Source organism: Phragmites australis, chromosome 9 (genome assembly GCF_958298935.1).
Source record: "Phragmites australis chromosome 9, lpPhrAust1.1, whole genome shotgun sequence".
NCBI classification, from domain to species: domain Eukaryota; kingdom Viridiplantae; phylum Streptophyta; class Magnoliopsida; order Poales; family Poaceae; genus Phragmites; species Phragmites australis.
Window position 1 is genome coordinate 30,155,472 of NC_084929.1, and position 137,872 is coordinate 30,293,343.

General features: G+C 44.1%; 6 protein-coding genes, 3 non-coding genes and 2 pseudogenes across 11 annotated transcripts; 6 read left to right on the plus strand and 5 right to left on the minus strand.

Moving 5' to 3' along the window:
• The first annotated feature begins 4,722 nt into the window (after window positions 1-4,722).
• On the plus strand, window positions 4,723-7,340 carry LOC133928134 (U-box domain-containing protein 16-like). The gene is made up of 2 exons (XM_062374397.1): window positions 4,723-4,801; window positions 4,930-7,340. Exons 1-2 carry the CDS (start codon window positions 4,723-4,725, stop codon window positions 7,131-7,133), a joined length of 2,283 nt encoding a protein of 760 aa, XP_062230381.1. The 3' UTR covers window positions 7,134-7,340.
• A 24,994-nt stretch (window positions 7,341-32,334) lies between these two features.
• On the plus strand, window positions 32,335-33,904 carry LOC133929839 (transcription repressor OFP1-like). Its single transcript, XM_062376598.1, has one exon. The coding sequence runs from the start codon at window positions 32,435-32,437 to the stop codon at window positions 33,524-33,526; it is 1,092 nt and encodes a 363-aa protein (XP_062232582.1). The 5' UTR covers window positions 32,335-32,434; the 3' UTR covers window positions 33,527-33,904.
• A 14,512-nt stretch (window positions 33,905-48,416) lies between these two features.
• Window positions 48,417-48,518, minus strand: LOC133929982 (small nucleolar RNA snoR99). Its single transcript, XR_009911702.1, has one exon. It is a non-coding gene; the product is annotated as a small nucleolar RNA snoR99 (small nucleolar RNA).
• A 102-nt stretch (window positions 48,519-48,620) lies between these two features.
• Window positions 48,621-48,724, minus strand: LOC133929940 (small nucleolar RNA snoR99). Its single transcript, XR_009911671.1, has one exon. It is a non-coding gene; the product is annotated as a small nucleolar RNA snoR99 (small nucleolar RNA).
• Window positions 48,725-48,929: 205 nt separating this feature from the next.
• On the minus strand, window positions 48,930-49,029 carry LOC133929983 (small nucleolar RNA snoR99). The gene has a single exon (XR_009911703.1). It is a non-coding gene; the product is annotated as a small nucleolar RNA snoR99 (small nucleolar RNA).
• Window positions 49,030-51,621: 2,592 nt separating this feature from the next.
• LOC133929079 (expansin-A4-like) lies at window positions 51,622-53,818 on the minus strand. The gene is made up of 3 exons (XM_062375672.1): window positions 53,585-53,818; window positions 53,168-53,480; window positions 51,622-52,689 (listed from the first exon to the last, which is right to left on the minus strand). The coding sequence occupies exons 1-3, from the start codon at window positions 53,724-53,726 to the stop codon at window positions 52,386-52,388; spliced, it is 759 nt and encodes a 252-aa protein (XP_062231656.1). The 5' UTR covers window positions 53,727-53,818; the 3' UTR covers window positions 51,622-52,385.
• Window positions 53,819-74,456: 20,638 nt separating this feature from the next.
• Window positions 74,457-75,603, plus strand: LOC133929840 (RING-H2 finger protein ATL74-like). Its single transcript, XM_062376599.1, has one exon. It carries the CDS (start codon window positions 74,734-74,736, stop codon window positions 75,283-75,285), a length of 552 nt encoding a protein of 183 aa, XP_062232583.1. The 5' UTR covers window positions 74,457-74,733; the 3' UTR covers window positions 75,286-75,603.
• A 1,648-nt stretch (window positions 75,604-77,251) lies between these two features.
• LOC133928135 (uncharacterized) lies at window positions 77,252-85,121 on the plus strand (annotated as a pseudogene).
• Window positions 85,122-106,701: 21,580 nt separating this feature from the next.
• LOC133929080 (UMP-CMP kinase 1-like) lies at window positions 106,702-110,766 on the minus strand. 3 transcript variants are annotated; one of them, XM_062375675.1, is made up of 11 exons: window positions 110,569-110,766; window positions 109,420-109,611; window positions 109,261-109,323; window positions 108,539-108,593; window positions 108,309-108,426; window positions 108,026-108,182; window positions 107,843-107,923; window positions 107,659-107,766; window positions 107,331-107,402; window positions 107,159-107,228; window positions 106,702-107,068 (listed from the first exon to the last, which is right to left on the minus strand). In XM_062375675.1, the coding sequence occupies exons 3-11, from the start codon at window positions 109,276-109,278 to the stop codon at window positions 107,037-107,039; spliced, it is 711 nt and encodes a 236-aa protein (XP_062231659.1). In that variant the 5' UTR covers window positions 109,279-109,323; window positions 109,420-109,611; window positions 110,569-110,766; the 3' UTR covers window positions 106,702-107,036. The 3 variants fall into 3 exon arrangements, with proteins under 3 accessions (XP_062231659.1, XP_062231657.1, XP_062231658.1); XM_062375673.1 differs by lacking the exon at window positions 109,420-109,611; XM_062375674.1 differs by lacking the exon at window positions 109,420-109,611 and having other exon boundaries at window positions 110,456-110,766.
• A 15,671-nt stretch (window positions 110,767-126,437) lies between these two features.
• Window positions 126,438-126,897, plus strand: LOC133929653 (uncharacterized; annotated as a pseudogene).
• A 3,266-nt stretch (window positions 126,898-130,163) lies between these two features.
• On the plus strand, window positions 130,164-133,729 carry LOC133929081 (probable LRR receptor-like serine/threonine-protein kinase IRK). The gene is made up of 2 exons (XM_062375676.1): window positions 130,164-131,608; window positions 132,030-133,729. The coding sequence occupies exons 1-2, from the start codon at window positions 130,323-130,325 to the stop codon at window positions 133,495-133,497; spliced, it is 2,754 nt and encodes a 917-aa protein (XP_062231660.1). The 5' UTR covers window positions 130,164-130,322; the 3' UTR covers window positions 133,498-133,729.
• Window positions 133,730-137,872: the final 4,143 nt, after the last annotated feature.

The following is a 137,872-nucleotide window of genomic DNA, read 5'->3' on the forward strand; positions in this document are numbered from 1 at the left end:
AGGGTAGGGGATTAGGGAGAATCTTTGACTGTGGATCATTTGATCATGTACAATGTACAATAAAGGTCGTTCAATTCTACCATAACTTTGTGTATTTTAGAGGAATATCGTATCATACCATTACTAATTGGAGGCTCTTATAGAGCTTCACGGTGATCCTAGAACAAGGCACGCTTAGAAAAAAAAAAGAAGTCCTAAAAAATCTCAAAAAAGCAAAACATCCTATCTTTAATTTTGTATTTTGTGGGTCCCAGTTATACGTAAAAAGATCTATGATTGATATTCTTTGATGGGAACATGTGATCAATCTATCTTCTATTTACTTGTACGTATCTAACATTGTCACATGGAAGGAAAGAGTCTGGATTGAATACATGGCTATATTGAATAACAAATTGAAATTAAATGATCACACTTGATAGCCAACAACAGGTCGATCATGACCCTCGCACATTTTTCTATCATGTGATTGTTGAATGTTGTATTAACTTGGCACATGTACATGTACCACTCTCGGTGACATGCACAATTCAATCCTTCCTATTCCTTCACAATGCCACACAAGTCAATACTCCGATTGAACTGCAACACTTAATTATGCTTGGAGAGTCCCATTCAACCACAACATTTAAATCACATATATCCATGCAAATTAAGTCTGACATAGCGAAGCTATACTAATGCAAGATTCCATTAGTGTGATACACCTAATTAAGTTGTACGATTGACACAATTGAATCGGTAACTATTATTGGCATGATTATTTTTGGGAAAATCATTCGATGCACTATCGATGCACTTGAAGATCCATAATTAGGGAAGGATCGCTAAGCCAGCAAGCTGTCAGATTAGTGCTTGGGGCGTGGTGCTCCCGGGCTTAGAGAGGGAAGGTTGGGGTGGCGACGCAGTGGTGGCGTCACTACTAGAGCCGCGAGATCAAAGGAAATTGGTTATGAGTGAAGGAAGGTGGGATGTCAAGAAAAAGATAGATTAGAAGGCGGATGGTTACGATGATAGATTTAATAGGATGATGTCACATGATAGAAGGAGATGTAAGGTGGTCAGAGACATAGGTGAAAGCCAGTTAGCCATAGCAACGTCATGGAGCCCAAGGTGCATGAGGTGCGAAAGGGGAGGTTGGAGTGGGATTGGGAGGTCTAGGTTTAGCTTAGAGAAAAAGAGTGAAAGCGTTGTCCCAAGGGGAGATAGTATAATCAATAACTATCATTCGTATTATTATTTTTGGTAAAATCATTTCGATGCACTTGAAAATCTATGCTCAAGGAAGGGTCACCCTCTTCTCCAGCAAGCCACCGGATTAGGGTTTGAGGCGTGAGGCTCTCAAGCATAGAGGAAAGGTTGGGGTGAGTGTTGTCTGACGGCGGGAGGCAGAGGTGGTGGAACGATGATGCAGTGAGATAATGCCACTACTAGATCCATGGGGTGAAAGACAGGTGGTGGTCAGTGAAAATGCTAGTGGCATCAAGAAAATGAGAGACGATTAGGAGACGAAGTAGGATTGCTGCATAGGGAAGGAGCTGTGGGGAGAGCAGTGACGTGGGTGAAAGCCAGTGTCAGAGGGGCTAAAGCGCGTGGGGTCGGAAAGGGGAGATTGGAGACATCATAATTATATTGTTGGAGGTTGAAGTCAAGCCTACGAGAATAATGAGGTATAACTTGTGATAGATGGAGTTAGTTTTTTGGATTTCTGTCGAACAATCAGAAAAAAATATATGGTAAAAGGAATCATACACATAATATATAAATAGTCTCTTAGCAGGATTATCGTTTCATCTATCTACTTCTAAAAAACAATTGCATAGCAGGTGTGTTTCTAATATTTCAAGAGTAAAATGTGTGCTTTCTAATTGCAGAACTTTAAAGTGTAGTTGTAAAAAATACTAAGAATCTTACCACATCATAAATCTTGGTATAGAACGAGTTTTTCATGAACTTCTCTTATTCAAATTCTCATAGTGATACATCATAGCTGGCCTGTACAGATACACCGATTGATGGGCCAGTAGATATAAAAAAAAACTATCGTCACACGGTGCGTGTCATCGTCATCGGCAGCGCGTGGACGCGAATCCACGCCCGCCCGCCCGCCCGCGCTGGGTTCTTCAACGGTTGCTCCACGCGCACCGGCCAACAGCTTCGCCATCGCGCCCGCGCGGTCACTCTCCTTCTGCAGCGATCACCTACGGCGAATCGAACGCTAACTACAGGGAAAGCCACGAGCTTAGCCGCCCGCCTCCGTTCGTCTTCCCTCTAGAAGAAAAGGAACCGCCGCTAACTATCGCAATTGCGGCGCCACGCCGTCACGGCCTCCATCACGCGCCGCCAAGGTCGCCCGCGCGCACGCACGACGCGACCGTCGCTTTACCGCATCCCCGTCGCGGCGGGGGAGGGCTCTGCACGGCGCTGGCTCCACGTCGACCGGCCTCCGCGCACCTGTCGTGCCGACTGCGCATCCCATTGCTGGCTTTCCCCGGCCGTCCACGCGCGAGCATGTGGCAATTAGCTGGAGATTTGCAGGCCACTACTGACTTGCCCCGCCCGCCCGGGCGCGGCCGATGGAGTAAACGCTCGGTCAAAATTTCCCGCTGCCGCCACATGGCCTCTTACCATGCCTTAGTGCCTTACGTTGCGTCGAGTCAGTGGCTACGTTGTTTTCTTAATCACGGCGGTGTCGCTCTTGGAACACCTTCCTAATTGCGCATTATATTACGAGAGGAGGGCTAATCAGTATTCTGTTTGCGTGTCTTGCAGGACCGACCGGCCTGTGACTTGTGAAACCTGCCCACTTGTCCGCTAACTTTCAAGTTGTCAACTGGTACGGTGCTTTTCCGCTAGCGTCTGACGCACGTACGTGATGGGGTCGTGAATGTCTGTCCGGGAATTCGGCACGGGCAGCTGTTAATTTTTGCCAGATATGTCTGACGTGAATGTACCCCGACCCGTACGTTGCCATATGTGCTATCGCACCTGAAAGGGTCAATAAATTCGTCGGTAACAGCTCCGTATTCATGAATATCGGCTAATTCGGTTTACTGAATTCATAATTTAATAGTTTTTTTAATTTAGAATAAAAAAATTAAAAATAAAAAATTCACAAAAAATCTAGAAATACTAGAGACAATTCTAGGAACTTATGTGAAAACAATTTTCAAAAATAATGTTATTTGCATCATATTTCATGGAGACAAAGTTTGAAAAAATGAAAAATGTTGAAATGAGTCCTATGAACCGGATGATTTAGCCCATCACATTAAGGAAAAGCTTAATAAGCAAATACATATTTTTCTTGTGTAGGATGTATGTTAAGAGAATTTTTAAAATTTGTTTCACCTCATTTAGAGTTTTATTCATTTCTCCATAATTTTTACAAAGTTCACAAGCATAAAATGAACATGGTAAGAAACAACAATGTAATTAACCTTTTCATGCCTACCATTATTTTTCCTACATCAAGCATATTATAAGTAAACTAATAAAAGTGCTTTCACTAATTTTGGAGGTGTGATGGGTTAGTTATGAATTAATCTAGTTGCAACATATTTTCACTAATTTTTCATGTTAAAATAATTTTCATGAGTTCATATATTTTTAAAAGGCATAGTATCATGTAAGAAGACTAATAAAATTGGTTTCATGATTTTTGGATTAGCAAAAATTAACTATGCATTTAACTAGGTTTTGCAAATATATTTTCTCACAAAAAATATTTAACTTTTTTATGAGTATAAATACTTTTATCATATAGAACATGTTAAAAAAATAACAAAATTTGTTTCACTTGATTTGAAGCTTAGATGAATTAGTTATTGATTTTACAAGGTTGAACTATTTTTTAGTTTTTTTTATCACTGAAATTCGAGAAATACGCTTGGTAAATCAGGAAATTTGATCGGTTTTTGATGAATTCATTCAAAATGTGGAAATTCACAAAATTCGTTGGGGAAATCGGAGAATTCGCTTGGTTTTTGTTAAATTCGACCGGTTTTCGCTAACTTGATCCGGCCGGTTTTTGTCTTTGATTTACGAATTTGACCGAATGAATTTGTCTGAATTCTCACAGAATTTTTCAGTTTTCATGAATTTTGAAAAAATCGCTAGATCCTGATTTTCGGTGCCAAACTATTTTGTAAACCCTGCTGCTGGCTATCATTTTTTTCTATTTCCGTTGGGTAACCACAGTGCATGTCAGTTAGGTAGTACTACGTGCCTACTTGATTTGGTATTTGTCTGTGTCCTACCACTGCACCACAGTTTCCTTTGGGCATCCTGCATGCATCGCTGCGATCCAACTGGAGGATAGCATGAGCCATATTTAGCTATTCGGTGCAATGTGAACTTCGTGCGCGAATAAACTAGCCGGTGGATGCAAAATGCAACTTGATCATGATCCATCTACTTGCAAATGAAGAAGGGAAAGAACACATGCACCAAGCCCTCCCAAGAACTAGTCTTCACCGGTTCTCGTTTGGAGCAATTCGCTGAGAAAGAACCTGAACTGCTTGCACAGTGGCAACTGACAATACGAAATTGTCGTGGCACATTCGAGGGAAGGGGTAACGCCGGGAGGGCAGGCATGGACTGTGTCCTCCACTGGCCGGAGCTGCAAGCATAGAAGCTTTCCACCCCATAAACCCGGCCTGCACAAGACCATTGAAGCGATCCGATCAAACCGGTCACCTGTTCTGTTCAGTTACCAACCCCATGCTCCTCGACTGGCAGACCCAAGCCGAGTCACCAACGATACCGGCCAATCCGGCCGTCCATCAACCAAGATCAGAAGGTCAGAGGTTGACAACATCTCCTTCAAACCATTTCGCCTAAAAAAAATTAGAGAACGGCAGCAATAAAACTATAAAAAAAAAAACACAAACGCACATGATGGGTAAGGGTAGCCATCAACATGACGAGTTCGCGAGCCACAAAAGCCAGGAGGATTCCGTCCGATTTCCAGCCCCTTCAACCCAGCTCGCTCACCACCCAACGCGCCTACTACAGCCCCCGTCCCGGCCACCCGTATATATGCCCCTCATCCCCGCCTCCCGCTCCGCATTCCGTGTCATCTCTCATTCACTCGTCTTCACTGCCTTCGGATCGGATTGGATTGGCATTTGGCAACAATGGCTAGCGCGAGGAACAACGCGGCGCCCGACTGGGAGGTGCTGCGGTCCCTGCACCGCCTCGCGCGGGACCTGTCCGCCGCCGAGGCGCCCGCGCCGTTCCTGCGGGCGGTGTTTGCTGCCGTGTCCAGGCGGGCGAGGCTTCTTGCTGCCGCGTTCGACGACCTGCTGCTGTGTGGTGTAGTGGCCGCAGGGGGGGTTCTGCCGCGGTCGGCGTCGCTGTGCCTGCGGGAGGTGCTCCTGGTTCTGCAGCGGTTCAAGGCGCTCGTGTCCGACTGCGCGGCGCGCAGCCGCATGCGGCTGCTGCTGCAGTCGGACGAGGTGGCCGCGCGGGCGCGGGAGCTGCAGCACGACCTCGCCACGCTGCTCGACCTCCTCCCCGTTGCCGACCTCGGGCTCGCCGATGACGTGGCGGACCTGCTCGCGCTCGCGTCGCGACAGTGCCGGCGGGCGGCGGCCGCGGAGCAGGAGCTGAAGGCGAGCGTGCTCGCGCTGATCCAGGAGGTGGAGAGGGAGATCGTGCCGGAGCGGGAGAGGCTGGAGGGCATCCTCGAGGCGGTCGGCATCAACGACCCCGCCTGCTGCAGCGACGAGGTCGAGACCTTGGAGCGGGAGATCGGGGATCGCGTGGCGGAGAGGTGGACGTCGTCCATGATTGCGCTCGTCGGGCTTCTCCGGTACGCCAAGTGCGTACTCTTCAGCGCGGCAACGCCGCGGCAGTTGGACTCCAAGGTGGATATTGACGACGACGGCGCTGAGCCTCCGTCGCCGCCGCCGGACTTCCGGTGCCCCATCTCTCTCGACCTGATGCTCGACCCGGTCGTGGCTGCTAGCGGCCAGACGTACGACCGCGAGTCCATTACCCGCTGGTTCGGCTCCGGCAAGTCCACGTGCCCCAAGACCGGGCAAGTGCTGGCGAATCTGGAGCTTGTGCCCAACAAGGGGCTCAAGAACTTGATATCTCGGTGGTGCCGGCAGAATGGCATCGCTGTGGACGGCTGCGAGCCAGGCAAAGCCGAGCCGGCGCCGGTGGTGGCCGCGAACAAGGCCGCGCTGGAGGCGGCGCGCATGACCGCGTCGTTTCTTGTGAAGAAGCTGTCGGCCTCTTTCTCCCCTGAAGCGACCAAGCGCGTGGTGCACGAGATCCGGCAGCTCGCCAAGTCCGGCTCCGACAGCCGCGCGTTCATCGGGGAGGCCGGCGCCGCCGCGCTTCTCTTGCCGCTGCTCCGCTCCGAGGACTCCGTGCTCCAGCTCAACGCCGTCACGGCGCTGCTCAACCTCTCCATCCTCGAGGCCAACAAGAAACGCATCATGCACGCCGAGGGCGCCGTAGAGGCGCTCTGCCACGTGATGGGCTCAGGCGCGACGTGGCGCGCGAAGGAGAACGCTGCGGCCACTGTGCTCAGCCTGGCGGCTGTCCACACGTACCGCCGCCGGCTTGGCCGGAACCCGCGCGTCGTCGAAAGCGTTGTGCAGCTCGCGCGCACCGGCCCCTCGAGCACCAAGAAGGACGCGCTCGCGGCGCTGCTGTGCCTGTCCAGCGAGAGGGAGAACGTCGGGAAGCTCGTGGAAGCAGGCGCCGCGGAGGCGGCATTGTCAGCGATCAGCGAGGAGGAGGCCGCCGCGGCGGTACTAGAGTCGCTGGCCAAGCGCGGGGGTGCGGAGGCGATCGTTAATGTCGACGGCGCCGTGGCGCGTCTCGTTGCCGAGATGCGGCGCGGCACGGAGTGGTCGAGGGAATGCGCGGCGGCCGCGCTGGTGCTGCTGTGCCGGCGCGCGGGAGCCGCCGCGGTGACGCAGGTGATGGCGGTCTCCGGCGTGGAGTGCGCGATCTGGGAGCTGATGGGCACCGGCACGGACCGCGCGCAGCGCAAGGCCGCGTCGCTCGGCAGGGCGTGCCGGCGATGGGCAGCGGCTGCCTCCGCCGCCAGCGCGGAGCAGAGCACCGAATGCCCCACCTCCGGCGCCGCGCCGCCAGCCATGGTGGCCTCGTGAAATCACAAAACCCAATTTTTTCCCACAATTCTTGTACAAAATTTGTTCCTGGCCGTAATGGCCTTCACGATTCTTTGGTCCGTAGGACAGTAGGTAGTTGATCAACTGTGTATACAAGCCATTCTTTTTTTACCAAATGTTGTCATACATTTCATTGTCTCAGGAAATACAAATGAAAGAAACAAATCACTCTGTTCAGTGACTTCAGCTCCTCCGTTCCGTTCTTAATCTGATTGCTTCATCCTATGGAACGCAACAACTCTCTGTCATATGTGCGCCAACTACTTCATCTTTTTAAGAACAGAGGACAAATTCTGCAATTATGGGTAGTTGATGGATGCAACCAGCAATTAAAAATTTGTTGAAATTTTGGTGAAATTTTGCAAATTTCGGAAATTTTGGAGGGGAACGAAATATCTAATTCTGAATTTTTTTCGCTGACACGTGAGACCCACTTAGTAGAGGAAAAAAATAACCGAAATTTTGATAAAATTTCATGAATTTTAGTCTTTTCATCAGTGAACAAAAAATATAAAAAAAATTGAAATCCCTGGTGTAACTAGGATAGAGTTGCCGGCCGTTCGTGGAAGGGAAAAGAAGGAACAAGCAAAGAGCCGGGGAGTGCACGGTACCTAACGAATATGTCGCTCGGCTGGAAATGCTTGGCGAGTGAGGCGATGGACGCAGAACCAGCTTGCATTCACCGGCTTTTGAGCAGAAAGGCCGCCGCTTTGTGTTCCTGCCAGCCAGTGTGCATCATCCTAATGATATCTTTGGCACGTTGTGTTGCGTTGCTTGACGCTATTCTTGCCGTTCCCTTTGAGAAAGCAAGATACTCCTACTCTCTTTTTTAACAAAAAGATTCTCTTATAGATCTATATCCTAAGGTGCGGTTGTTCATGGTTTGCCGAATTTGACTCGGGTAGCTAGATTTAATCGCTCTGCGCTGGCTCATGCGTAACTGGATAGATGCTATGATAGTCTATGTATGTGTTTTTTTTTTTCACACTTACTAAATTTTATAAGCCTAAGATTTAGGTATTTGTGATCTGATGACTTTTTGGCAGTGGCGGCTTTTTGTTGGGAGTTGATTTGGCTGTAGCTTCCGGGTTTAGAAGAACTCCTGGGAGGGAGGTCGGCTCAACGGAGGAGGAGGGTTTTGGAGCGGAATAGCGAGGTAGCGGGAACTCTACCGGCCGTGGGCGATAGAGGACGGTCAATGGACAGTGCTCAGACGACAGCTAGATGAAACCAGGTTAGTATGACGGTAGGTGGCACCGATAGCCGGTGGCAAAAGCGCCGTCAGAGACATGTGGAGGTGGGCGGGGAGCGGCGGAGCAAGCTAGCTTTGGGGGAGGATTAGGAGGTTGAAGATAGTCTTTGGACCGTTTCATCATGATTGGATGGCTAAGATTTATCGTCTGATTTTTTTTTAAAAAAATAGGTGACTGAAAAATAGTATCACTCTTTTTCTTGGCGTAAGGATTGCCAGAGGTGCCGAGTGGCGGTGTAACACGTGACGTCCCTTGTCAGACTCGCACACGGCTTTGAGAAGCAAGGGACATGCTTAGATGGCTGTCTAAAGTAATCGGTGTGGCTCTTTCCTGCCACGCTTCTCTCCCGTCTCCAAATAAAAAACCTCACGGTGCTTCCTCTTTGAGCTGATGAAGCTTGCATCTGTACGCAAGTTGTAACCAGATGCTCACATGGCGTTCTTGGATTTCTCGAGTAGCCGTCTAGCCGTAGCCGGTACTGCTTCTTGCATAAATCGGGCTATTCAGAACGATATACCGAGAAGTCAAGGCTATACTAGCACCAGCAGTGGTACTGTACTAAGGCATTGAGGTTTTTATTTGCTCACTCGGGCTATCTATTCGCGGTAACTTCTGCAAACAGGTTGGCGAGATGCCTGCAGTTTTTCTGATCCGAAGCTGGAGGCAAGTGTTGCAATGTTTAACACGCGGTCGTATCACGTGTTAACAGAGACAACCGGGGTGTTCGCACGGTCACACGTACCCTCCTCTTTTACTACCAAGTTAGGTAGAAGTCACTGACGGCGCGCACCACGGAGCACAGCACGTAAATGAGCTCAGACATATCTGGGAAAAGAGAGCGGCAGCTGATGCGGTCCGGAATGATATGTGCTGCTGCCCAACTTCATCGATCTGAAGCTCATGGCTCCCACAGTCCCACATAGATGCATGTATGAAACAGAAAAGGTGGCGCGTATCCTGTTTCCAGATTACATCAACTTCATCGTTCATCTTATCCGCGACTGAAATTTACACGAGTTACTTGCTCTCCAGACTCCAGGCTCCAGCAGCTCTGTTTTGACATCTTTGGAAAACGCTGGCGCTGCAGCTACTAACTAGGCGAATGCACTGAACACTGATCTGAAGCACCACACAACAACAGCCGGACGAACCTCGACGAGCGCCGGCCGGCAGGACAGGCCAAGCCAGGCACCTTTGTATGCCGGGCCGCTGGCACAGTAGCGCCTCACGTAACCAGCTACAGCGGCCCCTCACGTAACCAGCTACCCGTCCGGGAAAAGAAAATTCCACATTTTGATGAGTACATACTGTTTATCTTAATTATTCATTTATATTGAGATTTATATTAGAACTTTAGTAAAAAAATATAAAATAAATAAGAAAATCAACAAACGGATAAAAGATAGATGACTCAGGTAGACTGTATATGTACAATTTATTGTAGAGTTGTATTTCCCACACGTCCCCTCTCTGCTTCTGCTCCTGGCATTATGCAGCGCTGCAGCAGGTGGCCGCTCTGCGGTGCCGCGCCATCAATAACTACTGTATCCTGCAGGCGAACTCATGGATACTCTCCAGGCTCCAGCTCGTCGCGCGACAGGCCGGCCCCGTTGCTGCCGCATGCAAGCCCAAAAGCTTACCATTATGGAGTTTTTTTTAAAGATTTTCTAACATAAATAATTAAATAAATATATCTCCAATAAAAATATTTAAAAAATAGATGATTACCATACACTCATAAGGCGATTAGTTCCTTACCATCCTCTAACAGGGTGGTAAGCAGTCCACTTGCTCCTTACCGCCTCATCAGGGCCCACAGGTGAACAGTAATATTCTTATGTGATAGAATAATTTCTAAAGTTATTTGTAGTACTGGGTTATATGATGAAAAAATGAGTTACTTTATAATACTCTATTTATATGTATTTTTATTATTTTATGTGATATTTTTTTTAAATAAATTTGAATTCAAATATATACTTATCTGACTGCGCTAGGAGTACTGTTTGCAGCTTTATTTTTCCTTACATCTTCTCGAGTACTGTTCACTCGTGGGCTAACTACCCTCTGATGAGACGGTAAGCCCGAGTAGACTGTTTACCACCCTCTCAAGAAGGATAAAGGTCTAACCGTCTCATAAGAAGACGATAAACATATATTCTTGTAAATATTTTTGTCCGAGCTATATTTATTTAATTATTTATATCAGAAAATATAAAAATAAAAAACTCTACCATTATGTAGTTGGAGAGCCATGTATTCGTGCTGCAAGCTAGAGAATTTTGGGCTTTTGGCCCAACTAATGCTTCATTTATGCTCCTAGCCCATATGGGTTCGTCGTGCAAAACAAACCATGTAACAAGTGAATCCTGGAATTTCAGCTCAGCTGACCGTTCGTTTATCTCTATTATATAAAGCAGAGCTAGTTATCGCGTCATCTCTTCTATCTACTTTACTTTTATCTAATAAAAATCCCTAATATTTGAATAATTTATCTACTTTTGTCTATCACCTTTGTTTTTCAGCCTCCCTACATCATTACCAGCTACAGATATAAGATTAATTTTACTAATAAAAATAAATAAAAAATTAGAAGAGAAATTAGCAAATAATCTTCTCCTTTCTAAATCATATCTGAAATCAAACTACAACATCGCTCCTGAAGTACTCGTTTGACAGTGCTCCTATGACACATCTATATCTCTATTCCTGAGTTTGCGCTTAATTTTTTCATATCTAATGCTTGTATTTTTATTAAAAGGTACAAACATTTAGCTAGTACTGTTAAGGTATCAGTGCGTGTTGCAATGATTCCTAAATTTTACACCTAACTCATTCGAAAAAAATACACCTAATTGTTCCTTTGCTGAAAGGAACCAATGGATCAAAATACGAAAATGTATAAATATGAAATCGTGCTCTCTGCTGAAACAAGCCAATTAATCAACATGTAATCGTGTATACATTAAAATAGTGACATGTTAGCATCCATTGAAATGGAGGACACATTACTACTCGGCACGTCGTTATCAAAACATCCAATAAGAAACATGGATTCAATAGACGATGTTAGAGGCAACACTTGCATAAACCGAAAATACCCTAAAATCGCCGAAAGCACTGCCCCAATATACGAGCGCACTATTAGCTCCTCCACACAGAACATACTACACCTTGGCAGCCTGTATAATGCCTTCGAGGCTTCAATGACCAAATTCAGGATCAACCTTGTGTAATTCCAAACTGGTTCCGAGAAGAGAAAGTTCATTTTGTACCATCGGAAGATCACGTGTTTCGGAATTCACCACACAAAAAAATAATACCACCCAAAGCTCACATTGTCTCGCATACCGGCTTTGACCTCCGCCGCGCCCACTACCAGCCTTGCGAAGCCCATGACTCTCAAGCATCGGCCATGGCATCGAGGCCTTGTGAGGGCAGTGCAATGGCGGCGGCGACCGGCAACCAACTGAATCAACCTCCCTATCCACATGGAGCAAATAAGCGGAACAAACAAATTAAACTACGCAAGCAGCATAGATATTTCATTCTCATAAGATCAACCCCAAAGGCTTTCCTTCAGAGTTTATATTCTCGTTGTGAAGAGATTTTCGTTTCTTTCAACGTTCTAACGGTTTTTCTTCACGGTTCCCGTCACGAAAGGATTCTCAAAGTCATTCTCTTCAGGACGGGATTATCTCTCTTTTCCCTTCGCGATTTCCTTCGAAGGAAAGCTGTTGAAGATGAGAGAAAATAAAGGGAATGAGAGCGGGAAAGAGAATCGAAAAGGGAACGAAATGAAGGGAATATGGTTGGAGATGGTCTCCAAGAGATTTCCATTAGGAACCAAAATTCCTTCACGAATGAATTTTCATTCCCTTCAGCGTTCCAACGATTTCCTTTCACGATTCCCGTCACGAAGGAATTTTTAATATCATTCTCTTTAAGATGGAATTATCTCTCCTTTTCTTTCATGAATCCTTTCGAAGTGAAGCTGTTAGAGATGAGAAAATAAAGAGAATTGGAACAGTGAGAGGAATCGAAAAGAGAACGAAATGAAGGAAATAAAGATGGTCTAAAATGCAAACCAACTAATCAGAAGATGATGACGAGTGTGTCCCTAAGCTACTACTATAGATTAAGATGATTTAGTGTTCATTGCATCCTCAAAATAGAAAAGCGGAGACACTACTCTGTACATCGCTATCAAAAGATCAAACAAGGTAATATGCATTTGAAACGTAATGTTGGAGACGATACTTATAAGTTCATAAACAAAATGCCCGTGTAATGTTGCGTACATCAGTTAAGTTGATGAACCAAAATGCTTTGCAATGCGTAAAACGATTTCGTCAATCGTCATAACATAATAGAGCAGATAAAAGGATATCAAGGTGGTGTTGAGGAACATTTTGAAGACGACAAGAAACTGGAAGCAATTGTTCAAAGATACGTCATCAGAGAAGATGGATTGGTGGCAGCCGTTCTTGTAGCACCAACTACAGGCTCCGCTGAAGATGAAATCGTAACGACGATGAAAGGAGTTCTGAAGCGGTGTGTAAGTGAAGTTTACATGGAGGTGAATGAATGTGCTTGATGGGTGATGGCTGTAGGATCTGGTCTTCTATTTGGGTTGTATTTGTGTTGTTCATTTTAGTATGTAATCTGACACTATTGTTAGGTCCTAAACTGTCAGGGGCTCCGTGATCTGGTGTTAAGTTGCAGGCTTACCAGTGTCGCCGCTTGCTATCTGTGCGTTGAGAGCTGTAAACTGCATAACAGTTTCGTTTAATAAAATGGGACAGGGCTGAGGTCTTTAGTTCTAAAAATAATAATAGAGCAGATAACATATTTTTAATTACTGTCCACACCTTCACTACCATGTATAGTGCAGCCTTTCAGCAGTCCCACCTTCCTGTTTTAGGCACTAAGGAGTCATCATTCATCTCTTGTTTAGCTACAACTTTTTCCACATCTACAGGGCAAAAATGCAGCCAAAGATTAAACACAATGGATCAGCTAGCTTCTAACAAAGACCTTGTTTGTTAGGGAAAAACTATAAAAAATAATAAGACAAATTCAACTACCAATATATATGAAAAATCTCAGACTAAGTTTGAGAATAATTGCCAGCAAAATAAAAGAGGACGTTGATCAAAGAAATCGGGCATGGATTTTGTCTTAGTCAGTTACTGGGTCGTAGTCTCTGTTTGCGGGTGGCCGGTTTCTAATGGAGGGAAGCTCGGCTTTTGTTCTTGCACAGCTTGGCTTGTTTCCTTTCCTGTGCTTGGAGCCTATGTTGTTTAAAGCTCCGGTTGGCTTGTGGCACTTGTTTGGACTGTCTTGAACTTTTTGTTTTGTTCTCTCCTTTTTTAATATATCTCGGCAATTCTCTTACCGTCCTTTCGAAAAAAAAGTTTGAGAATAATTATCAGAGAACTGCAGCTTCTCTACCTACCACGGTACATTCAGATCTGGTGCTACTAATTTACTGGAAGTTGTAACTTATGAAAATAAAGAACATGCGTGCAAGGTTTGGATTGTGTTTTCAATCATGCTTCTAAAATCTTATCGTACACAAAATCTAGCTTACAATTCTTATCGTGTTTTCAATCACGCTTATCTTGTCAACTGAAGTTGCAGAAATCATCTTCCTCTCCTGCTAAGGATAACCACGTTCTCCTTGTATCTGTGCATGTCACTGCTACGGAAAATATTATCGTTTTCAAAAATTGTATTACTATCGATTTCAGCTATAAACCGATCGTGATACTCAATCCTTAAAAAAAAGCTGAGACGACCAGCGATCAACTAACAGATGAGTGCTCCCTAGCTTAATTTGCTCCCATAAACGCGAGCTTAGAATCCTAACAAAAATATGCTAAACTATATCCTAGCCAACAAAAAACAACAACCATATGTACTGTCATCAGTATTCCCACGGTGGCCGTCGCCGATACCAGTGATGATGACCTGACAACGATCACAACCCAATTTCAATCCATCATGACGACTCCACATGTTTGGTCCTTTTCTAGCAGTGTGTCGCAGAGAGTAGTTACCATGCAACGAAAGCACCAACACATCTGCTACGCTACACTGAGCTATAGGAGATCAAGTCAAGAATCTTTTAGTTGTTGCCTAACCTACACACTACACTCGGTAGAGCTGCAACTGTCGCAGCCATAAACTGGAAATGGACCAGTCTCTCATAAAAATATTAAATTATGATCCGAATTTCTAATATGGAAAATTTCGGAACATGTTGTATTAGAGGATTTGTTTAATTAACGGATTTGTTTCCGTATTCGACTCTAGTCAATCCTATGCCACTATTTATACCTCTTCTGCCCGCACATGATAAGTACACTACTCATTGTAAATCCCCTACATTTGTAATTCTTCTGATATAGTGAAGATTACCGTAGTACTTCCGTGGTTTTTCCTGAAAGAATTTTCCACATAAAAATTCGTGTCTCTCTATTGGACCCGCCTAATACACGACTGTGCATGTTGTAGTTGGTTTTCATGCGCAACCTGATTAGGAAAGCACTCGATTCAGAGGCCACCCTTTCTAGCCAACATGCCTGCGTGTTCAATATACGCGGAGCTTTTCATATCCCACTTTAATATGCAGCAAAACCAAACAAAAAATAGGAAAAATCCATATGTTCTTTCCCTATCCACCCCGCTTGTTAAGCATTTTTGTTAAAAGTTGTAAGCAAACCACAATAGACTCAGAAGCAAGTTCTGTCGAAGATTATTAAACCGTAGATCTTACAAATACATGAATAAAGTAGGAGATACAGAAGATAGAGATTTATACAGGTTCAAGCCTCCCGAAGAATAATATCCTGATGTTCTATGTTCTTGTATTGATCTTCAAGACAGATTACAAAAGAGGTCTTGGCTAGTCTAGATGGGATCTAAACCTAGTCGAGGGCTTCTTGCATGTAATCTCGGCGATATGATGATGTAGATCGTGAGTACAAAATGCTTAGAACTCTTTGGACGCTTGTGACTTCTGTTGGGCTTGAATTGACTTGTTGCCTTTAGTCCTCCGCAAGGTTTCCTAGCTCTGTATATATATGAGGGTTAACGTTTAGCCTCCAGACTCCTTTTCGAGTAGGATTGTGTTATCCTTAGAGATAGGCTTCCCTATTTACAGGATAACCTGGTACCTGTGAGCAGTTTTTATACGTATAAGGATTCCTTTTTCAAGCACGAATGTATGCCCTAAGAATACAGAAAACACTAGGGGATCTGTATACGTATAGGATAATCATATAAAGTAGTTTTATACTACATATCGTCAAGCCCCCCATCAGTACGTGAAATGAGGCTATGACGGATAAAAAACATAGCCCAGCAAAGAGAAACATTTTGACATGATGTTTCTTCAAGTGATAACTCGGGTCCTCGGATAGGATTTTACGTCTCGCCGGGTATCCAGAAGTCCTCAAGTCATCTAGTTGAGATTTCAAACACCTCCGGGTAATTATGTGAGCCCATGAATAGGTATTCCATCCGAGTAGGAATTCCATATCATCCGAGAAATATCATCCCAGCCTTTCAAAAGGACGAGGAGAAAAGACTCTTCGCTGGCCAGGTTTGAAATTTGAACCATCGCAGCGAAAAATTCATGTAGTGGTGAAGAGATTCTTCCCCTAGCAGAGGATCATGATGACGTTTGAAAACTATACGCATCCGACGGGGTAGTGCGTCAATTTCCCTAGGGTTATGTTCCAACTACCCCAGCATGTGTCGAAAGAGATTCCGAGCATTAAATGTGATGGGACGCTGGCGCAGAAAATCATGGCCCCGAGTTGTAATTGGAATCATTACCATGCTAGTCGGAGAATCGTCAAGCACATCTTTGTCCTTGTATAAAAGGGAGCCAAGGCAGCTCGTGCGACACTTCTGTTCTCCGTCATCGTCTTCCTTGAGACTTTGCCTTTTTCAACTGCCGCCAAAACCCTCACCTTTCTTCCCCACCTTCTGGGCATCATGGGCCGCAAGAAGGTAGAAAAGAAAGATGCATCTACCTTCGCTGCCATCTAATCTGCGATTCTGGCATGGGCGATGTCGAACGTCACGAATGAGGTGTTGGTCCGGCTAGAGCACGATGAGATTATCCCTTCATGTACTCTAGTTGCTTGCACACCTGTGGAGGGTCAAGAGATCCCCGGCCCAAACATGACTTGGGTTGTGGTGTTCGTAGATTTGTTCCATTGCGAGTTCCATTTCCCCCTTCCAGCTTCCTCCTCTTCGTGCTCAGCTCTATGGCATCAAGCTCATCCACCTCAATCCCAACTCCATCATAATTCTTAGCGTTTTCACACATCTGTGTGAGGCGTATTTGGGCGTGTGACCCCCTCTTGACCTGTTCTGGTACTTCTATGTTCTGAAGAAGTTCTCAGGTAGGGTTGCCGGTGGTGCCAGATTTCGTCTCCGTAAAAGGAAGTCGATGGAGTACATCGATTTCACTGCCAAAAGCTCCTAGTCAGGGTGCCACAAGAGGTGGTTCTATTCTTATCCTCCCACACCTAGAGTCACATATCGGGGATTTGTACCGCTCCCGACAGCGGTGTGGATGGATTCACCACCCACCACTACCACAATCCGGACCCTCATCATTGAGATCTGGGATCTAAAGGAGTGGGGACTAACGACATGGGATGTTGCTGGAGACTTCATCAGGTGGTGCCTAAGTCCTCTACGATCGAGGATTTCAGGTGCCTAAGAGTTCACAACCGAAGAGGACCTAGCCTGAGAAGGTGAGATAGGTACGCACCTATCCTGAGTAGTTGTCAAAGGTAGGAAGTACTTATTTCTTATGGGTTATTCCTTACTACAGATCTTTCCCCAACGGAGGTGGAGCAGAGGATCAAATTCCTCTTCAAGACAACCCCCTGAGGGACACCGCCCAAACATCACAATCCCCATTGTAGAGATGGAAGCCGAGGCTAGGGTTGAGATCTTGTCGGTATGTTTCATGAACCTTTTATCTTCTTCTTTCTGAATAGTCTTGATCTAGGGTAGTGGTCTATACGAATCATAAAGTGCCTGGTACGCGGAAGGCCAGACCCAGAAGCCGAGAACACGAGTGTACATGGTGAGGACAGATGCTAGCCCAAGTGGAAACAGAAGTGTCGTGGTCGCGTCGCCAGCCTTGTCCCCTGTCGGCAAGGACGTGCCGAAGTGGAAAACCCCACAAGTCCACCCCCGCAACCCGCACCTCACGTGAGTCCAGACTTCTTGTTAAACTCATATAGCTATGGTAAAGATTAGTCTGAAACACGAGTAGATGCCGAACCAGGATCGAGGAAAGGCGTTTGTCAGCATGGGTACCTCGGCCGACATGGTCTTACCTATGCCAGAAGTCATGGTAAAGGTGGACACCCCTCAGAAGACACCCAAGAGAGCGGGGCTCCACCAGGCCAAGTTAAGGATGCCATGGGACCTTAAGAGGCCCAGGTACGGACGTTCACCCTGGTACCCTTATGTTTTAGAAACATGATTTTTAGTTTATTTTCATAGATTGTCAAAGGAAGATTCACCACGTGGAGCTCTGACACCCGTCCTCGAGCCCCCAGAACCCTAAGCTCAGGAGGACAACGTCTCTAAACCCGATGAAGGAAATCTAGGCAAAGGATAGGGTGATGAGACTGCCGAGCCCCTGGCTTTTGCTAGTGTAAGCGAGGAGGCAAAAGTTGCAGTGCCTCGGGAGCCCGAACCAACTATCCACATGTTGCCTTCTCGAATGCCCTGGGGTGATGTCGTCAAAGGGACCCGAGTCGAGGGTGGTCGTAACTCGGAGGACTTCCTGGGCTCCTTTCTCAGGGTGAGTACTTTCCTGCAAGACAACGTTTTAGTTAATAAACTTATGTGTGCTAACCTAGGGCTTTGCAGTTGGCTATGTCGCAGATGCATGCCCTTCACATAGAAGTTCGGGAGCTAAGGTCTCAGCTAGCTGGGCACAAGGCTGAGAAGGAGAGACAGCTGATCGAGAAGGACCATCAGCTAGATGAGGTGGGCCTCTAACTCTATAAGGAGTCCTCCGAGAAGGAGGGACTATGCTCTGAGTTAGACAACAAGTCGAGGGGTAAGCTTCTCATAAATTATAGATGTAGTTGTCACACAATGCTTGTCTCCTTTTGAACCAAATGTCTTTCCGTGTAGAGCTATCCAAAGCCTGAGACGCCCCAGTTCAGGAGAGGCATGAATGAGCTCCGTCCAGCAGCACCAGGAGAAACCTTTGGAGGACGACAGCGCCACTGGGTTGGCTAACCGGGTGACTTTATCTTGCTGAGACATTCAGAGGTTTCTGACAGGTGGTTGCCAACCACATTTTGAGCCAGGCCCGACAATGCGTGGAGGAGGCAATTGCTTGGGTGTTGCCGATCCTGAAGGCACACTACTAGGAGATCGACACCGACGTCCTCCAGGTAGTTCCTGCATTCTGAGATACAAACTCGATATTTTGTTAAACACTAAGATATTTATCTAAAATATTTGTATTCAAAATGGAAGATTCATAGGTGTTAGGTACCAAACGTATCCGATAGCTTATCATGTTTAGCATTAATCGGATTTTGCTCTGATTAGTTCAGGAGACATCAGCCACTATTCGGGGCACTTATTATGGTCAACCTTAGGTTCGACATGAGTGGAAAGCATCGTATCCTTTAGGCACTCGTGGACACGATAAGGAACCTTTTCACAACCCCAAGATCGTGACTTAGAACACCATCCCTTCTCATTGGAATCCACTTTGATGCATTCATAATATGTTGTTTCCAGTTTGCAGCACCGAGTACCCGTTAAGCCCCCGACTGTTTATCTAGGAAGGTTTTTCGGATAGGCAAGCTTAAAGATGACAGTAAAGAAGTACACAATGTATAGAAGAGAAACTTGTACTACCCTTTAGCCGTAGAAAAACATTTTGTAACCTTGGGTGCACGCGTGGGTAAAGGTACCCGGATAGAAGCTTACCCTGATGCTAGGTATTAAGGAGCAAGGGACAATAGAGAAGGTCAAAAAAGAGGTTCATGCAACTTCTCGGGCAATATGATCTTTATTAACATACACTTATTACTTACACATAGAACTTACAAAACTAATCGATGTCCCGTGAATTATTGAAGACCCGACCATCTTCCGCTGCTAACTTATATGACCCAAGACGATTGGATTTAACCAATGTACAAGGGTCCTCCTACTTCGGGGATAACTTATTGCTATTACATTGGTTCCGAGCCAGTTGTAGAACTAGATCCCCAGGTTGTAGGGTTTGATTTTGAACGTTCTAGTCATGGTAACGATGAATACTTCTCTACCATCTTGCGCCTCGAGTTCTTGGTCTCCTTGTTGGGTTGGTGCTAGGCCACCATGTTGAGACTTGGCTTGTCGCAGCGTAGACCGGTCTTGGTGCAGCCTCAGACAGTCACAAATCCCTTGGGCCCTACAATCTTCATGCACTGGTAAGCATGGTGCGTAACAACCATGAATTTGGATAGGGTTGGTCGCCCTAAGATGGCATTGTATGCCGTCTCAAAATCGACAACATCGAATAGAATTTTCTCCTTTCGGAAGTTATCGAGCTTTCGAAAGGAGACGAGAAGCGATATATGGCCGATAGGTGTGGCCGAGGATCCAGGTACTATGCCGTGAAAGGACTGAGTAACTGGCTTGATGGCAAACCTAGAGATCTACATCACATCGAGTGCACCCCAAAAGAGGATGTTCAGAGAACTTCTTCCATCGATTAGCACTCAGGTAACTTTGAAGTTGTTGATTGTAGGCTCAACCACTATTGGTAAGCTGTCTGGTCGTATAAAGTTCTCCGGGCAGTCAACTTGGGGAGAACTGCCAGCACTTCTCAAGCTACCATTTTGTACTGCGTTTTGGACTCGTAGGATATCGAGCCACTGAACATGTGGTCAAAGGTCATATCCTCTTCTTGGTAAGATATCTCCTTTGAGACGTCGCTAGAGCTGGGGTCCCTACTCTGGGTTACGACCTAGGTGTTCTTCCCCTTAGCCTTATCGAATTCAGCCTTGACCAGCTTCTGGTAGATGCAACATTGCTGGATGTTGTGGTCGTCGGTTTGGTGAAAGTCGCACCAAGGTTTGCTGGAGCGTTCGCCAGTACCCGACTAACTACCCTTGCCCTGGGATGAGCCAGGACGCTTGTCGAGATGCATATTGAGAAGATCTGCCAAAACTTCATTAGTTTTAGTTTTCTTACCTTTGCACCCCTTCGAGTTTTTTTCTTGTGCTTTCCCTTCGATGAGTCATCATCTAGTCTGGGTTGAGGGCGTTGGATGCCTTGGTCCCTTTCCTTGATGAGCAGGAGAGCCTCCTCGGCATTGGATGTCTTGTTGACAATCTCCATCAGTTTTTGCACTGTATTATGCTCTTCCATGGGGGACGTCCTCAGCGCACCGGCGGCTCTTGACCCCTTGAATAAATACCTGGGTGACGTCATAGTTGGTTATCTTTGGGATGGTATTCCAGGTGTTGCTGAAGCATCGGATGAACTCGCGCAAGGTTTCCTTCTCCATCTGGATAACGTAGAAAAGGTCGTTCTTCTTGCCGGAATGAACATTTGTGCCTTAGAAGTTTTCTCAGAATAGGTTGGAGAGCTGCTCCCACGAGTAGATCATCTCTAGTGGTAGATTGGTTAGTCAGGTCCTGGCAGACCCCTCAAGGGTTGTGGGGACATAGTTGGCCATAACCTTACCGTCTCCCCAACCGCTTGGATAGTTGTAGTATAGATTTGGAGAAACTCAATGGGATTGGTGGGTCCATTGTACCTTTTGATTGACCCTGGTCGAAATCGAGCTGGTTAGTTAACCCTCTAGAGATCTGGTGAGAAAGTCTAGCACTCATTGATGGCACCCTGATTGATCTGGGTAGCAACAAGCACTTTGCTCACTAGGGTGGGAGACCGGTCGCAACTTCTATTCGATGGCACCCTTGTTGGTTTTGTTGTCTAACGCCCCTGGTCCCGCCAGCCTACACCTGTGGACCACAGATCCCCAGAGGCCTTGTGGATCTCCGGCTCTAGAACTCTCCAGAGCCCCAGCCTCCTGGAGCCCTAGTCCTTCAGAGCCTGGGCAAGCTCCCCGAAGCATGGGGGGCGAGTCATCAGGTCTTAGAGAAATATCAGCCAGAGGAGGCCCACCAGTCATCCTCCACCTGTAAGGAAGTGACTGACATTTAATACTGATGCAAGTGGAGTTTGTTCTGACATCCCAACGCAAGTGAGAGCCGGAGTGATACCTTGGACAGTGCGGCGTCACAATAGGTGATCAGCTGAGTACCACGCCCATAGGGCCACTGCACCATTGTATTGTTATAGTAGATAATATCTTCTGATTAGAGGTAAATTCATCATATTTAGACCTATGTTGTGCGATTTGACCGGTCCTAGATCCCTGTGGTATAGTGATAGTTTGTATTGCTATCTCTGTAAGGACATACTTGCATATTTACATCATGAACGATATTATAAATACAGACCCATGTGTATTAGCCCAGAGGATGAACTTTCTTTTTTACTATCAACACATTATTGATTCTCATTCCTCTTCCCTTCTTCTCCAAGATTGAGTCTCGTCTCTAGAAGAGACTCTCTCATCACACTTTGTTCGTGAAAAACATATTTTCTTCCGCTAACACTTTTGATGATTATAAATCAATTTCCCTAGAAGTTGTGATGTTTACAAAGGTTAGCTTCTGTAGTTTCAGTATGAGCAGCGTCGATTTTCAGAGAGTGCTTAAACAGATAATTTCACTAGAGAAGTTTAGTTTTAGAGGATTTTCAGGGCGAATTTAAAAATGTGATATAATAAAAATGTTATAGATAATTTAATTACCTTTCCAGAGAGCGCTTAAACAGTTAAACTCCATACTTTAATGAATAGGTCAAACTTGTGGTGCTGGCATGAATAGGTCAAGTATAATCATGCCAGCAGAAGTGCTCGTGATGGTAATCAACAACTATAGTGCATGCTAATATCGTGACGGAACGGGCGAGCTCGTTAATTGGTTATTTATGAATAAGCAGAAGTGCTGGATCTTACAGAGCGAGAACATTCAGATAGGATTAATCCAGTGGGCGTATATATACGAGAGGAGCAAGCATGGGTCCGAATTGCAAATCCTTCTCTCATCCAAATGAGCCCTGCATCCTTCTCCCGAGTCCCGAGCATTTTTACAGTCTACAGCTACGTGTCTTTCTACGTTAGTCAGAGAAATAGTTGCGTGTTCTGCGCAAGTGAAACTAACACCATCTCTAACAGTTATCTCAAATTTTCATCCTCAAAATACTATTACAGCGTTCACTAACACTATTACAGCATCCCTTATCATTAACACTGTAGCAGTACTGTATCACTGGATAGAGAATCTGTTGGAAATAAATTTCTAGTACTACAGTAGATTGTAAAGTACTATGGCATAGAATTTGCAGATTTAAAGACTCCATTAGAGATGGCCTAAGGAATTTCTGGACATGGCTTCGATCGGGATGGGTACTTGTGTTTCCATAAATTACAGGCAAGACCTTTCTTACTTTGGTATGGACTGACGAAGTGGTTGGCCACTGAAGTCCGTATATGTCACAAACTCGATCGTCATTTTCATCCTTATCCTACATTACAAATACCTGTACAGCAGTATGACATCACCTGGTCAATCTTTGTACAATCCTTACTTTAAAAAAATAGTAAAAGGTCATCGTCTACACCGCTACCTTTAGCAAATGCTGCCAGCCTTAACCAAACATGACGTCCAGGTCCAGCCTTCGTCCTCGCTGGCTCGCTCACGCACGACTCGCTACCACGTAAACACTGCTCTCGTCACTCTCCTCGTACGACACCCGGACGTTAACGACGCAAAGAAACCCGTCGCGTCATGAGAAGTGGCGCGAGACGAGCACGGAAAATGCAGCCGTGCTATGCTGCTGCCAAGCACGAAAAAACGCGCGCGCACCAGCACCCGACCCGCGCGGCAGCACAGGCAGGGTAGCGCGCGGACTTGGCGCGGCTCGCCTCCGCGCGCCTCTGCCGGCCAAAGCCCGAAAGCGTCAGCAGCATCCGCGAGATTTCACGGGATCGGCCTCGAGCCCACACGGAAAACCAGGCAGCAGCCTCGCGCGCGTCCCGCGTCGCGGCTGGGCGCGCGCCGTCCCATCCGACGCAACCCGACCCGACGACCCACGCGTCGTCGCTTCCCGTCGCAAGCCAAGCCGTGCCCCGCACCACCGGCCGCGATCCCATTTCTTAACGCAACTGCTGGCTCGTGAGCGGCGAGGCATCGAATCCGAAGCACGGAAACGGAGGCGCAGGCAGGCAGCTAGGCGCGCGTACAGACAATGCTCGGCGCGAGAACGGAGGAAGCCGGCGTCGCGTCGAGTCCGCGGAGGTGATTGCGCTTGTTGGTGCTGAGAGCGACGCTTGACCCGACAGGCGGCTCAATAAAATTTGGGTTCCATGTATCCAGTGTTCCTGACTCCGCTTGCCTTTGACCTGCGCGCGTCTTTCTAAACGAAATGTCATTATACCACACTGCCATAGTTCACAAATGTTTGGTTTCGGAGGCGGGCTTCATAAGACCTTAGATCTGATGGGCACAAGGTGCCCGTGAGCACTTCCCGGGCTGGGCAGAGAAATGGCTGCTTTGTTCTCTTTGACCGGCCACATGAGTATTTGAATGTGTAAGAATAAACACAGATATAGTCATGATAGGCTCGGCTGGACCTGATTCATTTCGGGCTCGCTGCTCACAAACCAAATTTGCCTATGTTGAGGTTCCGGACCCACCCCCCCCCCCCGGGGATGCTTAAGGATTTGCACTCGTTATGGCCAGGTATGAAAAATCGAATTATTTCCTCACAAGTTCCCACTTGAGATTTTTTTAGATAAATAGTGTTCTATTTCATTAAAGTAATACAAATATCATAGCCTCTACATCCGTGGATATACATAGTCGATACTTATTATAAGATTTAAATCAAACATGTTGCCATAAAAGATCTAACAATTGACCCAAAAGTACAAGAATATGAATGTAAAATAACATTAAAAACATATCATATTGCTAAGCTTTCGTTCATTTTCCATGAAGATCTTCATTATTATAATCTCTAACTGGCGACGTGTAGCTTTGATAGTGTCCTTTGTCCCCTCATTTTGAAACATAGTCCATAGACGGCACTAATATATCCCTTTGAAGATCATTGCATAAAAACGTCCATTTTTGCTTTATTAGAGATGATATCATTCCGGCTTCGCCAAAATGCCAAATTGTCACTTTGAAGTTCCCACTTGAGATGGCTGAAATCAATATATCAGTCACTGCCGTTCCGGATTTAAGCCACAACACTTTCTAAATTGTAACCACTATAACGCTTTCCTGCTTACAACGTAAAACTGAAAATGATGCATGTTTGGTAAAAAAGAGGGGGGGGGGGGGGTTCCCTAAAGATTCATCTAGTGTCATTGTTGCATGCTACTAGGGTTCATATCCCAGTTGAAGCTCAGCATGCAATCGATGACAAGCGGCATGACGCTGATAAGAAACCATCCCACTAGTTGAATTGGTTCAGACACCGAAATGCGGTGACTGGTGAATTCTCTGAAATTAATGAATATCAATACAAATTCAGTAGAATCCAGACAAATTTTGTCAAATTTTCATTTTTTTTTAATTTTGAATTTGATCGGACCGAAATGCAGCTGCATTCTGAATGCAGTGTGGACCTTATTTGTCTAAAACTGTGAATTTTGAGGCAGTTTTTGACAAATTTGCGAACCCTGGTTGAGAGAAATGACGATGTAAGAGAAAAATTCACAGTTTTCGATGAATTTGTGAACCCTAGTTGAACGTCTTGCTGTTTCACGTCAAAAAAGCATATTCCATACGAAGGACTCGCAAATTGCCAATCGAACGTGTGACGTTAGTAAGAACGGCTACCATTATTGTAGCTATTCTTAATTATCTAATTTGCTCGTGCATTTACACGGGTTAGGCAACTAGTTGTTTTATGTTGCTAACATTTTTTAAATGCATTGTAGTTGTTTTATATTACACAGAATTCTACTCTTTACAACTCCAATTTCCAAGATATTTATAAAACCTTTTTTGAACAAAATATTTATAAAACTTGTTCTCGTTGCTTAGATTGTCTTCTTGATTTTTGCATAAGCCCCCACAAACTGGGGTGTTTTGAGGAAAAAAGGGTCGTCATGTATGACAATCAACTAGTAAATGAGATTGGGACTCTGTCGCCACAGAAAACATGCGGATTTTAGAGTTATGTATTTTTTCCCTGAGCTTTTAGAATACAAATTCATTTTCTTCTAGCAACTCTAAAGGTTCAGTCACGCTCGATGTATTTATTAATTTGTATTTGCATACTTATATTGTCACCTGTACAATAGGTGATCCCTAAAAAAACAAAATATAGTTGATCCATATCCGTTGTCATAGCGTTGTCATCCTCTATGATCAAGCAAAACAGAAAGGGAGGAGGAAAAAGAAGGATGCTCCCACATACATTGCAAAAGGCAAAAGTGCTTAATGAACGTCCTGGAAAAAAACACGGGTCCTTACCTTAATCGAACGTTTATATTGCCTTACTCTGCTAAAAGAAGGAAGGCATTTGTCTTGCCTTGGAGAAAGAACAAAAGGCTACACAGAGCAGCCAACTCGCAGACAATGTGATTGATGCCTACTGTCGGACCTTTTTTTTTCTTCACTGTGCATTTCGTACTAGTCCCTAGATCAATAATTGATACATATATTTTTAACAGATTGATATCACAAACATCATTCGATTATATTACAATATCATAAGAGTCTTATAATACAATATAGAGTTTATTACAACAAAAGATTATGTGCCTTTACAAAAGAGTCTACATGACAGCAGAATCTAGCGGGTAAGCCTACATGCAATTTCGGTGCGGATGAAACCTTAATCTTCTACTCTTTATCGCCAAAATTGGCGTAGTTGTTCTCTAGTTCTCCATCTGAATTCAACAAATCAAGAGTGAGTACATAATTTACTTAACAAGTCCTACTTCAAGGGATAAATATATGCATAAGGGGTAGGCCAAGGATGAGGCTATATATCTTTATGTTTTGGCGGAAAGCCGATTTTGATGCAGGAGTTTAGTTTGCAAAACCTAACTTAAGCATTTGGGAACATTATTTTTAAGTTAAGATTATAGGGTTATTGGCCCTAGGGGAGCTTTATCCATCTCACTAATTCTCAATTTTAAAAGTTGATCGACACCCAATCCTCTCCAACCCAAGGCACATAGCCTACACTTCCAAACCACGGGCACACAACCTACTCACACATCAAGGAGGTACACACATTGACGAGGATATATATATCTATTAGTATATATTCTATAGGTATTGTATATCTATAAGATGTATACGATAAGCCCACATATCTTGCCCAATTTGGTGTGATTTTGTGATCACCATGGAAAAAAGGTATGTGGATCAAGTATAAGGAAGGTAATCATATTGAACAAGAGAGCCATCCCCTGTTCAAGAGGAATCTCCTAAATATCCAGGAGATCAATAGTTTAAAAAGAATTGCACCCAGAGGAGTTTGGATAGGGTACGCACGTGTTACCCTAACTATAAAAGGATGGGGTACATTGAAGATACATGAATCTACAAAAGCATGAGCCCCAAAACACCAGAGAAACTCACGCCTTCACATTTGCGAAGTCACGAAGCACTAGAGCAATCCTAGTCGGGTAGAATCATCAACACCCAGCGAAGATCCACATCATAAGTAATCGTCAACCAAGTAGTACCACAGAGAAATTCGCCTAGTTTCTTAGGGTTAGATTTATACACATCCCTGTTGTAAACTCTAATCCTGAGATTAATCAATGCAAGAAAGGACGTAGGACAATTATCCACTTGGAGGCAAGAACGTGTATAAACCTTGTGTCCCTCTACGCTTCTACGACCACTCAGGTATTCCCTTTATTTACATTACAAATATTTTACAGTCATGCACAATTCCTCGACACACATCATAGAGCTAATCATTGTGATCGGACCATAGCATGTCCTTATATGTGTACACGACTATCTGGATAGGTTTACACTCTATAGAGGTTGCACACTTTACTCACAAGATATGCACAGATTCCAACCATAGCAACTAGGAGAGCTGGCGTAATGAGACACCACGCTCTCCCAATCTCGTCACAATATCCACCCATGGGACACATAACTAGGGGCTCATGTCAACATGACACACTTAGAGTCTCCTAGTCGGATCACGGGACGACACACAAAATGCCCGAGTCTTCTCCTAGCTCTCGTTGCCACTACCACCATACGAGTTGGTACCGAGCTAAGTCAAAGGGGTTAGGTCAAATCCTACCATATACAAAACATTTGTTTGTACGGTTGACAATAGGTAGAATGTCACAATAAACTGGTTCTTATACGACCCACACAAGTGTTGTCTCCCAACAAGAACACCACACAAATGAACCTTGCTCCTAAGACCATCTCCAACCATATTCCCTTCATTTCGTTCCCTTCCCGATTCCCTTTCTCCTTCCCTTTATTTTCTATCATCTCCAACATCTTCCCTTCGAGGGGAATCGCGAAGGGAAAGGAGAGAGAATCCCGTCCTGAAGGGAATGACCCTGGGAATCCCGTCGCAATGGGAACTATGAAGGGAAACCGTTGAAGCGCTGAAGGGAACGAAAATCCCTTCACGACGGGAATTTAATCCCTGAAGGGAATCCCTTGGGGTTAGTCTAAGGCAATCCCAACCCCGTGGGTTACATTACTCACCCCTGTGGGTTGCCTTACTCACCCTATCAAAACAATCTTTAGGGTTTTATTATCATCACCATTTTTTACCCACTCACACCATCAAGCACACACATCATTTCACACTTTTCGTAATAACATGATTAACACAAGCAACAAATGTGATTCGTCATTCGTGTGGGGCAATCCTAAGATAATAGTAATCATAACAATCATCCAAAAAATCAATATAATTGATGTTAGGGATCTTCTAGGGTTTCAATGGAATTTAGGTAAATAAATTTTAAGGCATGGCATATACAAGCTAGGTCATAACTACATCAATATTTTAAATTTAATATCCTAAGCATGCATGGTATTATAGTTCAAACTTAGCTCTACTGGTTGTGTTTGCAAAACATGGGTAGAATATGATCAAAGGGGTGTAGGACTTGCCTTCGCCAAAGTCTTTTTATGTTCCTTTCTCGTAGTCTAGGTCCTCGGATTTCTCCTCAAATGTTTATTCCTCTAACATATGCAAACTAATATCGAATAAGCGTTTGATCAAATAATCCTAAAAGAACTCCAAGCAAGGGAAGAACACTAAGGGCGATGAACCTGCTTGCTCTAGAGGAATAGATTCTCCCGGTATCTACTGCTATGTGAATATGAAGTATGAAGACTGAGTGTGGTTATCTGACAAAAACCATATCAAGTTATTATTCTACACTATTACGTGAACCTGAAGTATGACTATTAGGTGTGGTTATCTGGCGAAAATCGAATCAAGTTATTATGCTAAACTATTAGGTAGGTTTGAAAGAAAGCCTGATCAAATCATTATAGCTAACTTGGTGATTCTAAAGTTTAACTAGCCATAAATGACCACTAGGGTTCCCTATGAGTACAAGTGTGCATATGTGTCATTTTTCTTAGTTTATGATTTTTTGGCATTCTTACCTATAGGGATCAGTGACGACCTAAGACAGGGGGGTGAATTAGGACGCCTAAATCTAATCGGCTCTAAAAATTTCATAAGATAAACCTATATCAATTTCTATCTAAATGTGCTCTAGGTTTATCTAGTGTGTCTACTCTACCATTCAAAAAGTTTGCAACTTATAGCTAATCCTAGCAAACTCCTCTAGAAAGGTAAACATGCAAAGGTATATTGCAAGTATATAAATACGGAAATGTAAATAAGGTAGAGAGAACAAATTGGGCACAAGGGATTTTTATCCCGTGGTATTGATTGCATAAACGCCACCTTAGTCCATGTTGGAGCAGCCACCTAGGCTATAGCTCCCGAATGGCACCCGGTCACGGCCCTTGAGCCACTTATGCCTCAAGTAGGTTGAGCCACCAAGCCACCAAGTCAAAGTCTCACAATAAGCCTCTCTTCCGGTCACTTGCCACCGTCTTCACTTCAGAGCTTGAGCCACAAAGGAAAGGGTCTCCGCGCCCCTATACAAGCGTCTTGCTGTCGTTCCACACCAAGTCGAAGGGTCAACAAGTATGAGCCACCAAGACTCACAGTGCCAGCGAGTCACCAAAACTCCAAGGTGTCGATGTACCACTTGATACAATGTAGGATCACTCCTTGATCCTCTCTCTAGGCAGCAACACCTAGAAACAACTCTCTCTAGGACTATTAGCACTAATCACTTTCTAATCTTATGTTTAATTGCCTTGGATGATCACTTTTAGCACTTTGGTGGTTTGGATGTCTTCTCAAATGTATATGAGCTTCTCTTGACTCTAGCACACTCAAATAGTCGAGTGGGGGGTATTTATAGCGTAAAACCCGCACACTAGTCGTTGCTCCAACGGTCATATTTTTCCTTAACGCCGAATGATCCGGCGTGCACCATCTCTAAACATCGGACCTTCCGGTGTGTGACATCGCTCATTGCCAGCTGCCACTAGCCGTTGGAACTCTACTCAAACTCATTGTGAACACCGAATGTTTTGATGTTATCTTGAACTCCATCACCAGACTATTCGGTGTGTACAAGCTTCTGATCGCCAGACCATCCGGTGTGTACAACCAACTCTTCATCACTTAAAACCAATTTCTGAAAAATGCTCTTACGTAGTCAACTCTTCATCGCCAGACCATCCGGTGTGTATAACCATACCACACAAGTCGCTGCAATATCTCCTGAAAAATCCTCCGACGTGTATACCTTGCTGAGCACCGGACCATCCGGTGTAGTCTTCAATTTTCTCTTCTGAGACGAAAACACTCCAACGTGTACATTTTACTAAGCATCAGATCATCCAGTGAGTGCAATCTTTTCTGAACTCATCCTATTCAAACTTTCGTGAGTTCCTTTTTGGTGGCTTCTTCATGTATTACATCCATAAGATCTACTAAAACATATACTTGATAAAATATTAGTCTTATTAACTATGTTATCATTAATCACTAAAATCACATACATACCCTAAAATGACCATATTCGCTACATTACCGTCATCAGCTATTTATTTATGAGCTACACTAATTATGCTACTATTTATTACTACTGAAATTACATTCATTTATTATATGCACAATTAAACTATTATAGTATATGTAATGAGATTTCCCTTTTAGCTTAAAACATGGTTACTTATATTTACCTGCATTTAAAACTACTCCTTAAATTAGCCAAAGAATATTCCTAGTTTTATGGCAAAATACACTCAAATTAAATAAATTTAGACAAAATTTATGAAATTGGTGTGTTTGGATAGATCTTTAATTTAGATGAACTTCGGTGAAAGAATCGTCAAAATCGGAGTTGAAATGGAGGAGAAACGGGCCTCTCAAAGTTAATCAAAAGGTTAGTTCTGGAGAGAAAAAAAGAAAAAGAGAGAATATTCCCGAAATATTCTCAAACAAAGGATCTTTGATCAATATTTTTAGAAAATCGGAAAATGGCAGTGTTTCGTTGACCAGGTTCACGGGGTTGTGGACCAAAGCAGCTTCGGTGTGTGGTCCATGATGGACTGACTACATGGACCAAGACTGATGTGGCAGGGGATCAGCTCAGCGGGGCCCACTTGTTAGTGACATAGAGAGAGAGAGAGCTCGGCTTGGCTTGGTCCGGTTCGACTCGTAGGGCTCACTTGATAGGCTCACGCACAAGAGAGGGAGAGAACGACAGGTCTAGATTTGCCAGCGGCGGTAACGACCTCGCTGGAGGTGACGAAGGAAACTGACGACGGCAGACACAAGTATGTGAGCTCGGGTGTGGGTGCTGCTTGGGTCCAGGTGGATAGAGAGAGAAGGGAGAGGAAGAGAGGGGCGACGGTGCTCATCGACGAAAGGAGGTAGCCGGTGACCTTCGGTGGAGAATAGGCGGCGACGACTAGGCTTTGGGGGGAAGAAAAAGGGGGAGAGGAAGTGGCGTTGAGGCGAGGTAGTGCAGCGGGAAAGGAGGCTAGTGGCTGGGTTTTATAGTCAGTGAGGACCGTGGAGGATGACAACAATAATATGGCGATGGGGGAGGGCATGGTTGCAGTGACGGTAGAGTATCGTAGCTCAACGTTGTGCCAGTGCTATCAAACAGTGGCACTGTGCAATGCGATAGGATAGAGAAAAGAAGCACAATAGAATTTAAGGGTCATTTTGCGCCTCCACCTACGTTTTGTAAGTCGTAATTCTTAACCATGCATATATAGTGGTTAGTCTTCAAAATATCATCTTCCATAGTCTCCATGCTATCATACAATTTCGTTTTGCTAATTGTAAGTCACTTGATCTTATATGTAAGTCAATGTTTATAGCTAGTATTGAATTTGCAGTTACATTCTTGTTAGTGCCTATTTTGCAAAAGAGCATTGTGCACGTACAACCATTTAAATATAACTAAAGATCTAATATCTGAATTCACTTAGATGAAAACTCATAAATGTATGATTATACTCGAGGTGCACTTAAATGGTGGTAAGTAAAGCATTTCCCTTTGCAAAAGTGCAGGGTGCCAGGTGTAGTGAACCAACTGGACCCTGAGCGGGTGGGACGCACTGTTCATAGAGAGGAGTAGGACCAAAAAAGAGCACCTCACGTCCCACGCTTCCCACCCCGCGCGCTGCGCTACTTAATACTTACCTCTCTCCGCCCTCAAGCCGCCTTGGCCCTCGCTCTGGTCCCCGACCACCACCTCCCCTGCTTCACCTCTCCGGCTCTCCTCCTCGTACAACGCAAAGATCTCTTGCCAGCGGCGGGGCCATGGGCCGGCGCAGATTCCGGCTCTCCGACATGATGCCCAACTCCTGGTTCTACAAGCTCCGCGACATGCGCCGCGCGCAGGGCCGCCCTGGCGGCGTCGGCGGCTCCGGTGTTGCGAGCGCAATACAGCATTCGTCGTCATCGTCATCGCCGCGGGGGACAAGGCCCGCCACGAAGACTGCCTCCCCGTGTCGTGGGTCTGTGGCGCTCCCGCACAGGGCGTCGTATTACTACACCACCCAGGACCGGGAGCTCCCGCCGTCGCCGCCGCCGCAGCCGAGGACTGCCACGGAGGAGGACCGTCAGCTGTTCCCCCTGCCGCAGTCTCCGCCGAGTTGCTCCTCCAGGAGGCAGCACAGGGTTGGGCCCGTCAGGGTGGGGATGGGGCGAGAGCTGGCGCCCGTGGCCGAGGCGCCGGACGCTCCCCAGCGCCGGCGTGACATGTACGTCGGGCGTGATGGCGTCGAGGACGTCGGGCAGGTCCGGATGCCGGCGGTGACCGCGTCATCGGAGGACAGCCTCAGGGGCATGGTGATCGCGTCGGACACGGACACGGACATCGTCATAGACCTCCGGGCAGAGGACACGGCTGAGAGGGTGCTTCGGCCGATCGTGACCAGGCCGGCGAGGAACAAGGTCGTCCGGTACGCGCAGAAGGAGAGGCACGTCGACGTCGCCGACGCGACGCTGAGAGCCAACTTTGCCTCTGAACAGGGCAGCAAGGGCAACCCAAAGCGCTCGGCCGTGTCCACGGGGCGCCGCCTCAAGACGCGCGCCAACAGCCCGCGGCTGGTGTCCAGGTGCAGGAAGGGCAAGCCGACGACCCCAGCGGCGGCGTCACCACGGAAGACGACGCCAGCACCGCCTCCGCCGCTCTCTGAGAGCTTTGCGGTTGTGAAAGCGTCGGCCGACCCGAGGAGGGATTTCCGCGAGTCCATGGAGGAGATGATCTCCGAGAAAGGCATCCGCGACGCCGCCGACCTGGAGGACCTCCTCGCGTGCTACCTCGCCCTCAACGCCGCCGAGCACCACGACCTCATCGTCGAGGTGTTCGAGCAGATTTGGACGAGCCTTGCCAGCGTCAGGCCGTGATCAACGCCATGAGGTCACCATCATCACTCAGTAACATCCATTGCCAGCCGCAGATTAACTAGCGTAGTTCTTGACTTGCTGTCAATGGCAGCAATAAGAAATCTCCATAACAAAAACAAAGAAGAAGAAGAAAAACCTTGCTCGATCTGCTAAAGGTTTGGTTCTTCCCGTGTTCGTGCTCGTGCTCGTTGATTCTTGCCCCTGAGGTGCTTGATCGCCTGGTGCATGAGCTGCTTTCATGAGCGTTACTCGTGTGAACAGTTGTCAGTAGACAGGACACTTGTAGGCTGTACTACATCATCAGTTATTACACTTACTATTCTGCACGATCTCTGCTGTCTCAAATTAAATCCAGGTGAATCAGCCGAATCATGGTGTCTAATGAGAACTAACACTTCAGATTTAGAGTAAGTTGATTTGAGTGCAAAGGCAATGCTCTCCAATCCATTGAGCACTTATGTTCTAGGGTGTTGTGGCTGTATCCTATGATATCTAGGAGATGGTACTGATTTCATGGAATAAAAAATACTGCCAGTGTCATCCTGTAGATCTGTGGTAAATGTTCGGGCATGCTGGAACAGAAGATATCAATGTCTTGCTTCATAGCTCTGGATCGTAGCCGTAGAAAATAACAACCTTCCGACCTTATGCTGTATGCAGGGCAGGCGCAGTGAAAACAAACGTATCCGCCACAACACAGTCCAGCCCGATGTACCTTGAATCTTGGGTGATCATTGGAGATACAGCTTCTAGTTTTACTCACTTATGTGCTCTTGTACATTTGACACTCAATCCATATGACCTGTATTTTCGCTGCAGCATAGAATCGTTATTTTTTTTCGAGAAGGTGGAATGCACAAATTTCATTAAGCAGGGCACAGAAGCGCTACTAGTTCCTGTTAGGATATATGCTTCAAAATTAGAGCTGCTGACGCGGAAGACCAGTCGGATCTATCCTCCTAGTCTCTGATGCAACCGACGCGCAGCGAAAGCATGGTGGACTCGTAACCCATTTGTTAGGATATTATGTTTTAAAATTGGATATAAAGTTATAATCCAACACTTAGCGCTAATAAATAGAGGTCACCTTCTATATTTTTATCTTAAGTCATTGTAATACATATTTATCTTTTGTAGTTTTTTACCTTCGTATTGAAGGGTTTTTTTCACGGTACATCATGTATCTTTTATATCATAAATCCTAACAAATGTTATCGGAGCCGAATTTGACATGGGAGACGAGAAAAAAATAGAAGATGAGTTTTCGGTTCCAAACTACTGTTTGTCATCTGGGATTTGTCGGTACGCCGTTAAATTCGTGCTTCCCGTGTCCATTAGTTCCAACCATTCCTATTACACATATCAACAGATATTGTCCAGCACTACAGCTCAAGGCCTAGTTATGACGATTGGATCTTGAGATGCTTGGCGATCACTAGGATCTTCTTGGTCCTTACAGGACACAAACTGTGGCTACAAGTAAGTAGCTAGGAGTAGGACTGGACTACAGCATCTGCCAAAAAGGCCTAGCAATAGAATTCAGCGATCGTACTTCATATGTGTTTCAACTCATACAGGAAGCAGGGCTAGCCTGGAGGGGGCAAACGGGGTGGCCGTCCAGGGCCTCATATAGGAAGCAGCTTTGCTTACTGGGGTTAAATAGCTGATGCAAACCTTTGCTGGTCGGATGCTTTCAAATCAATGTGAGATTCAAAAAATTTGGAAGTACCAATCTCTAAATCCATACAAACCCTAAAGATATGGAAGCTTGGGACACGAGGTCATCGACTCCTCACAGCAGGACTCTGAGGATAGGAAGCGGAGACACAGAGTTCACGAGTTGAAGCGGTTTTGGTAGCCCACGACGGTGAGCTTCTCCTCTAGGTCATGCACTCGTGCTTCGCCACGTGGAGGGTGGCGATCTCATATGCTGGACGCCATGACCGCATCGTGAAATAATTTTTTTTAATGCACCGAATTATTTATATATTAATTATTTTTTATGTTTTAATTCAATGGGTCCCATTTTTAGTTCGTCCCGTGCCACTAAAATCTCAGGACTGACCCTGATAGGAAGTAACATGCACAGTAGTGCAGTGCATATTCCACTGCCTAGCAAATGAGAACCATGTGTATGCTAATATTCAGAAAACGAACGATGTTTATTCACTTGAAAATCTCTTAAAAACGATCAGATCGATACTTGAATTCACTGCTTGTAACTTCAGGTGACGTTATGAAGTGCCCATTTGTAGCCTAGGACAAGGGGCATGTGTCGCAACGATGTAGGAGGGATAATTTCTTCTTCTGTGTCGTCAAAAACTTGGGATGATGATGGACATTTAACAATTTATATGTACGGAGGTAAGGATGCTTCCCCCACCCCCGCCCTCCCCTAGCCGTTGTCGCCGCCTCTGCCACCTTCACACCACCCGAGTGCCCTCCCCACCATTCTCAAGCACCCTCACTCCCCAAACAACCAGATCTCCCAAAGCCCACCTCCTCCTAGCACTAAGCTCTCCCTAGATCTGGGGCTTTACTCAGTAAAAACCCCTCCCCCACCCCCTCTACCTAGATTCGGCCTGCTGAATGAGATTGTGATCTCAAAGATGCTGCCCATGGCCACCAACTTGCCTCACACCTACGCCGAGGTCATCAAAGGTCCACCTAACACCTTTAATCTCGGCCCCTAACCATCAAAGCATCACCCCCATGCCTTCAATACTCCACTTGCACTCGCCTTTAAGGTCTAGTTATCACGACGGATTTTGGTTTACCCTTAACCCGACGCCTCTATGCCCTAGACGCCCATCATGTCACCATGCCCGCTCATCTGCTGCTTCAGGCGGGGCACCGTCGCGTGTCTGGCCCTCTAATGCGGCGGGGATCCAACAAGATCTGGTGGAGAAATGACATACATTCAACAAGTAGTACTCCCACTTCAAATGGGCGCCTTGCTCACTTGGAGTGCTGCCCAGACCACTTCGCTCCCCTTGCAAGCTCTTGATTCAGAACCCTCATACGAGGACATCACACCAACTATCTGGCCTCGAACCATCATGCCATGGCATGTCACGAATCGGCCCGGTGGCTATGTTGTCACCGTTCGGCTCATCGATAGTGTGACTGCAAACTCTATGGCATTGTCGGTCTCTTTGGGCCTCATCGCTACATAACTACCACTCCTCGACATGACTCTGGGTGTCTACCCGCAGACATGCTTCCTCTACACCAGCATGACCATCCATCCGTGCAAGGTTGGCATCACCTATGCACGGTAGCTCACTAACCGGCCTCGCCCCGCTCGACCACCTCAACCCATCCGCTTCCCTCCTCCACACGAATGGTGACTATGGGCCACCCAAGCACAAGACTAGATGAGGATGTTTGCTTGTCCCCATGTCCTTCGACTGTGAGTGTCAACTAAGAAATGGGAAGGCACAACTCTGGTGCCCTGGGCCATCAGCCTTCCCCACAGTGGCAACACGTGACAAATCTAGGACACCACAATCGATGAGTTTTGTCTCTACTGGGGCGAGGTTGTCGTCTCCAAGCATGCTCCAGAACAATTCCTCATCAAGTTTGAGAACAAGAAAGACTAAGAGGCAGCGATCAAGCAAAGGTGAATCAAGCGCAATGGCATTGACCTCCGATTGATACTGTGGCAGAGCCTCGGTTAGGTCCTCAGTGTGGCCCTCTTATTTTACGTTCGCCTATGATTGGAAGGTGTCCCGATCCATGCTTGGTCGTCAAGGATCGTGGAACGCATCATCGGGCATTCCTACGCTCTATAGCACATCATCATGGATATGCTACATCCTACTAACACAAGTTCCAACAAACTCTAGGTGTGGACTCCTAACCCAAGTAAGATCCCAAAGACCATGTGGCTTAATTTCATCAATCAGGCCACATGCAGCTCTTTTTCATTCGTGCATGTTTCGGGGGATCCATCGTGGAGGTGACAGTATGAAACAAAATATCATGTCATCATCCATCATGATCGGCTTGAGGACTTCACGACCAACAACATCCTTCTTCAATTTGCCTCCTCCAGTTCTGCACCATTTGCCCCGACTTCTGTCCCCTTCACCTAGTTCTTGGGGAAGGTGGATGACGAGCCAAACCCAGCCCAGATCAGACTCCACAGCTCATTCTGCATCCCCGTGAAGATCACAACACGGTGCCTAGCCCTAGATGTAGGGATGGCAACCACGATGAACATGATGGGAAAACACGCCATACTCATGGCCTCAGGTCATGCCACGACGACCACCCCTATAGGTTGCATCATCACAGGAAGTAGCATGATTCAAACAACGATGAGCACAATAGTGGGCATGACAACCACGGTCCACACTAGGGTTAGGGGTATACATGCGTGGGAGCTTGGCGTGCCCACTCCCACTCTTCACGCTGAAGGATCACTAGTGACGAATGCCATGATTTGGGCAAATGCTGCGGCGGGATTCTAGGCACCACTGAGGGCTAGGACATGACAAAGAAGATGGTGGCACTGGAGTGTAACACTTCTAAAAATTCAAAGAAAACAAGTCAAAAGACAAACTCAAAATTTGAATTCACTTTTCCCTCCCTTGGACCATTCCGGGCCAAAGCTTGACCCACCTCTTTCCTTCTCCCTGGGTCAAGCCAGTCCCCCTTCCCTCCCTTTGGCCCAACCAGCCCAGCCCGACGCCACCCCCTCCCCCCCCCTTCTTCTCCTTCCCCTGCCTCCGTGCACTCGAGTTCCTAACAACCACGACCACCACAGCAAATCATCGTGCCGCCTCTGCCACCCTGTCTCCCGTCCCCTCTCTGCAAGGTCACCACACACAAGAGCCGACAACGAGCGCACAGTGCCCACGCGAACCGAGCCATGTATGGACAACAGTAGGTCACCACCGACCACGGCCTTGCCTCCCCTTCCGCCTCTCTCTCACTCTTTCTGTGATTGCATACGCGCGCGATGTCACCTCACCTACACCTCAACCACTGGTGCAAGTTGACATCGGCCTCGCCGCATGGCCAAAGCCGCACGCCATGGCTAGACATCCACCGTGATTGCCAACCATTGCCTTGGCTACCACCCCCCACTACCTATAAAAGGCCCTGGCCAAACTCCCGCCTCACTCCATAGTAGCCAAACCGAGGCAAAGGTGCTCTTCTTCCTCCCTGTCTCTCTCCCTCCCTTAATGTTTTTTCCCTCCGATGACAACCGCCATCGATCCATTACCAGAGACCACCACCGGCCAAATGGACCAAGCGGCGAGCTTCACCCGACCACCCTTCACCTCCCCCGCCCCTCTTCCTAACCCCTCCCCTCTCTCAAGAGCCGCCACCGAGCCCACATGGCTGTCGACCTCCGCCCCCATCACTGGCTGCCGATGGTGACTCACTGACCAAGCCGAATGGGGAGATCCCTCCCTCGCACCCCACGCTCACTCTCGATGCCTAAAAACCTTGCCTAGATCATCTCTCCGTGTTTTCCCTGTCGGCCACCATCGCTCCCAACTCTGAATAGTAAACTTTTTCTTTTTTCCTAGATTTAATTTTTGAAAGCCTGATTCTCCTCCTTTTTAGCTCTGATTTCGATAATTCTTTTGCTAATATTCATCTAAATTCAATCCTTATCTGTTCTCCTCAGTTTTGTAATATTTTAGAGATAAATTGAGTGGTTATGTGTATTTATTTTATTTGTTGTATGCCATGCTTTAGAGACCGGAGCGTTCGAGGAAGAGGACGAGGAGCCGAGAGAGGAAGACTTCGAGTAGGACTCCCTCGAGGACTTCAGCGGATGCAAGTCTCAATCCATTTTCCCTCGTTGATCATATTGTACCCAGTTTTATTATCACAACTCATAGCAGTCGTTTTTCTACCAAATAATTGCATGAGTATTATTTATCTAGTTATGTCTTATTGTAGATTAGCCGGCCTGATTGCTATCATTCCAAATATAACCTTGATAACCCTAGAATTACCATCTCGTCAATATTAATTACGCTAAGGTGAATCCATTATTACTAGTATGCTTAGGGTGTGTATTTCACTGTTATTTCATGCTTTACCATAATTAGTTTTTGCGAACTGTGTAAAATGTGGCGCTTTGGTGATGTGTGGGTTATTGGGATGGGAAGAGTTACCAGATGGCTAATAATAAAATAAAACATGTTAGAGTTGAGGCAAATTAGGGTTCTGGCCCAAAATACCTTGGGAGCTAAGTGATGCCTGTGTGGCAGGCTTATTGGGGAGATATTTGACTTTGGTTCGGTTAAGGACCGAGTTGGTGTGACATCTTACCTACTCTTCACAGTACAGTCACTCAATCTTGTATGTAGCAGGGCTTAGTCTAAACCTCACTAGCTAGTATACTAGTCGTCCGGAGGTAGGAGTGCAATGTGAAACCATGGAGCAGGTGCAGGCTTGTCGACCCAGTTGGAGGCCTAGTTGCAAGTCAGGAACCCCTTGTTAGTTTTCGTAGGCGACAAGTGGGATGATGCTATGGTGGATAATGGTTTTGTTGAGTCGCACTACCACGATGATGGTGTTGCTAAACTTAGCTTGTAGGTAAAGTGTACTACTCTACAGAGATAAAACTATTCGAATAGATGTGTTCACGATTATGGACGAACTATGGTTTGGTCACCACAACTAGCATGAGTTGTGTGTGTTTCCTTGGAGTGTAAGTGGCCAGGGTGTGCCTGCTTTTGGAAATAGATCTGGCAGTATGACGTGGGTTGCTATGGATGTAGTGTCCAACAACATTAAAACTTGGACCCTGGTGACCTTCCACCATAGCCAAACCCTCCTTCATTAATAATTATGTATATTTTTCACACAACATGTCTTATGAAAATAAACCCTTGCATATGCAAACTTGGCATTTCCACAAAACTATGTTTATAGCCTTACCCTTGTCAATACCGTATGCATGTATTCATACCCCTTGATGTAGGGCAAGGATTTGGACTTGATGAGTATGTTCATACTCATCCTTGCTTATGATTTCAAAGGAGGATCCGGACTTCACCGACACTGACGGTGAGGCTGACGCTTAAGTCGTGGTCACGTTCACACCCAAGTTACCTGTGAAATGGCATGCCCCATGCTGTGCCCTCTAGTGGTGTGGACTTGATTGTTCGTGAGCTTTAACATAATCCTTTATATACTATTAGCTTGGTGAATTTATTTCACCACTCTCTTTTATTGTATGACTGTGTTACCACCTATTGTAAGACTTGTATTTACTAGTAACTGGTTCAGGGACTGATATAATAAAGTTTAAGACATCAAGATGACCCAGGACACTTCATGGAGGCCACATCACAAGAGGTGGCACCGCTGACCAACACATTTGTGCTAGAAAATGGCTCACTGTTGTCGTCCCTGGAACAACTACGAAGCAAAAAAGAAGCTGACCTCCAACTGTTGTTCTCCATCCAGGCTCAAGCTCTGCGAGCAGAGCTACACGACCTAGTCTCCGACAAGGTTCACTCCTCAGTTCATGCTTCATTTGCAATAATCCATTCATGTATGAATGATTTGCAGGTAACCCAAACAAGGTGGATGGAAAAGGCGGGAGACTACATTCTCAAAGCATGCACGCTGGCTGACAAGTTGTGCATCACTGAGGCACCTTTGCTACCGGCTAACGTAGTTGCTATAGACCCCTTTGCCTCTCTCGTCATCGAGCCATGGTGCAATGCATGTGGTTAAAATGGTTGTAGTTGCATGTTTTCTCAATCTTCCATGATTGGCTTAAATCTAAACATTTTGTCATGGATTGTCTGTGACCTGAACTCTGTGGCACGGTGCAATACGGTGTATGAGACGATTGTGTGGCTACTTGTCACATAGCTTGTCTCCAAGATACAAAGTTTTGCGATCTTCAACCGAACACTATGTTTGCCCGCGCCCCTAACAGACTCTCCAATTTCGCACATAGACCATCCATCAGAGTCTAAAGACCAAGAGGTGTGATCCTATTGCTATGGAATGACAATATAGTCGATGTTCAAAACATTACAATAGGACGCTACCACATTTTCGTGTACGTGACTGTTAAAGAATGCTCAACCATTGTCGTCCTCACCTCAGTCTACAGGCTGACATGTGACTCTAGGAAAATGGCTTTCCTTTATGAGACTCATAGCATTAAGCCTCTAGCGGGTCAGAAATGGCTTATTATTAGGGATTTTAGTCAAATCCTACAAGCCGTAGTTAAAAAAAAAGAAGTAAAAACATCAACTGTAGCCAAATGGGCCATTTTTGCATAACCTTGAATGATTGTGAACTCAAGGAGATCCACGTTCAAAATAGAAAAACTAGTTGGAGCAATAAGAGATGCAACCCGACCCTTGTTAGACTAGACAGAGCCTTCGACAACACCTAATGGTTTTCTGCATTTCAATGTCATACTTTGCATGCCTTGTACATCTCCCACTCAGACCATTGTCCACTTCTACTATTGAATCAGAGCGGCCCTAAGAGACCAAAATCTTTCAAGTTTGAAAACTTCTGGACGTGAATACCAGGGTTTATTGACATTGTTAAATTGGCATGGAACAAGCAGACAAGTCATCATGATCCTTTCCACATTATAAACCAAAAGTTGTGTACCACAGCCCAAGAGCTCAAGGTATGGAGTCAAAAGCTAATGTCTAACACAAAGCTACAACTGTTCATGGCCCTTGATGTCATCTCATGGCTTGACACAGCCCAAGAAGCTAGAAATCTCACGAGTCAAGATAGATGCCTTCATGCGAAGCTCAAAAAGCGAATAGTGGGCATCGTGGTCATTGAAAGGGCACAAAAAAGTAGGTCTCATGCATTTCTTACCTCAAAGAGGGAGATAGAAACACAAGGTTTTTCCACCTAAAGGTCAGTGCAAGGAGACAAAAACTCCAAGCTAGCCATGGATGGGCAACTACACATGATGAGCAAAGTGGCCCTCATTTAGAAGCACTTCGCGGCTTTCATGTCCCCGCCACCTAGCCGATCAATTGATCTCAACCAGGGCCTCATGAACTTGCCTATCAATGACCTAAAGGCACCAAAGAATCCTTTCTCTAAAGAGGAAGTCCAGCATGCCATCGATTGCATGCCTGCTGATAAAACCCTGGGTCCCAATGGTTTCACTGGGCTATTCTTCAAAAAATGCTAGACCATCATCAAACTGGACATCGTTTCAGCTGTTCGAGCCTTTTATGACCTATGTGCCTCCAATTTTGGTCTTCTAAACTCGACCAACATCATTCTTCTACAAAAAAAAGAGGGTGCTGAGAGCATTGCAGATTTCAGAACAATTTCCCTAATCCACTTGCTAGCAACGTTCTCTTGAAAATCCTAGCTCTATGCCTTGCAACACAAATGAACTCTCTGATCTCGCCATGAAAAGGCATTTTCATCACATGATGCAACATCCAAGACAATTACATGGTTGTTCGGGGCACAACAAGACGTGGCTCCAAAGAAATATAATGCTTTCCCTGGTAATCGAACTAGACATAACTAAAGCTTTCGATTCAATGAGATGGGAATATCTACTATCCATACTACAACACTTGGACTTTCCACCATGTTGGCGCGAGTTGGTCTCAATCCTCCTCACCTCATCTTCGTCAAGAATTTTTGTCAACGGTGAGCCTAACCCTCCAATTAAGCATGGTTGAGCGCTATGACAGGGGGACCCACTCTCAACGCTTCTCTTTGCACTAGCTATTGATCCCTTATAGCGCATCTTTGACCTCACCGTTCAGGATGGGCTAAGATAAAATTTGTGCAACTTTGGTTGACAGTTCAACAGATTGAACTAAATGGTCATATATAGGATGGCATCTCCTGGAAATTCACCCATCACGGCGAGTACACGTTGGGTTCAACCTACAAGGCGCATTTCACAAGCTCTGCCCAAACAAACAAACAAACTTTTAGTGGTTGTTTTGGAGAGCGTGCCCCCTTAAATGCAAGCTTTTCGCTTGGATAGCCAACCAGAATAAACTATGGACCTCAGATAGGCTGGCAGGTAGAGGATGGCCCTCCAACCAAAGGTATGTTATGCAGACGTGCGGCTGAGATTGACCATCACCTATTTGTTGAATACATATTCACCAAACGCATCTAGCATGACCTATCGCAATGGCTTGGGCAGCTTGCATTACAGTCACACTGATGTGCAATGACTTCAACGGTACACCAGTGGTGGACATCTATGGCCACCAGACTTAACTCCTCAAAAAGAGGGCTCAAATCGTTTATCATTCTAGTGTGCTGGGAAATATGGAATGAGTGCAATGCTAGGACTTTTAGTCGCCTGGAGCACCCGACAGGGCGGTCTCCCAAAGAATCAGAGACAAGGCAACCCTTTGGGTTTTTGCTAGAGCATGGTTTTTAGACCGCCTTATTCCATGAGAGTAGTCTTGTTCCCTGTTTTCTTGTGTTTTTCTTTTTGTCTTTCCAGGGCCACACTCTTAGCTTTGCTTTCTTGTTGCCTGTTGAACTTTCCTCTTATCAATATAATAGGAAGCTCTTCTGCTGGTTCGTTTAAAAAAAACATCAGATGATGCCCCTTGAATGGCGCAAGGAGGGTGCCAATTTTGGAAGCACAGCTGCTGTTGTCCACTGCCAGCGTAAGAGCAGCAAAGCCAGCAACACATGATCGGAGTACATGCTTCCCAATTCCCATAATAAGCAGGGCATGCACTGAATTCAGATGCCAATCTGAATTCAGGTGAGAAACATAAATACAGTAGGTTCTCCTGATTGGTCTTCAGAAAAAGCAGTGCCCATTAGATAAACTAGTTTTAAAAAAAACACTGAGCTAGTACCCTATGACAGCACTTGTTTTATGTGCAAGATTGCACGGGTATCTCCCTCGTTGCTCCCGCCAAATCACCCCATCATGTCCGTTCATGAACACACAGCTCAAGCTTTGTCCCGTGCGTTTGGCCGGATTACCGAGTCCACACACATGTACGTCCACGCAGCGATGAACAGGGAGATCGAAGCCAGCCAGCGTCCTGTGATCTGATCTCGCAGATATGTTTCGAGCAGAGAGTGCAGTTTAGCCACTGTGCAGGCCACTGGTGGCCGAAGCTTCCATGGAGCGGTCACAGGTGAAAGAATCGCGGTCACTCAACGGTGACGGCGCGCACAGCGACCTGTCTCCGAGCCTTGCCGCTTCGGGCCAAACAATAACCGACGGAAAGGCAGAACGCGTCGCGTCGTCTGACGAAGCAACCCCTGCAATGTAGACGGTCAAACTGAAAGGCTATCATGCATTGGGTACTTGCATGGATAAGTATGGCATGGTGTGGTAACTTGCAGCTGGTAGGTGATACGTCGATCGTGCATCCTTCGTCAAATGGTGGCATTTGTGCCGCTGTGGCTGCAGCGAATCTGCTCCTGGTGTATGTATGCACACGAATACACGATCGATCCTCGCGAAAGGGACTGCGAGTTATGCCTGTATTTTCATGGGGGATTCGGTTTGCTTTCTGAATGTCTTTTTTGTAGCGCGTCAGTGCTGACATGAAGTATTCATTCATAACGGACAAGGAGCTGGAGGAAATGACAGGAGCAAAGCAAATGGGAAGGAAGATGAAGATTGTTGGTTGTGAAAGAAAAATGAAGCCTTACAGCATATGGTAAGAAGCCGACGGACCAGACGACATATTTACGGACAAAATGGGAGATGAAGAAGAAAACAATGAGAAAGCTAGCTACGTCGATTCCTTGCTTGGACTATGGAAAAGAAACAAACAAAGCGGTGGAGAGAGAAACAAAGCCCAGACTAAGCAAAGATTGCGCAAATGATTGCAAAATCGCAATGATTAGGATCGGCACACGAGGGGGTGGGGACCCGAGCAGCGACCGGCCGTGTGGCAACACTGGCATCGCCGCATCAGCTCCTGCGCTCCAAGCGTTGCCGTCCTCCTCCGGCCGTGCGTCGAACGGCGTGGTCCACTCCCTGATCGGCCCATCCCAACCGACGGCCCGGGACTTCACGGGACGCGCGCCGCGTTTGCCAGCCGCGCTTGCGCAACGAGCGCCCCGCCCGCACGGCTGCTCTTTCCAAGTGGTTAGCGGAGCGAGGACTCGGTGCCGCGGTGGGGCGTCCGCGGAAGTCTTCGCCGCGCGACAGTGCAAGGCGGCGCAACGCAACAAGCCGGGACTGCTGCCTGTTGGCACACAGCCACAGGATCGCAAGCTTCTGCAGCAAAGAGGACACAACAATAGCAGGAATCGACAAGAACAGAACAATCAAGTTTTTCTGGGTGGACAGAGCTACTTTCTTCTGTTGAATAATAATTGATGTCATACAATACGAAATACAACTGAATGCTACTTATACTAGCAGCAGAACCGGATCATGGAATCTCACGATCCACTAAAAACGGAAACAAACTTATGCACACCGCATGTTATTTTTGACCACGCACTCACGCATGCCCGGCGCTCTCGCCGTGGCCACTTCCTGATTGAACTCCTGACGACGCGCTCTCCCTGCTGACTCCACGCCAACGACTAGCATGCCAACGGGCCACATTCATGATTAAATCTAACACTGCCGACGACTGTGTGCCGGCAGTTGGATTGTTGAGAGACGGGCACGGCCACAGTGCAGCACGAGGGTAGGTAGGCGTTGTGTTGCTTGATTCACGGTCTCTGTCAGGGACTTGTTTGGTCTCTCTCCGTGACGGTGTTACAGGATCGACCATGAAGGGTGAAAGGGACGGCCGGCATGGAACGTATCGGGCTGACACATCTACTTTGTCGCGCAGAATCGGCCGGTGTCAGTCTTTACTGGAAATGGGTTATTGCCTTCTGACTGCAGCCAAGTTTGGTTAGTAGTCCGTACAACGTACGAAGAGGGGGAGAGTTCTTTTTTTAGCGCAAACACGAACGCTATATTAACCATTGATAGAGTCACAATCCTTGCTGATTTCATCTGCTAGGAAATTTGGTACGCAACTTAACCAAGTATAAGAAGTGAGCCGCACCATTGGCCATCCGGTCGACATAAGAAAAGGAAATAGAAGTAAATCTCCTAGCTAGCTCCTGAATGTCTTGCCAAGTACTGGAAATGGAAGAACGAGCACCATCATTGTTCTGCAGCATATTAACCAAAGTGATACTATCAGTTTCCAGGATTACTCGTTGAACTACCAAACTTTGTGCTGTTGTAAGGCCATCTCGTGCCGCTAAAGCCTCTGCCATGAAAGCATCGCTCAAGTTATCATACCAGCGCGCTTGTGCCATAATCAAGCAGCCGGCTGCATTACGTACCACAGCTCCCGTACCACCTGTATGAGACTGTACGCAAAAAGCAGCATCAGTATTTACTTTCATGGTACCTTCCTCAGGTGCCTGCCAATGCACAGAGTGTTGTATTTTTATAGTCGGTTTCTGATGCAACTGGAGGACATCATCCACCATATGTGTGACGTGTTTAGCTGCTGCAATTGGACTTCAAGAAACTTTGTCATGCTTGCAACTGTTTCTCCCAGACCACAACGACCAGCAGCAACAAGCAAAGAAAGCTGCATCTTCTGTTGAAAACTGATTGCCAACCAGCAAGTCCTTTGCCCATGTGGATGGATGCAAAATTGGAGGTTTCTTCCCAGTGAAATCTAGAATACATTCCCAAAAGCGGTGTACATAAGAGCATTCAAAGGAAACATGAAAAATTGATTCTAAAGGATTTCAGTAGGCGATATGTTTTTTAGACCTATTGGCGTAAGATCTTATTCAATGGGCGAGATCGAGATCTAGCCTACTAAACGGACAAGACTTTGTGAGCTCCATATATTCATCGATTTTTTATTACTTGACATGTAGGACCTATAAAATGTTACCCGTTCATCAGACGAAAACTTGTTCTCATCCGATAGATAGGAAACAGTAGACTACTTCTACAATTTTTCTAAACGGACATGTATTCTTACAAATATTAAAAATATATATATAAAAAATCACACGGGTCCGCACCAGAAGCAGGCGGAGAGACGTATGGGCCAATACTAGGCTGTTCATCTCTGATTTCGCTGGGCCCCGTGAAAACAGAATTTGACTATGGGCCTTTACTGGGCCAGGGTTTGCGTAACACGCACTTTGAATACTCTCCAGGCTTACGTGTCTGATAGCTGGTCGGCATTAAGGCTTAGCTAGGGTTCGTTGTCTCCACTCTCATGCTTTGAACCGCACAAGCACTCTCAAAAAAAAAAAAAAAAATCTGCACAAGCACAAAGAGTGAAAAAAAAAGCCGCAAAAGATGAAAAGACACGGACGGAAGGAATCGAGCGATTGTTGACAGCAGGAGAAAACCTCAACCAGATAAGGAACATGCGCACGGTGAAAGATGAAATCTAAAGTAAAATCATCCTAGATTGAAACTCATTAGTATTTTGAAACCTACTGGCATTCAACTGATATTTCAGCAAAGTGCAAAGAAGTAATAGCACCAAAACGACCCGCTACTATGAATATCCATGGCTAACGACAGGACAGACTTCACATGGTCAAAAGATTTTGAGGGCTCAGCAGATGAACTACGGGCGAGCGACGTTTGGTGCCGGAGTAGCACCAGCAGGACCAGGACCAGGGCGAGGGCCTTGCCCAGCAGGCCTTTCCTCCTAAAAAAACATTGCAACAGATCAGCCACCACGAATTAACATTCTGCGGTACATGAACCTCAATGGATGAAAGTTAAATTCTCAACATACATGCGTCACAAACAGAACAGAACGGGAACAGAAAGTCTCCAAATACCACATTATATACCTTACATAACAAATATAAGGATCTAAATTGCAAGTTGCCAAAAATATTATGGTTTAAATGTTCCACAAAGCAGGTACAAAAGAACAATACGTTTGACATATAATACACGTTAACATTTTCCATTCTTAAATGATCAGCTAATGATGTATGTCTATTAGCTGACAAAGTGAATAAAATGGAAGTAAATGTTGGGGCCTGTTCATCCCACAGGCACTGTTTAATTGCCATCGGGGCAACGTAGAAGTCCCACAAATATGATATTTCAAAGTATGCACATTGCAAGAGATATGGGCAATCAAAAGGTATATACTTGTTAACATTTCCCCTTTTTAATGATCAGCTAAAAATGTATGGCTGTTAGCTGACAAAGTAAAAAAAAAAATGGAAGCAAATATTGAGACCTGTTCATCCCACAGGCACAGTGTAACAGCCATAGGGGCAACGTAAAAGTCCCAAACATATGTTATCTTTAAAGTCATTTGGCAAGCCTAATAGAACCATTTTGGAAGCAAAAGCGGTTAAGTCACATAAATTCAATGTTCGAGCTGAAGTCAGGCACCAAACAAGAATTAACTATGGCAGCCAAAAGATCAGCAAAGTTGGATACAGAGCAATCTATATATAAACATTTCACATCCTAAATGATCAGCTGAACGTGTGTTTATCAGCTGAAAAAGTGAAAGAGATGGTAGTAAACGTTAGAAACCTGTTCATCCCACAGGCACGTGTAATTGCCATCAGGGCAGAATTGAAGCCCCAAACATAAATTCAAACACTAAAGCTAGAGCTTGCCCTAACCAAAAATTGGGTATGTGTTACCACTGCAGTCATTCCAAAAAATTGCACAACTACGAACGGGCAACAGATCAGCCAGCTTAAGATATTTTTCAGTCTATTCACTAGCTTTTCCCATCCCTACTGATTAGCTAAAGTTGTGTGGATATCAGCTGACACGCAAACAAAACGAAATGGAACTAAATGTCAGGGATCGGTTCATCCCACAGGAACTATGTAGTTGCCATCGGGGCAGACGTGCAGTCCCGAATCAGGACACAATTAGCAAGTACGAATTCACAAATCTGTCATCGAACTTCTCCTATAGGAGATGCGTTTTAATAGTGAAATCTGACGACGATATGCAACTGCAGAGTCACACAGTTCAAAACTCATACCCTGCGCCTGAAGCGCTCTGGCGGCTTGCGGTCCCTGCGGGCCTCCCGGGATCGGACGCGGACGATATATATTTTTATATATCTTAAATTAAAAATTCTAAAATATCCTAGTATTTTAAAAAACCGCATATCTAGTCTCCTATCGCCCTTTAAAAGAACAATAGGTTGTTTAAAAAACAAAAAATATTATGTTCTATTACTCTAAAAATTCAAAACACTATTGAAATAGTCATAAAATTTCTAAAATAATTTATTGGTGTAGAAAATACTATGATCTAAGTCTCTAAAATTTATCTTTTTTATTTTTCATTGTACAAATAATTGTGTGAGTTGAAATATTTTAGAAAGCTAGATTACAGTATCCTCTAGACTATACATTTTTCAGAATTTATCATTACTATTTCGGTAGTATTTTAAATTTTGAGAGCATTGAAATATTGGGTACCATTATTTTTGCAATTTTTCGATTTAAAAATAAAAAAGTTTGGAGAATTACTAATCCTAGTGAGCTAAACATACAAGGCCGACCTGATTTCCCTCGTCTTGTAATGGGCCGGCATATCACATCCGTCCATCTGCGTGTGATTCATTGGGCTACGAAACCCATTGTGGAAGACTGAGTGTGTCCTGACGCAATATTAACAGGCTTTGGCCCATTTCAATCATTCGGTCCACGCGGGAACGCAGATAGCGAGGGTGACAGCACGACGACGTGAAGGGAAGTCAGAGACGGCGCGCCGCGACGACGACGCAAGGCGGTGGCCGAGATTGGGCCAGCAACACCGCGTCAGCTCGCCGCCGTCCAAACCCGATCGAGTAACTCGCACATGGCTAGCTGCAACCTTCTCAGACAGACGTGAGGCATCGTTGAAAGCTACGTGCAACCGCCCGTTCGCCGAACGCCTCCATAGTTAAGATTCGCTGGCTGCAAAAGGGAATCATAACCGTGCTTGCAGTTTGCATACCCGGTGCCGGTGGGCCGGCGGCGGCACTGGTCTAGCGCGGGAGACCAGTGGATTAGTGTAGAGGACACCGATAGGCTCACCCGAGAAGAAAAGCTAGTGGATCAGCTAAACCGTGAAATGTTACTATCTCTTAGAGTATACGTGGGGGTGGGGGGGGGGGAGGGGGTTGAAAACGGATGGGAACTGTTGGAAAAAGTCTCTAACTACTGCGTTCACATTTTTTTTTCTCGGAAATAAAACAAAGTTTGAATTGTTGGACATTCAAAATAGAGTCATCCGAACAAAAACATGTGATGTCGATTGGAAATCGATAATTCATATTGGGAACACAGAACCATAGAACCATAACTTCAAATATTTGACTTAGCACAAGCATTTATAACTAATTAAGTTGATATATCCATTTAAGCCCATAAGCATATACTACCTCTAGTCCGAAATAAGTGTCGTTTTAGATATTGACATGGTACTTAAAATACAATTTTGACTATCACTTTTTGCTGTAATATATTGATAAAATATAGTAAAAACATACGATTACGAAAGTATTTTTGAGACAAATCTATCCGTACCATTTCAATTATACAAACTCAATACATAAAAAGTAATTTGTTATCAAAGTTTAAAATAGTTAACTATACATAACCCAAAACACATTTATTTTGAACCGAAGAGAGTATGAGTTACAGTGAATATATCATCCATGCATGACAAGTCTCGTTGATTTGTCACCCAATAGCTTCACACATGGCCCTCGATCCCTAACCAATGGCTAGGAAAACGAGAATCATGTTAGGAATATCCAAATAAAAAATGGGATTCGATCAGGAAGAGACTCGAATCGATTTCGGCCTCGTTTTCGGTTATCACGTTCAGGTAAGAAAAGAAACGGCTGGGAAAAATCGGGAAAGGCATTGGGTCGGGACGAGATTTTCCGGTGCTTCTTTCATTCCCTAACTACATATACGTCGTTCGGCTCTGCATTAGCTTCGGACGTAACCGGCCTTTAAAGTTGTTTGCCTGCCTGTTCAAGCGACCACTTTATGAAGCACACCGCGGACGTGTCAGGCGCCCTAGTAGGCGACCCTACATCTTCGCTAGCTTCAAAAGCGCCCATGGGGCCAACGCAAAAAGAAGAGCTTTCTACTACAATCAAGCGTGTCGAGAGACGCAACAGGCATAGTACACAGAGCAGGTTCACATGCCGTGGATAATGAAATCGATGGATCACAAGCTTATCATATACAGCACTGACACTGCACTGCACTGAACCAGCATGCAGCTAGGAGCTGTACACCGCGGCGCAACCGACACCGCTCGTGACACGCACAAACGCCTCCGTCCCCACCCATGTGAGGAGAAGATACGTACTTGGGGTTACACCCCCAACAAACACCGACAGTCACCACCCCAACACACCACAAGCTACTACTGAATAAGCTGATGGATCATTATATCTTAGATTTGAAATTTATATAATAAAATAAAATAATTTAAACATATATTTTTAAATTAAAATAAAAATAAGATACCCACAGTTCTAACCTCGCAAAATTTTAAAGCTAGATATACTCGGCTTTAAATTTTTTTGGAGTTGAAACTCTATTAAACAAGCCCTTAAATGGCCGGCCTTGCGATTTTTAATTTCCACACAAGGCCGATGCGGTACAATAAGAACGTTCAAAAGTGAAAAAAAAATCAATTATTTTCTTCTTGGCGGTCCAATCTTCAAGTCCGATCCAGAGAAGGAAACGTCTAGGCGGGTGCTAATTAGCAGCCTCAGCGTAGCACAAAGCCTCGTTCTTGGCTATAATCGAAGAGGCTTCGTCTTTCTCTTGCATGCATGCTTCCCTACGCAAAACAAATCAACAATTATCGGATGATTAGCATCTCTCTCCTGTGATTTGTTGAGATCGATGGAGGAAGCTGGTCGATCCATGGTCTCTAGAACTGGCCGCCCTCGAAGGTCTGGCCGAACTGCCAGCCGGCGGGGGCGGCGTTGTTGCTGGTGACGGTGCGGCCGTCGCTGGCGGTGACCTGGAACGAGAGGCTCTGCCCGTCCAGGTGCGCGTTGCTCTGCCAGTTCTGGCCCCAGTTGCGGGACATGTGCTGCCACCCGGTGCGGGAGCCCCGGATGGAGACGGACCGCACGTCGCCGGGGCCGGCCACGTTGGTGACCAGCACCAGGTTGAAGTAGGAGTGGCCGTTGATGGTGAACCGGATGCCGCCCTTCTTCACGCACGGGACCCTGCATGCATTTGTGAGCGCAAACGTTAGCCGTTGATCGTCACCAGCTAGCTCATTGACCGATCTCGCATGCAACGCGGTCAGGACGTAAGCTGTACGTGAAAAGATTTAACTAGGAACGACCAAATCGTGGTCGATGTCAATGGGAATAAGTGAGAGTGAAGTGTACAAGTGGAGTACTACTAGTGCAGCAACAACGTTAAAAGGCACAGTACATGCACGTTGCCAGGAGCCTATCCCCCATGCACCGTATCGGATCTGCAGGGTCGCCCGCCGAACTAATGGACCGAACCGGATGTTGGGCCCACGAACCTTCAAACCGACCGACGCGGTTGATCGGCGCGATCGAGCCAGGACGTGGTACTACTGCACAGTGGTGGGTCATAACTGGGGGCCGTACGTAACGTAACGGAACGTGCGTGACCACTGACTCTTGACAACAGCAAGTACGGCGATGCATGTGGAGTAAGTATGTACACCTTCTGTATGCGACGGGCACGATGCCGGCGCGGTACTGCGCGATGTGGAGGAAGGCCGGCTCGGCCATGTCGAAGTGCGGGCGCGGCGGGTTGCACCAGCCGCCGTCGTCGCTGGGGAGGCCGTAGTTGGGCGGGCAGAAGTTGGTGGCCGTCACGGTGATGGAGCCCGGCAGGCACCACCGCCCGTCGTTGTCGCACCGCAGCTCGTAGCAGGACCCGCACGCCGCGCCGTCGTTGAACAGCGCCGTGCTCAGCGCCGCCGTGTTCGTGCCGTACCCCTGGCTGTACAGGTTGCCGTACCCGCAGGCGCCGCCTGTGTACGTACAAGCGAATAGAATTCACCGTAAGCGTCGTGGTAATTGGAGAACTGAACGGCAACGTATTACATTCACCGGCAGGGCAGGGCAGGGGACTCACCCATTGTGCCGGAAGCATCGCCGCCGCCGTAGAACGTGGCGTGCGCGCTCTGCCACCCTCCGTAGCCGCCGGCCGCGGCTTGCGGGGCGACGAGACTGAAGGTCGTCGAGAAGAGGAGGAAGAGAGCACCGGCGATGGCCATTGCTAACTAGATAGGACCTTTTAGCTAGAGATAGCCTCTGAGGGAGGGTATCTAAAGCTAGCTTGCTATCAACTGGGTTCGGAACGTCTGGTTGGCAGTGAGGATCTTGGGTCTCCCAGCCGCTATTTATAGCCGAGCGAAAGCACAGCTCCAGCGCTGGTGGCGGTTGGAAACTAGGGGCCGGGCCTTGCGTGTAATTTCTTTGCGATTTGGTGCGAGCCTGCGATTAAAGGCTGCCATGAAAGCAGAAACGAAATAAAACGGAGGACGGCCACGGACGGAGGAGGAGGCGCACATGCGAGCGCTCTCGGGCGCGCGGCGCACGTAACAGGCACCGACTGCTCGTGCCGTGGCCCGTGGGTGCGTGGGGTGCGCGGGGTCCCGGTCCCGCGCGGCCGATCCACATGGCTCTCGCGAGCCTGCTCTGCGCTGCTTAGCTAGGACTCTGATGGGGAAACAAATCAAACTCCGATAGCATGATATGATCCGCAGCACCCAACCATGAGTTCCTTCTCGTTTTCGTCCAACTTGACGTAATTCCGGGTTAAAATTTTTGCATGCTTCGGTAGTGGAATGCAATGCACATATGTGAGTGGTAGGAGTGAAGCTCGATGGTTCACTGATCGCTGAACCTTGCAAAATCTTCAGGATAATCTATCTGATAATCACTCTACCAAGTTCAGCAGGTAAGATCACCTTGCTTTAATCTAAGCTCAGAAAGGAGTACATCTAACAATTGATTGAATATAAAACACGGGTCGATTTGTCGGCCCGCACAGCACATGAAGCTACCACATAAAAGAATACCAGCCCACACGGAGGGAATCATCAAGCAAGCGATTAAACAAACTGATACACGTTACCGGCTAATGATTAGTGCACGTTTCGAGGTAGATAAGGTGTGAATCGACAAAACCTGCCTGTGGGCTTCTGCTCCTGGACCTGCAAGGGGGATTCATATGGTCACACACACACACACACCTCACATGCGTGGAACATGGCCTAACTGTGTAGGTGATAGCTAGTGAGACACAATAAACTGTGCATGAATCCAGCAGCTTCAAACAAAGCTGCCGTCAAGCATATGCATGCATGTCCATGTCCAAGTCCAAGCCCCCTTTTTTTAACTGAAGAACATCGTCTTTTACATAAGTCTTTGTTACTAATATTTTGTATTGCTACCGTTTGATTTTCCCCTGCATTGCCCATGGTTTAACACGCCTGCCTGCCTCTGATCAGTATCAGGAAAGCAACAGTTCCCCAGGCTCGCCGTCGCTGACCCCATGCCATGTTGATTGCACATGGCCGCCCGGGAGTTACGGCTAATCTCCCGTCACTAACCAGTGGCCTCCTCTTTGGACTCGTTCTGCTCCCAACAGCTACTGAATCGTCTGGTGCCTCACCTGAGCCCCCACCCCACAAGTTGTGGCAGTTGCACTGCTACCGAAATGCAGGTTCAGAAATAATATCTTCACCGAGTTACCCTACAGAAATGCGGGTTCAGAAATAATATCTTCACCGAGTTACCCTAGAGAAATTGTTCAGTAGTTCACCGAGTTACCCTACTCAAATATAACTGCTGCCGTAACACTGTGGTAAATTGTTTTTTAGGCCTCCGTAGCAAATTGTTCAGTAGTTTTTTTATTAGGAATTGTTCAGCTGCTTGATAAGCTGCACAACAGAAGCAATGTTCAGAACGCCTCCAGTTTTGTTTCAGAGAATGTAGAACCACAAGTTACGTATCAACACTTGATCATCTGCCAGCAGCCGCTGCGAGCAGGAAACAGAACAGTGCGGAGCAGTTTCTTCCTGCACGCACCACATGCGGATATGACAGGGACGCTCCGGGGGGAGGAGGGCAGCAGCCATGTGGGGGTGCACACCGAAATAGATCGCGCGATCTTGCCGTGATGGGACTCTTAAGATTGGAGATGTCTCTCGGACGGTCGGACCTCTCGGCCTCGGCTCCAGGTCCTTCCAAACGGGCTAGGATCTCCGCGAAATCCTCCAAGAATGAAACGCGTTGCCGGTGCGGCTGTGCCCAAGGGAATCCTTGTGGCCTACGCCCCTTTGTATCTTGTTTACTCGGACAGACACAATGATGAGTTCGTTATACAGTTAGGAGTATACTGCTGGTTAGCTTTCCAGAGTTGCATGCATGGTTGCATACCTGGTGGTGGTTCATTATTGCTAGGAATATGCTTTGCTTGGACATGACAAAATGGGTGCATGATCTAGTCGAACAGACCGCTTTGTTTGTTCTTCAAACATTTCCTGAACCTGAGATTAGAAATAACAGTGTCCTAATAACTTTGCTGAACTGATGCTCCGAACGTGCAATGTCACAGCAACTGATTCGTTCAGAAAATGCTTTCGTTGCTGAAAGTCGTTGAGATTGAATGACTGAGCTGAGCGTCTGAACATTTAATCGGTCTTAATTTCTCTAGGGCATGATGGCTGGCAAGTGGCATGCATGTCGTAATGTGTAAAGGGCACTGGAATAGCAGGCAGATATGGTCCTGAATGATTTGCTCGTGCGCTGGGTAACGGATCACTGGTCTGCATAAAATTCTGACGTGCGACTGATGCAGAAAGATATTGTTAAGAAATTTAGTCTTTAGCGGAAGCAGCAGATTGATCTACCGAAATGATGCACGTAAAATCACAAACAATAACAGAGGCATCATGTTTGTTAACAAGATTTGGCTGAAACCTACATCCTAGAATATGACTACACACGTTACTCCCTATATTTGCAACATCGGCCACTCTGAAGCTCAACAAAAACCACCGCCGACTCGAACCTTCGAGTATGTCGCTATATCGTTATTATTACAATAGCAACATTCCTCTCATATTTATGAGAAAGATAAGTTATAAGAGTCATACTCTAACTTCACCCTATACTACTAATGTAACTTCAAACCCAATATATAATTAATTTTGTATAATTATTTGACACTTATTCAAGAGATATTGGGCTGGAACAGACATGTTGAATCGATCACCAAAAGCTAGTAGCTGTAGGAATAACCGGATAATTCTTTTTCGTTATCCACCTCAGATCTTTTCTCATGATGACGAAAGGCACGTTCATGTGGATCCTTTCGGTCTGTATTTTGATATGGCTTTTGTTCCTATCTTTTGCTTTCAGCATCGTTGGACCATGCATGTGGTAACATGGTTCCGTCAAGATGTCCAACTAAATGAAAACGTCCCACAGAATACATTTGATTAGCATTTTTGCAAAAAAAAATAAAAATAAAAAAGTAGAGTGATCCCACCACAGAAGCTCTGTAGAACAGTTTTTAAAATAACCCAAATACTCTTCTGGGATGACAAAAGGACTGATGCATTCACAAATCTTGCCACTCAAGATTACTTCCTCGAGAACAGAGATTTTTCATTGCTTACTTTTACATCCGCATTTGGCAACCTGTATATGGAATGGCGTTCACTGTTCATAGCTTATCTCATCGAGGAGTAATTGCGAATTTCAGAATCGCTGTGTGAGAATGAAAAGGCAGGGTTGTCTGCTTGGTTTTCCTCGAGGAAAAAAAAAGATTGTCGGTTTCACAACCCGATTTGGAGGGGGACCATTGGGTATAGAACAGCTACAGGCCTGAATAAAATTAGCCCAACGTTCCAACTCAACTGTGAAACCGAAGACGATCCAGCCTATGAAGCTCAATTACAGCCCGTTTAAAACACACACATAGGGTATATATATATATCCTATGTATATATATATATATATATATATATATATATTAAAAATTGCAATAATAAGCTATTGTCATCCGTAATCGAGCGAGAGCAAGATCTCACCCTATAAACTGACGATACCTTATGGGGCCACTGGTTAGAAATTAAAAAATACGATGACATACCATGTGTCACTCGTTCACCGGGTAAGACCTTACTGTTGCCCGATGAAAGGGCGGGTGACACTTTGCTGTGACCAAATTTTATTTTATTTATAGTAGAATAAACGTCTGTGCGTCGTAATTTTTTTTTATTGATTCGTCCGGTGCTATTTGATGCTTATGCGATATTTTGGATATTCGGATTTGATAGAAACGGAAAGTGAAACACGGTGATTTTAATGAAAACTGTGACATACACAAACGATGGCATGTACTATACAAGATCATTATAATATAAACAATTACCGTGTCTAAACCTAATATGCCTTATGGAATATAAACAACATGATTAAAACATCTGGTCTATTGAGTACAACGTAGGTACTTTTTCTTCCTCACTGCTTTTGGTCCTACCTCACGTGCCCAACGTACAAGTATCTGACACTTTTCTATATAGGTCTGAAGATACCTTTATCTATTGACTCAAATACGAACAATACTACTATTTCTAAACCATATAATATTTCACTATCCCCATAAAAAATTATAAACTGCTACTTATCCGACATGCGTGCCAACCATCTCTAAAAAAACACTAACATTATTGGAACATAACATAAAAAAATTACATAAAACTACATATACAATAATGCAACATTTATTACATGACCTAACAGTTAATCTATATTGCAACAAAATATTCTCAGGTCACTCCATTAAACACACCTAAATCCTACACCTATTACCTTAGTTATACCTACACCATATCTAACTACATCTAATATCTATCATATGTCTAAATACTACATCTATTTGGTAAAATATGCGTATAAATATGGTCTAATTGCTAAGCTATGTCTAACCATAATTCTAAATTTAGATCTACATTCTAACATATGTCTAGTGGCTATCCTACTAAATTTATAAAAAAAATATATAGATCTAACCTCTAAACTATTTTAAAACCTAGCACTAGTGACTATCCTACTCAATTTGTAAAAACAAACAGATAAGAAACATATCTACTTCCTCCGGCAGGGCTTTGCCACCAATTTCTCCTCCCTCCTCTCCCCTCTCCTCCCTCTCCTCCTCTGCTCCCTATCTCTCAGCTGGGTTGGAAAAAAATGGCCATTGATATTGATAGTGCTGGTGCAGCCGGTTTTTATATCTAAAAGGTGTCGTTCGACTAGTGGAAGACACCTTTTAGGTAAGCCCGTTGGACATTGTTGCAAGAAAAGTCTCACCCTTTCAGCGAACGAGATCAAAGGCTCGTCCGCTAAATGGGTGAGACCTCACGTCACCGTATTACCCAAGTTATAGAGTAGCTATTCTACACCTAACCTGGCCCAGTCTACCTTACCCCATTCAAAGCACGCCACATGGCGTGCAACACACCGACTGCGCCTGCACCCCGTGCGCATGTGCCCACATGCCAGAGCGCACACACATGGCGCGCCGGTTACACCCACGTGTCACATACACATTAGTGTTCAATAGTTTAATAGCTCTTTAGTAGTTGTTCAGTAATGTCAGTAATTATAGTTCAGTGATGTCAATAGTTGTCACTACTAAACAAACTATTGATATTATTAAAAAAACTACTGACCAAAACTATTGAACAAACTACTGATACTATTAGCAACTATTGATAACTAATAACACATTACTGAACAATTTTACTGTAAATTAGAACTACTGAATACTAAACTATTAATGACTACTGAATAATATTTTGATAGTTATCTAGATACTGACATAACTACTAAACAATAAAATTATTAATAACTATTAAAGAATTATTAGCTGATAGCTACTAAACAACTACTAACTACTAGAATTATTAAATTTAAATGATAGTTATTAGATAACTACTAAACGGGTGATATAGGATGGAGGACGGTGGCAGGACACGTGGAAAGCGCGGACGCGAGGGTGCAAGCGAGTGACACTGGACACATGGTGTACAGGGGTGGCGCGCTGCTGGGTTGGCCCGGCTAGTGCGCGCGCGTTGGGCCAGAGATAGTGAGGGATTCAGGCCATGCATATTTCCATCTCTCATTGCCCAACGAAGACGAGTCGTCGTCGGCCGCCTACCGGCCAATAAGTTTCATGAAACACAACGTTTCCACGACGACTTGACTAAGAATAGACCCGAATGGAAGGAAATTCTGTGAGACCCGGTCTCACAGAAAGACCCTCATCTCTGCGTGACACGTATCCTGTATTTCTCTCACATATATTCAATCAGACCGTTGGATCCAGAACGAACGGTGTAGATCAGGGTCTCACGGAGGCCTTTCTGCAGAGGGTCTCATATAATTTTTTTCCGACCCGAATGGCCTGTTGATCTGTGAGCTTTTAAAAAAATTAACATAAATATTTATAAAAATATATCTTGAATGAAAAAATTAGCGAGAATAGACGCCTACATCTTTAAAAAAATTATAAATATTTATGTTAAGCATGTCACGATGGCACAAACAATCCTTACCATCCTCTCATAAGATGATTAAGCCCTCACTACTCCTAAGAGAGCGGTTATAGCCCACTCCAGGCTCATTGTCCCTTACCGTCATTTGAGAGGACGATTAGCCTATGAGGAAATGGTTAGGCATACGATACTGAATAACTATTTATAACTTTTTCATATGATCTCAAATAAAAATGATCTTTATATAAAAATTATAGTTATCGACGAGACTATAACTTATAGTTTAACATTATTTCATTTAAATCCGTTTGTATACCAAAAAGTATGTAGAAGCTACAGATCTAGTTTCATATATAAAAAGCTAGATCTAGAACTTATAGCCATATTTTGATCATCTAAACCGATTTAAATAGAAAAAAATCAACTATAAAATTATAGACCTCGTTAATAGTTACAATTTTCATATAAAGATTATCTTAATTTGAGATCATATTAAAAAATTATAAATATTGTTTGCTTAACCGCTCATTCAGAGACTAATCATTCTCTTATAGGACGGTAAGGGATGATAAGAATAGGGTGGGATCTAACCATCATCTCAAAATGCGGTAAGGGTCTAACTGTCACATGAGAGAGCAGTAAGAGTTGTTTGTACCATCATGGTATATTTACCATTTTCTGAAATCTTTGAAAGAATGGTAGACATCTATATCCGTAAATCTTTTCATCTAAGATATATTTTTATAAATATTTATTTTAAAAAATAAATATTTCTTGATCTGTCCATAAAAGGATTGCTTCGGCAGCAACCCAACCCACGTATCATCGCGGGTATGATCCATCTCAGTTCTCACCATCAACGACCACGAGTCAAGTCTCCCTGCTGCAGCTGCGCCACGGCACAGGCACAAAAATACCAGACAGTACCAGTAGTGTTCACACTTTTGCTATGTTTTGTTCCCATACAACAATGCACCAGTACGGCACTACGAGTCTATCTCGCAGGATGAGCAGAGAAAATATCCTTACTCACGTGGACCGCGCTGATGAACGTCACCTCGTTAGAGCCGGGACTTAGGGCCGTGTCCTGCCGGCACGGTTCGGTCTCATCGTGTCTCGTGCGCCGTCATATCATGCTCATTAGACAGATCTATCTATTGTACCGTGCTACTCAAACCTATAAAGGTTCAAGTAAGATACTAGGCAAGTCGTGCCGTCATCGGCATGCCGATCTAGGTATGACCCTGTTTCAAATTATTTAATAATATTTATATATTTATCTCTTATTATCTTATATTTATGTCTTTTATACTCATACATACCATCTCACACTTATATCTCGTGCTTACATATTTATCTCTTATAATCTCTCACCAACAAATATGATCTTAATGTCTCACGTTTTGTATCAGAGAGATTAGAGGATAAATACGAAAAAATGATTATACAGATTGTATCGTGTCTTTTTTGTGCCGTGCCGATACGGACACAACCTAAACTATCGTGTCGTGCCGGCATATCTACTGTGCTAAGTTCTTAGGCACGACACGATCCTCGTGTTCACACCGTCCGATCCGACTCAAAATATTTCGTGTCATACCAAAATATCGTGCCATAGACAGATCAGGAATAGTAATATAGTATGACCCACGTCCCAGCTCTACACCTCATATAAGCAGCCCCAGCTGGTCTCATCTCCACACGCGCACATGCTTCTCTCGCTCTGGCCATATTCTCTGAGAGTTTTGCCATGGTTGCTGCTGCTGCGTCTCGCCGCGCGCTTGCCCTGGCGCTGCTGGTGCTGGCCCCGCTGCCGCCGCGCGCGGGGGGCATGTTGCCGTGCTCCACGGTGTGCAACACGCTGATGCCGTGCCTAGGGTACGTGCAGTCAGAGTCAGGTAGGGCGGTGCCCCGACCGTGCTGCGTGGGATCCAGCGCACCCGCTCCGCTCATGTCACACACACTTGCATGTGTGTACGTGCATGGGCATATAAGTGACCATGCGCACACCTATGTCGTAGCACGTCTGCACGTACATACATTGCAGTATCACATACATGAATGACCTCGCGCCAGTAATACATCACTTGTAACACTAGTGTCTATATATGTGTGTGAAGGAAGAAGCAAGAAATCAATTGTACATCACTTGTAATACTAGTGTCCGATTTCATCAGATGCCAATGGAGGAAGTACGGCCAGAAGCGAGCATTGATCTGAACTCTAAAGAACTAGCACATTTGACACTATTAAGCAAACTATTAATAACTACTAAATAAACTATTTAACATAAACTACTGACACTACTGATATAAACTACCGAACAATTTTCTTATAACTTAAAATTACTGACACAAACTATTAAACTATTGACATAACTACTGAACTAAACTACTAAAACTATTAAACAAATCTATTGAGCAAATTTACTATGACTTAGAACTACTGAATCAAAACTACTAATACTACTAACAACTACTAATAATTACTAATACTACTGACACAAACTACTAAATTTTTTTTCTATGACTTGAAACTACTGATATTATTAAAAACACTAGACTAAACTACTGACACTATTAAAAATCATTGAATAATTTTAATATGACTTAGAACCACAAAACAACCACTGACAATTGTTGACACTACTGAATAAAAACTATTCAACAAAATTTATTATAATCTAGAACTACTGAACATTATTAGCAACAGTAGAACTGCTACTCAACAATTACTTAATCTACTAAATAATTTTTCTAAAACTTAAAATTACTAAACAACTACTGATATAACCGCTGAATAAACTAAGAAAGAACCTAAATCATAATAAATTCACTCGTCTGGCCCCACCTGACCGAGATCACCATGACCTAACCAAGGGCATGCATACGAAAATCAGTTCGCATGCATGCATGCTAAAAAGCACACCGGCTTGCATGCTTCTGCCATGAAAAAGCCATGTATCAATGCCTCCAGATGCAAAAAATCACATATCGGTGCTTCTGCCATGCATCGATTCCCACGTGAACCACCAGCGATCGCGCATGCAAAACGCATGGTGGGGCGCGCGCGGGCGAGCGAATTGGGCAGCCACATGTCGCGCGCTGGACGGGCAGGACGTGCCCATGGGCTCGAGTGGGCTGGATGACAGGCGTGGTTGGGCGGCTCCCGCGCGGCCACTGGCGAGGTTTGCGCTGGCGCGGGTAGTGCGCGGATGGGCGGGTGCGGACGGGGCGGCAGGCATGGCTGGGCCAACTATGTTGGACCGGTACTATTCTACATCCTAGATGTATAATAATATATATATAAAAAATTAAATTGAAATATGTATTAGTTTATATGTGATGAGTGATTGATAATATTGTTATTTTGATTTTTTATTTGTGAATTACACGAGTATATATATGTATTGCAATTATGATCATGATTATCCAAAATTGTAGAGAGAAATAGAGTTAGCGTGTTTATTTTTGAGTTTAGAAAAATTGTACACACTAGATGATCTGACATTTGAGATTTTGTACACGGCGGAAGATCCGGTGTTCAGACGAGATTCATGTCGGTGCTTTTCATCCCAGAGGTAGAAATTGAAGTACACGCTGGATGGTCCGGTGATAGGTAACAATATACGACGGAGCATTTCTTGCAGAGAGGTTGCAATTTGGCTCTGGTGGACTTTAACTCACCTGATGGTCCTGAAAGGACAATAATATTGCCTAAAGAGGGGGGGGGGGGGTGAATAGGCGTTTTTCTAGAAATTCGTCATCTTTTTCCGTTGTCCTAAACTAGTAGCGAAATATAAACTAACAGATTTTTCACAAGTGAAAAACCTAAATATGATAGGCTCAACTAGTGCACAATCACCCAAAATAAGTGTGAAAGTTACAATCCTAAGGTGACAAAAATTATTCAATTGTAGCAAAAGATATGTAATAAAATATTAATTCAAAAAACTGAAAACACTGTTCACCAGAGTATCATAATCCGAATCTCCGGGTTGTACAGTTCTGGAACCTCCGGGTAAATCTGGAATCTCCGGGGTCTGTACAGAAACTAGGTCGAAACAAACAATGCCTAAAGAGTTCTAGCTCGAACCAAATGAAATCGTGTGTTCTAATTTATGATTCCAAGTAGATCCACGGAGAATCTACAATCAAAAACACACAAATGAGTAGATCAAGCTCAAACCAAATGAAATCGTGTGTTCCAATTTATGATTCCAAGTATTGAGCAAGAACTCAAAAGTAAACAAACCGAAGTGGAGACATAAAGATTTGTTTCCTGAAGTTCGGATTCACCACCATTAATCTTACGTCTCCATTAAGGAAGCTCCAACAACCTGGGTCTCTTTCAACCGCTTTCCTTGATCCACTAGCTTTATCTCTTTCCTTGCAGAGGCGAGATCGACCTTCACAAACAACCCAGAGAATCCGGGTCAACCCGGAGTATCCGGGTTCAGCACAGCTGGGCCTATAAAAACGGCGATAACTTTTGATCCCGAAGTCCGATTTCGAGGATTTTGGGCTCTATAGAAAGCTTATTCAGAGGGCTACACATCCCAACTAAATTCATGACCTCAAACATATTGGATCAAATTAGGAACACTTCGAAATCCAATTCGGACACTTCCACACTTTCCGCACCGGGATTTCTAAAAAGAACTCTCACTTGGGTTTGGTTAGAAACTCTTGAGCACTGAGACACGACAATTAGCTCTACATTGCATCCCTCTTAATAGTACAGTATACCTATACCCAAATTAAAAGATAAAACTCATTTGAACTACTTTGAGCATTTGAATAACTTTCAAGTACCGCTTCTTTCATTCAAACCTTGAGGGTTGCCAACTTCCATATAATCTTCACTCCATCTCTTCTTGATTCTTCATATGTTTGATGAAAATTATTCATAGGTTTCTATGGACTTACACGGTCCATTGGCTTAAAGCCTTCACTCGCTCTTCACCACCGCCTTGGTCCTTCGGCGCCAAGTCATTTGCTTGCCCTTCACCACGGATGGTCCATCGCAGCCGAGTCTTGCTTGCCCTTCACCGTCTTACCATAGAAAACCACTTTGTATTCGATATATTCAAAGAATTCACTTTATCAAATATGGAGTTCATTCTTGTTCTTCACTCTTGGCATATATGATTTCAATTCAACATATGCATTCTTATGGATCCTAACCTCAACTTACTCTAAAGCACAAAACACATGGGTTAGTCCATAAAACCTAATTGACAACTTTTGTACCTTAAGTTACTTGATCTCCACACGTAACTTATTAGACTTTATGTATATTGCCAATCTTCGTATAGAACCTAACCCCGCTCATTCTTAAGCACATAGCACACGGGTTAGTCCATAAAACTCTATTGGCGATATCATCCTTTAGTTACTTGATCTCCATATGTAACTTAGTCTTGAAGTTTATTACCAATCTTATTGAGCTTTTTCTTCTCCTTATGAGCATCACTAAGGGCTCAATGAAAACGATGCATTTCTTTTATTCTCATGGCATTTCTCAGAAAATCACTTATGCATCTCCCGAGCATCACTTAGAGCTCATTCATCTTGATGCATTTTTAATCTCCCTATTCACCTAGAGCTCATGCATATCTCTCAATGCATTACCTATGGAACAACCTACTAATAAACTCAACACTATTATTAGTTCATAGGTATTGTCATTAATTACCAAAACCACACATAAGGGCTAGATGCATTTTCAATCTCCCCTATTTTGGTAATTGATGACAATCTCACTAGATAATTATATTTGAAAAATTTAAAGTTTTAAGTATACATATAATCCGAAGATGAATGTATACAAAGAACAAGTTTTAGAAACATCAAATATCACAAAGATATTTGAGGTTACCAAAACTAGTTTTACTAGCATCAAATACCACAAAGGTTTTGATTTTAATAGAACTAAATATGTATAAAGCAAACTCGCCCACAATTTATGTATGTGTGAATGAATCTTGAATATTATTACATATATTGTTTATCTCAAATTTTGGACGGAGTTTCCTTTATACATATGAAGCAAGCATGACAAAGTATATATCAAGATGAAAATGAATATGATCATACAAAACAAAACATTTTCAACAAGGAGGTTTCATGGATTTACTTTTAAATACCCCCAATTGACATCCACATTACTAACATAAGGGATTGCAAATTCTCCCCCTTGAGCAAATAATTCTCCCCCATAAGCAAAGCTCTCTTACAAAATATAACATCTACTCTAAATTCTCCCCCAATTGACATCAATGCTAAAATAGAATCATCAAAATGAATTCTCCCCCAATTAATGTCAAATTGGTAAGAATTATGGAGGACTTGCCAAAAGAGAAATTTTCTCCAAAGCACGCTAGCTCTATCCCACAAAAGGAATCATCAGAAACTAGTGTAAGATTATGTACGGTATAAGCTACTCATGATATGTGTATTTCTTATAATTTAAGTTAAATCAAATACACTTATCCAATTATGAACTATATGAGGAGAGTATGCTATACAATAGATCAAAGGGGGTTCAAAGAGATGCCAAATTGGATTTTAAAAGGAATACTAATTGAAAATACAAAGCATTCTATTTAGAAGAGATACCAATTCAAATTGAAATAGATATCAATCGAAACAAATTCAATTGAAGGCAAATCAAGCATGAGTCCAAAATAAATATCTAAAGCACAAATACAATGGATTAGGCTCAAAGATGAACCTAGCAAAATAGTTGACATTATAATGAATTTTGCTTTTATCATAAAGTGTCAATATCTCATAAGCTTATATGTTCAATAAAGTCATTTAAAACGGACTACAAACCTCAAGCAATAGATTTTGCAATTTTTTTTTATCAATATTGCATATAGGAGAAACTCAAGCATTTGATATGAAATATTTTGCATATTTGGGATTCGATGAATCATAAACATGATTATAGAGTTCCCACAAAAATACGCTACTTCAAGTTGCTCATAGTGTAATCAAATGTCCAAATGCAACAAGAAAATTTTTGTTGTGCAACAAATCGGATCTCCAATTGCAACGAGGAAAAATATCTTGTGCAACAAATCGAGTGTCCAACTACAACAAAAGAAACTCTTGTGAAACAATTTCATGTAATATGTGCAACATTTCCGAAACAAAGACGCAACAAATAGATAAATCATCTACAACAGTTACAAAATAAAATTGCAATATGCAAAAAAAGAATTATCTTATGCAAAAAATCTCGTCGGTTTGTATCCTTTAGCAATAGATCCTGTAATCTCGTCTGACTCTGCTGGCCATCTATAAAAGCCTCGCGCCCCTGCCCCTCCCTTGCGCAAATCCTACGTTTCTACATGGTATCAGGCTTATAATCCTGCGCCTCCCACCCCACACAAACCCTAATCGACGTCTGGCCTCAAGCCGCCGTTGCCAAGCCTTCGATGATCCGCTTCTTGCGATTGTCGCCATCTTCCACTACCCCATCTTGTGCGCTCGCGATGGGTTCCAACTAACCCCTACATAACACCTTGACTGCCATCTCCACGGCGGTCGTCGCCTCCTCCTCTTGTCGACGTCGTCAACGTCAAGACGCACATTCTGATCGTGCTCGACTTCGCTGTCTCCAACTACACCAAGCGGAGTCAATTCTTCACAACAATGTGTGAAAAAATCGGTCTTCTTCACCACATCAACGACACTATTGTTGCACGCCCCGACGATCCAGCATGGGTTGAAGCGGCTATGCTGTCGTCTCATGGCTTTTCGGCTCTGTCTTTGACGATGTTCTTGATGTCTCTATGGAGCCTGGCTTGCACGCCTGTAATCTTTGGCTTGCAATTGAGGGAAACTTCCGCAACAACAAAGAGCCTTAGGAAATCTACCTCTCCGCCTAGTTTCACGCCCTCATCCAGGGCGACATGACAGTGACTGCCTACAGCGCATGAAGCAACTTGCCGACTCTCTGCGCAATGTTGGCCACCCCGACCCTCAACTCGCCTTGAATCTGCTACGTGGTCTGGCTCCACGTCTCAGCCATCAAGCCGACCTCATCGCCGGAAGGACCCCTTCTCATATTTCTCCTTGGCACGTACTACCCTGCTCTTGGCCGAGATGCACACCTCACATGCTACTGGCGCCACTGTCAGGACCGCCCTTGTCGCTTCCTCCCCGGCCCCCGGTTCCGGTGCTGGCGGGTGCCAGCGCTAATGCCACTTCCTCCAGCATGCAGTGCGGTGCCAAGAACCGCAGACGCGGCAAGCAACAACAGTCATCTCACCCTAATCCTAAGGCGGTGACTCAACAAGCTCTGGCCCCCCAAGGTCCGTGGGTTTGCTTCAGCCCTGGCGTCGGGGCCCAGTGGCATCCCGTCGGCAACACCTCCACTGGCCTCCTTGGTCCGCGGCCGTGGGCGCCCCAACAGAATCTCCACACCATGTTCGTGCCTTCCTCCATGTCAGCGTCCATGCAGCAATCCTAGGACCAGTTGAGTCTCATTGTTGCTATGAATGCCCTGTCGACCCAGACCCTAGATCAGTGGGTCGTCGACTCGGGTGCCATGGCGCATATGACAGCGAATGAAGGTATCCTGCAATCTACCCATCCCCTTCCCACCCCTTCTCATGACACTGTCGATAATGCTACCACCGTACCTATCTTCGATCGTGGCACCTCCATTCTCCACACTCCTTCCAACTTGTTCTTAACAATGTTTTCCTCATCCCATCTCTACTGAAAAATCTAATTTCCGTCCGATAGTTACTCGAGATAATTCATGTACCATTGAATTTGACTCTCGTGGTTTTTCTATCAAGGACCTCCAGACGCGGCATGAGATCATTCGGTGCAATAGTAATGGAGTCCTCCACACGATTGTGCCCCCGCCACCATCCTCCCTGATGCACGTGTTAATCTCCATCGCTGCCCCCCTCCTCCATCTGACATCAGCATCTCGGTCACCCCAGCACTGCCACCCTTATCACGCTTCAGCAGTCGTCGCTCATTGCTTGCAATAAATCAGATAGCAATCTATGTCATGCCTGTCAGTTGGGCAAACATGTGCGTCTGGCTTTCAGTAGTTCTCATACTTCTTCATTGTCGCCTTTTGAGCTTGTTAATTGTGATATTTGGACATCACCCATCTTAAGTGTCTCAGGTTTTCAATACTATCTAGTCATAATTGATGATTTTTCACACTTTTGTTGGACCTTTTCACTTAAACGAAAATATGATGTTCATGCTACCCTTGTTCACTTTCATGGTCACTTCCATACACAATTTGGTCTCCCTATTAAATCCATACAAGCTGATAACGGCATGGAGTTTATCAATAATGCTACTTCTGACTTTGTTCTTCATCATGGCATACTGTTGCACCTTTCTTGTCCCTATACATCGCAACAGAATGGCAAGGCCGAGCGTGCTCTTCGCACTCTCAACAATAGTGTTCGCACATTGCTTCTTCATGTGCACATGCCACCACCATATTGGGTTGAGGCTCTTGCTGTCGCCACCTACCTATTGAATCGCCGACCCTCGTCTGCCATTCACAACTCCACACCCCACCACCGCCTTTATAGTTAGCCACCATCTTACTCCCATCTTCGCATATTCGGATGCTTATGTTACCCTAACATGTCCGCAACTACCCCGCATAAGCTCGTGCCTCGCTCTATAGCGTGCATATTCCTTGGATATCCCACCTCTCACAAAGGTTATAGGTGCCTTGATCTCTCCACAAACCATGTTATAATCTCTCGCCATGTCATTTTTGATGAGACGGTGTTTCCTTTTGCTTCTCGGGCTGCCTCCACCACCACAACCATGGATTTTCTAGGTGTTTTTCCCTCTGCTCTATCACGTCCCAAAATCCATAGTTACATAATTAAGTATAAATATGCTTCTTAAGCATTATGTGTAATTTTGTTTTGTAACTATAAAGCAATTCGTTTAAAATCATTTGGATATGAGAAAGAAATTTGGGGGAGAAAAGAATAGAAATCGCATTGAAAATACCTCTTTTTTCAACACGTGAGCCCCACAAGTGGCCCCACCATCCCAACCACCAAATGGGGCAGCACCACTGCTCTCCCTCTCTCCTCCCTCACTCCCCATGCCTCCCACCCAGCAGCACAGCTGCTGCAACAACTCCCTCTTACTCCCCTCTCAAGCTCTCTCACTCTCCCTTGGATTTCTCTCTCTAGGAGCAAGGTCAAGGTATGCATGTGGTATATATGCATTCTCTAGCTCATGAGCTAATCATCTATCCAATTTATTTTCATTTTCATGGAAGAATCGAGTAGTTCTTGAAGTTCTTGAACGTTTTGGAGCAAAAATGGAGTTTTGGACAAATTTGAGTTATAGAGTCGTGTTGCTAGTTGATGAGTGAGTTCTAGGACCCTTGGACTATCCCTAACATGTTCTCTTTAGGTTTGGAGAAGATTGCAACTTGAATCGACCAAAAATCCACTCGAGAACAGCTTTTCTGGGCTGACCCGGATATTCCGGCCTCACCCCGATACTCCGGGTTCAGCAGAAATTGTCCATCGAATTGTGTTCAAAATTTGTTAGGGTTTAGGGTGCAATATGGGTTTAGAATCCTTTGGATAGGGAATATACACGTTTGTGTAGCATAGATTTGTAAAGTGAGTCGAATCGATCGAGGGAAAATTTGTGGAAAAACCAAAGTCTGCCTTACCCGAATAATCCGGGTAAACCCGGAGACTCCGCGTAATTGCGTTAACGAATAACCGAGAGCCTCTCCCAGAGCCTCACCCAGAGTGTCCGGTACAACCCGGATACTCCGGACCAGCCTGGAGGTTCCGGGTTAAGTTAGAAAAGTGGCTAACCGAGCACCTTCACCGGAGGATGGCATGGAGGCTCCGGAACCTGTATACTCTGGATTCACCCGGATACTCCGGGCCAGTCAAATAAAAAGGCAGTAACCGAGCGCCTCTTTCGGAGGTTCACCCGGAGGGTCCGAACCCGGATACTCTGGACCAACCCGGATACTCTGGGTGGCTGTTTTTTTTTCCGATTTCATTTAGATCGTTTAGTATTGCATTGATTCACATGTCTTGTACTTCTAGCATATTGTTAAGCATTGTGTCATACCCTATTTCATTCACTCATGCTCATCATTGCATGCTCTCTTCTTTAGTGAACAAGGAGCCGGAGCGTGACACGGTTGCAGTTGAAGACGATGCCCACCTCTCGGATTTCTACGAGTATTGCGTGGGTAATTATAGGTGGTCACCTGAACAGCAAGGCAAACAACTAAGCATATTTCACCTTTGTTCAATTGAATAAAGTCTAAAATTGATAAATTATGCTTATGTATATTGCATGTTTAGCGAGTCGGTGTCGGGTATAAATGGGTAGATCCTATGTTGGTTGTATTAGCTCTACCTTGAGAAAATGTTTACCCGCATCCTTGTAGCCTTGAGAGCATGTTGTCATCTAAGTACAAGTTTGACTTAACTGCTTAGCAATGCATAAGTCGAGCGGTGGAATGTTCCATCATTCGCGAGCTATAGGTTTAATTGTTGTTCACAATAATTTTAACCTTGATGGGTTGTTGATGATGGTTAGATGAGTGGTGAGTATGAGACGAGATGTGGGCGATGCTAGGGGTGTTATCTACTCCAGAGGGAAGTCCTGGGGGCAGACGGGGAGAGGAACTTGGACACCATAGACCGCTTGCGTCGTTTAAGCACCGATCATCGATGTAGTCGGCTTTAGCACTTACCTTACTCACCACATGCAGATCTAATGGTAAGACGAGCCGAATACCTCTGTAGCTGTGATCATTTGGGCGTGAACATCGACGGTGTGAGCGGGCGGGCTTGTAAGAGGTGCTAGTTTGCTTCGGGAGTAGTTCTAGTACCTCCGCATTGAGCGATGTATGATCCAAATGGTTAGGGCTTATTAGGAAAGGTTGACATGAGTACCCCTTTGTATGGACCTGTGTGGTCATGTAAGCCGTATGGTTCTCAAGTCGTGTGGGTCCAGGAGTTTCCCCTGCAGGGTGTAAAAATAGTTCGAAATGCCGCGCTCTCGGTCATGAGCATGCTTCTATCCATCTGCATCGGTCGTAGAGTTTTCACTTGTGGTTGATGGTTGGATATGTGAGAGATGGTTGAGTTGGTCTTTGTTACATGTATGTTTATAATGGTTCCAATTATTTATGTTCAGTTGGTTATGGCAAGGTAGAATTATATTGTTGTTAGTTAAATTAGTTGCTCATACCTATATATCTAGGTTTCTTACCGCTTATGTTTAACTTAATCATGTGGCTTTACCTTGCTAATGGCTCAATGCATAATCTTTGTAGTCGAGCTATGTATATGTGCTCTATATGGTTTAAGTCTTGCGAGTACCTTCGTACTCATGCTTGCGTTTTCAGGTGCTGCTGATGAGGAAGAGCCGGTGTTTGGCTACTTCGTGCCTGCCGATTAGGGTGACTGGCAAGAGTAGTGTATTCTACTCTCAGAGGTCGTGCTTTTGGGGTGGAGCCTAGGGGCATGTGGCTCCACTGTCTTTTGTTGTATAGGTTTATGTTTTCGCTGTGTAGATGTTGTTACCTTTTGATGTAAATTATTGAAAATGGTTGTATGTTAAAAACTTGTAATATAAATTTTAATTACGTACTCTTTCTTAAGTTATGTTGTGATGCTAAATGTTGGAAGGCACGTGTTCCGATCTTGGGCACTAACCGCATGTTGCATTTAATACCCTCTCTCACAGATATCGTCAGTCAGTTCAAATCAATTGGACTGAACTTTCCAAAACAATTCAAGCAATACAAATGACCCTAAGCCATCGGCTATGGAGCCAGGAATCGCCAGAGGCCCTACTCGCAAGAAACCGCGGGGCCAACCGCTTTGCTGGCTGCCCTCGTGTGGGGCTACTGTTAGGGGTCATCATTGATGACCCCTGACACCCCTGCCCTAGCCAGTTTACACCTGTAGACCACGGATCTTCGGAGGCCTTATAGATCTCTAGGCTTCGAAACTCTCCGGAGCCCTAACCTCTCGGAGTCCTAGTCCTCCAGAGCCTGGGCAGGCTCCACGAAGCACAGGAGGTAAGTCATCAGGTCTTGAAGAAAGATTAGCCAGAGGAGACCCACTAGCCGTCCTCCACCTGTAAGGAAGTGACTCGCATTTAATATCAATACAAGTGGAGGCAGTTCTGACATCCCAACCCAAGTGGGAGCCGGACTGACACCTTGGACAGTGCTGCGCCACAATAGACAACCGGCTAAGTACCATGCCCTTAGAGCCACTTGTACCACTGTATTACCATAGAAGATAATATTTTTCGATTAAGGGTAAATACATCCCACCTATACACATGTGGTACGATTCAACCGACCCTAGATCCCTATAGTATAGTGATAGTTTACATCCCTATTTCTGTAAGGGTATACTTATATATTTACAGTCTGAACGACACTATAATTACAAACCCATGATCATCGGGTTAGAGAACGAATTTTTTTACTATCAATACATTATTAACTATTCTTTCTCTTTATTTTTTTTAAACTTGAATCACCTTTCTGGAAAAGATTATTATCACACTTTATTCATGGAACACATCTATTCTCTCGCCAAACACCTATGTTTGTACAGTAACATTTTCGAAGCATAATCCCTGCTGCGGCCGTACTAGCTTCATCTTCGCCTCCGGCCACATGGTCCGACCTCCTCGTTGCCTCCGTCCGTCCGTCGTCCTTCTCGTTGCCTCCATAAGCTATTCTCCAGGAAAAATCAGAGAGAGAGAGGGGAGCGTAGGTGGCGCGCTTTGCAAAGAAACACGTATGTGGTAGACAATGTCATTCATCGTACGATCACTCCGAAGAATCTAACCGGCAGTAGATATATAGCCTTGCTAGTTGCCACAACCATATTGGAAGGTTAGAAGGCTGGTATATTGTTACAGACATGTCCTTATTAAGTGTATCTTTCGCAGGGCAAAGGCAGCCTAACCTACTCTGTTTCAGTATCTCTCTGCTCTCGCTAAGAGCATGGAGACGATATATATCTTCGTGTCATGCGCACTTTCTTCTAAATACTCAGACAAAACAATGTGTTAGCAGTAGAGTGTGATATGCTGTCTGCTCTTAGTGCTTTGCATGCATTGCTTGTCGCTACTGGCTACTTGTCACCTGTAACCCTCACCAAAGCAAAAAGCGTGAAATACTAAACACAACTTGTGAACGAGTTTGGCAGAGCCGGGCTCCGACGAAGGAAGTGACCACGGACCGAACCGCTGGTCCAGACTCCAGAGGGATGTGATGGACGGACGGTCGGTCGCGAGACTCGCTGTTCGCCGCCTGAAACAGCACGGCGAGCGCGCCATCCAAATCCAGGGTTTGTGCTGCCCATGCACGCAAGGAAAGGTAGCTCCGGGGTCTTTTTTTTAGAGGGAAAGGTAGCTCGGGGATTTTTTTAGATTAAGGTAGCTCGGGTTGAGCTCCCTAGCTTTGCCCCCAAAGCAACCAAAAGGCGTGCGCCACCACCCCTCGTGTCCCTATCCGTTCAACAACTTAGCGCGAGGGAGCAACTTGGCGGACGTGCTTTACAAGTACACTCGCGCAACAACACCGAAACGTGCATCGCGATCGCGCCTCTTATATACTTGCCACGAGCAGGAGCTGTACGAGCATTGGGTGGGTGTGTAGAGCGTGCGGGCGAGCTGGGGCCATGGACCATCGGGATTCCGAGGCGCCGGCGGCGAGCGCGGCTGCGGTGGGTCGGGTCGTGAAAGGTACTGGCGATGGAGGCGCGGCGAGCTTCGACACCAACATGGTGATCATCCTGGCGGCGCTGTTCTTCGCGTTGCTGTTCGCCATCGGGTTGAACTCGCTGGCGCGGTGCGCGCTCCGGTGCGGGGGCCGGGGCGCGGCCGACGGCGGCGAAGGGGAGACCGCAGGCGGCGCGTCCTGCGTCGGCGGCATCAGGAAGCGCGCGCTGAGGAGCATCCCCGTGGAGGTGTACGGCGGCGGGGAGGGAGCCAAGGCCGAGGAGGACGTGTGCGCCATCTGCCTCGGCGAGTTCGCGGACGGCGAGAAGGTGCGCGTGCTGCCGCGGTGCCGGCACGGGTTCCACGTCCGGTGCGTGGACGCCTGGCTGGTCTCGCGCGGCTCGTGCCCGACGTGCCGCCGCCCGGTGATGGACGGCAAGCCCGCGAAAGGCAGCGGCGTGGGCCAAAGCCGACGGCCGGATAGCGACACCATCGCCGTGGTCATAGCGTGAGGGTAGCAATCGGAGCCGGCCTAGTGTCGGAACGCGCACAAGCAAAACCAAGGTAGAGAAGCAGTCCTGGCCCGTGGATAACCTCATGTAAAATATCTCCGTAGCCTCTTCGGAGTTCGGATATTATCCGGTCGAATTATCGTTTGTTGGCACACTTGCATGTCAAGGTGTCGCTACCTGCTACTCTAGTCTTTAGCTTGCGTAGCAGCATCTAGCCGTCGATTGTAGTAGCTGCTCAGTCGCTCACAATACAGTGTACACATTCAACGGCGCCGAACGACAGTGTTATCTGGATAATCCGACTCAGATTTAGGTGTTGATTTGGCAAAAATATTTAGATATCCGAAATACAACTTAAAATTCAATATTGATATTAGTATTCAACACCGATTCAGAATGTTTGATTCAATAATAAAATTTTGGATGCAGGTATCCAGTAACACTACCGAACGAACAATCGTTGCATACGAGCAGAGTATGCACGTCAGCTTTTCTGCATGCTCCCGTGAGCTCGTTTTCGCCGCCGTCGGTTTACTCCGACGCGACGGCCGGAGGTTGCGGGTTTCGGCTGCCTGGAAAGCGCTACAGAGGTCTGCGATCCAACGACCAAGTGCAAATCAGCTGCGCGGTGCTGCGTGATAACGGCATGCCTTAATATGGAAGCGACGCCGATCGCGTCGCCGCAACCGCCGAGATTACTCCGCCTCGCCAACCCCGATTGCCATGGCTAGCTCTGCAGGCGCGTGCTCTGTCGTCTTCAGCCGGTGCTCACGCGACACGCGCACCCGAGGAGCTGGGTGCTGAACCATACTGCAGTGACATCGATGGACACCACAGGACGGCTGAGTCCTCGGTTTAACCACAACTTCGGTCTAGTGCGTGAATAAGTGAATTAGCTCAGTTGAGAATGTTTTGGGTCACTCTCACCGCCCTGTTCCGCTTTTGCAACTGGAAAGAGTTACCAGCCTGACTGCCTGAGTGAAATATTGCAGGAGCTGAAGCCTCAGCGTAGAATCTTATTATCAGGGACTACCTCCAGCTCGGCAGGATTGATCTGGCGCCTCTGTGGTCCAGGCTAGCTTACTCGTAGGATGGCGCCAGGACAAAAGGAAAGGAAGAAACCAAAACGGGGCATCAAAGGAATATACAGAACGGTCTCCTCCTTCCTCCTCCGGTCTCTCCTCTCCTCCTGTGCTCTTCTTCTCCATTCCTCCCTCTGCTGCTCTCTCGTGTCCCCTCTTCTCCTTCTAGTCTGTAGCTGCTCTCCCTACTTAGGCTTCCATTCCTCTCATATGTTTACCTGGTTAGCATGACTGGATTGGATTGACGGTAAATCATCTGAGTTCTATGAAGATTGGCTGTGCTTGTGATCGATTGAGGTGCACAGATTCATTGGGTTCGTAACAGTTGGTATCAGAGCCTACCACCATCTCCATGCTGCCATCACCGCTCTTGTTTCCTCCATCGCCATGGATTCCGATCGAAGCTTCGGCGGAGCTATTCTTCGTGTCCAGGTGAGCCTCATGCTCTACCCGGTCACCACGGAGGTGCTCCCGTGAGTGTTCGTCTCATTCAGTGCAAAGGAGATTCATGTGACTGTGGTATGCAACGGAAGCTTGGTTGAGACCCTCATCGTGTTCCGGTGGTGCTGCGACGCCGTGTGAGCTCGTGAAGCTCTCCATGGCCGCAACATCTGGGATGGGTGTTGCCGAATGAGCATCAAGTTCGCACAGTTTCCGACCCTGGCGCTTATGGCCACGACTCCGATGCCTTCCTCCTTGGTGAAGTCGACCACCGCGACAGCTACAACGCCACCAACTTCAGCGCAAGCATCGTTGTCAGATGACAATGACCACCGTTGCATCTAAACCTGCTTCAACAACCGTTCCTGTGCCGACCTCCGCTGCACCACCTAGTGCATTGAGTGTAGCGCCCAGTCCACTTGTGGATGACACAGTGAGCGTCCATGGCAGGGGCGGCCATCGTGTCCGTCGACGTCAGTGTCTACTCCATCTCCGACGCCGTCCATGGTTACGAGTCGCCTTCCACAGTGGCCTCACCAACACACGGACTACCATCGAGCCCTCACTGTCTCCGTCAAGCCACGTCGAGCCCTCATTATCTTCACCGATGCCGCTGCGGGAGCAAGGTCCAAGGAGCATCCTGTCAACGAAAGGGGCATCAAGAGGACTAAGGCGTCGGAACTAGGGATGGGCACCACCGTCATGCCGGTGATACTCACGACGATGTACCAGCCGTTTCCACTGCCGAGGAACTATTGCAACAAAACGCCCACCACCTGTTTGATGAAACGGGCGGTCGGCGTCGTGGAGTGCGGCGACCTCCATGGGGAGCGAGTGCAGCTCAGCGCAGAACTATACTTCACCACAGGTTGCACCGATGCGGGCAACTTCTGAGTCTGCGTGCCATTTGCACCGCTCGACTCGCGCACTGACTTCCTCATCGACCCCTTCACCACCGTCCGGTTCAAGGCGAATGACACCAACTCCCGCGTGGCCAAGAACAAGGGCACGGATACCCGGCAGTGGGACCATAGCGTCAACACCGTCTGAAGGATCGATAGTGACGACTAGAGTGGGGAGGGGTGAATAGGTGCCTCAACAAAATTCTTGCGAAATTGATGGCCTTCTCTTATTCGAAAACCCAACGCACCTCTACAATAGAATCACAACATAATGCAATACAAATACGTAACGAAAAAACTACACCTACCAAGAAATTCCGAAAACTTCGGAGAAAGATAAAAAACTAAACTAGAAGATTCAACAAAAAGTAGGTCTCATGGTTGGAATCAAACACTAGGTTCCACAGCAAACCAATCCATGACTCATTCCCGCATAAAGGTTAAATCTTGAGAAAAGATCACTCAAGGATAAAGAGATGAACACCGGATGAAGAAGATCTCTAAGATGATGGTCTAAAGGCAAGAAATTCAAGATCATATCACATATGCATGTGTATATGAATTTTATGCCTTTAGAATCAAGAAGAATAACCTCCCAAGGTGTTAAAATTTTAGCTCAAAAAGAAAAACAAAAATCAACATCGAAGAAGAAAAACTTGCACACAAGGCAAGGGAACCAAGAGAGGGAAACTAGAAGGAGGGGAATTCAAGCATACGAAATAAAATAAATTTTATTACTCAAAGAGGTCATCCCTATTTTAGACAGAATACAAAGATTTTTCTCTCAAAACTCTCACATATTATATAGACTAAGCACTCATCATCCTCTCGTCTAAAACCATAGCACAATGTTTTCATATGGGTGGCACAAGGGGCTCAAATGGCTAGGTCCTCTCCCATAACCCTATCCTCTATTTAATCCTAGGAAACTTGACCCTCAAGTTTATTAACTTTTTCCTAAAATATCTCTCTTGTAGTACACTCCTACCTACTACAAAGTGCATTTTGGTCTATTTTCTTATCTATTCATCGAACAGCCTCAACGCCTTCACGACTTAGCTTCACCTCGACGCAAGCTTTACGATAATACCACGTACTCCTCCAGTCCTCTCATGATTTTGAGGCCAAACCGCGAAACCCTAACACGCTTCTCAAAGTGTGACTAGCTGTCACTTGCTTCCACCTGAAGCAAGCACTCCGATAATGACGCGTGTACTCCGTCTTGCAATCTTAACTGTCGGTAAGTCTCTCCCGCTCCCGATCCCTCGGACCGCCTTGTCACTTGCACCGGCATCCCCTTCGCTTTACTTTGTGAACACGTCATCTTCATCCTCCGTTACATGTTTTGCTTGACCTTTATATGTACAACTAGGATCACCCTTGACTCCATCTGGTACTCCTTGATCGTCTATCACCAAGCACCTGCTTAGCCCCGATCACCCACCGTTGACTGCCAATTTTAATCCGTCACCTGCACACCTTGAAACAGACAAATACATTTCTCTACACTCTAAAACATCTCCATGTTAGCACAAAATCAAAAACTTTAACTCGAAGCACATCATGCAGAAAACGTGAACACTGGATGTTCCGATGTGTTCTGCTCCTGAACACCGGACCATCCGGTGAGTGTAACACTATTTATTCCAGAAATTTTTTGCTCTCTGCAAGAAAAGGTCTGGTGAAAACTTTTGGTGATGTCATGTCCATCACGGTTAATCCGATGTGTGCTAATCCACTGAACCACCCTTCTACAACCTCTCTACAATAAAAGGTCCGGTGCATTCTCCGGTGTTCATAATCTCAGCACCAGACTATCCCGCGTACATAATCAAACTTAGCGCCAAAAATCTCCTCTCTGTGGAAAATACTCCAGCGCTCTCAAAGTCTATCATCGGACCATCCGGTGTTTGCTTCCCTTTCTGCTTCAGCACTAAAATGCTCTGGTGCTCACTTCACCGTAACACTGGACTATCCGGTGTGGTAAAAAACCACACACTGGATGTTCTGGTGAGATATAATTTCTTGGACTTTGAAACAATCTGCTCTAATTCAAACTTTGGTTATCCATAAATAAGGTCACAGACACAAGCTCATGCCAACCAAAATCATTTCAAATCCAACATTGTCAATGACTCATCACATGCAAACCAAGGCACATTTTAACTTGGTTTCTCATTTTCTCCCTTGATGACTGCATCGACAATTCTCAAAACACAAAGATTTGGGTTTGAAGAATTGAAGAACGTCCAAGTGACCAAACTCGAGAAAGAGCAAGAACCATATCACTTGGCATAAGAAAGATTACAAAAGGCCGAAGAGAGGCAAAGACAAGCCAAAACCTCAAAAGAGCAAGAAAAACTCAAAATCTCAAAATCAAATGCTCCCCTTGATGATTGCACATTTTTCATTTTTCTTTGAGGTTTGTCGCAAATATTCTCATTTCTCTTCCTTTGAAGCATATTTATGCATATTCTTATCTTTGTGCATATGCTCCCCCCTTGGTAATGCAAAAAACAATGATAAAACATTATAAATATGCAACCCTAAATGAGCTTTTACAAGTATACCACATAGCATTTGCGAGAGCTAGAAATGTTAAAGGGCTTCGGAAGGTAGAACGTAGAACTCACAATCGCATAGAGTCTAAAAAAGAGACAGTGACACAAGAACATAAAGCTTGACAAGCTAAACCCAAAGAGTTGGTTGGCGCATATAATTTCACATATCTAAATCATTTTCAAAGTGATCACCACATAAGCATCCACTCGTACTGAGACAATACAAGAATTAAGAACTAGCTAATTGCAATCTCAAACTAGGCAAACAAGTATTCATAACAGTAGGCTTTGTAAACGCTCACATATGAAACCAAGACTTGGATTGATCAAGTCATTAAAAAGAATTAAACAGTTAGGAACATTTCTCTGAATTTTATTTTATCCTAAAGTTGCTTCTTATCCATGTAAAGTGTCGCGCGACTGGATACGGTAAACACCTTGAGGCTTCAAAACAACCATATTGGATCATATTTTAGCACAAGAAACTTAATTTTTCATAATTATTCAATTCAAACAAGTTATCAAGATAGTCACAAGATCAAGTTAAGTAGTACCTTTGCGACATAAGGAACACATGTTCCTCAAGGTTCTATCACGAGCTAAATATTTAACAAAGACAGAAAATATAGTACAATATTCTCCAATCCACTGTCTTGAATCAAGAAGTCCTAGAGCAAGATATTCATCAAACTAGCCTTAACATAAGCATTAACTAAGCCTAAGAAATTACGAAGTCGCCTTGGCCATCTTGTCGTGGTTCTTCTTGAAGAAGGGCTTCTTGTTCTTCTTTTTGTGCTTGTTGTTGTCGTGGTCACCGTCCTCCTTCTTCTTAAGCTTAGGGCAGTTTACCTTGAAGTGGGTAGTGTCACCACACTCAGAGTAGGCAAGAGAACCACCCCTCATCCAGTCTTGGTGATTGTTGTAAAAGCGGGTGAACTTCTTCACAATCAGCGCAAGGTCCTCATCATTCAACGCGTCCACCTGCTCCTCTATGACAGAAACCAAGGAAGACAAAGCCAATCCACTGAATGAAGTGTTAGCACAAGAAAAACCAGCTACAGACTGATTTCCACCACCAGATCCAGAAACTAACACCATGTTCTGAGACAGAATATTTTTGAGACTGATCCGAGCCACCTTGGCTATCTTGGTGGAGTTGAGCTTGCTGAAGAGGTCATCACAAATCAACGTGTCGTAACTTAGAGACTCTTCAATGCTGGAGATCTTTACTTTCCATATGCTATGGTCAAAAGCATAAAGAAGCTTGATTGCTCTCTCGTGGTCAAAACAGAGCAAAACACCAGTTGATTGAAGATTGCTAACAATCCCATCAAAGCGAGCAAACATCACATCCAAAGACTCTCCAGAGCCTTGCACAAATATTTGGTATTCTTTGTTGTGTGCACTTTAACGTCTGGCATTAATCTGATTAGTGCCTTCATGAAAGACACTCAGAGTATTCCAGATCTCCCGGGCAGTATAGAGGTGCTAGACCCTGTCAAACTTATTCCGACTCAAGCTAGTAAACAAAATATTTCTGGCCTTATTGTTGGCCTCATACTATTTGATTTGAACCTGAGTCATACGAGCAGCAGAGATCTCGTAGTTGGAATCAACTACTTTTCATATTGGACTTCCTTTGTTTAGAAGATAAGCCTCCATACGCACCTTCCAGTATGAAAAATTACGACCATCAAACAACAGAATCTTTTCACTTCTCTCTATGTCGTCTACGGATCACAAAACCGGTTAAGATCAATAAGTGATCAAACCAGCTCTGATACCAATTGTAGGATCGAGAGTGGTGACTAGAGGGGGGGGGGGGTGAATAGGCGTCTCAATAACTTTCTTGCGAAATTGATAACCTTCTCGTATTCCAACACTTAACACACCTCTACAAAAGAATCACAACAGGACGCAACACAAATACGCAGTGGAAAAATTACACCTACCTAGAAATTCTGGAAACTCTGGAGAAAGATCAAAAACCAAACTAAAAGATTAAAAAAAAGTGGGTCTCATGGTTGGAATCGAACACTAGGTATCACAGCAAATCAATCCATGACTCATCCCCACACAAAGGTTGAATCTTGAGAAAAGATCACTCAAGGATAAAGAGATCACTCAAGCATCAAGAAGAACAATCTCCTAAGGTATTAAAATTTTAGCTAAAATACGAAAATCAACATCAAAGAGGAAAAACTTGCATATAGGCAAGGGAACCAAGAGAGGAAAATTAGAAGGAGGGGAATTCAAGCATATGAAACTAAATAAACTTCATTACTCAAAGAGACCATACCTATTTTAGGTGGATTACAAAGATTTTCTCTCTCAAAACTTTCACCTATTACATAGGCTAAGTACTCACCATCCTCTCCTCTAAAACCCTAGTATAATACTCTCATATGGGTGACACGAGGGGTTCAAATGGCTGATTCCTCCTCTTCCATAGCCCTACCTCTTTATTTATAGGCTTAGAAAACTTGATCACTAAGTTTCATAAATTTTTCCCAAAATGCAATTCCTGTAGTACACTCCTACCTACCACTGAGGGTATTTTAGTATTTTTTTTCTCTATTTCATCGAACGGCCTAGGCACCTTCATGACTTGGCTTTCGTCTTGCGATCTTAACCGCCGGCAAGTCTCTCCCGCTCCTGATCTCTCAGGTTACCTTGTCACTTGTATCGGCATACCCTTCGTTTGACTTTGCCAACACATTGTCTTCATCCTCTGTTTCATGCTTTTCTTAAACTTCATGTGTACAGCTAGGATCACCCTTAACTCCGGCCGGCCCTCCTTGATCATCCGGCACCAAGCACCCCCTTAGCCCTGATCACTCATCGTCGACCACCAAGTTTCATCCATCACCTGCACACCTTGAAATAAGTAAACACATTTCTTCACACTCCAAAATATCTCCAGGTTAGCACAAAATTAAAAACTTCAACTCAGAGCACATCCTGCAGAAAACGTGAACACCAGATGTTTCAGTGTGTTCTGCTCCTAAACACCGGACCATCCAGTAAGTGTAACACTATCTGTTCCAGAAAATTTTCTTTCTGCAAGAAAAGGTCCGGTAGAAGCTTCCGGTGATCTTATGTCTATCACTGGATAATCCGGCGTGTGCCAATCCACCGAACCGCCCTTCTGTAACCTCTCTGCAATAAAAGGTCTCGTGCATTTTCCGATGTTCACAATCTCAGCACCGGACTATCCGACGTACATAATCAAACTTAGCGCAAAAAATCTCCTCTCTATAGAAAATACTTCGGTGCTCTCAAAGTCCATCATCGGACCATCTGGTGTTTGCTTCCTTTTCTGTTTCAGCACCGAAAATGCTCCAGTGCTCACTTTACCATAATACCGGACTATCCGATGTGATAAAAAAACCACACACTGAATGTTCCGGTGAGACATAATTTTTTAGATTCTGAAACAGTCTGCTGTAATTTAAACTTTAGTTAGCCATTAATAAGATTATACACACACAAACTTATACCAACCAAAATTATTTCAAATCTAACGTTATCAATGACTCAACACATACAAATCAAGATACATTTAAACTTAGTTTCTCACCGTCCACATGTGTGTGGAGGCAGTGAGAGATCGATCACTGCCTCCATAGCTTCGACGCCGTCTAGCTCGGGACCACCAATACTATAAGCATCGACGAGTTCCAGGGCGAGACCGTGGCAGCCATTGATGCATTCGGTCTGGTGCCTAAGGACTATACGCTCGGCCCTGTGTCGACCAAGTGGCGTGGGGTGTGCACGTCAGGGCTTGGGTACTCACCTAGCTCTTGCAATCAGGAGTTCACCGGCTTTGGGAGGGTGCACTGGGAAGTCCCTGGAGCTCAAGATGGAGTTCGCCGTAAAGAAGATGGCGCATGGGTGCCTCGGCAGTGCGCCGAATCACGTCCTGCTCCACTAGACCGTCATCGGGCGGAAGTGGTTGATGGGCAACACCAGCCAGGTCCGAGGTGCCTCGTTCCGCTCCTACATCACCATAGGATAGCGCTGCTCACGGCGCCGGTGATGGCTGAGGTGCTGCTCCTCTTCTAGGCGGCCTACGGTGACGCGGTGTACGTGCATTACAAGGACACAAGCCAGCCCGTGGAGGCCCGCATCGCCGACCTCTTGGGAAGGATGATGCTCGCGGAGAAGACCGGCCAGATGACGCAGAACTAGCGGCAAGTCTCTCGCCGCAGGTGCTCAAGGACAACTTCATCGGGAGCTTGTTGAGCAGCGGCCGGAGCGTGCCACGAAAACATGCGATGGCGGCGGACTGGATGAGCATGATCAGCGACTTCTAGAAGGCCTGCCTGTCCACGCGGTTCGGCATCCTGATGATCTACGGCATCGACGCCGTCCACGGCCACAACAACGTCTACGGTGCCACCATCTTTCACCACAACATCGTGCTCGGCGCCACCAAGGATTCTACTTTGGTGAAGAGGATAGACGTCGCTACCGCACTCGAAGTGAGAGCCACCGACATCCGGTACGTGTTCGTGTCCTGCATTGCTATGTGCTGCGATTTGAGGTGGGAGCGGTGCTATGAGCGCTACAGCGAGGACCACCGGATCTCTCAGCACCACGGCAAGCAGAGCATCCAAGTCCAATGGGATCGCGGTGGTGCGGTGGAGGTGCATTTCAAACGGGGAGGAATGTTAGGGACTACCGCCTCTCATTCTTTCTCCTCTGGTCTCTCCTCTCCTCATGTGCCCTTCTTCTCGATTCCTCCCTCTGCTGCTCTCTCGTGTCCTATCCTTCTTCTCCTTCCAGTCTGTAGCTACTCTCCCTGCTTAGGTTTCTATTCCTCTCATATGTGTACCCAGTTAGCGTGACTAAATTGGATTGACGATAAATCATCTGAGTTCTATGAAAATTGACTATGCTTGTGATCGATTGAGGTGCACAAATCCATTGGGCTTGTGACACTTATGTAGTGGCTTGTGTCAAAGGTAGTATCCCATTTGCTCCACTGCTCATAAGCAGAGGGTTCCCAAGGGCATCTCCAATGTTCAATTAGTGCTAACGCAAATGAGGAGAGACGATATTTGAAGCAGAGGGTGATCGCGAAGGGTCAATCTGATTGTGCACATTGAGGCAGAAGATGATGCTACGTGTGTTGTGCATTTTTGTGAAACTTGTTAGTATCCACATGTAATGTTAACCGGACAGTCACGAATCAGATTCTCTTGCGGGAATGGGAACCATGCACACTAGCATGCTATATATGCTACCAAAGGGACAACTGATAATCAATCAATCGACGTCGATCCCTTTTCATCACTGCACTCACGGATCGGATCATAAGGCAGAGCAATTACGAAGGTAGTCCAACAGTTGCACCCGCGGCACCGTGGGCGGCGGACCTCGCGGCGCGGCGGCGTCCTGCTCCTTCCACCGCCGGTGCTCCCACGCGCTCCTGAGCCAGCGGACGACCGGCTCGAACGCCTGCAGCCACCGGCCCAGCACCTCGTGGAGCCGCCAGAACCTCCCGGCTGCCTCCCCCGGACCGGTCCTCTCACGAGGCGCCGGCGCCGGCGGCGCCCCACCTGCTGGCTGCTGGACGAACCGGGCGGGGCTTGGCTCGGAGTAGCACCGGCGCAGGACGATGGCCCGGTTGAGCTGGACCTCGAAGGCCAGCCGCTCGTACTCGTCGAGCAGCGTGCTATGGCGCCCCCCGCAGCCGGCGCTCACGTCGAGGCTGAACCGCGCCATGACGGCCTCGGCGCCGGCGACAGCGGCTCCGCCTGATGATCCCTCCTCCATAGCAATGCTGCTCCACTGATGGCACGGTCGACGACGAGACCCCAGACGGTGCGTGGTATTTAGACACGGTCGCGGTGGCCAGTGTGGTCCTCCCGTGCCGTGGCTACGCCATTTTTTTGGAACGAAAGTTTGTGCGAGCTTGACGTGGGAAGGACGGCAGGGATCAGTTCACTGCCGAATGAGCTTGTTTTGCACGGCTCGCAATGGAATACCAAATTAAAAATGCATGGCTCTAATCCAGGCCCTGATCATATGTGCTATTTTCAGGATCATGGGGTCCGTCTTGCAGGCTTGCATCTTTGCATGGTTGAAAAGGCAGCTTGGGTAACATGTAGCATGTTAGTAGAACGGTAACAAAGTTCTCGCACTGAAATTTTCTTTTGTGGTGAGCTGTTTGTGATCCATTCAGTTGCAGTGTTATTCAGGGACCTATACGCAACGAATAAAACACCTTACCTTAAGGCTGTACCATAGAAGTATTGTACGAGATTCTAGATCTGCAGCTCTTATTCCCCAGCAGAGAAAATTCTCTGTGCTTTTGCAAAGCATAATGTAAAGTTGCAGGCTGCTACTTCAAGCAACAATCTGATCCATTGCTAAGCCGTTTGCATTCTTGAAATAGCATTACTTTGCTAGTACTACCTGCTATTGTATCTACTTTGTTCTGCAGATTCATGTGGATAACGCCTTTTTTTTTTCTGAACTGATTGCAGCAATGTCGCTGCAATTATATTCGTAAACTTCTTGTAACACGCGAACATCCGGATTGGACGATTGATTAAATTCAACGCAGTTTGGTCCAAACCCAAACAAGTTGGTGTCTTTTTTTAACAAAATTCTCCCCAAACCGAGACCAAACCACAACGAACGACTCAAGTCTGACGGTGACCGCGACGAACACCACTTTGCCGGCAGGCGGCAGCCGCGAAAGCCTCTTCCAAATGTTCCTCTTGTCCTCTTCACGCACCCTCGTCGCCTGCATCGATCGAACCAATAGAGCCCCACAAAATCTCGGGCCGAAGCTGCAGAAAACGCATCGGTCGGGTCTCCTCCCGCTCTCCGGATCCCTACCCGGCGGCGCCCCCTACCCTCACTAGGATCCCGAATCTCTCGCCGAGCCACCGGCGCGCCGCATCCGATGTGATCCGTGGCCCTGCCGTGTCGCCAGAGTCAGACTGTTGGAGAATAAATCACTTTTAGATTTAATTTAAGTTATAAATAATTTATAAGTGAAAACTGATAAATTAGCATTTTCATCTTCAGAGTATAATTTAGATATGTGCAAGATAACATTATATATGACTAGATCTACTATACTTAAAATTATAAATAACACGAAGTAAAGTACGAGTAATATAATTTTTACGTACTGATCCTACGCTGTGAAGATTACTGAGGATCTAGGTTGCATCATGTTTATGACAAAATCGATCCTGTTGACAATGCGCCAGATTTATTGACGATGACAGCAGGCTACGCCCGAGCGATCAGAAAGATGAGCCGTGGTGAAGAACTTGAGTAGTCACGCGGAGTGCTTCCCAAAAATCTTATTCGTTCTCTCCCGGTACAAGATCCCAAGAGCGAGGGTTTCAGAGACCTGCTCTCCCGGTTGCTGGTGCACGCCGACATCGGGATGGAGTAGACTACAGTGGCAGTGCAACAGCGAGCGGAAGAGGCAAAAAATTCTAATTCTTATATAGACTCACGTAACGAAATTATTCTCAATTTAAGGGCCACTCTCAATTAGCAATCTATATCATATCTCAATTAGCAATATATAGGGAGAAAAACCCTCCACCTCTATTAGCAATATGATACTGATAGAAAATGAGCCTCATTATAGGCCGTCTCTCCATAATATGGGGTCATTGAGATTTATTAAGTATTATTAAAATTATATGGGTCCCTATAATTCTAATAATCCTCCATTAGATCTCAAAGTCCTATAGAGATTTGTTTGATTTACACTGTTATTTGATATACCAGTGTTTCAGTGGAGACGGTTAAGTTGAACAGACCTAGAATATCAAGCTACACTCATTCACAACTTGAACAATAGACTACGCATTGAATTGCAAATTTTATGCAAACAAGTTTCACTTAAAGCCATAACTGATACTCAGCTACCAGTAGACTACCCCGCGGGTGGAGCATATAAGTCCCACTCCATGGTCTCTTTATCAATTTATTAGAGATTACCCAGGTCTCATAAACTAAGACCAATAGTCGGGCTCATATAGATGTGTTCTTTCAAGAATGCCCTATAGGTTAGCATATTCGCTACTTAAAGCCAACATAACACATTAAGGCAATAGCCAACCTACCTTACAGATATCTAAGAGTATTACATCTTCACTGGAGTAGGTTGTAAAGTACTCTCTTTCAATTAGACTAATAGCTTGTTCTTCCTAGGTTCTAATTCACAAGATCTACGATCACATAGGCTAGGTTACCACTATGGTATAACTCACATGGGTCTTATACCTATCTCCCTCGATGCGATCTCTATCACATTCCATGATAGTCATACTGTTTAGATATAATCTAAGATTATCACTCCGATGTTTCTCAATATCCTAACAAACTTTAATCATCTCTTTACATGCTTTGTGTACTTGTCATTATCCTTAGAACTATTTACTTTGATAATAACTGTATGATTATCACATTTTATAACGATAGCCAGTACCGATTTCTCAACTATAGGTAAGTCCATTAACAACTCACGCAGTCATTCTACCTCAATAGCGGTTGTGTCTAACATAGTGAGTTCTGCTTCCATAGTTGACCTCTCAAGATGATCTCTTTGCAAGACCTCCATGAGACAGCAACACCACCTAGAGTGAATATATATCCACTTGTGGTGTAAATCTCATCAGCATCAGATATCCAGTTTGAATCACTTTAACTCTTTAGTACTGGTGAGTACTCAGAATAGTGAAGATCATAACTCATAGTACCAAGAAAATAGCGTATGACTCGCTCAAGTGCACGCCAATGTTCATCGCCCGGGTTAGAAGTAAACTGGCTCCATTTGCTCACAGCAAATGAGATATCAGGCCTTGTAGCACCAGCTAAGTACATGAGTGATCCAATAATCTGAGAGTATCTCAGTTGGTCCCTATCACTTTTCTTATTCTTTCAAAGTATCACACATGGGACATAAGGTGTTAGAGAAGGTTTGTTGTCCTGGTAGCCAAAGCGGCTAAAGACCTTCTCAACATAATAAGATTGTGTAAGAGTAATCGCATTCTCTGCTTTGATTAGATTGATGTTTAAGAGTATATCAGTCTCACCTAGATCTTTCATATCAAAGTTTTGAGATAAGAAAGACTTGACCTCATTAACCATGTTAAAGTTTGTCCCAAATATCAATATGTCATCAACATATAAGCATAATATAACTCCCTCACCCTCACTATGGTGATAGTACACACATTTATCTACCTCATTGACTGAAAAGCATGCAGATGTTAAAGTTATGTCGAACTTCTCATGCCATTACTTAGGAGCTTGTTTAAGACCATACAAGGATTTCAACAACTTACACACCATGCCTTCTTGACCTTTTACTACAAAGCCATTAGGTTGCTCGATATTAATTTCCCCTTCCAACTCTCTATGAAGAAAAGTGGTCTCAACGTCCATCTGATGAACGATAAGACCATGTGAGGCAGCCAAGAAAAATAGTACTCGGATAGTAGTCAATCTCGCTTCAGGTGAATAAGTGTCAAAGAAGTCTTTGCCTTCCTTTTTGGGTATAACCCTTGGCCACAACTCGAGTCTTGTACTTTTTAATAGTACCATCGGGCCTAAACTTCTTCTTAAACATCCATTTGCAACTCACAGGTTTGCAACCATATGGTCGTTCTGTGACCTTACAAGTCCCGTTTGTGAGAATAGAATCAATTTTGCTGCGGACTGCCTCCTTCCAGTAGTCTGCATTAGGAGATGCAAACGCTTCTGAAATAATCTTGGGAGTGTCATCCATAAGGTACATAGTGAAATCATCACCAAAAGACTTTGTTGTCCTTTGTCTCTTACTCCTCCTAGGAGCATCATTTTCATACTCCTTAGGATCTTGCTTATGTGTTTGTTCAATAATCTCAAGAGGTGGAATGGGCATGCTTAGTTTAATTTTCAAAAAGAATTTGGGTTTAGAAATTATCTCAGAAGATAATCTAGATATACTATGTAAATCTTTTATAGGAAATATATGCCAAAAAAATGTTCCATCACGAGACTCCATCATTGTATCAACGTGCATATCAGGTACCTCAAATTTAACCACTAAAAACCTATAAGCAATGCTCCAATGAGCATATCCCAGAAAAGCACAATTCACTATTTTAGATCCAAGCTTGCGCTTTTTAGTTATTGGTACATTGACTTTCGCCAAGCATCATCAAATGCGCAAATAAGAACATGGCCTTCTTTTTTTCCCGTTCTTTATATACGGTTTTCTCTTTATCCTTGAGATGAATTCTATTCTGGACATGACACAAAGTCAATAGAGCCTTCCCTACCATGCCTTAGATAATCCCACAGTCTCAAACATAGCATTAACTAAGTCAGTCGGTATGCGGTTCTTCCTTTCGGCAACCCGCTTGATTGGGATGAATAAGGAGGCATCATCTCATGAATAATCGCATGTTTCTCACAGAATAAGTCAAAGTTACTAGAGAAATACTCTCCACCATGATCTGACATAATCCTTTTTTATCTTTCTCTCTAGTTGATTCTTAACTTCTGCCTTATAGATTTTTAAGTGATCTAGAGCCTCATATTTTGTTTTTAACAAATAAATATAGCAATATCTAGTCGCATCATCAATCAAAGTCATGAAATATCTTTTTTCACCATTCGTCAACACACCATTCATCTCACAAAGGTCTGAATGTTTGAGTTCTAGTGGTGCCAAATTTCTTTCCTCGGCTGCCTTCTGAGGCTTACGAGATTGTTTTGATTGCATATAACTATAGCACTTAGAATCTTTGACCATGAAAAAATTTGAAATTAAACTCATATTGGAAAGTCGAGACATAGAAGTAAAATTTAAATGACATAACCACGAATGCCAAACACTAGCATTATTAATTACATTGCCGCAAATATGGTTCATAGATTTATTGTTAAAATCAGAAAGGAAAAAATAGAACAAGCCTCCACACTCATAACCTTAACCAATAAATTATCCATGCTTTAACATAACTACTTTATTGGGCTCGAACATCCCCTTAAACCTATCTCTACAGAGAAGGAAGCAGCTAACTAGATTCTTGAGACAAGAGTTAGTGTCAGAGATGGACTCTGAGTTGGTTATGTATATGCATGGGAGATGTGCATACATGATTACGTAAGAGTTGTTGGCTAATTAGCTTAATTAGTGGAAGTTGTTTGTCCTCTTGTGATCAGAGGAGGATAGAGACCATACGACAGGGAGTTGTAGTTTTTGATTTGGTCACAACTATGGCACTTAGAATCTTTGATCATGGAAAAATTTGGAATTAAACTCATATTGGAAAGTCGAGACATAGAATCAAAATTTAAATGACATAACCGCGAATGCCAAACACTAGCATTATTAATAACATTGCCACAAATATGGTTCACAGACTTATTGTTGAAATCAGAAAGGGAAAAACAGAACAAGCCTCCACACTCATAGCCTTTACCAATAAATTGTCCATGCTTTAACATAACTACTTTATTGGACTCGAACATCACCTTAAACCTATCTCTACAGAGAAGGAAGTAGCTAACTAGATTCTTATTTATTGTAGGGCTATGTTGCACGTTCTTCAGTTGCACAATATTTCTCGAAGTAAACTTTAGATATACCGTGCCAACACCATGAACAGAAAGCATGTGACTCATTCCCCATTAGGATGGAAGAATCCTGAGGGACCTGATAACAAGAGAACATTGATATATCAGCACACACATGAACATTGGCACCTATATTAATCTACCAATTAGTAGACTGAAACACTGAAAACACTGAAGGTAAATTACCATACCCTGCAGCTCTATTTTTAGCTTCGTCAATAGTCACCACATTGGTAGTCTTTGAGTTCTATTTTTTGGAACCTTTCTTTCCTTGCGGTCTGGGCAATTCTTGGCGATGTGCCGAATCTCACTGCACAAATAGCAAGGTAGTTTTGTTGTGTTCGTCTTCTTCTTCTTAAAGGTGGTAGTTTTGTTTGGCTTATTATCTTTCCTTTTGTTTTTGTTGTGGAAGGGCTTTTGCGCCATATTAGCACTAGTCTATCCCTTGCCTCCTTTCGCACTCACATTCTTAGCCCAAGTTTTCTCCTCAACTGTGAGATCATGTGATGAAAAATTGGTTTGATTGATGAAATTGGCAGAGCAAAGTGATTCATGAGTTGCTAAGATATGCTTGGATAGCATAGTTGGTTTGATGTGTTATTATTAATTGGGTATGTTTATGTTAGCATGTTGGTTTTGCTTAGAGTTTGCGTAGTGTTGCGTGAACTGATCTTGAGTCAAGTCGGGAAGAACTTGTGCTCGTACTTGATTGTTGTTTGATTCATGTGCAGGTGTTGCTCGAAGGCGAACGTGATTGATGACGGATCGATGAACTAAGTTCAGGGAGAAACTGAGGTTTGACGACTAGGTTTAGGAGGAACTGAGGTCGTGGTGATCGAGGATGTCATGCGGGACGTTCGAGCTAAGAAAATAATGCATATGGAGACAAGGCTTTGCGATGGACGCCAGAGGCGATTTGATTGTGAGAGGATGTGAAGACTAATTTGTGTTCAAGTCGGAGCAGGCATGAGGGAGTCGTGTGGTGGCTGAACTTGAGACAAGAGTTAGTGTCAGAGATGAACTCTGAGTTGGTTACGTATATGCATGTATGCATGGGAGATGTGCATACATGATTACGTAAGAGTTGTTGGCTAATTAGCTTAATTAGTGGAAGTTGTTTGTCCTCTTGTGATCAGAGGAGGATAGAGACCAAATTGAATACGACAGGGAGTTGTAGTTTTTGATTTGATCATGTTTGTACGTGTGACTACCCTATAAATAGAGAGGTCTGTTGTATTGGGTAGAAAAGTGCAGAGCAGGGCAGCACAACACAGCAGAGAGATAGAGAAACTCGAGAGAGCTATTTTAGGATTTCATGGAAATCATTATTGGATACTTTGGAGAGGCATCTTGTAAACTCATCTATGTAATGAAAATCAAGTTTTGTAAGTTGATGAGTTACTAATTCAGAATTTTCTCCCTGTTCTATATTTTGCATGCTCGGTTTTGGTTTACAATTAATTTCATGTTTCTATGAAGTTTCATATTAGTTTAATCCATCCAAAACCTTGCTAAAATATTAGTGTTTGATCTAAGAAAATTTTGAGTGGATTTGGTTTGATCTCAAGTAGCTTTTTGTTAACTCGACTAGGTTTTGATCTACTCGATACTGGTTGATACAGTCTACTTCGACTAGAAATAACTTTTGATCCACATATTCGATTTACTCAATTCTTGTTGGGTTAGTTTTGTATTTGAATCTAGTTTATGCTGACCAAATTGAGAGCAATCCGACTAGCAGATCTTTCTCTACATTGTTTTTACTAGAGATTGTGCAATCTGTTTCGAGTAGAATACCAAGTTTAAATCGAGTTTCAATTTGGGTGAGTTCATCTTTGAATTTGGTTTCCACAATCATTCACCCCCTCTAATTGAGTATTTTTGCGTATATTCGATCCTACAATTGGTATCAGAGCTTTAATCTTTTCTAATTGATCTTAATCGGTAATTAAAAATATGGCTTTAGATACGTATTCCACAAAACCTTGTGTTTTCGATGGAGTTGATTTTCAGTTCTGGAAGGCGAAGATGGAGGTCTACATTCAAACACAGGAGTTTGCAATTTGGGAAAAGGTCTACAGGCCATATGTGGTCCCTGAGAATAATGAAGTGACGACACAAAACATGTCTCATGTCGAGGCGAACAGCAAGGCAAGGAACTTGATCATCCAATGCTTGGGAAGGAGCATTAAGAAACATGATGTTTTAATTGAATTGCTTAATTCTAAAATTGTAAGACTTAAGACTTTAATTCCTGATGATGATGCTTGCAAGTCATGTGACTTAATTTATTTTAAGCTCACTTCTCTTAGAGATGTTCATGCCTCTACTCTTGAGAAACTTAGAGAAGAAACTGAAAAAATGAGAAACTTGTTGTGTTGAATTGCAAACATGTTAAAAATGCAAGTTGTTCAATGTCTGATTTGCATGATTCAATTTCTTTTTCTAATTTCTCAATTCTTGAATTGAAGTTGCATAATGCTAATACTAGAGTTTCTCAAATAGCTAATGACATGATTACTCATGAGGTTCTTTCATGCTCTAATTGTCATAAATAAAATAAACCCATAAGTGTTGCTTGTGATAAGTGCCCAGCTCTTTCTAAACAGGTTAATTACTTGAAAGGAACTTTAGAACTCTTGTCTAAGGGAAAGAAAAATATGAACCTAATTTTAAATTCATTTAAGTCAAGTACATGTAAATAAGGTTTAGGTTTTGATCCCTATACTCGTTCTAAGACAAATGCACCCACTATTGTTAGAGCTGGCAAATTTACCTCGCTAGAGTAGGTTGCAATCGTTTTGAGCGGTAAAGTAGACACACTAGATAAACCTAGAGTACATTTAGATAGGTTTATCTTGAGATAGGTTTGTCATTTCCATAGAAGGGAAGATTGTCGCAGCAATCTTGCACACAAAGGTTGAAAGAGAAGAAGATGGTTTGGGGCCCTAAGGGTAGCAAAAAGGTCAAAGCTAGTATTTTTTTTTATCCGAAACGAAGCTAATATTCAAACATCAATTATTGGAGCTATCCAAAAGACAAAGCCGAAGTTGACATCCAAACAACTTCAGGACAAGCGTGGGGATGAAAAAAGTTAATCAACTTGGTCTTGGTCAGGTGTGGGGATCCCAAAGGTGATTACAATGTCATAAGTCTACATATGGGTACAAAAATCATTGGCAACCATATCATCATTTTTTATCATATGTTCTCCCAATGCAGATGCTATAGATTCCTTTTCTAGATATGTTTGAATATCCATTATGGACCGAGTATGGTCCTTGGATGCCATTTTATGAGTCTTCATATTTTAGTTGGGTATCATCAAAAGGGGATGGATGTGATCGGTTGCTACAGTCGTGTCCAAAACACTGTTATTTTATATTAAAAGTTGAAATATTTGTTAGAACTTTTTTATTTTGACTATTTTAGTATGCTCAAAGGGATATCTAAACTAGAGATATGAATTGTTTCTGTCGCCCAAGGGAACAAGAGCCGGTGTTTGAGTAGTAATCATTCTGGGCTTGTAGCCATTTTTGAGAATCAGGTTTATTTTTTGGCATGGAAGCTTTGCCATTCGCACCCTAATGCAAACAAATGGCCATCTCGACCTCAATACTGATGGTAAAGCTGTTGATCAAAAGGTATACTATTCCATGATAGGCTCTTTACTTTATATTTGTGCATATAGGCCCGATATTATGCTTAGTGTGTGCATGTGTGCAAGATTTCAAACTGGTCCTAAGGAGTGTCACATAGTGGCTGTTAAGATAATTCTTGGATATTTTGTTCATACCCCAAACTTAGGGCTTTGGTATCCCAAGGGTTCGGGCTTTGATCTCATGAAATATTCAAATGCAGATTATGCGGGTTGCAAAGTGGATAGAAAGAGTATCTCGGGTAAATATCAATTCTTGGGTAGGTCACTAGTGTCGTGGTCATCTAAGAAACAAAACTTCGTAGCCCTATCTACCGCCGAAGCGAAATATGTTTCAGCGGGTAGTTGTTGCACTCAATTGCTATAGATGAGGCAAACTTTGAAGGATTTTGGAATTCATATGAACAAAATGTCTCTTTTGTGTGACAATGAAAGCATAATTAAATTAGCCAACAACCCTGTCCAACACACTTGAACCAAGCACATAGATATCCGACACTACTTCCTTAGAGATCATGCCACAAAGAGAGATATAGACATACAACACGTAAGGACGGAAAAATAATTAGCAGATATCTTCACCAAGCCTCTAGATAAGAATAGATTTTACGAGTTAAGAAATGAACTAAATATCCTAGATTCTTGAAACGTGGCTTGACTCCTTGCATACATTGTTTGAATTTGCCTAAGTGTTTAAACTAAGATTGTGAACATATCTTGGTAACGTGTTGCTTTCTTCATTAGCAAGCACAAACCACATGGTGTGAATAAACCAACATTTTTGCAATTAAGTGACTCTTGAGTGACTTATACGCAAAAGTGAATCCAGGTGCTAAGGGATCTCATTCTAAATGAATCTTGGTCCTAGTACAAATGATTGGATTCATACAAGCCCGATTCCATGATCAAATCACCATTTTTTGTTCCATTTGCCCCTTTAACCATTTGTCAGATTTATTAGTCTATTCTCATACTAATTTATCCATTTTGATCTTCGGAACATTTTGATTCACTTGTGATCATTGCTTTGATTGCTTGATTGTTCGCTGATCATAAGTGGTAAAACACCTAAAGTGTTCGACTGATCAACTTCTCTCAAAGTCTATCCAAATCTCAAATCTCAAACCTCTCTAGCTGCAATTGTTGCTAGAAATTTATACATATCAGAACATCCGTTGTTTCAGACCAAAAATCCAATTAGTTAAAATTCCCAGATCATTTCCTGGAAATCTTCATGCATCAGAGGGGCTTCCAACTTTCAGCGAAATTCTGGACATTTCGACATATCAGAACTTCCGATGTTTACTGATTTCAGCACTCAAGTCAGAATTTCTTGTTGAATTCCTTTCCGCTTGATCCTAAGAGCTCTTTCATATCATATGATTAGCTGAGATGGAAGAAGGACATCACCATGAGAGAAGGGCCAAGGATAGAACCGATTCTAGCTTGCAAGAAGGTTCAAGGGGAGTTAGAATAAAGAGAAAAGCTCAAAGGGGCAGGAATCCCAATCCCTTACCCATTCGTGACTCTGATAGGGGCGCTTAGACAGCTAATGTTGGAAGAGGTGGTCATCTACAACCTAGAAGAGGAAGATCTCAAGAAACTAGTTCTAGTGCTCCAACAGAGATTGACGAGGATGTGGAGAAGGAGCTACAAGGGAGACTGGACCCCTGAGGATGCACAAGCCCACTATATCCAATGATCATGCAAAGCGTGTTGTAAATTACATGGGCAAGGCTGCTATTGTGAAGAGAGAAAGGGAAGAGGATCCATAGGAGTATGAGAGATTCTCCACTAACAATCGGTTTTGGTCCTTCTTTCAGCAAGATTTCTTTGAGACAGTGATCCTTCCTAGGAAGTGTCCTATTTCTCTCATACAGTGGATTGATTGGGATTATATGGAGAGATAGGATGATCCTATCTTCAATGAGGTGATAGCTGCATATACCCATCAGAACCTCAAGAGAATCATGCTTTTGAGTATCCTTGGTGCAATGAGGTCATTGCACAGTTTTATGCCACATTGTACATCGGGAAGGATGCCACACAGACTATCCACTGGATGACAAATGGAGCATGGTATAAGATTAAGTACACTGCTTTTGCTAGGTTGTTGGGCTTCACAACTGATGATCTTCGCAACAAGGAGAGGATACATGATGAGGTGTTCATGTCAATCGGTTCCATGGAGTTTATATACAATGAAGATGAGGAATATGAGCTCGGCACCACGAAAGGTATTCTTCCTTGCTATGCATATCTCAATAGGATGTTTAGGAAGACCATTGCTCCTAAGGATGGAGATGCCAGCAACATTCTCTCTTTTACCTGGAACTTGCTTGCTCGGATGAAGGAGAACAGGAGGCAGTTCGATGTGTTTGACTTCATTTGGGAGAAAATTCACCTCACCTCCATTGATCCCAAGAGAGGCTAGCTATGGATATGATCCTTATATTATGTTCATGATTGAGAAGGTGACAAATCTCAAGTTTCACAAGGAGCAGAGGCACACAAGACTGCAAGTCAGAATTATCAAGCAAACGTTCAAGAGATCGCAAGCTTCCACCTCTAGGAGAGAGGTCACAACTGGCTGAGTCTTCCTCCTCCTCCACCCTACAGATCCTAAAATCCATATTTTGCCTTTGCAAGAATAATTTTATGAGGGTTCAAAAGGAGAGGGCAGCCCTAAAGAAGCTCACTAGGAGACTCAAGGAGATCCATAGACACCTTGACATTCAGCCATCCTACTCTCCCGATGGCTCCGAGGCAGAGGACAGCGAGGAGGATGTGATTGAGGATGCATTCTATGAAGCTCCCGCTCTTGCTCAAGCTCCGAGTCCAAAGAAGGTGAAGAAGAAGAGGAAGGCGACGAAGAGGAGGAAGGCGACGAAGAGGAGGACAGCGACAAGTAGTTGGTTTACTTAGCTTTCTTTCTTCCTTTTTGGTGTCTTGATGCCAAAAGAGGAGAGAAAAGCGTAGTGGTGTATCTTAGGATATCTTCGTTTCAGTTTATATCGTGATCAGTCGGATGTTGAACTTGTTTTATTTTCTAAATTTGTTTAATTATTGTAAGACTAAATCTATGCTACTCTGTGATATTTATGTAATGGATGCTCTATGTATCTTAGTTTGTGTGCTATGCCATGTCATATGTCATTTATTTCATATTCTTGTGCCATGACATGTTTAAGCATCCATATTCTCTTATGATAAACATTTTCTCTTATCATATAACTCATATTTCACATATGCTTTGCACCCCACGAATGCTAAAATATAGGGGGCGCTCTCACATAATCTCTTTTCAAGATGTGCATTTGTTTCTCAAAACAAATTTCCTACAATGCACACCTTTAGTGGGAGCTCACCACATATGTTAGCATTCAAAACAAATTTATTTAAAATCTCTTATAAGCTTTCATCGTGTTATCATCAATCATCAAAAAGAGAGAAGATTGAAAGTGCATCTAGATCTCATGTGTGGGTTCGATGATTAATGACAATTGATTAAGGGACTAATGTATTCAAAGAGTATTTGAATAGGTAAAAATCCCAATGATGAAAGCTTAACGACGTTGGCGAACCTCAAAAATGAAGGAAGAAGATGACGCTTAGTTATTCCTATGATTATAGCATACTTTATTTTGAATTGAGTATAACAATGTTGTACTATTAAGAGGGATGCATAGTTGAAGCCTTTGCTATGAACTTAGTGCTCAAAGTGATTCTTTCATAGACTAGAAGGAGAGACACAATTCGCAATACGACCACTGGGTTGAAAAAGGTTTCTGAAAAAATTGGAAGTTCCGATCAGTCGAAAAGTTCGAAATTTGCAAACTCGGGGTTCTCAGGTTTTTGGATTTAATTGAATCGGAAGTTCCGGCTCGAGGATCGAAAGTTCTGGTTCGAGCTTCAGAAGTTTTGGACTGTCCGATTTTCTTCAACATAGCGTTCTCGGGTTTGGAATTAATTTCTAGATTGGAAGTTTTGATTAATGATGTCGGAAGTTCTGATATGTCAAAACCTCTAGATCTTGGTTGGGAAGAGAAGTCCGAAGCTATTATTTTACAAACATCGAATGTTCTGATCGTGGGCTGAAAGGGTACCTAATGGCCAATTTTTTTTTGGGGGGGGGGGTCCATATATATACTCCCTCTTCTCCTAAAACCCTAGCAGTTACTCCCACTTTCATGTAAAATGGATCTAGAGCAAAAAGGCACCTCTCCTCTCTCCTTTTTTGAGTAATTCAACCTTGTGAGAGATATTTGAGAATAGGGATTGAGTGCTAGTGAAAAGCTTTGCAATCTTTAAGCACTAGGTTCATCTCCAAGCATTCTTCGTGCGTATTTGTTACTCTTGGACATTGAGGTCTTGTAGACAGCTAGGAGTCACTCACAAACCACCAATTCACTTGTGGTGTGTCGTGAGAAAGTTTGTGAAGGCCGAATTTTGCATCCGCAAGGGAAGAAATACCAAAGGAAGTCAAGTAGTGCTTTGTGCAATCTCGGGAGGAGAAGTGTTGAAAGAGACCCAGCTCAAGTGTGATCGAGCCCCTTAATAAAGACAAAGGATCCCCTCAAGGATCCAAACTCCATGAATAAATTTGACTTGTCTCGTTTTAGTAATTTCTTGTTATTTATGCAATTTCGAGCAATCCATATATTATCTTGAGTAATACCTTGTTGTTGCTTGCTCTGTCTCAAATTGAGTAGTTTCATATCCTCTTTCAACTAGCATCTTATAGGTTTGTTCAGCTTTGCTCAAAGTTTCGGTTAGATTTAATTTCAGCTGAATCGGAAGTTTCAGACATTTTAGTCAGAACATCTGATCCCAGTCAAAACATCCGATTGCCAAATTGGAATATTCAACCTACTTCCGCTTATATGATTTAATTATTTTAAAAGCACCTATTCAACCCCCCAGGCCTCTATCTTGATCCTTCACTCGCCATTGTCACCCTTGGCTGAGAGTCCGTTGAGCCTCACCCTCAGAGTCGCCAAGGGAGTCCCATGGGCCACCTCTGTCGAGCCTCGTGTCCAGAGCTATGGAGGGAGTTCCAGTGGCCCGCCTTCATTGAGCTTCACCGACGTGAGCACGTGCACGTCTCCCTCGAGCTCCACTACTGGCACCCTAGCATGCAACTTCATCGAGCCTCGCCTCCAGAACCACTGGTGGCCTGACTTTGTTGAGCTTGGCCATTGCGAGCCTTCGTGTGGCTCGACTTTGTCGGGCTCCACCACCGTCACCCCTTGGCGTGCTACTCCATCGAGCCTCTCCTCTGAAGCCACTGAGGGATTCCTGGTCCCCCCCCCCCCTTCAAGAATACTCGACCTCCAAAGGGCCAGAGCTAATTCCCTCCTCTGTCATGGCGGTGGCTAGAAGTGCCCCGGGAACCTGGGCTCCCAAGGGGTTGGAGCTTATTTGTTTTTGTATCAGCTCGCCCCTCTAAACCTCAGAGCTAGCCGATGAGGGAGTGCTATTGGAGAGTTGTCCCTACCCCTAGGGTATCGAGGAGAGTCCTATAGCCCCAGGGAACACGTGTATATAGAAAATTCAAAAGGCATAAAGTATATGCACAACATGTCATTAACAAAGGACTATTGTGCCCTCGGGCATGCGGCAGTCCTTAATTCCATATAAAAAAAACCTAGAGAAAAGAGTGGTATTTACCACTCTCCTTATATATAAAAACCTAAAGACTAAATTTGGAGCGTGCATGCCATCGTCATGCGGCATGCACGTTCGGATCGGCCGTTCATTCAGCTGAGAGCCAGATCGGCTGGTGTGCTGTTGCATGCATGGAGAAGGGAAAGATAACAAAATTGCTGGCATCATTCACATGCAACTCCATTTCAAAATTTTAAAAACTCATAGTTTTCAAACCGAGCATTTAAATTAAAATCCGATTGCACAATTGTGTTTTGTGCAATAAGAGCTTCAAAACTAGACCCAGTTGAGTATGTTTCGATGGCATTTTTTCCCAATATCAACTTCATATAAAAAAGTGCTTCCGAGTGCATTATAATTTTCTTACGAATTTTTGAAAACTTGTTCATAACTTTACAAAAACTTGCTCATGTGACTGATGGCTGATAAAGTGAATTTTTTCCAACATCAACTTCATATAAAAAGTGCTTCTAAGTTCATTATAATTTGCTTACGATTTTTCAAAAATGTGCTCATTACTTTACAAAAACTTGCTTATGCGACGCTGATGGTTGATAAAGTGAAGTATTGATGTGGATGTTGTGAAGAGAGTATGAATGGTGTGAACATGCATTAAAGGGGGTGAATAAGTGAATATTTTTTCCATGTTCTGATGTAGGCAATTTTGGCAAACCACTCAAGTATTTTAATTGGGTTAGTTTAGCATTTTTTTTTAAATTCTAATGTAGGCAATTTGTGTTTGTCCAAAAAATTATGCCAAAACATAGCTAAGATGGATCTTATTTTGTTGATAAAAATGTAAGGATTACAATCGTGCAAATGGATTAGAGATTGGATATACGGTTTGGAAAACATAAGCATTTGTAGTTGATGAAATCATACTTTTCGTGGGATCACACTTGTCCTCTGCTTTGTATGCATTCCTAAGGGCTAAAATAAAAAAAATCCAAAGCGTTCACACTTTGTCTGAGATGTTTCTTGCTACAAATTTATCAGGCAACATTGTGAAAATACTACAAAATTCATGTGATGTTCTTATCTGTGATGCATAGTAGTATATATGAGAAATATTTCTACAATTTTTCTTAATAATTGAGATGATTTTTCTCATGTTCATCTATGATAGGCAAAATTAAAACAAACATGCTTTCTTAGTTGTTACAAATTTGCTTGTAAATTAAACAAATTTTCTCTATATGTGTTATGGATTTGCTTTTTGCAAATTGAGGCAATTTTCATCCCTGAATCATAGGGAATAGCTAACTGGTAATATCTTGTATAGTTGATGGAGGTATTAAGAAGGATGAGCGGGTAAAATATAGGGATGGTGCATTTCTTGCTGGATCATAAATGAATCTTTGTACAGACGAACAGTGAGATGCTAAATCTGAATGCATACCTTTGATTTTGCTAGTCAAGCATTTTGCTTTCCTCTAGAATGTGTGCACGTTAAGCATTCTTGAATGCATACCGGTGTTGACTAATATGCATACATGAATGCATCCAATATTTCTCCTTTTTCTTGATATGCTGATCTGAATACATAAGACGTTGCCGGATGCTAGTGCTGGCATGGGGTTTCCTAATCGGGTAGTCACTACTGCAGAATGCCTCATTAGTGTTGGTTTAAAATCGCTATCAGTGACGGGTTTCGAACTGCAGTGCCGGTTCTCTGTTAGGAACCGGTAATGATACTGATTATCAATATCGGTTCTAAAATAGAACCGACAGTGATAGATATTCGGTAGCTAAAAAAATTGCACAATCTAAAATGCATCACATGCACATGCATCCATTTTTTTAATGTTTAAGTCACAATAAACACTTAATACATTAATTCAAACTACAGGTATTTCTAAAATTACATGAAATACCATTACATGCATAGTTCTGATAGTCCTTACAGGCATTTCTGATGTATCAGTACCGGTTCCAACCATAAACCGGCATTGATAGTCCTTTTTAGTGCCGTTTCTTAACAGCTTACTCATTTCTCACGTACGAGAGATTACGAACTGGTACTAATACATTCTCAATCACAATTTTTGCACAAATGGTACTGATAGGACGCTACTTATGACTTATTACATAGTAATGTTAGTATTACTATTGCATTTGGAAAACTATTAAGTTCGCAGCATAAAGTATTTTTCTTCTCCTGCTTATGCCTTTCATATACTAATCTCAAACACGAAATCTATAGATACTCACATTTCCATCAAATATGTTATAATAAAGAAAATAATGTAATGTCTAGTCATGCTATAAGCACGGTCATCTTGCTAGTGGTGTTCAATTCCTGGTTCTAAGCTTTTTGCACGTTGATATTGACGTGCTCCAGTAGATACATGGAAACGTACTTTTTGAAGTCCATATCTGTGCACAGGTCTCGAGAAGAATTATATTAAGACACATAGAGATCAAGGCATGCATGCATATTTATTTCGTGTTGTCACTATATACATACAAGCGTACGTATACACATGTATTTGAGATCATCTTGAATGGTGCATATGTCTCGCTCGCAGCGGTAAGTCTCAGCAGACTGCTCGATAAAGAAAATATAACAATCAATTTAGTTTAATCCAAGGTCCTACACAAGTGCGCAGCCTCACATTTTTGGTCGGACGATCGGGACAGGACACATGCATGAAATAATGGGAGCACAATAAACCACTGAAATCAATTAAGGAACTATAGTAACTAATTATCCTATTAATGCTAGCTAGCTCTTGCACTTATTAGTGGTTAAGTACGCGCATGCACCTTGATTTTTCCATTACATGCATGCACTAGAGCTAATGCTGCAGCTGCTGATCAAAAGACGAACTGAATGCGCGAACGAGCGCGTAGCTCGTTGGTGGGGCGTTGTGGCGCTGCCCCACCCGCCCATGTTCAAGTTTTTCCCATTGTAGTGTATAGTGTGTAGTGTGTGTTGTACTCTCAAAGACGAACTGAATGCCGCTTTGTATTTGACGGCTGGACTATATACTAGGCCAGCGACCAGTTAGGTGGCTTCTCTGTTGTCATCATTCTGCATGATCAATGATGCATGATGCGATGCTCTGAGGCTTCCTTGGCTGACCGATCTGTGGTGATCAATGATGCATGATGCGATTGGTGCTTTCTCTCTGATGCCACGCACGAATAGAGTATATGATAGAGAGCTATAGAGATATGGGCAGCGCACGACAGGACGATCATCCAATCCATTGTTGATTAACTACATCCGCCTAGCTTCTTGATTCTTTATTAAGACAGCACACGGTCCTGAAAATGTTATCATTATTAATGGCACAGGACTATATATATAGCTAAACGATTGATCCTTAATGGCATATGACTGCTTGATTTAAATTTCCACGATGCCGAGCATTTGGTCTAGCATGGCTTTGGCGAGGGTGGCCCGACTGACGACCTCGTCGACCTCCTTCCGCACCACCTTCGTCACCTCATCCACGATGTGGAGCCAGCAGTCCACGGCCGCGTCGCTCAGCCTGTCCACGCACTCCAAGTAGACGTAGGGCCGCAGGTCGCCGCTGCGGTGGCCGCGGCCGGTCTTGTACCCCTGGACCATCGCGCGGCACTCGGGGACGGTGCGCGCCACGGCGTCGTAGTCCAGCCGGCAGTACCGGAGCCTGACCGCCGTCTCCTTGTTGTGGACCTTCACCACGGAGCCGGAGCGGAGCATGCGCGCGACCTTGGCGTCCGCGGCGGAGGCGCCATGTTGGATGAGGTCGATGGCGATGAGCGCTAGGTCCCGGGGGTGCTTGGCCACCGCGCTCCGCTTGTCTGACCGGAGCGCCGACTCGCAGAACTCCTTGGTGAGCCGCTGCCCGCTATGGCTCGTCGCGTTCGAGCATGCCGTCGCCACCAGGTCGCCGCCCTTGTGCTTATGATGACGATGGGCGCCGTCCACGTTGCCGTCGGTTGCGCGGACGGCGAGAAAGGCCGCCGCGCAGAGGAGCACCGCGGCGAGCGCGGAGGAGGTCGTCATTGCTGCCGCCATCGTGCCAATGTTCGTAGGTAACTAGTGCTCTGTGGGTGGGACTGTGCAGAGATGGGGTGGCGCTGTGCATGCAGATTTGTAGTGCTCCGTGGATCAGTCCGTCCACTTGTTGAAAGCTGTAGTAGTTAATGTGAAGCACGTAGGCAGAGTCACAGATCGCGATATCCAAACGAAGGATTCACAGGTATTAGTGTCACCTAGGCCAGGATATGTCCGTGAACACTTTGGGTTCCCTCTTGTTAACTAATAGAGTAAGGCGGTGCAGAGGTAAGTAAATTCTATATAATCTTATTCTACAAAAGATCATCTTCCTTATGATAATATGTGTTTATTCTTTTTTTCTCCTTTTTCAATCCAGTCATTAAATCACATGATGGATAATATGGATGGAGTCTCACGAGAGTCTTTCCAGATAAGATTCTATAAAATTTGCTTCCGATGCAGGGGTTATGATGGAGATGAGATGAGGAAGATATCCATTCATTCATTGAAGATGAGGAAGATGCCCATGTCGACGAAGGGGCGCGACATGATGGTGTGGGCCGGCGGCTGGCGGCGTGCGGGCCGGCACAACAAAACAAAGTATTGTACAAAATTCAAACTAAAATTTTCCAAATGCGTTACTATTGCAACTTCTAGCAATTTTTAAGGCCTAACAAAAATTTCCAAAAAATCTATGACAAATCACTAATATTCTGATATACTAATTTATAAATTTATCTCACACCTAAGTTATAAGTGAAAAAGTGAGTTGCTTTGTAATACTTATTTTTAGTATCAATAAATGGGCATTAAAAGCAACTCACTGAGGTAATTTTAAAAATTAGTATATCATATTAGAAGAATATTAGTGATTTTTTTAGAATTTTTAGGAATTTTTGTAAAACCTTAAAAGTTGCTAGAAGTTACAAAAATAATACCTTTGAAGAATTTTAGTTTGAATTCTACATAATATTTTTAGATGAATCTAGTTAAAATGAATTTTTTATAAATCATAGAGCATGGAAAAAAAGATACTTTTTTGGTATTTTTTAAGCTCTCGAGTATGTTAATTGAGGGAAACATGGGCCTGGATGGTATTTCGGAGAGCAACTCCGGTAGGGTGACAAAAATGTAATTAACCCATGGGAGACGAGTAGTGCGCGGTGCCTCTTGTCGGCTCCACCCCCATTGCTTCTTGCCACATGCAAGGGACAGTTCTCCATATTCAGCATCAGTGAGGCAGTCAGAGCGAGAAAGATGTTAAGGTGAACTCAATTTCAGCAAAAAAAAATCCTTAGCCTTTGAGGTAGAGATAATCTCCAACCGAAACGGGTTGGAGCTTGTCCGAGGTAGAATTAATCTTCAAGCTGCAGTACGAAATCAACCAAAAAAATCTGCAGCTTGTTTGAGGCTTTAAGCATTCAGAGTAAGTCAAGATAACACAAGTTAGTTGCAATCACATAAAAGAGATCACTCTCTCACTCCCAGTAATGCAACACACATAAACTGCGATACTATGGTCTGCTAGTCCATTCCCCACAGCCTTTGTTGATGCAAGTAAGAAGATCTGTCAAACAGAACATTTGCACTTACAAACCGAAATCTATAAACAAACCAAACTTGACTATCGCAAATTTGCAAGCTGCAGCTGGGCAAGGCTTTGGTAAACGGCAACACTCATAGCAGTGCTTGCACAAACTGAATGAGAATACCACACCAGATATACACATTACAGAAAACACACATTTTTCAGTACTCAAATTGCTCCAAACTCCGGGACTGAAGGATATTGCACGCACTCACCGCAGTAATCATGTTATTTACTTTACATTTGTACAATCAGTTTCTTGCCTTTTGCGTCCCAAAGCAACCTGACAGTCAGAAGCCATCCATTCTGTCAATTCAACTGAGAGAAACAATCTAATGCCGAAGGCTGAAGCGGCTGATGCTTTGTTACTTACGGCAGAAAAGGTTAAGGAACCGCTTGAATGGATTGGTTTGAGATGTGCTCAAACTGCTATTTTGGTTCACCTTCAAAAAAAAAAGGGCAGTATAAAGCTTATAAACTATCATCTTGTATCGCATATCATGTGTTTTGAACTAAGCAATTGGAAGATAAAACAAGAACGTTACCTGAGTCTTCAGTTGAGCGAATATGGCCTTCACATCTTCGAAAACTGCATCAGCAGATTTGGCACCATCAACCTGTCAGTCACAAAGAGCTATTGCTCGTTTCACCAAGCAAAAGCATTTACCGCAATAGTATGTACAACAGCAAATCTTTCACAGCACAGAGAACTTGTGTGATAGTAGTATGTGAGCTAATAATCAAGACCAAAAGATAGCGTGTTATAAGAATAATTAATGTGTAAAGAATGAAAACTGAATTGTGTGAGACCAATTATCCTACTATCCGTATGGAATTATAATTTCAGCGTATTGTTGGTTTCTTATAAATTACCCTTCGGAGCTTCCCCTTTTTTTCATAGTACTGAACAACAGGTAGAGTTGACTCCTGGAAAACTTCAAACCGTCTCCTAATAGTGTCGATGTTGTCATCGTCTCTTCCCTGTAGACAACCCAATTAAAAGCCAAATTAATCAAAAGTGATATAAGCTGGGCCTGACGAAGAACAAGAACAAAACCTGATTTCGATTTAAAATGCGCTGCTCCATCTCTTCCTTAGGGCAGTCAATGAATAATACAAACTCAGGCTCGATGTTAATCTGATAACAACAATGATTGTGAATCACAGAACAAAAGGCAGGGATATTGTACAGTCTTTACCACAACTAATACATATTAGACAGTTAGAGAAGCAGACTTACAATACGCTCATACGCTAGGCGGTTTTCTTCATTTCGGGGAAAACCATCTACCAGAAACTTATCATTTCCACTTTCAAGCATGGCCTTCAACAGTAGCTTGACGATGATTTCAGACGGCACAAGATTTCCTTGATGCATGATATTCTTTATCATCACACTGATCGAATCATACACGTCAGAAAGATACCAAAATGATGCTAACGACATAATATATAGGTCCTAATCAGATCGATAGTACATGGAACAATGAGCCAGCTTACAGGAAGTATGATCTGATCCTTACCCTTGTTTTGTATCAGATTTAGCCTCTTCACGGAGAAGATCGCCAGCACTCAAATGGGTGAACCCAAAATGGTTCACAATCTTAGCACACTGAGTACCTTTGCCACTGCCAGGACCGCCTGTACAATTGGTCCAGAAATGGACTGATCAGCTCAAGGAGTTATGCAAGGTAGTACATCACAGAAAAGCCATAATACACATGCTATTTGTTCAGTATAGCGTAGAAGATACCTAGGATGAACGCAACTGTTATTTTTTTCCCAGGAGGAAATGACCCAACTTCATTCTGCATCCAACAAATAACATAGCAAGTCATTAATATTGTGATGCACTGAAAAAGGACAATATACGTTTTTGAAGGAAAAGGGCAGGAGCTCCACTAAATTACTATTAGATGAAAGGACAATATATGAAAGAGAAGAAATTTTTGGAAACCTAAACCGACCGTGACCTTGCTAAGTAAATCAGTACATTTTTTTTAAGACATCATGATTTTGTAATGGCCAATAGGTGACAACAATAGACGCCTATGGCATGACAGCACACAGTTGCAAAACCACAGGAATGAATTGAACTTACAGGTTTAGTTACTCCTGAAGTATACTGCTATGTGCAGTTTTGAATATATTTTAATTTGGAATATTATACTGTAATAAAAGAAACCCCCCAACTTTGTCGTTTGTTCGTTCCTACTAGGAAGGAAAAAAACAAGTACAGGGCATCATCACTATTAATCTCTTGAAACCAATAATAACCATGTGCGTAGTGTTCGCATTTTCATTTTCTCTTGAGAATTACTGGGATCGAGAGGAAGATGTGATCAGGTGAAAGTGAAATTGCACAGAAATTAAGAAAAATGATGGGTTACTAGCTAGAGATGGTATTAACTATATATGAATTGAGGTTATGGAACTCCATTCAGCAGGTAGAAAAGCAGATATATAGTTAATTACCTTGATCGCATCTGCCATCCTGACCGTGAATTAATATGGGTCAGAAGAAGTCCGATTCCAACTCTGCACAAACGGAATCAGTGTGCATGAGTGAGTAAACCCATTTGAAGCAAACTAGATGGTGCACAGTGCAAAAATAGCCCGCTATTCTGCAAGGACCTCGGCTGAACTTCCAACTCTAGGTGACCATGTAAGCAATCGCTCCAGAGAAATTGACACCGGTGGTCCTTCTAACTACTAGAGGCTTCTTGAAGTGACGCATGAGATTCATCTAGAAATTTCATCTTTTTTGGCGAAAAGTATCATCTAATTTTTTTAATGAAGGAATAAAAGATCCCAGCCTCTCAGCACCTGGCCGGGAAAAAAGAATCATCTAGTTACAGGGACATAACATTGAAATCATGTGGCAGTTAATACTATAGGGCTTTCCCAATCTCAGATGAACGTGCTATATATACTATAATGGTGGCAAAAAGCGGATGAGCATTTTTTTTCATGGTTCTCCTAGCATGACTAAGTAAGCAAAATTTTTTTGTATGGGCCATGCTAATCGAGATTTCTAGAGGCCATCTCCCTCCACTCTTTTATCTTGATGACCTGGTTCTTGATCCCATATATCTGGACTTGTCTACCATCTCCTCATCTGGGCTTGTCTATGGATTCGTTTGGATATGTGGCTTCGAAACTTCTAGCTAGCGGTATTGGTTGTTGATTTTTATAATAAATTTTTAACTTCTCAGCCCATCTAAAAGAAAATAACAAACCAGAAACTACTTCTTAACTTTTAGTTTATTTTAGTCACAACCACTTCACCAGCCAACCAAAAGTCATCCGAAACCGAATGCAGAAGTCCCCGTTTGAATAACTTCTGGCTTTTTTAGAAAAGCTAAAAAAACTTCTCTAAAGAGGTATGGGTAGTGGGTATAGGTTGACTGTACACATTCCCTAGGTCCCAGTATATAATCACTGCGCAAAACATTAACCACTGATGAACCCAGTAATTTGAAAGGGAAAAAATGACTAAGTAAGCAATTGTTCCCTCAAGAAAAAGGGGCTGTCTTAATTAGAATTGGTTTTTTTGTAAGAAAAGAAAAAAATTGTCTTAGAATATGCGAGAAGCAGAAGGAACAAACAATAAAGAAATAAAATAAACCTGAGAATCATATGCACCAACGGTAGTACAGGTTTTACTCACATGGCTTGATCGAGGTATGCAAAAGAATTGCAAGAAGCAGGCAGGCAGCATATAGAATTAGGCGGCAGCGATATTAGAAAAGGGATTGAAGGAGATGAGGAGGACATGCATACCGAAGGGAGAGTTGGAGAGAGCAGTTGCAGGTGTTGGCAACGGAGCGGAGAGGGCAATGGTGTTGTGGCCTTGTGGGAGAAGGAAGCTGTTGGGTGGCGCCGGTTGAGAAAGAGGAGAAACTGCCTGTCGGATGCGGTGGCGGAGGCCTCGAGAAGAAGAAAGCCAAACTGCCAAAAGCCAAGAGAAAAAGTGAAACCAACTGCTGAAAAAGGAGCAAGAGGAAAAGCGGGATTCAGACAGGGTTCGCATGCGCGGGTTTTCACCGATTCGATCTGCTCAACCAAACGGTTTTCGATTAGATTTAAATTCAAAATTCAAAATTCAAAATTCAAAAAATTGATAAAATTTGATTGAATTTGATCAAATTTTCTGATTTCCGAAGAATGCTATGAGGTCCAGTTTTCAATCCTCAATCGCATTTATGAACCATTAATTTGGATTCCACTGTACATATGCAAGCCTAGAATAGAGAGTGCAGAAATCCAACCCAACCCAACCCAACCCGAGCATAGGATGGGCCAGGGAACCAAGACCACCAGAATCTCCTCCACTGGCATCGCTTCGGATTACTGCACGCACACAGTAGCTAGTAGCAACATCCGATCCGATGCAACCCACACGCTGGTATGCATGCATGTCAACATCCGATCCGATGCTCCACCGATTGTTCTTCCAATTGGAGTCAAAAGACAAGTGATTAATTAATTAGATTATTTCCTTTCATCATGCATGCGCGCGATTCCTGGTGGCATTAGCAAGTTAACGGTGATTAGTACACTACTAGTGGTTTCAAATAAAGAAAAAGTTCATATTACTTTCCTCAACTATTACTCGAGTCTATTTGTCCTCCCAAACTGTAAAACAGATATTTCACCTCCTATAACTATTTAAACTAGTGCAATTTATCTTCATAATTGATTTTGATAGTGATTTCATTATACGTGACGATAACTCAGCCTGCCTTGTTAGTAGTGTTTCGCTAACATGGCATCAGCCTTGATGACTAAGCCATAGCCTTACTGACTCAGCCAAAGAGTTAAATGGGTTCATCAATGTCGAGTCATTCTCTCCCTTCCTATTCCCCATTCGCCCGAAACCCTAGATCGAGACCAGTTGAGTGAGCAACGGAGATTGATCCCTGAGGTAATGGTGGAGTGGATTTGAAGGAATCTTCCAAGGTTAGCAGTTGTGCACTATCGATTTGGTGATTTCTTAATCTAGCTTCATGTGTGGTTCTCTCGATCTGGTGCAATAGATGATTAGTTTAGTGAGGCCAGAGTAGTTTAGGTGTATTACTCAGTTTTTTATGTGCAATGTTGTGGATCTGATGCTTTGTTTATGGTTAGGCAACCACTGTTAGTGTTTGGGATTTGGTTATGCAGATAGTTTATTAAGCTAAAAAATGATGGTTTATTTTAATTTGCATGTAGGTGAGCCGAGCACGTCAGTCATGGATGTTTCTAGGCACGCTTGCAATAAGGTTTCACTTCAATGGAGAGTTCGTGAATGATAGAAAGGAACTCTATTACTACAGAGGGAGTGAGGCAATGTCATATGTAGATAGAGATAACGTGTCCCTTCCTGAGATAGTTGGACATCTGCGCGACCACTACAAAGTCATGGAGGGTACCTTATTGCATTGGTTGTTCCTATGGAAAGAACTTGAAGCTGGACTACGAGCATTTGTTGATGATAAGATCTGTCAGTATATGGCAGACTGTATTATTGAGGGGGGGGGGGTGGCAGAAGTGTATGCTGAAGACCCAACAATACAGGAGGTGCCAGATGATGAGGATGAAGCAGGGAATGAAGATAGCAGGTCGAACTGTAACTACCCCATCCATGGGTGCAGGAGTCAGGAAGACTTAAGAAATCACATCCCTCACAATCAACACGATCTACGCAAAGTGATAGATGATCGCCACGAGGAACATCGTGAGGACGATAGATGTTACAATGAACGTAGATCTTCGGGATGAGATGGTCGATGTGACTCCCTCATTCAAAGGAACATGCGTGATAGTCCACCACCAACTCCTCATGAGGAATTTGACAAAGGCTCTAAGGCTTTCGTGCATGAACTCTGGTCGATATGATGGCCCAAGAAGTTCAAAGCAGGTTTGATCCAAAAGTACGATATTAAGCTCAACGCTAACGAGTGGTTACAGATCTACACCACTGTTATTCAAACGGCAGGCGAAGATAATAAGGTAATGGCCAATTACCCATTGATCGCATTCGATGGACCAACAAGGTCCTGGTTGTTGAACCTGCCTCCCAACTCGAACTGGTTGACTCAAAATCAGCCCCGCTTTACCATCGGCCTTTGATTTCATTTCTTCGCTTTTATAGAGCTTTTCCTTTTACTTAATGCCAGCTATCGAGCTAGGAAGAGTTAAGGAATCACATCCCTCACAATTGGCACGATCTATGCAATGTGATAGATGATCGCCACGAGGAACGTCATGAGAACGATCGACATTACAATGAGCACAGATCTCCAGGATGAGATGGTCGATGTGACTCCCCTGTTCAAAGGAACATGCGTGATAGTCCGCCACCATCTCCTCCTCACGAATTCAACAAAGGTTCTGAGGCTTTCATGTATGAGCTTCAGTCGATACGATGGCCCAAAAAGTTTAAAGTGGGTCTGATCCAAAAGTATGACGAAAAGCTCAACCCTAATGAGTGGTTATAAATCTACACCACTATTATTTGAACAGTAAGCGGCAACAACAAGGTAATGGCCAATTACCTACTGACCATGCTTGATGGAGCGACAAGGTCCTAGTTGTTGAATATGCCTCCCAACTTGATCCGATCGTGGGCCGAGTTGAAGGCTCAGTTCATCAGCACGTTCGAGTGCCCAGGGACAAAGAATGACCTCCATCAGCTGAATCAGGGTGAAGATGAATCTCTTCGAGACTTCATCGAAAGGTTCAGCGATAGATGTAACACGATCCCGGACATCTCTGATGAGTCGGTCATCATCACCTTCAAAAGATGTGTCAATGACACGGATCTAGTAGGGAAGTTGGCTACCCGAAAGATCCAAACAGTCAAAGAACTCTTTGAGTTGGCTAAAAAGTTGGCAAAGCATGCTGAAGCTCAGTCAAGAAAGACTTAAGCTATCATACCAATCCCTAGGTGCTTGCTTAAGCCAATATAAAGCTTTCTGAAACTTATATACTCTGTGAGGGTACTTGGTGTGCTCAAAGCCTGGGGGTTGCTTGATATAGACCTCTTCCTACATGAAGCCATTTAGGAAAGTACTTTTGACAGCTTGAAACCTTGGGATGCCGTAAATGCTAGGAGGATCCTAATGGCTTCTAGCCTAGCTACCGGTGCAAAGATCTCTCCAAAGTCTATCCCCTTAATTTGAGTGAAACCCTGAGCCACTAGTCTAGCCTTGTTTCTCACTACAGATCCATCCTCCCTCTGTTTCTTTTTGAAAACCCATTTTATGCCTATGGTGTGAACATTAGGGGGTGGCTCTACAAGGACCAAAACTTGGTTTCTCTCAAAATTTTCAAGCTCTTCATGCATGGTATTAACCCAATTTGAATTAGATAAAACATGTCTAACATCATAGGGCTCAAAGGAAGCAACGAATACAGAATCAGTAAAATGAGTATGAGAAACAGATTTGGACCTCGTTACCCTCTTATTGAGATCTTCGATCATCAAGTGTAGGGGATGTCACCGCTGAATGTGTTGAGAGGTCTCACGCAGTGAGAGAACCTCCCTCTTAAACACAGCTGGTGCGGGCTCAAGAGCAGCTGAAGTGGATGTAGAGGCTGCAGGACCCTCTGCTAGAGTAGAAGCAGGAACCAGCTCTGGAGCAGATGTGGTTGAGGGAAGTAGTGGATCATCCTCATCATTATCGAGAGCTGGAAGGTCACCATCTATGCTCTCGCTTATCTCCTGATCTCCTGCACACTTAAAGGCAGAACTAGCACATGGGGTTGTTTCATCTAAAGTCACACCATAGGATTCCATGATGGTGTTAGTGTCAAGATTATAAACCCTGTAAGCGTGACTATGAAGAGAATACCCTAAGAAAATACCATCAGAAGAACGCAACATAAACTTTTCGAGATTACCACGCTTTAGGATGAAACACCGACAACCAAAAACTCTCAAATTCTAAACCTTCGGCATCCTCCCAAAGTGCAACTCATAAGAAGTCAAATTCAAGATCGAGTGCAAAAAAATCTGATTGGAGATGTAGTACGTTGTGCTTATGACCTCTGTCCAAAACTTCCTAGGAGTTTTATACTCATCGAGCATCATCCTAACCATCTCCACCAAAGTACGATTCTTTCTCTCAACCACACCGTTCTGTCGAGGAACGTGTGGGATAGAAAATTAATGCTCAATACATATTCAAGACAGAAAATATTAAAGAGATAGTTCTTAAACTCGGTGTCATTATCACTGTGAATTGCTTTCAATACACCTGGTAGTTCTTTGAACAATCTCAAAGCTAAGCTTCGAAAGTGTGAGAACATTTCATCCTTACTTACAAGAAAAAAGACTCAAAAGTAGCGAGAGTAATCATCAACAATACAAGTACATACCACTTCCCACCCGTCGAACGAACCCAGGAAGGACTAATAGTGTCCATATGGAGAAGTTCTCCTGGTCGTTCAGTCATCACTAGATTGATTGGTGGGTGAGCAGCGGTAACTATCTTGCCATACCAACAAGGAGCACAAATAAGGTTATTCTCAAACTTGAGCTTGGGTAATCCTCGGATCAAGCCTAGGACACTCAAACGAGTAAGCAAATCAAAGCTCATATACCATAATCTCCTATGCCACATCCAAAGCTCAGAAGAAGGTTGAGCAAGTAAACACCAAGCAGAACCAAAAACCTTAGAAAAATTAGCTAAAAAAACTCTCCCAACTCGAGAGATCTTGCACATCAAAGTGCTAGAAGAATGAAGAATTCAAGAAGTATCGTGCTTGAAACGTACTTCTAAGTCCTCATCTAACAATTGAGATACAGAAAGTAGGTTGTATACTAGATGCTCAACCAAAGCCACTTCTTTGAGAGTAAAACTCTCATTTAACTTTACCGTTCCTTTGGCCTTCACTTTACCTTTCTTATTATCCCCGAAAGTGATGTAATCGCGATGCTTTGTCAGGGTAAGGTTGGAGAATCATGATGAATCTTCGATCATGTGACGTGAACAACTAGAGTTAATGAGTCACTTGTTCTCTAGGCCTCCTTCTGCTACATACATAGAAGAAGAATAGAAGGTGGATGGCTTAATACTGAGGTTAGTCAAAAACCTCCTGGGAATCCAGTACTGGGTCATCCTCCTTGAAGAGGAAATAGTAGGAGCATGCAACTCAACACCAACACGCTAGGAACGAGTATCACAATGGGGAACACGTGGTCCACAAAGCGCTGGGACTCAAAACCTCTTACACGTGGATCAAAAATATATGAGTTATAGTAAAATCCACACCGAGCAACACCTCTAGAAAGAGACTAAAAAGCACTATAGACTCATGGGTAAGAGTGAGGAAAAGAATCATGTACACCAATAGAGGGACAATACATGTCTCGGATACTCCACTCCCACTCATGCCTCTCATCTCTCATACGGTGAAAGAAAAACCCAACAAGGTGACCCTCTCTCTGGCAGTAGGTGCAATGATAGCGTCTCTCGGGAACTCGACTGCCAGTCACTCTAGGCTCTCTCACAGGTGCTCTCATCTTAGGATGTGAAGCTCTCTTAGGTGTTGGTTTCTTCTTTGTAGGTTGAGGTGTAGGCTTGTTCTTTCCTGGTATGAATTATGAGGCATTGATCTTAGCTTTCTCTAACTCTAAAGTAGTGGGTGAGGTGAATATAGTCTTGCCAGAACTCGTGTAAGCAACTCTCTCAAAGTCCAAACTCAAAGCTAACCTAGCCTTATCAGCACACATCTTGGTCTTGATCAAGATCAAAACTATTTTGCCCTTGCCTTTTGAGCACTTCTCCACAAGAGAAAGGAGGTACTCATTCTCAGCCATAAGCTTTTCAACTTGCCCTCTAAATCAGCTAAGCTTGTTCTTAAGAATCATGCAAGTGGGACACTTAGGCTGCACATTCATAGAACTCTCAGCACTCTCCAATCTAGATTCTAGCTCTTTTATGTGCTTGTCTTTCACTTCAGCATCCTTTGAAAGCAAAGGGTAATTCTTGCAAGTGCCTAAGAGAATAGATCTAGACTCCTCCTCAAGGAGTTTTTTCTCGGCAGTCTCAAGCCGACTGGCGATTTGAGCATGCACAGTTTGAAGCTCGGTAAGCTCACTCATAATAATCAAGCAACTCTCATAATCGTCATCCTCAACCATAGCCTTAGACCTAAGAAACTCAAGCTTAGAAGAAATAGACTCATACTTAGAGCTAAACTCCTTTAACTCACGGACAGCTTTCTTAAGTAACCTATCCTGACTAACGAGAGCATCATTCAAGGTATCGACTTGGATAGAAAGCTGGTCGTAGGAAAGTAATACCTCAGAGGGGTCAAGCTCGGGGTCACTATCATTGTTGTCGTCCGCCATGAAGTAGAGCCCGGTGAAATCCTTGGCCTTTTTCTTGTTCTTCACTTGCAGTTTCTCCTCCTCCGAGCTCTCCTCCTCGCTTGATGAGGTGTCGATGTCACTAAGAGCTGCCACAAATGCCCTAGAAGCTGCCTTGGCCATCTTCTCACGGTTCTTCTTGAAGAAGGGCTTCTTGTTCTTCTTCTTATACTTGTTGTAGTCGTGGTCGATGTCATCCATCTTCTTGAGCTTGAGGCAGCCCGCCTTGAAGTGAGTGGTATCACCATACTCAAAACAAGCACGAGAGCCCCTTCTCCTTTGGTCTCCCATGTTGTTGTAGAACCAGGTGAACTTCTTCATGATGAGAGCAAGGTCCTCATCATCCAGTGCATCCACCTGCTCCTCTATGATAGAAACTAAAGAAGACAAAGCAAACCACTCGATGAGGTGTTAGCACAAGAAAAGCTAGCTCTAGCCCGATTGTCACCATTTGGTCTGGAAACCAACGCCATGTTATGAGACAGTGGGTTTCCAAGGCCAACCCGTGTTGTCTTGTCTATCTCGGTGGACTTGAGCTTTCTAAAGAGTTAATCACAAGTTAACGTGTCGTAACTTGGTGACTCTTCAATGCTCGAGATCTTCACTTCTCATATGCTACGGTCAAGAGCATAGAGAAGCTTGATCGCCTTCTCATAGTCAGAGTAGGGTAAAACACCAATAGGTCTAAGGTTGCTCACAATTCCATCAAAATAAGCAAATATAGCATCCAAAGATTCACCGAGCCCTTGTCCAAATATTTGGTATTATTGGTTATAAGTGTTTTAGCATCTGATCTTAATCTAATTAGTGCCTTTACGGAAGATACTCAGAGTAGTCTAGATCTTCCGGGTAGTACGAAGGTGCTGAACCCTGTCAAACTTATTCTGACTCAGGCTAGTGAACAAAATATTTTTGGCCTTATTGTTGACCTCATACTATTCAATTTAAATCTAAGTCGTGTGAGCAGCATGAATCTCATAGTTGGAATCAACTACTTCCCATATTGCACTTCCTTAGCTTAGAAGATAAGCCTCCATGCACACCTTCCGGTACGAAAAGTCTCTTCCATCGAACAATAGAATCTTTCCACTTCTCTCCATATCGCATACAGATCACAAAGCCAGTTAAGGTCAACAAGTGATCAAACTGGCTCTGATACTAATTGTATGACCAAGAACGACGACTAGAGGAGGGTGAATAGGTGTTTTACAAATTTTTTACGAAATAGATGGCCTACTCATTATTCACCCAATGCACCTAAAAAATTCACAAACGGAAGCATAAACTTTAGAGATACAAAGAGAGAAAGAAAATTTCAAAGCAACATGACTCTACGGATGAAATATGAACCATATGCTCTATTCAAGATCATTCTATGTGTCTTTGTACACAAAAGTTTATAACTTGAATGAATAAAAGCAAAAAGACAATCACCAAAAAAAACAACTCTACAAGTTAGTGGTCTAGAGGCAAGGGGATTCAAGATCCTCTGAAACACATGAGTATATAAACGTTTATACCTCTAGCAATAAGAAGAATAACTTTCTAACGTTGAAAAATCGTAGCTTAAAGGCAAAAACGAAAATCAACAAGAAAAACACAACCGAAAAAGGAAAACTTGCAAACTTGTAAGGGAACCAATAGAGAGAAACTAGAAGGAGAGGAATTCAAGCACATGCAAAAAATATAAACTTCATTACTCAAAGAGATCATCACTATTTTAGGCGGATTACACAGTTTTTCTCTCAAAAACTGTCACCTATTACGTAGGCTAAGCACTCATCTTCCTCTTCTCTAAAACCCTAACACTAGGCTCTCAAATGGGTGGCACAAAGGACTCAAGTGGCTGGTTCAAGTCCTCACATAGCCCTACCTCTTTATTTATAGGCCTAGGAAACTTGACCCATAAGTTTCCTAGCTTTTTTCTAAAATACCCCTCTCCTATAGTATAATCCTACCTATCAAGTCTATTTTCTTCTCCATTCATCGGACGGCCATGGTGCCTTCATGACTTAGATTCGCCTCAACGCAAGCTTCATGATGGTGTCACGTACTCCTCAAATCCTACTGCGGTTTTGATGCAAAATCGTGAAACTCTAACACGCTTCTCAAAGTATGACTAGTGCCACTTGCTTCCACCTGAAGCGAGTGCTTCGATAATGACGCGCGTCCTCTGTCTTGCGATCTTGACCGCCAGTAAGTCTCTCCCGCTCCCGATCTCTTAAGCCATCTTGTCACTTGCACCGACATCCCCTTCGATTGACTTTGTCAACACGTTGTCTTCATCCTCTATTTCATACTTTTCTTGACCTCCACGTGTACAGCTAGGATCATTCTTGACTCCACCCAACCTCCTTGATCGTCCGGCACTAAGCCTCCTGCTTAGCCCCGATCATCCCGCTGCCGACCACTAATTTGCATCCATCACCTGCACACCATGAGACAAACAAATATGTTTCTCCAACTCAAACCAAGTTAATTCAAAACCAAAATCACAAATCCTCATTTCAAAATACATTGTATTGAAAACGTGAACACCGGATGATCCAGCGTGTTTTGCCTCTGAACGTTGGACCATTCGGTGAGTGTAGCACTATCTGTTGTAAGAAAATTTTGCTCTCTGCAAGAAAAGATCTAGTGGAAGCTTCCGGTGATCTTATGCCCATCACCAGATAATTCGACATGTGCAAATCCACTGAACCACCCTTCTGCATCCTCTCTGCAACAAAAGGTCCGATGATATCCTCCTATGCTCACACTGAAATGCCGGACTATCCGGTGTTTGCTCTCATTTCTTCTTCAGCACTGAAAATACTCTAGTGCTCACTTCACTGTACCACTGGACTATCCGGTGTGGTCAAGAACCCACACACTGGATGTTCTGGTGAGACCTTTTTTCTAGACTCTGAAATAGTCTTCTCAATTCAAACTTTGGTTAGCCATAAATAAGAACACGCACAAACAAGCTTATGTCAACCAAAATCTTCTCAAATCCAACGTTATCAATCACTCATCATATGCAAATCAAGGCATATTTCAACTTGGTATCTCAATCTCGTCCTTGATGAGTGTATTGACAATCCTCGAAACACAAAAATTTTGGTTTAAAGACATGAAACACATCCAAGTGAACAAAAACTCAAGAAAGAGCAAAACACACCACTTGGCATAAAAAATTTGCAAAAAACCAAAGAGAAGCAAAGACAAGCCAAAACCTTAAAACAGTAAGAAAAGCTAAAAAAATACAAAAACAAAAGCTCCCCCTTGATGAATGCATATTTTTCATTTTTCTTTGAGGTTTGTTGCAATTTTTCTTATTTCTCTCCCTTTAAAGCATATTTATACATATTCTCATCTTTGTGCATATACACAACCATGTGTATTGATTGCATATATGCAATTTTCTTTACAATAAATTACTCGGCTAGTATAGATGTCTGTTCGTGCATGGTTGGTGATTTGGCAGTTAAGTGCATCTTTGGTGATTTGGCGCTAACTCTTATGCAAGATATAGTTGTATTTTGTTTGCTGAATGTAGGATATGATCTGCAATTCCTATTACAATGTCACAACAGTTTGTTTGTTTCCTTGTTATGTTATATTTTAGCAGTTATGTCATACAAGACCTTTGCAATTTACGCTTGTGTAATGTTTTAAACTGGTTCATGCACAGGCCTGTGTACTGATTGCATGCATATATGTTTCCTTACCTTCAATTACTCGGCTGTTATTGACATGTTTTCGTGCATGGTTGGTGTTTGGCAGTTAATTGACAAATGCATTTTCTTTATGGTCATTGTTATGGTTGTATAAATAATGGAAATCCTAATATGAGGCACCCCAAAAGTAGTGATGCATACATCGGTGGTCACATGGATGGATATTTGCCATTCGATTGTTTGGAATTAAGCAGCTCCGTTGACCTATGATAATTCATTTCCTGTTTTCTGCTCATGTTTTTTGTTCAGGATAAGCATTTAGCATTTGTGTTGCTTTGTTACTAATTAACTGCATGTGTTTCCCCCTGTTGTGTAGGAGGAAGCTGAGGAGGATAGGCCAAGGTCTATGTTCGAGGTATGATTCGACTGTATTTTATGTGGTATATATACTGTAGTGAGTTTTGTACTCGATGAGTACTGAGTTTTTCTTTGTTTTCTTTAGGATCTCAATGATCCAGATTTTTGGGCGTCTCTTCCCTTCAAACGAAGAGAGATTTGTAGATTTGACGTTCTAAACATCAAAGTGTCAGCTAATTTAACATCGGGTCCAATTATATAGACTTAGGTTTGCTCACATGTCAGCTTCAGCGGGCAATTGACACTTCTTTAGAGTGTCAAATCAGCAATTTTCTCTCAAACGAAACAATTGCAATGTAAATCTAGGTAGCGTGCAATAACATCAATAGTCGAGTGACTACACTAATCAATAGCATGTTTCACATTAGCATGTCCGGTGAAATGGTTCATGTCGAGGTACAGGTCCGTCAGCTCAACAGCTTCCCAATCTCCTGCAGAATGGCACCCTTGATGCCGTTGTAGTGGAGGTAAAGCCGCTGGAGCCCAGTGGCAGGCTGCCGGAGAGCCCACGGCCCTACAGCGAGAGGGCCGTGATGCGTCCAGTGAGGTCGCATCTGACACCGTTGAAGGAGCCGCTGCAAGGGTCGCCGAGGGGTCCAGGAGCCCAGGATCCGACTGGCCGGCTCAACGGGTAGAGTGAGTGGTGAAACAATGTGTTTGGTAGGGTTTTTTTTTCCTTTATTCCTTTTTTTATGTTTTTGAGAAGGCGATACAACCACAAAGAGAGGTACGGTTGTGGTTTTTTAAAGAGGATTCTTACGAGGTTTCAAAATTACACTTAAGTCCTTGAGAAAGATAAAGAGGACATAAAAATAAAAGAAAAATACATTTAGGTCCTATACGGAGCAATTATGTCCTCGTAATCTGACTATCAATGATGATATGTTATTGTCACGGTATAATGATATTTTTATCATAGAATAATAATAATAATAATAATGTATTTTTCGCGTCACTCATTTTGTCACAGAATCTACGTCACAGAATGTATTTAGTGACGAAGTCCAAAAAATCATCATGAAACGTCTTATATTTTATGATGATTATACTATCATCATGAAAAAGACTAATCGGTGACATTTTATTTGTCATGCAATGTGATATTAAAAGTCATTATTAGCTCGTGTTTCGTCACTAAATTCCCATGGCCACTGCTTATCTGTGATAAAATAAAGAAATCGTCATATAGTTCTCTCTATATCATCACACATCTCATGAGAATATTAACAATATAGAAATACATTATAGAACAATCTGAACATTTAGACCATCTCATTCCATCAAGTCACATAATCTTTCACAAAAATATAAACATCACAAATCAAGTTCACATGTGCAAAATATAAGCATGTTTATATCTTACCATGCATGCAGTCATCACTTACTTCAAAATGTACTTTGTACCAAGTTCTACTGAAAACATAATTAATCTAAACCATGTATTCATCAAATACCTCAAAAGCTAACTTGACCACATGTGGAACGTCCTCTTGATTCATGTCGCCTTGCTGCTGCTAGTCTCATGATGCCTGCTGCATACATACAATTAAGGAAATGAAAAGGAGCAATATTTTTTCATTAAAAAAATCTACCGATTCTTAGGGCCAAGGATATTGTTTAACAGAAATTTTGTTTGCGTAGAAACATACCATATCACCAGGCAAATTGCCAAATCCTGCTAATACGATAACTAGTCGAGAAAATGAGGTCAAGGATAACATCAAAACATGAGGTTTGTAAAATGTATATGGCTGACATACATTCAAACCATTCAAACCAGACCACACAGCAAGACTGATTGAAAATTTTTCTAGAGGATATATCGTCTTTTGGGGTTCCATCTTATCGTATTGTAAGGGCCTTCACCAAGCCCAAGAAGAGGGTTGCATTTTTTATTGAACATTGTTACCCTGGTCGGGATAACTGAGATAAAGTTAAGGAACACTTTAAAGGACAAAGGGAGCAGAAAACATTAAATATAAGATCTGAAATACTACATTGCTTGTAAAAACTGTAAATGTAAGGATACATCCATAAACCACAGCAAATTCAGAACCACATCATGCACCGACCCATCCTTTTATCTGAATTTATGATAGGGTCAACAACCAAAAATTAAAGAAATATTCTTGTCAAAACCCAAGAACTTATTAAGAGAACCAATTCCTTCAAAGGCCCTGTCAGTTGCCAAGTAGTTCAACTTGGTTTCACCATAGTAACTTTGGTTGATTTTATCCACATCAGCTTGAGCAAGAACAAGAAGCCTAGTAGACCCCTTGTTCCGGCGTAATTGAACAGTAGAGCAGCGAAAAAAGCTCATGTGAGCAACAGCTTGATTTTGTACATCCTTGTTGCAAGAGAAAATCTGAACACTAGCTGCAACACCCTACTTGAAATCCAAAGTAAAAAAGGTAAGATCACTAAGGTTCTGAAACTAGTCTGTGGAAACACAATCAAACTAAGTAAAAATATGGACCTTTTCCTCTGGTACTATGATAGAAAAAGCTTAATAAGTAGTCAATGAAATCACTAAGGTTTGGGTGCTAGAAAATATCTCTTCAGTTGAGTGACGAGATTTTATTTTCACCAGTCTCTCAAAAGAAACACCGATAGGAACATCGGTAAAAAAGTGATGTATACACAAATGCGTAAGAGTTCAAACACATCTATCATATCAAATCAATGATGGTCAGTTCGCCACTAATAAAGGATTGCAAGAGAAAAAATGCGATGGATCAGACAGAACGTGATACCTGCGGTTGCATGAGTAGTTCCATCGAGGACACCACAGGCCCCCGCGGCGGCGCGAAGCCGCGCTCCACCTCCGAGCCCTCGCTCTCATCGAAGAGGAGGGAGAAGTCGAGCCTCCGCACCGCTCGGTTCGCCGTCGATCGGTCACAACCACCAGTGGAAGGTCGAGCCGCTCGAATCACCTCCTGAGTAGCCGCCCTCTTTTTCCGGGAGCCCTTCATTTTTTCAGAGCAACCACCACTGCTTTTCACAACCTTTACGATGGAGCTTGACCAAACCCTCCTCATTGATCTTTCCAGCAGGAGCACGTACCTGCACGAATTTGTCAATGCAAATAGCCTTGCCCTCGGCTCCGATGTACTTTTGCCATCCAAGAGTAGAACATGTTGCAATGCTGATCCTTGCGGCAACAACCTTAACGCGCTCTCTTTGTAGTCATCTGACATGACATGGACAATTTTCCACGACGCGGCGGAGTCGAGTGGGAGGCCAGATTCCACGGTGAGTCAAACGCAAAACATGGAGTTCGGCTGAAGAAGGCCATATGGGTGATTTTTGTTCTGCTGCTGCATGAAGATATAACCTTTTCCGAGATTTTCCATAATGTTTCAGGCGACGAAACAAGATCAGTGAATGAAATATAAAAAAGGAATGAGTACTTTTCCATTGATCTGTACGAGCTAAAAGAAAAATAGTTGTATGTGTTATGACCTAACCTTTTTTAAAAATAAAATAAAATAAAATGGGGGTATTGCTTCGTTGCATCTAATAATCGCGTTACTAGCTGCCACGATGACGGCGACGGGCGGGCAACAATGCAACATAGCTTATATATCAACGTGGCAGAGAATCAGGGAATGATCAAGCCCAAAAAGATGTATCAGACACCTCAAGACGATACACACACTTCAAGAAAGGTTCAAATGATGCGAATGAATTTTCTCTGTAATAGTCTTATCAACAGCCTCCGACCAGCATCGGACAAGAATATTTGTCCACGTTTTGCCAATGCGTTCTTCCACAGAAGGTGCCCGAATACTTTGGCCCATAGAATTTCTTAACCTTCCCTGCTTCGGAGTAAACCCAACCAGATAGATAGCTTCACACCATGTGTTAATGACATGGCATGTTGGCATTGACATACCCCGTTGTCCAAGTGACATGCCTAACGTTGTTGCTTCATCGCAGCGCCTGTGCGCTTACCTCCCTAGAGTCCTAATGCATGCATGTCGCTTGCTGCTGGTGCCTGCTTGACTGCCGCCCCTGCTGGGCGCTTGCCTGCCGCGCGCAGAGCCGGCAAGCGCTAGCGCACTACGTGTGTGGCACAATGCACGCAGAACTTGGTTGGGCTTTACTTCGTCATAGGCTTTGCCTAGCAGCAACATCCCACCAGCGTTTCTCCATTCTCCTCTGTGCACGTAGAACTGAGTCTTCAACCTTGGAATAGCAAACAAAGCCCGACCCACTGTCTGTGCTCTCGCCACAGCTGCCCTCACCAAATTCGCCCCTTGCTGCTGGGCTAATCTGGTGGGTTGGGTCAGGCCTACTTTTTCTTTTGTATTCATTTTGCCTTCCACTCTGAGTGATCATTCTCAATTTTTAAATATATTATTTATTCAGTATTATTAAAAAATATGTGTCATTTCAAAATTTCACAAAACTCTGCCTCATTTCACTCGTCGACAAGTGATTGTCGCCTGCTAAAAAATTACCCCTTTTTTGGGTGACCTATTTGAAAATCACAAAACACCGCGTTAGGATGCTCCAAAATTCAAAACACCATCTAAATGGCCTTAAAAAATTATTGCAAATACACGACAATATAGCTCTCCACAAACTTTCAGCAATATATGACTTGTATGATGAGAAACAAAAGGATAAATTTCATCATCCCTGACGATACAAGTCATACCGTTAATGTCAAGGGTGCCTTTGGACAGGTTTGCAATTTAGTTTACAACATTTGCACTAGGTTTCCTTGAATACGCGGTATTATATACTCTAGGTCGAGTAGATGGTGAGAGACTGAGAGTTACCTGAGTGACCCATCAGCCTTAGGCACCTGCTAACTCATTTCTGGGTCAAATTTGGTGGGGCATGTGTTTCAAAGTTGGTTTCACTTTAGGACGTTAGGGATTTCATTGTTTTCCATGCTTACCTCTTGTGTTCATGTGTGAGTCTGTAGAAGCATGGTATGTGCTTTGTAATTTGTGGGATTGTGGGTAGATTGCCAGTATACCAGACCTTGGAGCATGAGAAACTAATTCTTCCCTCGTTACTTATGTATCTGATTCAAATGCTTGCTTATCATATCCTAAATGGATTAAATGTATGCTTATCGCAATGTAATTGCAGTACCTTTTTTTAGGTTATTATTCTGAATTTTTTGTTTGCAATTTAATATGTACACTGTCATTTTGATTTTTCTTGTTCATGCTAATATTTTGTCCAATTTATATCACCAGATGGGCATAACAAATATCAGTCCAGATGGTGGGGAGATCACTTTAAATGATGGAAATGGGGACTGCGTTTTACACATCAGTCGATCGGTTTCTGATTGGCAACAGCAATTTCAGCAGTTCGCAGCATAAGCAACACGTCTGAATCCAATATACGGAGCCTATATTTTTGTTTTCACTGTCGTTTTGGTAGGTGTTGTGTGTATCTGTTGTAAGTTTGCAAGGAGCAGGAGCAATTGTAAGAGTCCCATATCAGCAGCTTGAGATGAGTGCTCCGCCACCAAACTCTTCAGGTGCAGACAACACAAGCGCTGCAGATGGCTGGGAGGATGGCTGGGATGATGAAGAAGCACCTGCAAGACATTCAGATAAAAAACCTGCTAGTAGTGTCTCAGCAAATAGTCTTTCTTTGAGATTTCATACCAATAGCAAAGATGGTTGGGATGCAGATTGGGATGACTAAGCTCCTACAACAGAACTTGAAATGTCCTTGTGAAATGAGAGAGAAGATACTTCCATTTGAACGACTTTCAGCAAAGAATGATCGAACTGAACCTGGAACTGAGGGAACCCGTGCTTGACAAAGTGACCAGTATCTTGGAATAATGTAGGTTTGCCTCTCTTCATACGTTTGTAGTTTTGTACAATAGTGTTCCACTATTACTTTTGTCTTTGGGCTGACACATCAACTGTTAGTGGTACGAAATGTACCTTTTCTGGTCGTAACACTACAGCACAGTTTCTTAGTACATTACCAAAACACGCATTGTCATTCTTTTGGAGAGGTAATCAATTTTTTGCATAAGAGATTTCACATTGAACACACTTCTGAGCATTTGGACTGGTTGGAAGCAGATCCAATACAGATGCTTATGCTTCCCATATGTTTGATAGAGCTTGTGAATTGGAATTGTGATACTAACTTTTGCAAAAGGATATTGTGCTGTCACTTTAGAGTTGTGCTGGAGGAGGTAGGTGACCTTCCGACCTTGTACAGTTCCACTAGTCACTGCTTCAGCACATGCATTGATTTTCTTCTTTGTTTTCTCCGCTTGTTGGCTTGTTGCCCTTTTGCATTATTTCTGCTCCCACTCTCGTGCATCTTCGCCTCTTTCAGTTCATGTTATATTGACACTGTGGATAAGATCTGTTCAAGAGACAGGGTATGGTAGGTGCTTTTGCTGAACTCCACCTTTCATGTGTGCACATTTTTAATTCCCTTGCCGCAGTCTGTTTGTGAAAACGATTCTGATCGTCAGTCGCTCAAGATCTGAGTTTGTGCTGCTGCTGTCTATATTCATTTCATTTGGACACAAATTCTCCTGGATATTGTATTTGAACCATTACCGTGAGAAATATATTGATCATGTGATTATAATCGAGTCTAGTTCTATTATCTCCTTGTGAGTTGTCCCTAGCATGTTCTTGTATCGAAGTCCAGAGTGGTTGATTGTTTTTTCCCTGAACAATCAGAGTGTCTGATTGTGCTGATCATTGATACAATTATGCTATGACCTAGTTCAGGCTTCAGGGGCTACCGGCCTAGCTTCAGATTGGCGTGGAACAGTTCATATGTAAGTTTGTGGTTCCATTTTTCTGGGACAGGCATAAAGTTGTAATAATGAGGCTTCTGATATTATGTTCTCCTTGGCATATTCTACTTGGCCACTTCAGTACTGACTAAAGTTGCAGTTGTCTGCTAAGGTGGCAGTACATCGCCTTGGATACCTTGTAAGTTGCTACTGTATCTGTTAAAATTCTGCTGGGCAGTTTTTTTTAAGGGATATCATATCTCTACTCCTAGTTGATAAGCTTTTAGCTACCATATATTTTTTTTTGTCAGACATCATTGGTACAGGCCTTATAGGAGCAGCAGTTGTGAATTTGTGATTGATCTGTGATCGATCTGCTAAGCACAATGCCTTAAGGATCTTCAGAAATTTTGATTCGTTGAAAGCACAAAAGGTTCCTTGATAAATTTACATATAATGATATAACAAGTGCTTGCATGGAGACCAGATGGCAACTTTTGCAGAGGGACTAACTAGAACTGTATTGTGGGATACTACAGGTTAGGTTGTGATTGGTTTTTTATATAGTTTTTACTTGTATGTATTGTATATATAGGCTGATGAAAAATAAGTTAAGTAAATTCATATTTGTTGAAAAGAAGAATATTTGGTTAGTTTTATCTGTCTGAACAAACTGAGCTGAGTTTCTGTTTGATGGGTCAAATGTGAAACCGTATAAGCAGATGGAAGAGTTAAGATTGTGATTGATTACTCGTATAGAAATAATTTTATAATACTGATAAGTAGGTCTGCTGCATGAGCGGATATAGAATTCTACATCCGTCGGACCATACTGCGGAGTAAAGCTCGAATCAAGTTTCTCTTCTAAAACAAACTGGAGGTGTATATTTATATCCCTTAAATCAGACTAAAATAATACATACGAAAAATCAAATACACATCTCTATAAAAACTATAGGTATCCTTGGAGTCAATATTTATCCATGTAGACAACCGATTTAGGGAGTCTCAGGCTTCCGGCCCGGGGTCACAGACAGAACATCACCAAGCTCCCGGGCGCGTGGACTGTTCTTTTCCCGCACCAACCATTGCTCTCCAACTTTTCTCGCAGTAGTTGAGTAGCAGTCATTTGTTTGAGTACCTGCTGTTGCTTGGTTGCCGCTTTGTTTAAAAGTGTTTAGTACTGCAGTGGCATGGCTCGAGTGAATGGGCAAAAGAATCTGAACTGGTTCTTCCTGGTCGTGTTTTACTTGCGACAAGAAAAATGTCAGAAATCGAATTGCTTCACGCTCAAATTTGTAATGTAAGATTTCGCAGCTAAGGCCTGCTTGGAATGCAGGAAATTATCAGGAAACATTCTTGGAACGCAGAAATTTCACAATTAACAGTCCAATTCTTGGGTGAATAAAAAAAAACCCACGTCCCACAGGGCCAAAGGAGTCAGACAGGGATCTCGTTGTCTTCAGCAAAGGTAAAATTAAATGTGAAAACCTCAAGAATTACACCGGAGGAAACACACGACACACGCTTGATACTAGACTTGCTACATCACACCAGTCGATTTGATTTTGAAAAGAAATCGTTTCACCTCCGACCAACCCATCCTCGGCTCCTGTACGACGGAGTGTGTGCCTACACTGTGCTCATGGACCCACTGCCTTGATGTGGCTGTGGTCGTCGGACAAACCGGTCTTACGCATAGCACGGTTCATTTTGAAATGCTGAAATCTTATGCATACTAAGCCTTTTGTGTTAAAAAAATATAAATATTAAACGTGATAATATTTATAAACTTAAAGTATGGAGATGTGTATGCGTCATGAAAACTTCACCAAACGAATACATTATGAGCGATACCGTAATTTGATTTCAGATAGAATCCGGAAAAGAGAGGAAATTATCTGCTAATTTCATTCATAATTTCTTTATTTATGTTTATTAGTAAAATATGTCCTATATTCATAGCCGATAAAGAGATGAAAAGGCTAGATGATAATGATGTATAATAAAAGTGAATAAATTATTTAAATTTTAAGAGTTTTTATTTGGTGAAAAAAGTGCTGAAAAAAAATATAATACAGGACCAACTCAGATTTTATACCGTAGAGGTAGAGGTAGAGATAAAAAAATCTGGTACCCATCCTTCGTTAAAATGTGAAGCAACCTGGAGCGAAATGGGGGCCCCACTCGCCAGTGCTCAGGGGGCATTAATTGCAAGCGCTGTGCCTCTCCCCTCGCGAAGCCCAGCAGCGGGGACAACGCACGGCAGTGCATCTCCGCGAACTGCCGCTACAGTCCAATCAATGGACGAACACCTCCCTTGATCCCTCCGCCCTACGCCGCCGCCGCCGCCGCAATGGCGAACGCCTCCTGCCTCATCCTCCCCATCCTGGCCCTCCTCGCCGCGACGGCCGCAGCCGTGAGCGATGACGTGCTCGCGCTGGTAGTCCTCAAGTCGGGGCTCTCCGACCCGACGGGCCGCCTCGCGCCCTGGTCCGAGGACGCTGACCGCGCCTGCGCCTGGCCGGGCGTCTCCTGCGACCCGCGCACCAGCCGCGTCGCCGCGCTCGACCTCACGGCGGCGTCCCTCTCCGGCCGCCTCCCGCGCTCTGCGCTGCTCCGCATCGACGCGCTCGTCTCGCTCTCCCTCCCAGGGAACAACCTCTCCGGCCCGCTCCCCGACGCGCTGCCCCCGCGGATCCGCTCCCTCGACCTCTCCGGCAACGCGCTGTCAGGGGGCATCCCCGCCTACCTCGCGTCCTGCGCATCCCTCGTGTCGCTCAACCTCTCCCGTAACCGACTCTCCGGCCCCGTCCCGGACGGCATCTGGTCCCTGCCGTCGCTTAGGTCAGTGGACCTCTCCGGCAACCTGCTCTCCGGGAGCGTGCCCGGCGGGTTCCCGCGGAGCAGCTCGTTGCGCGTGGTGGACCTGAGCCGCAACCTCCTTGAAGGGGAGATACCGGCGGACGTCGGCGAGGCCGGGCTGCTTAAGTCGCTTGATGTCGGGCACAACTTGTTCACCGGTGGACTGCCGGAGTCGCTCCGTGGGTTGTCTGAGCTGAGTTTTCTCGGCGCTGGTGGCAATGCCCTATCAGGGGAGCTCCCGGCGTGGATTGAGGAGATGACGGCTCTGAAGAGGCTGGATTTGTCTGACAACCACTTCGCCGGCACCATCCCGGACGGCATCTCGGGCTGCAAGAACCTAGTGGAGGTCGACCTCAGCGGGAACGCGCTCACCGGGGAGCTCCCGTGGTGGTTATTCGGACTGGCGCTGCAGCGCGTATCAGTCGCTGGCAATGCACTATCTGGGTGGGTCAAGGTTCCCGGTGACCCTGCCACGGCCCTGCAGATTCTGGACCTATCAGGCAATGCGTTCACCGGTGCGATCCCGCCTGAGATTTCGACCCTTGCAAGATTGCAGTACCTGAACTTATCCTCAAATTCCATGTCGGGGCAGCTTCCAGCCAGCATTGGGCGGATGCTACTGCTTGAGGTGTTGGATGTTAGTGCGAACCAGTTGGACGGGAGGGTACCACCGGAGATTGGAGGTACAGTGGCGCTCCGGAAGCTGCTGATGGGGAGGAATTCGCTTACTGGAGGCATTCCTGCGCAGATTGGCACTTGCAGTTCTCTGATTACTTTGTAAGTGATCTTTTTCACCGGCATTACTCAGTTCCTAGTGCTTGTGCATGCAGGTTGAATGGTTGAGTAAATGACTACTAGCTTATGTATGTTTTTTCTTGTGTTAGTACTTGCTAATTCTCTGTTTCCTAGGTGGCAGATACCATTAGAAAGCGATAGATATGTCTTATTTGCTGTTTGGAAGCACTAAACTGAAAATGTCGGAGACATCTGTCTTACTGCTTCGCTCGTATCCCACTGTCTGGGTCCATGTTTCTCTTGGATACACTAAAAAAGCATGAGTCAAAGTACGCACCAATTTTATTGCTGATTAAAATAATATGAATTTACAACAAACTAGGCAAAGCATGTTGCATCATTACTGTTGAAAACTAGGTGCCATTTCAACTTATGAGTATGTGGTTCTTTTCTTGCATTGCAGGGATCTATCACACAACAAACTTACAGGGCCAATTCCTATGACAATGGGCAACCTCACTAGTCTCCAGATGGTTGATCTCTCAGAGAACATGCTGAATGGGACCCTGCCAATGGAGCTCTCTAACCTTGCTAGCCTCAGTGTCTTCAATGTATCTCACAATTTGCTATCAGGGAACCTTCCCATCAGCTACTTTTTTGACAGCATCCCTTATTCTTTCATCTCCGACAATGCCGGCCTCTGCAGCTCACAGAACAATTCCTGCAATGGCGGCATGCCAAAGCCAATTGTTTTCAACCCTAACTCCTCATCAGACCCCTTGTCGGAGGTTGCCCCAAGTTCTCCAAGTAACCAGCACCACAAGAAAATGATATTGAGCATCTCCACACTCATTGCCATTGTGGGTGGAGTAGTCATTGTTATTGGCGTGGTCACTATTACAGTGCTTAACCTCCGTGCCCGTGCAACAGCTTCCCTCTCTGCGCTTCCCACTGCATTGCCGGATGATTACCATAGCCAATCAACACAATCCCCAGAGAACGAAGCCAAGTCTGGCAAGCTTGTCATGTTCGGCAGAGGCAGCTCGGATTTCAGCGCTGATGGGCACGCATTGTTGAATAGGGATTGTGAACTTGGGCGAGGAGGCTTTGGCACGGTTTACAGAGCAGTGCTCAGAGATGGCCAGCCAGTGGCCATCAAGAAGCTGACAGTTTCAAGCTTGGTCAAGTCAGAGGACGACTTCAAGCAGCAAGTCAAGCTTCTAAGCAAGGTGCGGCACCATAACATTGTTACCCTCAGAGGCTTCTACTGGACTTCTTCACTGCAGCTCCTCATATATGAATTTGTGCCTGGCGGGAGCTTGCATCAGCACCTGCACGAATGCTCAGAAGAGAGCTCGTTTTCATGGATGGAGAGGTCTGACATAATCATTGGTGTAGCCCGCGGACTTGTGCACTTGCACCGCCATGGTATAATCCACTACAATCTGAAGTCCAGCAATGTCTTGCTAGACACAAATGGTGAGCCAAGGGTTGGCGACTATGGTCTTGTGAACCTGCTGCCAATGCTAGACCGCTATGTGCTGAGCAGCAAGATCCAGAGCGCGCTGGGGTACATGGCGCCAGAATTCACTTGCAGAACGGTCAAGGTGACAGAGAAGTGCGATGTATACAGCTTTGGAGTGCTAGTCCTTGAGATTTTGACAGGCAGGAGGCCCGTCGAGTACTTAGAAGATGATGTTATTGTGCTTTCTGATCTGGTCAGAGGTACACTTGACGAAGGCAGGCTGGAGGACTGCATGGATCCACGGCTATCAGGTGAGTTCTCAATGGAAGAGGCCACGCTGATCATCAAGCTGGGGTTGGTTTGCACGTCGCAGGTGCCTTCTCAACGGCCGGACATGGCTGAGGTGGTGGCTATGCTTGAGATGGTGAGGAGCCCTCAGGGTACCTCAGAGGATGAACTGGTTTGAGATCAATTTACTAGACTTTTTCTCTTTTCTCCTTCCTTTTTTCATTATTTTTTGGATAGATACCTGATGTTGATGCGAGGGGGAAAACTGCGATCGGAAAGTATTGGTCCCTTGCGCTTAAGAGATGTAAAGTTGTTGCTTCTCTTCAATTATTGGTCCCTTGCGCTTAAGAGTTTGTGGCTCAAATGACTGTTGTTGCAATTTGCAATGCGGCCAAAAGAGTTGTTCGTGATACATCAGCTCAGTTCATACTGTTATTGGCTAATCCTGGGACTATGTTATACAGAGTTCTGCCTTTCTGGAGCCCCCTCTTGCCCATGCTCTGACACTTTACATCTTACACCTGGTATGCGATATGACATGTATGTCGTACAGGCCTAGGCCAAAATAACCCATGTGATGGTATGATTTATTAGTATCTGCTCTTTGGATTTGATGCTCCTACCTGTGATTGCTCACTCGTGCCCAGCGCAGAAGCGGCCCGTGCCGAGTAGGCGCCCGTGACCACCGCCGTGGGCCTGTTGGTCGGCGGTCGAGACACGCCGGGGAATGGGGACAGCGACAGATTGAGCTTGGCCCGGGACCGTTGGTCTGCTAGCCCATGCGATGCTGCGAGTGCTTCCGTATAGACGACAGACTATTCTGATCGAGGGAGAGGCATCGACGACGTGAAGCTACCAGAAAGCATTCATCTGCCGTGAGGTGGATTCGGCTTCCTTCAACTACGCCAGAATTCGCGTGAAATCGTCCAGGGGTTGGTACAGATAGTGGTCAATGGTTCGACAACTGAGTCTAGAAAGACGCGGTAATTGCGGGTTGTGCTTGTCAAAGTCGTCCAAGCAATGTCAAAAGAGGGAAAAAAGAGGAAGAAATCCGAGGTTTGAACGGTGCTAAGTGGCCAGGTGAGACCCATGAGAATGTGCATGTTCCGAGGGCATACAAGACAATACGAGTATGTAATGAAGGAATACTTTGATCGTACAATGTTATTCTCATGGAGTTCTTTGCCAATTATGGGTGGAGATTTAGTAATAGGCTATGCGATGCTTGATGTGCCTTTTCAATCTTCATATAGCTTGTTACTTATTTAAGAACTCAGTTGAGTGCTGAAACTTTGTAAAATACTAGGATGTGTGTATTGGACGATGTAGAGGCCGGAACTTACTTTTCATTATCTAAAAAGATGCGAGACGAGACGAGACAAGCGCCGAGCAAACAGGTGAGAAAACTACATGGGTACAAAAATACAAGACCACAACGGTCTCCGCGGATTAATCGTCGGAAGAAAAAAAACACAGAAAGACAAAGATGGTGCAACCAAAGTTGATTCTTGATGTCATTGCTGTGATGAAAACATGTACCGTTCCACTAATGTCACACTGTGCAATCTTTTCATTTGGAAACAAGATCATTCTCCGCTTTTATTGGTAATGAAACGAAGGCTCACACACACACACACACAGTTCAACTGGCATTCTCCGCTTTTATTGGTAATGAAACGAAGGCTCACACACACACACACACAGTTCAACTGGGGGTACCTGTTCACCATCCCAACACCATACATAAAAGTTAAACCATTAACACCCCTAACGACAGTTCAGAGAGAGAGAGAGAGAGAGGCCCAACCAACCAACTAACGAACAGAGTAAAAAAGATGCATTCAGCCAAGATTATGTTGATGAAATTCTGTGAGCCAGATTTTGCATGGTTCAGTCAACCCATCAAGCTTTTCCTTCTCCCCCTACTTGAGCATTGGCCTTCAGCACTGCAAAAAGTAAAATAATTTTAAAGATGGTGTCAGTAAGCCGAGTGACTGAGGAAGACCCTGTCATACTATGCAATCTTTCTAGCTAATCGTTTAGTACGAATTAAAACCCAGGTGAATATCTAGGATGTTTACAAACACGTAGGTTCGAGATTTTTTTTATTATTCTCAAACACGTATAAGAACCGTGTGTCACTGTATTAAGAAGGACAAAGCCGCAAGACAGAATATAGACTCCCGAGTCTTGAGTCAAGCCGCCAGTTCGACTGCAAAAGTAGTCCACAACTGCAAAAGTAGTAACGTTGCCTTGGCTCCAACGCTGATATTGTGTGTACTGATTACTAGCCACTATATCATAGGATGCTACATGTACCCAAGTTAAACATTATAAGTTTCCATTGTTCCAAGCATCAATCAGCCAGCATCGAACCTGCATTCCCTGTCTTCTCTTAATTAGCCATGCCTCTTGCCTTCATTCTTTTCTTGTATCTCCTCTACTCCCTGCATGTTCCTGCATGGTCTGTAACAACAGATTCGATTTCAGCCGGTGAAGCGCTCATCGGCGACGCCAAGCTTGTCTCCAGCAATGGCAGGTACGCGCTTGGCTTCTTCCATCCGGACAGTAAGTCCTCTTCCGGGCACACCCCCAAGCGCTGGTACCTAGGCATATGGTTCGACAAGATCTCACAGTTAACTCCGATATGGGTAGCAAATAGGGAGAGCCCAGTTATAGGCCATCACAGAATGTCAAAGCTCACCATCTGCGACGATGGCAACCTTGCCATCTTCAACCAAGCCACCAAATCCACGGTTTGGTCGACCCGTGCCAGTATCACAGCCAAGAACACTAGGGCTGTGCTCCTGGACAATGGAGACCTCGTCTTAAGGGACGCATCCAACGCCTCTACCATATTATGGCAGAGTTTTGACTACCCTACTGATACCATGCTCCCTGATGCAAAATTCGGCATAGATAAGACCACCGGTTTGAACCGTCGTCTTGTTTCCAAGAGGAGCTTGATCGACCCATCTCCTGGCCGCTATTGCATGGAATTAGACCCTACCGGTGCTGGCCAATTTGTCTTCAAACTCTGCAACACGTCCATAGTGTATTGGTCGACAGGGGAATGGAACGGCCAATACTTCAACTCAATGCCGGAAATGTCAGGACGCACTCTGTTTGACTACAAGTTTGTCAACAATGACAAAGAAGAGTACTTCCAGTACATACTGCTAGAGAAATATGTAATATCTGTTAGCCTTTTGGATATATCTGGACAGAACAAGCAGCTCTTCTGGCTTGACGATGAGCAGGAATGGACAACAATCTACACCCAGCCTAAAGATCTATGTGACATATATGCTACTTGTGGACCTTTCACTATCTGCGACAGCTCTGCGCCATCAGCGTGTGATTGCATGAGGGGCTTCTCGGTAAGATCACCTAAGGACTGGGAGCAAGAGGATCAAACCGGTGGGTGCACAAGAAATACGCCATTAGATTGTAGTACCACCAACCAAAGCAGAACTGCTACAACAGACAAGTTCAACTCCTTGCCTGGTGTTGCGTTGCCTGCAAAAGCCAACAACATTATTGGATCTGTTGGGAGCGCAGACCAATGCGAACAAGCATGCCTGAATAATTGCTCTTGCACTGCATATTCCTATTCCAATGGTTACGGATGCTCACTATGGTATGATGACTTGCTAAATTTCAGGCGATATACTAATGGAACAACCAGTGATGAGGAAGTTCTCTACCTTCGTATTGCTGCGAAAGATGCAGAAAGTTGGAGAAATAGTAAGCGACGAAAAGGAATTATCATTGGGGCTGTCACTGCTGCAAGTGTTGTAGGTTTAGTTCTGTTGTCAGCTTTTGTCACATGGTTTCTGCAGATGTGGATGAACAAGAGGAAACAATCTCTTAGCATTTTGGATAATGTTCAAGGTGGAAATGGAATTGTTGCTTTTAGATACTTTGATCTTCAAAATGCAACTAAAAATTTCTCAGAGAGAATAGGAGGAGGTGGTTTTGGATCTGTGTTCAAAGGGCTGATTGACTCGACAGCAATTGCGGTGAAAAGGCTTGATGGTGTTCATCAAGGAGAGAAACAATTTAGGGCTGAAGTGAGTTCCATTGGAATTATCCAACATATAAATTTGGTTAAGCTAATTGGCTTCTGTTGTGAGAATGATAGGAGATTGCTTGTATATGAACACATGCCAAATCGTTCTCTTGATGCTCATCTTTTTCAGAGCCATACCAGGGTCCTAAATTGGAGTATCCGCTACCAGATAGCCCTTGGAGTAGCAAGAGGATTGGCGTACTTGCATGAGAGTTGCAGGGATTGCATCATACACTGCGATATTAAGCCAGAGAACATACTTCTTGATGCATCATTTATACCTAAAATTGCAGATTTTGGGATGGCAAAGTTTTTGGGAAGGGATTTTAGCAGAGTTATTACTACAATGAGAGGAACTCCAGGGTATCTTGCACCCGAATGGATCAGCGGAGTAGCAGTTACATCAAAAGTGGATGTCTATAGCTATGGGATGATACTGTTTGAAATAATATCAGGAAGGAGGAACTCATGTAACGGAAAT

What these genes read in the sequence shown, in the direction of transcription:
- LOC133928134 (XM_062374397.1), top strand. Translation starts at nt 4,723, where the DNA reads ATGCTCCTCGACTGGCAGACCCAAGCCGAGTCACCAACGATACCGGCC. An exon ending in CCATCAACCAAGATCAGAAG is followed by an intron (nt 4,802 to 4,929) that starts GTCAGAGGTTGA and finishes CAACATGACGAG; the next exon opens with TTCGCGAGCCACAAAAGCCA.
- LOC133929839 (XM_062376598.1), top strand. Translation starts at nt 32,435, where the DNA reads ATGGGCCGGCGCAGATTCCGGCTCTCCGACATGATGCCCAACTCCTGG.
- LOC133929079 (XM_062375672.1), bottom strand. Translation starts at nt 53,726, where the DNA reads ATGGCCATCGCCGGTGCTCTCTTCCTCCTCTTCTCGACGACCTTCAGT. An exon ending in CGATGCTTCCGGCACAATGG is followed by an intron (nt 53,481 to 53,584) that starts GTGAGTCCCCTG and finishes GTACGTACACAG; the next exon opens with GCGGCGCCTGCGGGTACGGC. An exon ending in GTGCCCGTCGCATACAGAAG is followed by an intron (nt 52,690 to 53,167) that starts GTGTACATACTT and finishes AAATGCATGCAG; the next exon opens with GGTCCCGTGCGTGAAGAAGG.
- LOC133929840 (XM_062376599.1), top strand. Translation starts at nt 74,734, where the DNA reads ATGGACCATCGGGATTCCGAGGCGCCGGCGGCGAGCGCGGCTGCGGTG.
- LOC133929080 (XM_062375673.1), bottom strand. An exon ending in GCCTAGCGTATGAGCGTATT is followed by an intron (nt 107,924 to 108,025) that starts GTAAGTCTGCTT and finishes TGTTGTTATCAG; the next exon opens with ATTAACATCGAGCCTGAGTT. An exon ending in TCGCTCAACTGAAGACTCAG is followed by an intron (nt 107,229 to 107,330) that starts GTAACGTTCTTG and finishes TTTTTTTTGAAG; the next exon opens with GTGAACCAAAATAGCAGTTT.
- LOC133929081 (XM_062375676.1), top strand. Translation starts at nt 130,323, where the DNA reads ATGGCGAACGCCTCCTGCCTCATCCTCCCCATCCTGGCCCTCCTCGCC. An exon ending in TGCAGTTCTCTGATTACTTT is followed by an intron (nt 131,609 to 132,029) that starts GTAAGTGATCTT and finishes CTTGCATTGCAG; the next exon opens with GGATCTATCACACAACAAAC.